This window comes from Acinonyx jubatus, chromosome E1 (assembly GCF_027475565.1).
Source record: "Acinonyx jubatus isolate Ajub_Pintada_27869175 chromosome E1, VMU_Ajub_asm_v1.0, whole genome shotgun sequence".
Lineage (NCBI taxonomy): Eukaryota > Metazoa > Chordata > Mammalia > Carnivora > Felidae > Acinonyx > Acinonyx jubatus.
Genome location: NC_069397.1, coordinates 48587737 through 48720887, shown reverse-complemented (window position 1 = coordinate 48720887; position 133151 = coordinate 48587737). Strand labels below are relative to the sequence as shown.

At 46.9% G+C, this 133151-nt stretch overlaps 3 protein-coding genes and 2 long non-coding RNA genes across 11 annotated transcripts; 2 read left to right on the top strand and 3 right to left on the bottom strand.

Moving 5' to 3' along the window:
- The first annotated feature begins 41797 nt into the window (after positions 1-41797).
- LOC113596055 (40S ribosomal protein S29-like) lies at positions 41798-42027 on the top strand. The gene has a single exon (XM_027047932.2). It carries the CDS (start codon positions 41841-41843, stop codon positions 42009-42011), a length of 171 nt encoding a protein of 56 aa, XP_026903733.1. The 5' UTR covers positions 41798-41840; the 3' UTR covers positions 42012-42027.
- Positions 42028-50252: 8225 nt separating this feature from the next.
- On the bottom strand, positions 50253-68307 carry LOC128313361 (uncharacterized). Its single transcript, XR_008293950.1, has 2 exons — positions 66605-68307; positions 50253-65150 (listed from the first exon to the last, which is right to left on the bottom strand). It is a non-coding gene; the product is annotated as an uncharacterized LOC128313361 (long non-coding RNA).
- On the top strand, positions 55462-106430 carry FAM20A (FAM20A golgi associated secretory pathway pseudokinase). 3 transcript variants are annotated; one of them, XM_053211523.1, is made up of 11 exons: positions 55462-55482; positions 93093-93277; positions 94008-94058; positions 95606-95684; positions 100644-100736; positions 101518-101633; positions 102313-102493; positions 103480-103589; positions 103978-104059; positions 104521-104580; positions 105799-106430. In XM_053211523.1, exons 2-11 carry the CDS (start codon positions 93103-93105, stop codon positions 106061-106063), a joined length of 1212 nt encoding a protein of 403 aa, XP_053067498.1. In that variant the 5' UTR covers positions 55462-55482; positions 93093-93102; the 3' UTR covers positions 106064-106430. The 3 variants fall into 3 exon arrangements, with proteins under 3 accessions (XP_053067498.1, XP_053067496.1, XP_053067497.1); XM_053211521.1 differs by lacking the exon at positions 55462-55482 and adding an exon at positions 55868-56954; XM_053211522.1 differs by lacking the exon at positions 55462-55482 and adding an exon at positions 76638-78084.
- LOC106975346 (uncharacterized) lies at positions 68795-76547 on the bottom strand. 3 transcript variants are annotated; one of them, XR_001430301.3, is made up of 4 exons: positions 73910-76547; positions 73687-73817; positions 69937-70117; positions 68795-69212 (listed from the first exon to the last, which is right to left on the bottom strand). It is a non-coding gene; the product is annotated as an uncharacterized LOC106975346 (long non-coding RNA). The 3 variants fall into 3 exon arrangements; XR_003416756.2 differs by having other exon boundaries at positions 69979-70117; positions 73910-76545; XR_008293949.1 differs by having other exon boundaries at positions 68795-70117; positions 73910-76541.
- Positions 106431-112572: 6142 nt separating the features above from the next.
- PRKAR1A (protein kinase cAMP-dependent type I regulatory subunit alpha) lies at positions 112573-132424 on the bottom strand. Of its 3 annotated transcripts, none has more exons than XM_027047987.2 (12): positions 132268-132419; positions 131858-131992; positions 128346-128525; positions 122987-123157; positions 122096-122187; positions 121833-121894; positions 117451-117497; positions 116633-116791; positions 115529-115589; positions 114304-114425; positions 113257-113338; positions 112573-112936 (listed from the first exon to the last, which is right to left on the bottom strand). In XM_027047987.2, the coding sequence occupies exons 3-12, from the start codon at positions 128517-128519 to the stop codon at positions 112764-112766; spliced, it is 1143 nt and encodes a 380-aa protein (XP_026903788.1). In that variant the 5' UTR covers positions 128520-128525; positions 131858-131992; positions 132268-132419; the 3' UTR covers positions 112573-112763. The 3 variants fall into 3 exon arrangements, with proteins under 3 accessions (XP_026903788.1, XP_053068175.1, XP_014928142.1); XM_053212200.1 differs by having other exon boundaries at positions 131858-132063; positions 132268-132416; XM_015072656.3 differs by lacking the exon at positions 131858-131992 and having other exon boundaries at positions 132268-132424.
- Between the last annotated feature and the right edge of the window lie 727 nt (positions 132425-133151).

Sequence of the window (133151 nt, the reverse complement as noted above, 5' to 3'; positions counted from 1 at the left end):
ACAAGGCTGCTCCTTATAAGCACCCCTGGGTCCCAGATTATCCACATCCTTGAGAGGCAAAACAAAACAAAACGAAACAGTGAGGGTTTCGTTTTGTTTGGTCCTGAGGGCTTCGTTTTGTTTTGTCCCTATTTCTTGCTGACGAGAAGTAACCGCGGCCATATGCTCAGAAAACGTCCAACGTTTGCATGTTTCTTTTTTATTTAGTTTTATCTGGTTGAGCCACAGAGCCTTCAGCTCCAGAAGCCTATAATCTTCACTTCGTGAATAGCCATGTAATTGAACAATTGCAGTCATTGCTGAGGGCTGCTGTGTGGACAGCAGGCTTTGGGGTTTTTTTCCAACATTTTTTTTTTTTCTGGAGTACCAGGAAAGGGAACATGCGAGCTGAATCTCAGGCCCCGGTGTCCTTGGGAATCTGCAGCCTTCCGCAAGGAATAACGAAGGTGAGGAAATAGGGCTTTGGGAAGCAATGATGAAACCCTGTGCCTAGCTCTGGAGCCAGAATGATCTTCCGGATTTTTTTTTTTTTAATTGAGAGTTTTGGGAATAACTCAATCTGCTGAGAGCCCACTTGAGTGCTTAGTACGGTCTTTTTAGAACCCTGCACCATGGTGATTACTGTTGGCACAGGGTCTCCCAGGCCTCCGCACATCACCACCGCACAGTAGGTCCATATATCAACACTACCGGTTGATGTTAATATCCTTCATCCTTCAGACGTGCCAGCAGGCTGGGAGCTGGGGGTTAGTCAGGCTGTTAGTAAGTCACCGTGAGAGACCCGACCCCAAGCCGATCCAATGCTCAAGAAGATAAAGCTTCTCATTTTACCTTCCATTTGTGGGTCTGTGTGTCAAGTGCAGAGAGTTCTATAGCCCTGAAACGACACCCTTTGTACCTCCCCGCCTCTCCCCCTGGGTTCCAGAATTGCCTGGGTGTTTCTCGTTCAGCGTGTCCCTGCCCAAAACATCACACTCCCTCCAACGTCTTTATTCCTTCCCACATTCCCCAGATCAGTTAATAAGGTTGCCAAGCTGTTGGAACTGGTAGTCTCGGGGTCAATCTTAACATCTGTGTGTGTGCGTGTGTGCGCGTGTGTGTGCGTGTGTGTGTGTCGCCCACCTACTATTCCAACCTTCTAAGCATCTTTCAAACTAATTACGTCCCCCGTCTCCAGCCCCCCTCCACTATCTTGGTTTTACACTCACCATCTCTGCACTACACTTATAATACCCCTAGAGCCATTCATTCATCAGAAAGATTTTTCTTTTCTTTCTTCTCCTATTTTTCTGAGGGCCGCCCGGATGGCTCAGTCGGTTAAGCATCCGACTCTTGATTTCGGCTCAGGTCGTGATCTCCGGTCCACGAGACCGAGCCCCGCGTCGGGCTCCGCACTGACAACGTGGAGTGGCTTGGGATTCTCTCTCTCCCTCTCTCTCTCTGCCCCTCCCCAGCTAGCGTTCTCTGTCTCTCTGTCTCTCTCTCTCAAAATAAATAAACTTTAAAAAAATTAAAAAGTCTTAAAAGAAAGATTTTTCTGAGGCACAAATGTGAACTGTGTCTGGCAAAGGAGTGCAGGAAGGGAAATGAAACATGGTACCCAGGCTTTGAACATCGAGTGCGGGTCTGCACTAACACGACAGCTGGAACCAGGGACTGGCCACACTGCTAATGAACGCACAAGGCGACTCAGAGGCGAACGTGCCTGTGACAGAGGGCAGACAGGAGGTTTGCCAGCCCCAGGAACGAAAAGTGACTGTCAGCAGACTCCCCTGCACCTGGCAGGCATTGCCCTGAAGAAGCACCGTGTGTTTTGAGTAACTGAGGCAGTTCCGCCCATCAGTCTGCGAAGAGCCATCCTGCCGCCATCTTGCAGGGAAACCCGAGGAGGGCTTGGTTCAGAAGGCTTTCCCCGCCGGGTGGGGCAGATCAGTTCCCGGCTCTCATTCAATTTGAACACGAATATATTGTACACCTGTTGGGTTCCTGGCCTTTTGCGCTACACGCTGATGAAAATTTTTTCAGGTATTTCTTCAAGTATTAGATGTTCTGTCTCCACTCCCTCCAGTCTCCCTGGGAAAGGTCGTGTCTACACCTGGAGTTACTAAATGCCACAAGACCATAGGAGATCCATCTTAGATTGTATAAAATTAGTTGGGAGTACAGAGGCAACTAAAGAAGGGACGGAGGGTGGGCGGATGGGTGGATGGAGACGGATGGACGGACAGCTGAATATTCCCTGGACTTGGCGTTGCTTCAAGCTGAGCAGACGCACGAGAAAATTATAAGGCTTCGAGGTGTCAATCTTTCAACCCTCCAAGTAACGTAATGATTTAGGCCAATTTAAGACACTCGGGGACCCTTTAAGGAACAACACCGATGAGTGAGAGGTGAAGATTTTGGGAAGCTTGCACGTATGGATATTTGTCGGTCCCCAAATGACACCTCCTGTGCCTGCGTCAAATGCGAGTCCTGGCAGGAAGCGCCAGCAACCTCTCACCACTTAGGAATGAAAATAAAAGGCAAACAGGAAACTGTGTTTATTTTTTGCCACGAGTCAGCCAAACTCCCACACCTCTGCGGTGCGTTTCCTCTGTTGGCTGTTATAAAATGCAGCAAGAGGGGCGCCTGGGTGGCTCCGTTGGTTAAGCGTCTGACTCTTGGTTTCAGCTCCGGTCATGATCTCACAGGTTTGGTGAGCTCGAGCCCCACGTCGGGCTCCGTGCTGACAGTGCGGAGCCTGCTTGGGATTCTCTGTCTCCCTCTCTCTCTGCCCCTCCTCCACTCGCGCTATCTCTGTCTCTCTCAAAATAAATAAACGCTAAAAAAAATATATATATATATAAATAAATAAAGTGCGGCAAGAAAACGACCCCTCCCTTTCTCCCAAGGAGCCCACTGGCACCCTGATGGCTACAGAGTGTGTGCAAGACAGAGGCGAAGCAGGGGCGCCTGGGTGGCTCCGTCAGTTGAGCGTCCGACTTCGGCTCAGGCCATGATCTCACGGTTCGTGGGCTCGAGCCGCGCGTCGGGCTCTGTGCTGACGGCTCGGAGCCTGGAGCCTGCTTCGGAATCTGTGATTCCCTCCCTCTCTGTCCTTTCCCTGCCCACGCTGTCTCTCAAAAAAATAAATAAATGTTAATAAAAAAGAAGAAGAAGAAGACAGCAGTGAAGCCTAACTAGGGACAGGTGCAGGGGGAAAAAAATGTCACGTTTTCCCCCGGGGACTCCTCACGAGAGTCATCTTGAAGCCCCCCTCAGAGGGGACTATGTCGCTACATAACTATGCTAGCAGAGAACAGGTAGCATTTGATGAAAAGCCCTCACAGAACATGATGGAGTCCCAGGGTGGACCAAGCTGCCGCTGCAAATCGTTCTGTACTCAAGTGACTTCAAAGAAAACAACCGGACCCGTAGGGCCACGGGATGAGCTACACACGTCTCTAAACCTTGCTCGCCAGGGCTGGTAAAGTTCCCCTTCGAAAGATCGCTTTGCTCATTAGGCCTTCAGTGAATTTTCTTCATCCCATAGAGACTCTTCTTGAGGGAAGTTGAAACATGAGTACCTGTTTTAATTTAGACCGCTCTTTTAACTTCATTTAAAATTACTGTTATCATGCCCGGTCTCCGTAATGATGCGCCTCGGTCGGCCAGAACGTCTCTGAGGCGCAGGCCTTTAATGAGGATCTATCTGAGTCCGAGGGATGTAATTTGACCAGTCTACCATGAAGCGTTCACCAGCTCAGCGGGGCCTCGTCCACACTTGCCCTGAACTTCCCTTGCCCCTCTGAGGATGTGCCCTGCTTGGTTCTTGCCCATTTTCTCCTGCTACAGGCACCTGACTGTGTCTTTCGGCTCGGATCTGCCTGTCTCTTTTTCACGTCACAATAGAACAGTAGCATCATAGCCAAGCGCTAAAAGGCGGATTGAAGAAATATTCTGATTCATTCTCGCGTGGGTAAAAATATCATCAGAAGGCTGTCCAGTTGAGAACAAAAGTTACATGAAAGTGTAGACACTCTCCACCTCACACCGTGGGTACCGCTGCTATCGAAAAACAAAAATCAAACCCAGAAAATAGCAAAGGTTGACAAGGATGTAAAGAAACGGGAAACGCTGGGGCACCTGGGTGGCTCAGTCAGTTAAGCATCCAACTCTTGGTTTCAGCTCGGGTCACGATCTCACAGTTGGTGAGTTCAAGCCCGGCATCAGGCTCTGTGCTGACAGCCCGCTCACACTCTCTCTGTCTCTCTCTCTCTCAAAATAAATACATGAACTTAAAAAAAAAAAAAGAAAAGAAAAAGAAACTGGAAACTCTGCGCCTTTTTGGCAGGAACGTAAAATGATACAGCCACTGGGGAAAGAGTATGGTAGTTGTTCAAAAAACTAAAAATAGAACTAACAGTGAGTGAGATAAAGGGGATTAAGAGTATACTTATTGTGGTGAGCACTGAATAATGTACAAAAATATTGAACCATTATATTGTACACCTGAAATTAATATAACACTGGATGTTAATTATACTTCAATAAAAAAAATATTAGAACTGCCGTATAACCCACCAATTTTTACTTCTGGGTATTTATCTAAGGAAATGAAAACACTAATTCAAAAAGATATCTCACACCTCCCTGTTCATTGCAGCGTGATTCACAATAGCCAAACTATGGAAACAACCTGAGTGCCCATCAATGGATGAATGGATAAAGACGTGGTATATATACACAACAGAAAACCATTCGGCCACAAAAAAAAAAAAAAAAAAGAACAAAATATTGCCATTTGCAACAACACGAATGAACCTTCAGGGCATAATGCTAAGGGAAATGTCACATAAAGAAAGACAAATACCGTATGATCTCACTTGCATGTGGAATTTTTTAAAAACCAGCAACCCTCCCCCCAAAACAAAAAACCCAAGCTCGAAGTTTCAGAGAACAGATTGGTGGTTGCCAGAGGCAAGGGATGAGGGGAGAAAGAAATGGAAGAAGGCGGCAAAAAGGTACAAACTTCCAGTTATAAAATAAGTCATGGGGATCCCATGTGGAGCAGAGTGGCTATAGTTAATAATACTGTACTGCATCTTTGAAAGCTGCTAAGACAGTAGATTTTTATTTTAAATTTTTTTTCAACGTTTATTTATTTTTGGGACAGAGAGAGACAGAGCATGAATGGGGGAGGGGCAGAGAGAGAGGGAGACAGAATCAGAAGCAGGCTCCAGGCTCCGAGCCATCAGCCCAGAGCCCGACGCGGGGCTCAAACTCACGGACCGCGAGATCGTGACCTGGCTGAAGTCGGACGCTTAACCGACTGCGCCACCCAGGCGCCCCAGACAGTAGATTTTTAAAGGCATCATCGCAAGAAAAAAAATTTGGAACTGTGACGGATGTTAACTAGACATTGTGGTGATCCCTTCACGATGTACACAAACATCGAACATTACGTTATACGCTTGAAATCCCCGTTATATGTCAACTACACCTCAATAAAATAAATGAAGAAATAGAGAATTTATTAATTTTCAAAAGGTAGTCTGAGGCCTCCAGACTCTGGAAATACCTGCATGGCCTGGAAGCTTTGCCTGGAAATGTGCTCCAGATTTCCAGAGCCATGGTGCAATGTATAAAGACGTCAACCCTTGGCACGGAAGCTGAAACAGAGAAGGGCTCACACGTGTATCATGGCTACTCCATCACCTCGCTGGTTTGCCTCCAACCTGGATCATTCTCTCTGGGCTTCTTTGGAAGGTAGACAAGTTAACATCTGGAAAAGGAAGAGCCACAGCCTTCAGGAAGGTTTTCCAGCTGTTCCTTTCAGTTTATCAAAATCGTATTGCCACTGGCCCCTTCCCTTCTCGACTAGCCGATCTTTCTTTCTTAGTGCCCCCACTGAGGTTGCAAGCACCATCTATCTAGATGCCAAGCAACAGATCAGTGTGCTGTGATAACTGAATAAGAAATAAAGGAGTTTCAGGGTGCCTGGGTGGCTCAATCGATTAAGCGTCCGACTTCGGCTCAGGTCGTGATCTCGTGGCTCGTGAGTTCAAGCCCCACGTCAGGCTCTGTGCTGAAAGCTCAGAGCCTGAAGCCTGTTTTGGTTTCTATGTCTCCCTCTCTCTCTGTCCCTCCCTGACTCATACTCTCTCTCTCTCCTTCTCAAAAATAAATAAACATTAAAACAATTTTAGAAAACCAAAGGGAGTTTGCCTTGGAGTGAAGGGAAGCCCACGTGAAATCGGTTTAGCAACCTTTGAAAATGAAAGTTGGGAAGGAAAAGTGGAGGGCATATTCCTTCACGGATCCGCTTTTTGCTCTTACCACTCTCCTGTCCAGAGCTTAAAATACACAGTGAACTATTTGGTTGGTTGAGATGATGTTCACCCTGAAATCAAACCTCCTCTTGGGAGTCGTTTGCTGTTTGCCTTTTGGCCCCCAAGACGCTGACCTCGTGTCTCAAACCAAAGGAAATGTGGAGAGGAAGACAATGACAAGGCAGAACTTGAACCTTAACTGTAGTTTCCTCAGGCCGGATGAGTCTGTCCTTAACCCCACTGTCCTACTATTTGGTAGGTCACGGCTGTCATGAACTCGCTCACATCTGGCCCTTGTCTGGCCTTGATTTAAGAGAAGCAAATAAGTCAAAAATCCTTATGGGCAAAGATAATTGCCATGGGACATGTTTTTCCTGACCAGTCCTTTTTCCTCATTGCCCCTGAATTCAAGAGGACGCCAGCTTCCAAGCCTCAGCCACAGCCATCTCCCCAGAGTGGGCGTCCACGTCCTTGCCCTCTTGGCTTTTAATGTGGCCATCAGCTAATCTTTGAATTCCTCCTCCTCCACCTTCCACTAGATATTTCCTGGCGCTTAAAAGACATTTGCCTTTAGTGCAACAACTCCAAATTGTCCAAGTAAAGCCCTTTATACTTGTCCATTTGAAGTCTGTTTGAATTTGTAAGTTGATGAATGGAGTGGTCTATTATTTTCACAAACACTTATGTTGTGAGCTGGCCTAAGGGCCTTATTCAGCAGGTAAGTTCCTTTTGTAGGTAATGATAGCTGCTGAAGTTTAGAGTGGGTAAGATTCTCTAACAACCTTCCTGCTAGGTTACAAGGAAAGAAAATGTCAGACCAAAAATTCTTCCAGTCCGGGGACGTTTATTCAACACTTATTGGCAAGCAAATACAAAACAGTATATGCAGTCAGTTCTATAGACTCCAACTAAGTCCCAGCTCTCTGTCTTTTGGGAGCTATGAACACCACCCTTATTAGAAAGCATTGGCCAAGACAATTACCACAACGTTCCAGAAGCAGCATTCAGTTACTCTCAGTTGGGTTCAGGCAACCAGAAACATTCCAAAGTCAGGGACTGAAGACAAGGTTATTCTCTGACCCAGCTTCAGATGCCCACTGGAAGAGGCCACTACCCTGCAAGCTTTTCATACCCCACTCACGGTAAGGGGTGTCTCCAAATCATGTCAGGCAATGCACAAAACCCGAATGCTTCCCTTTCCCCAATGAGAGCTCATTCAGAACAAGCCTCATGCTCGTTGACAAGCTATTACTTTTACCAATAAAAGTAATTCTAACGTCGTTATGTTATCTAGCAATTTCCATTGGTTTTAGCCAACCAGCCTGTAGGAATTTGTTACAGAAGCCCTTGGAAATGAATACAGCCTCTAAGATGAGATATTTGCTTCGTTGGCTACATGGATCAGGAGCTCAGAGACTATGGTACATGGACGACAAATGAACACAAATAGATGGTAATGTAAGGAAAAGGAGGGGGTCCCCTGGGAAGGAATATGTGGTGAGTCGTAGGGCAGAACTACAGGCAAGACCAGTATTCAAGGTCAGAGAAAGAGTGGCCTGCAAAGGATAAGGAGTCTGGAAGGGTAAAGGGAGAGGAACAAATGTCCTTAAACTTGTCACACTAGCTCCAGGAGGGAATCTACTTTTGGAAACTTGCAAGGTGGAAGTGAAAACTCTGAAGAAGATGAATTTAGGACACTGCGGAAAATCGGGTAAGGTTGAGCCTGAGAAGCTCGTGAGACTGAAGGAAGACAGATCAGGGACTGGGTGCGATGTAGAACCATAGGAAGATCGAAGAGTCCAGGACGCCGAGTTGTGTGGTGGTGAGCATGGCGGAAGTGACATACGGAGAAGGAGGGAGAGAGAGAGAACTGACCATTGAATGTGGCGGTAACACGGTCTGGGGGATGGAATCATAGCAAGCCTACATCCACAGTACGTGGTCCTCAGCAGCAAATCAGAGCAAACCTGATATATCCAAAATAGCCATTTTTTACTAAAGCAGATCTGAAACTCAAGGGGTGAATGATGCCCTAGAATTTCAGCTATTTACGGACTTGCTGGGAAAAGCCCCTAACTCCGATGTGCCCTCACTTCTTTTCAAAATGGAAATTCCTTTGAATTGACTGTATTTCTGCATAACTGGGGTCTACATAACTATATTTTTAAGCCCACATGGATTTGGGAGTTCTGCCTTATTCTATTACAGCCTATAAAACCCGAATAAATACAGACCTCCTTACAGACTCCCAGCTACTTTAGAAAAAAAAAATAGAAAAGAAAAATTAACCGCCCCCACCCCCCCCAAAAAAAACAATCCTCACTGAATTTTGATGATGATCTTAAAACTTTCCCTCTGGTAGCCAAAAGTAATTACACTCAGTTGGGGCGAAGAAATCTTCGTTTTCTAATTATGGAACAGATGTTTTACTGAAGCAATTACCCCTATGCCACCAGTAAAAACTAATCTCACAAGTTGATCTTTGATTCAGGAAATGGCTGTATGATTCTCCCCGCAACCTATCCTGAAAAAAAGAGGGGGCGGGGAGTCGCCATTTATATGGGCCAAATGTATTGCGGGGAAGATTTCCCCGCTTTTCTAGAATTCTGAGACGACGGATATTGGGAGCAAGTGCCTGTCACCTCTATTTCTGTGGAGTGGCAAACCATTTCTACTGTATCTTGGCGGGAGAGGAATGTGATGAGCACACATGTGTTGGGTCTCAGGACCTGCACATATCTCACGCGATGTCTGCCCTGTGCGGGAACTGATAATGTTCTACAGGATGCCTCCCGTGAGGCGTTTACTTCATGTTCAGCTTGGACGAGCATCAGCCTTCTCAGACACAGGACAACTGTGCCCCAAACCTTGGGTGGTCGCCATATTACCTGCTTTACCTGCAATAGCCACAATTGTTCATAGAATTTCCAACGGAGACAGTCCATGGGTGCTCCCGAAACCCTTTCCCAGCCGAGTTCCTGCTCCTCCGTGCTCCCACCAAGCTAGACCCCTCACCTTTTCTCTAGCTCATTCAGCTTTCTCGCCTTTACTGCCTCCCACCCGTGGTAGACGTTCTCAGCTAGAGGCAGTCCCATTTTGTGCAAGGAACGTGTTTCCTCAATTCACATCTCTTAGGAGTGATTATCCTGTGGGAACATATACAAAGTTCGGAGCGTATGTCCTCTGAATACATAAAGCTACCAGCAAAATGGTTCTTTCAGACGGGTAGCCATCATTTTTTCCCATTTCCCCCCATTATTTTGTCCAATTACAGAGTTTTCTGTGAACCCAAGGTGTACCCACTTGTTTTGTTTATTCTCAACATTAGCTCTAATGTTTTGCAGAAAGAATTCTTCTAAATTACCTTTATAACCACTGCACGGTCACCTTTCGGAGTGTTTTACCACATCTAACATTCCTGCAAAGTTATTGATTTTTTTTTTTTAAGCCACATTTTTCTGTATCGGGCTTAGCACCAACACAAAATGAACCTTTAGATAATATGGTTACGTAACATATAAAGATTTTAAATTATTAATCATTGTAAATGTTAAAAGAACAGCATAATAATAGCCACAATTGTTCATAGAATTTCCAATCCCCGTGAACACATTGGTTTTTTTGAAATAATAACAGTAGCAACATGGAAAAACGAATCATTGGTTTTAAGAGGCATTGACGTTTAGTAATAATTTGAACACTGTGTACTATCCATTCAGCCCTGTTTAGAAATTATACAACAAATTGTTCTTGTAATTTGGGAAATAAGAATAATTCCAAATCTTGTGCAGTAGATAGGACTTTGTTCATATCTCCATGCATCCTATTTTGGAATCCCTACAATTCAGGTTCACATAAAATCAAACAACTTTGAAATTTTCTCCCACTACTTTCTCCCCTTCTCCCAACAATTTCTAACTGTCAAGACCTTACCTATGTTTAAGGCTTAGATCAAATACTACCTCTTGTAAAAAACAACACAAAATTTTCCTAATCTTCACAACATAATTTGATCGGCTTTTTGCTTCAATCAGTAGCATTTGGACTATAGTCCAATATTACAGGACTATTTTACGTAGATAGGTCTGCTTTTCTTATGTTTTCCTATCCCTTCTTAGATGAATTGTTCCTTGCAGAGGCGAACTGTGTCTTAACCTTTAGAGCCCCTTTGATCCGGCCCAGCACTTGACAGAGCAAGTGTTGAGTGAAAGATTGCTTTTAATTAAATCAAATTGTGAATCAGTCTCTGTCACTTGTCTCCAAATGGCCTGGCCTCAAAGCCGATTCCTCTGGAATCACACCTGAAAATTCAACTTCTTTCCAAGAAGGAAGAGTCAGCCCTGTATTCGTTTCCTGGGGTTGCCGAACAAAATACTAAGCACCAGAAATGGCTTAGAGCGCCAGAAATGTGTTCTTCCCCAGTTCTGGAGGCCAAACAATTAAGATCAAGGCGTTTGCATGGTTGCTTCCTTCTGAAAGCCAGCAGAGAGGGGGAATCCGTTCCCTACCTCTCTGCTAGCTTCTGGTGGCCAACTGACAATTTTTGTACATTCTTTGCTTACGGACACCACCCTGATGTCTGTTTTCCTCTTCACACGGCCTCCGTGTGTGTGGGCCCCCCTCCAGTGTGATCTCATCCTAAGTAATTACACCTGCAATGACCCTATTATTTCAGAATAAGGTCACGTTCTGAGGTTCAGGAAGTTAGGACTGCAACATTTGAATTCCGTGGCTGAGGAGGACGCAATTCAACTCATCCTCGGCACCTCTCTATAAAAGAGCCAAAGGGAAAAACCTGAGATCACTTTTGGACCACCTCTCATTAGCCTGGGAAAAGATCAAAATTCAGACTCTGAAGGACAGTTTCTACGGCACGTGTATGTCTTTTACTCCATTGTGAAGCCAAAAAACCATTAAGTTGAACCATCGTAAGTCAGGGACGGTCTATACATCGGCATGGAGAGATAGACTCCTCTATAAATGAACTAATTTGCTGAGTCTGGACTTGAATTATCAGAAGTGAAAGATCTGGAAGACAGAGCACCCATTTTTTTTTTTTTAAGCAAGATTCAGTGATCTAGAGATAACAGGATAAAATATTACGATTCCATCCATCCTGTTGGTAATTCCTTTTGGACATTTGCATCTCTAAAGAACCAGAGCAAACAAACCCGTGGCACTTTGTCAAATTTTGGTCTCTGGCATCTATCTCTTAATAATTTCCAGAAGAGATGGCGAAAAAGGAAGCAGCAGTTCATTCTGGGTCATCTTCCACGGCAACTGACTGACGTTAGCATTGGAATCTTGCTTCAGATGGTGCCCCGAGAGGAGAGAGACTGTGGGGGGATCGTGCGTAATCCCCATTTATTCTGAAAGGATGCGAGACACTCAAGAGAGAAGTTTAACAATCTGGTGCCTGTGGATTTCCCTTTCTTTCTTTTCTTGGCTTTGCGGGCTCCATTTGGTTAGGACACGCCCAGCTTGTTTCATTGACGTAAATGTCCCAGGAGCCTTTGGGAGACTAGGACTCAAGAGTGTATTTGTAGCGTCTCTTGTTATGAAAGTCGAAACAGTGGCCCTAAAGGATCACTTGCCACACCAAAGCTTGTGTCCTCACAGCTCTCGTTGTCACTTGCCGTCCCATTTACAAATGAGAGACTAGCCTACAGCAAGAGCCAAAACCGAGTCCACGATGACTACCTTGTCCATGAAGGATTTGAAAAACATGATAAAAACAATTTGAGAATTAAAAAAAATCAACAAATAATGGAAAAAATGTGCAGATTCTAGGGCTAACCCTCAAACCAAAAAAATCAGAAGTTTTAGGGGTGGGACCTAGGAACCCGTATGTGCTTCCGATAACCTAGATGACTCCTTTCCACTCTTAAGAATCCAGGATATTGTGATTTCTCCTGGAAGCAGACAGGAACAAGGGCTAAAGGATAATCCGAGGGCAAAGTCTGTTGGAATTGGCCAAGTTCAGGGCTCCATACAAAACCGAATAGTCTTGGGGAATATGCAAGAGAAAGAACTACCAGACTTGCCACCGTTCACTGGGGGAAACCACGTCTGTTCGCCTGGGAAGATGTTTCGGGAGTAACGCAGAACGGCGTGCAATGGAAGAAAGAAAATCAGCCACAAATGCTGAAGATCTGAGTGGTAAAAGAATGGTCAGAGCTGAGACAGAACTGCCCCTTGCAAGAAAAGTAGTTGGGTTCTGATATTGGGAAACTGTGCGTCTGCCTGAGTAATATTGGTTGGGGGACAGTTTTATATTAGAATCATTTTCAGCCCAGAAACAGAAGCATGAATACGTGAGCATATTGTATATGATGTAGCATGTTTAAAGTGGGGGGAAAAAGAAAAAATACTCAATAATTGTGTTGAGGCTTCCCATTTTGAAAAAACAAGTTCGATCCCTCCCTCATGCCATACACAAAAACAAATTCCAGATGGATGAAATACCTAAAGATAAACCACAAAACTCCAAAAGCATTAGGAAAAAAGCTAGATATTCTTATTGATTTAAGGCTAAGGAAATCTGCCTTAGCAAGACATAAAGCAGAGAAGGTGGAAATGAACGTTCCTTCGGCACCAAAACAACGTTAAACGTAAACAAACTGAGGGGCGCCTGGGTGGCTCGGTCGGTTAAGCATCGACTTTGGCTCAGGTCATGATCTCACAGTTTGTGGGTTCGAGCCCCACCTGGGGCTCTGTGCTGACAGCTCGGATCCTGGAGCCTGCTTCGGATTCTGTGTCTCCCTCTCTCTCTCTGCCCTTCCCCCACTCGCACTCTGTCTCTGTCTCTCTCTCTCTCAAAAATAAATAAAACATTAAAAAAAAAAGTAAAAAAAAAAAAAAATGTAAACAAACTGATAACAGCCTGAAGAAAACATTTCCGGCAAATACAATAGATGAAGAAAGAGTATCCAGAATGCAGAATTGCTGCAAATCAATAAGCAATGGGCCAACATCTCAACAGAAAGCAAACAAACAAAAGCAGTTAGAGGGTAAGAGCAAGACTATAGGAAAAGAAACACAACTTATGAGCAAACACGAAAGTATGCTACACCTCATTTAAACTCTGTACAGAGATCAAAATTATTACAGCAAATATTTACCAAAATGTTGATAACATCCACCGTTAGTAAGAAAGCAAGACCAAACACGCTCTCATTCACTGCTGATGTGGTTGTAAACCCATAGATATTAATTATTAATTAGTTAGTTAATTAATACTCATATACCTGGAATCCAAAATTCCATTTCTAAGACTCTATCCTCCAAAAATACCAGAAACAGTACTACAAATATGCGTGTAGGAAGAAGAAGGGGAAAAAAAGGTTCACTGCAGAACTGTTTGTAATGGCGAAAAAATTAGAAACATTTTTTTTTTTTAATGTTTATATTTGAGAGAGAGAGCGACAGACAGAGTGCGAGTGGGCGGGGGCAGAGAGAGAGGGAGATACAGAATCCGAAGCAGGCTCCAGGCTCTGAGCTGTCAGCACAGAGCCCGACGCGGGGCTCAAACCCACAACCTGTGAGACCATGACCTGGGCCAAAGTCAGAAGTTCAACAGACTGAGCCCCCCAGGCACCCCTCCCCCCCAAAATTAGAAACACCTTCAAGTAGAATGTTTAGTCCGAGGGTAGGAACCTTTTCATGTTTCCTTTCTCTCTGGTCTATTTCAAAATACTCTGTACATTTTCTAAGTAGGATTAAGGATAAAATGAACGAAACAACCCTATAACTATTTGTTCAACAACCCTATAGTTCTGCTGCTGTTCTGTAAGCTACCTGAGGGTGGGGCTCATAAGCCTACCCTGTGCCCGACAGTCACGATGGAATGAAAAACCTTGCCAAGCCTCGATCACACACCAAGTTCTGCCGAAATAGTAGCTGCAGCTATTTATGGATGGGAGACCCCTAAATGGACCCCGCCTTGTCTAACAGACATGACGTTCGGCTAGGAATGAGAGGGCCTGAGTGACACTGGCCCCATAAATCACGTCACCTTGGACGAGTCATTTAACCTCCCCAAGCTCCAATTAACATGTTTGCAAAATGAGGATAATAACGTCTGCCCTTCTGAAGGACTACCTTGAGGATTACTGAAATAACCTGGGAGGTCAAGCTTTAGCTCTGTGTAGACCCGGGGTATTATCAAGAGTGAGTATTTCGTGAACAAAATGAAAACTAACTTGCGAACTTCAGCTACTTGCCTGATTCAGCACACGGTTTCTTCGGGTTCTCAGAAATACGTCCCATTTTACCCCGTCCCTGGCACAGACACATCCACAGAGCCAAGGGCACCCAGCCCCGGGTAACTCATTCTGAGCTCTCAGCAAACAGGGTTCTGCTTCAGGAAAGGAAAACAAATGCTTGTTTTGTTTCATCTCAAAAACATGGTGCTGGGGTTTTAACATAAACCTAATCTTCACCTGCTGAGGATATGTGGTGGAAGAAGGTCCCAGAAGGGTCCCAGAAGCCCATGGCCCTGTCCTTGTGCCCTTTATCCAGAGGCACAAAGTCACTTTTGCCTGATGTGACCCCATGCTTCTGGCCACAGGTGATCGTTCTAGAAAGGAGCAGCTTGCCCAAGCTGGTCCAATGAGTATGTCTCTTCCAGGAACTTGGAAAAGGCCAGCCGCTCTGTTGATGGAGGCTGTAAATTTGAACCATGAAATGGTATCACCACCTTCCTCACAGTTATTGGAAGTGGCTGAGGTGCGTGGGTGGCTTAGTCGGTTATAAGCGTCATCGGACTCTTGACCTCAGCTCAGGTCTTGATCTCAGGGTCGTGAATTCGAGCCCCGTGTTGGGCTCCATGCGAGTCTTGGAGCCTACTTAAAAAACAAAAAAACAAAAAACAAAAAACAAAAAACAAAAGTGGGATTTTTGCATTCTATCGGTTCCTGTCCTAACTCGCTGGATAGAATTCATCAGTAGAGGTAAGACTAAAATCATAACCCGTTAGTATTTCTGGCTTTCGTGTCTCTCCCTCCCTTCCCTCTCCGGTAGATTTCTTTGTAATCATGCACATAAACAACAGGGTATATAAAGTCATAAGACGCTAGTCCTTGTCATGAACAATTTCCCCTCACTGTTGTGCAAGTTAAAAAAAACAAAAAAAAGTGAGCTTTCTCATTCACACCCCCCACTCTTCACCAGCTGTTGCAATTTAGCAAGCCAACAAAACAAACTTGTGGCCGGACAAAACAGGGCGCAGAAGACACGACAAATCACGTCCTGGGGCAACAGCTCACTTGGAGGCAATGGAAAACAAGGTGCAGCTTTTTCTATGCCCTTGAGGCAGGGTTCTGTAGCCACCAAGACAAGAAGCAGAAGGGACCCGTGGCACTTCAGTCAACGTGAGACACAGTTTTGAAGAAGACCTGTGTCACCAATATGGAAAGTCCCCAAACGAGTATTTTAAAATAATGACCTTCCCAGACATGTTTGTTTATACAATAGCCTCCCGTCCCCACCCCCTCCATAAGTAGCTCAGAAGCTGAGCCTGGAGGGTGGGGTAGGAAGAGCAAGGACATCAGCAAGAGAAAAGGACGGGAGAAATCCTCTTTCCTGGTTTTCTGATGGCTTTCTGCTCCTCCTTCCTTTTCTTCGTAAGTTATAGGAGATACTCCCGCAGGCTCCAAATAAATTCTCCCTGGTTGTGCTGAAATTGGCTTCAGTGAGTTTCTGATATTGGTAACAAAAGAAGTCGGGAGAATGCTGATAGCTGTTACTACCCACTTTTCAAGGACACTGGGGGTCACTGGAGGAAAGTAACTTGTCCAAGGTCAAATGGTTCTCCTTCTCTGACGTCCATGTTCCTTCCGTTGGGCTGTTGAGGACAGAATGTGCCTGAGCCCATGGCCCCTTGAGTGATCAGGGGGATCAAATCTTGCTGATTTCCTTCTTGGCTCTAGACAAGAAGTTACCTAATGAGACAATCCCATTCATTCCTTGCCGCTGTGCTCCCCTGTGATTCATCTGCCTTCCCATTTTTCTTCCCCGGGACCAGGACCCTGTTCCCAGCCACAGCTCTGAAATCTCTAGGTCGCGGCAGGTCAATGAGAGAGGAATTTGGAACCGAGAGCTTTTGGGTTGTCTCTTCTCAGACTCAAGGATGGAAAAGGATGCCCACCGTCTACCTTTGTATTATTTGATAGTGTACTTAAAGGTTGAAAAGAAAGTGGTGAATTTCAGTCCTTCCTGTCTGCCAAAAGTCAGCATACTCAATCTTGCCTCCCACCTTGCCTTACAAACAGGCATTTCCGAAATGGAGGAAGTGGGCCCTGCCATTGGACAGAATTGATGCATCTGAATTCCCTTTATTTTGGTAAAAAAAAATAAAACTAAAAAAAAGGTAAGGGAGTGAAAATATATGTCACCCCAAATCCTACTATTCTCACTCTACCAGCGTTAAGAATTTGCTACATTTTCCCCCATCCTTTTTCTTATGCGTCTGTTTCATATACAGCTGTTAAAAAGGTGTCTAATTTTTGTAGCATGCTTTTTTTTTTTTTACTTAACATTATATCATAAGCATGTTCCCTTTTGCTGCGTGTTTTTTATAATCATAAATTTGAGGGGAGGCAACTTTTAAGGATGTAGCATTATTGTGGCAAACATTTGCAGGGGGTTATTTTTTTTCTTTCATTTAAAAAAAAACGTTTATTTATTTTGAGAGAGAGAGAGCATGCACCCACATGCAAGAAAGGGACAGAGAGAGAGAGAGAGAGAGAGAATCCTAAGCAGACTCTGTGTTGTCATCACAGACGCAGGGGGTTCTATGATACCCGGCATCTAGCTTTCTTCTCTCCAAAGATCAACATGCTTATTATTAGGAGTTGAGTCAAATACTCCCTCCCTCCACTTTCTGGAAACCAGTGTATGGGAACAGCTCTAGTCTTAGCCATACAGTAGTGTTTTATGACTCGTGGGCGAAATGCAAAGAATTAATGAGGATCTATAACGTACCTGTTCTAACAGAGCTATAATCTCAGTGAGAGGCATATATAGGTTAAAGCAAGTAGAGGTTGTACAGGCTGTCCATCCTGGACTAGGGCTTTTATGTGGCTCAACCATTTAGAATTCTATAAGCACTTCTCTTCAATTACTTATATCACCGTAAATTTTGTCCAACCTTAACAATAACCGATCATTTGAAAGCAACCTTGTTTTCCGCTAAATTTACACTACAATTCCACTAAAGAGTTAAGTTCCATATGAACAGTAATTTTAAAAAATGATTCCTACTACTATATTTCTATAACCTCTCTCTCCAGTGATTGATTTAGAAGTGTATTCCTTGGGGCACCTGGGTGGTTCAGTGGGTTAAGCATCCAGCTCTTGATTTCGCCTCAGGTTATGGTCTCATGATTTACGGGATCGATTGAGTCAAGCTCTGCACTGTCAGTGAGGAGCCTGCTTAGGATTCTCTCTCCCTCTCTCTCTCTCTCTCTCTCTCTGTCCCTCCCCCACTCAGGCTCGCTCTCTCTCTCTCTCAAAATAAATAAAGAAAGATTTTTAAAATGTTTTTAAAAAGAAGTGTATTCTTAATATTTGTCATTGGTTTTTTTCTTTTTAAATCAATTTTATTTAGTATGATTACGTATAATGAAACAGACACATTTTAATATGCAGTCTAGTGAGTTTTGAAAAATGTAAACACATAACTACCACCACAATTAAGAACTAACATTTTCTTCACTCCAAAACATTCTCCATCTCTCCCCTCAGCCCCAGACAACCGCTAAACTGCTTTCTATCATTACAGACGAGTTCCGTCCGCCACAGAATTTCATACAGATAGAATCACATACTATTTATCTTCTGTCACACATCATAATGTTTCCGAGGTGCAGTCATGTTGTTACATGTATCAGTAGCTTGGGGTTTTTTTTGTTTGGTTGGTTGGTTTTGGGGTTTTTTTTGTTTGTTTGTTTGTATTTGCTAAAGGAGTATTTTATTGAGTGGATTTATCACAATTTACCCATTCACTATTTGATGCACATCTGGGTTATTTCCAGTTTTTTTGTTCTTATAAATAAAACTACAATAAACATGTCTGTGCAGAGATGGTCCCAGACTTATGATGATTTGACTTACAGTTTTTCAACTACACCATGGTGCAAAAGCAATACGTATTCAGTAGAAACCATACTTTGAATTTTGAATTTGGATCTTCTCCCATTTAGCAATATGTGGTATGATCCTCTCTCGCGATGCTTGCTGAGCAGTAGCCATGAGCTACACCTCTTAGTCAACCCAGCAATCAGGAGGGCAAACAACTGATATACGGACAACCATTCTACACCCACGGGACCATTCTGTTTTTCATTTCAGTATAGTATTCAATAAGGTACATGAGATACAGTAGGCTTGTGTTAGATGATTTGGCCAACTTCAGGCTAATGGAAGTGTTCTGAGCATGGCTAAGGAACCCTAGGCTAAGCGATGATACTCAGTAGTTTAAGTGTATTAAACCCTTTTTTGACTTAATGATATTTTCAACTTACGATGACTTTATTGGGAAGTAACTCTATCATAAGTTGAGGAAGATCTGTAATTCTTTTTGTGGGTATACGCTTCCATTTCTTTCATGTACCTATCTAGGAATGAAACTTCTGAATCCTATAATAAACGTATAAACTTTATAAGACACTTCATATCCAAAATATCTAAAGAAGATACAACTCGACACCACCACCAACAACAACAAACCTGATGAAAACAATGGGCAGAAGACCTAAATAGACATTTCTCCAAAGAAGACATACAGATGCCCAACAGATACATGAAAAGATGCTCAACATCACTCATCATCAGGGAAATGCAAATCAAAACTACAGTGAGATATCACGTTATACCCGTCAGAATGGCTAAAATCAAAAACATGAGAAGTAACAAGTACAGGCAAGGATGCAGAGAAAAAGGAACACTTGTACACTCTTGGTGGAAACGCAAATTGGTGTAGCCACTGTAGGAAAAAGTATGGAGGCTCCTCCAAAAATTAAAAATAGAATTCTCATATGAGCCAGTAATTTTACTACTGGTTATTTACCCCCCAAAACACTGAAACACTAAATCAGAAAGATATATGCACTTCGATATTTATTGCAACATTATTTATAGCAGCCAAGATATGGAAGCAACCCAAGTGTCCAGCCATAGAAGAATGAATAAGGAAGATGTGGTGTATATATACAATGGAATATTACTCAGCCATGAATAAGATTGAGATCTTGCCATTTGTGATAACATGGTTAGAGCTAGAGTGTATTATGCTAAGTAAAATAAGTCAGTCAGGGAAAGACAAATACTGCATGATTTCACTCATATGTGGAATTTAAGAAACAAAACAAATGAACAAACAAAGAAAAAAGAAACAATAAAGAAACCAGACTCTTAAATACAGAGTCTGTATTTAGAGACTGTATTAAGAGAACAAACTGGTGGCTGCTGGAAGAGAGGGGGGACAGGGTGAAATAGACAAAGGGAGAGAATTCAACTAAAATATTTGAAAAAGCAAGAAGAAATTTTCCGACTTTTTTTCTCAAGAGTCTCTACAGTTTTACATTCCCAGCAGTGATAAATTAGGTTCTTGTTTCTTTACATCTTCACCAACACTTGCTATTGTTAGCCTTTTTAATTCCAGCCATCCTAGTGGTTTTAATTTGCATTTATCTTATGACTGATGATGCTCAACATCACTTCATTGCCTTTTTACCATTAAAATATCTTTTTTTATGAAGTATCCATTCAAATCTTTTGCTCATTTTGTATGGGGTTATTGTCCTTTTACCATTGAGCTATAAAGAATACTCTTGACACAAATCGCTTGTCATATATATGTATCACAAATATTTTCTCTAAGTTTATGGCATGCCTCTTCATTTCCTTAACACTGTCTTTTGAATTAAAAGCTTTTAATTGTAACGATGTCCAATATGGTCATTTATTTTATGATTAGTGCCCTTTTTCATCCTAAGAAACCTTTGCGTACCCCAAGGCCGTGAAGATTCTCTCCCATGAATTCTTCTAAAATTTTATAGTGTTAGCTTTTACCTTTAGGTCTAAGATCTATTTTGAAATAATTTTGTGTATGATGTGACGTACAGGGTGGGGTTCACTGTTTGTATATGCTTGTCTAGCTATTCCAGCATCGTTTCTTTTATTGATTTTTAACTTCGCTGAGTTTTGTTTAGAGGTCAAACATTGGAGGATTTGTGCTCTTGAATTTGATGTGACTTCCTTTATGTTTTCACATACAATTTTTATGGCACATTTGAAATAAATGTGTATTCTTTAGTTGTTGGCTACATTTTCCCCACATGTCCTTAGATCAAATTCGTTGAATGTATTATTCAAATTTTGTATATTGATGCTGGTTCTCTGTAGTTATTTATTTTATCAGGTACTGGGGCAGATGTGGTAAAATTTTCCAATACAATTGTCGTTCTGTCCACATTTGCCTTATATATATATTTTTCTCAACTGCATTGTATTTTATTTTTGTATCATGAAAAGTGTACTGCCTTAAATATTTTGATGCCATATTATTGGATGCATAAAAATCTAGAACTCTTAGATCTTCTTGGTGAGTTGAACCTTCCATCATTATGAAATGTCCTCTATCTCAACTAATATTTTTTGTCATGAGATCAGTGTCTTTTAAGCTTTATATAGCTATACTGAATTTCTTTTGGTTAAAGTTTGGTGTATCTTTTTTTCACTCTTCTACTTTAATCCTTCCATATTCTTGTGTTTTTGGTATACAAAGGTAATTAAGGTTAAATGAGGTCATGTGTCTCTTGTAACCAGCATATAGATGGATCTTCTTCAATTCTAATTTAACAGTCTATGTCTTTTAATTTGAAGCATATAGTTCATTTACATTTAATGTAAATACCGATATATCTAGATAGTTGTATTAGTTTGCCAGGACTGTCAAAACAAAATACCACAAGGGTGCTTGGGTGTCTCAGTCAGTTAAGCATCTGACTCTTGGTTTCAACTCAGGTCATGATCTCAAATTTATGGGTTCAAGCCCCACTTCAGACTCTGCACTGACAGCATGGAGTCTGCTTTGGATTCTCTGTCTCCCTCTTTCTCTGGTCTTCCTCATTCATGCACGCTCTCTCTCTCTCTCTCTCTCTCTCTCTCTCTCAAAAAAAAATAAATAAACATTAAAAAAAACACAAAGTACCACAGATTTGGATGGTTTAAAGAACAGAAATTTATTTTCTCACAGTTCTGGAGGCTCAAAATCCAAGATCAAGGTGTTACAAGGGTTGATTTTTTCTGAAGACTCTCCTTGGCTTATAGATAGAAATCTTCTCCTTCTGTCTTCACATAACCTTTCTTCTGCCTATGTCTGATTCCTAATCTCCTCTTCTTTAAGTAGACCAATCGTATTGGGTTAGGGCCCACTTTGGTCTTAATTACCTCTTTAAGACCCTATTTCCAAATACAGTAACACTCAGGTATTGGGGGTAGAACTTCAACATATAAATTTCACGAGAAACAATTCAGTCCATAATAATGGTAAGTATACCATCGACGAGATAAAACTATTATCTACCATGTGTTTTCTATTTGTTCCACTTGTTTGTTCCTTTCTTGTCTTTTTGTACTTTGTTTTAAGTGGGCTTTTTTCCTAATTATTCCATCTTTTCTCTAACCAGCCTGGATGCTGTACACACATTAGCCATTCTTTTAGTGTTTCCCAGAAATTACAACATGCGTCCTTGACTTGCCAAAGAATAATGTTAATTGATGCCTTTCCCCTCTTTCGAGACAACACAAAGATCTTAGAATACTTGAACTCTATTTACCGCATTCCTATTTATGTCCTTAGTATTCTTTATTTTAATTCTAAATGTATTTTAGATACCACAATGTAGTAGTAAGAGTAGCAGGAGGAGGAGGAGGAGTATTTATACTATCAATATTAATTAAAATGTATTCACACATTTGCCTGGAAACAAAATTGCCTGTGTCATTCTTCCCTCATGCTGTCCTTCACAACATACAGAAGAAGGTATGTTCATTATGTAGTTAGATCCGTGGAGGCAAGACTAGGAATCTAAACTCTTTCTAGAGTCCTCAGAGAAGAAACTACAGAAGTCAGAGGAAACTTTAATATCAAGAAGTAAGTTTGGAAAGAGGTAAATTATTATACTACTACCCGAAGATATAACTTCTGCCATACCAGCTGATATTGGTCAATTTCTGTGATGTTTATCTTGTTTAGTCAAAGAGCAGGCTAGAAAGAAAAAAAACAAGGTGGAAGCAAGGATGAGGGGGACATAAAAAAAGGTGAAGGAGGGTCTATACATGGGAAGAGGGGCTCCATGGAAACATCCCAGATTAGCTGGATGACATATTAGCAACCAATCTGTGTTGGAACTCAGGTGTATAAGTGTTTGTCATTCCCAAGCTTAGGTTCCTGGATAAAAGGAGTCTAGAAGATTGGAGCAGAGGCCCAGAAACCATGCTCGTGACAACAGATAGAGACTCATCCACATTTATGAACTCTGTAATGATAAAACTCTGTTCAGAGCACTGTAAATTTTACCAGTCTTTCCTCATGGGCTTTCGAAAAACTGTTAAGAGCTTTGCAGCTTGTAAATATCCAGCCTCAATTAATGTAAATGAGTGTCACGATTAGGGTAAAAATATCCTTTCCTTTGCCAACTATGAACCATGTATCTTACTTGTTGGTTATGATTCCAGTTGTGATTCCACAAGTATGGCCTAAGCTCGTCTTCCTGCACAAACATCTGGGAATATTTTACAACTGACGCCAAGTCTTGTATGCTAAAACCAGGGTCTTAGGCTTTCTCAATCAATGTGCTCGAAATAGTATGTCAGAACCATGGTAGAAGGGGTAATGGCAACATCAGTGTAGACTACATCAGTGGCTGCGTCTACTTACGGGCCTTAAGCATAATTAAATAAAGATCTTTGTCTCTCTTGTGTTTTTTTCCATCTTCATAAATAAAGACCAGATTGAGAGGAGTGCCCCTCAATCATTGAATTAATTACCATTACTATACCTCACCTCGCTACAAACTCACATAGGACAGGCCAGTCGGCATAAGCCACATTTTCAAAACCATGACACCGCAAAATTCTTGGATGTGCTCTGATGTCCTCCTTCCCTTGTCCAGCTCTGCGTCTCCCTCCACGTGGGGCTCCACACCTCTTTGGCAGACAATGGCTGAACGTGAATAGAGAAGGACAAATACAAGGGCTAGCTTTTCAGAGAATGATGGTATCATCAAAACATGTACATGGTGGGAAAAGAGTCAAAAAAACACACCTAGATCTACACAAAGTGCATGATGTTCCATGTGGGGCATTGGGATCTATAGCAAAGTCTTATATTGCAAATATTAACTCATGCTCTCTTTTTTTGCCCTTCCATTTTTTAACAGTGAAGCTATTTTATGTTTAATGGTTCAGGGGATGATGTAAACAAACAGTAGGAAAACATGATATTTTCCTGGCTGTAGTGTGTGTGTGTGTGTGCGCACGTGTTTAATGTTTATTTACTTGGAGAGAGAGAGAAAGAAAGAGAGAGTATGTAAGATGAGGAGGGGCAGAGAGGGAGGGAGACAGAGGATCTGTAGTGGGCTCTGTGACCGAAGCAGGGCTCGAACTCATGAACCGTGAGATCATGACCGAAGCCAAAGTCGGAAGGTCACTGACTAAGCCACCCAGGCACTCCTGGCCTTAATGTTTTAAAAGCCCAGGATATTAGGGGCCTGGAAAGGACGCTCATCTGAGACAAAACATTTGTTGGAAAATATCTCAAATGCAAGCAAAGCCATGTAGGAACCATACAAACAGCAACAAGGAAGTCTCTATGGTGACACGCTCAGGCCGATGACGGAGGACCAAAATGGATGGCAGATGTCTCATCCAACACCCTTATAAAAAGAGTACATTAAAGAGTAGCTAAGATCATGAGATATCTAATTCCCCCAAATTTAAACACAGTCCTGGAGTAGGAATAAACCCCAAGTTAACTGAGATTACATTTTTCCCACCCTGGTGAAATGGGGGCTTGAAATAGAAATTCCACTGAATTTCAAAAATGTAAGTTGTTTTTCTCATACACGGAGGCTTCTGAGTTAAGAGTTACACCTACGGCAGTTTATACAAGTGAATGCAAACCAGGAGAGCATTGCTGGCAGACTCCAGTCCCAAAGGGAACCTTGGGGAAAGATCAAAAGGAAGAGGTTACAGGCCACAAGTTTAGTAGGAGATTTCTGGACAGCAAGAGGGACAGGCCATGCTTTCCTGCCAAGCCAGCTCGTATGAAAGGACAATTTGTCTCTTTATAGACATCCCGGCACAGGGACGTCAAACAATTTCGAAACACTTCTCCTTGGGAAAAGGGCCAAAACGTTACATAAAGTTAAAAACCAGTTTGCAGCCCAAGGCCCAAGGCCAATGCCGGACCCTCTCCAAATGCGTTCGGAACCCTCCTTCCCTAAAAAGAGAGGGCTACGCCTCTGTGCCCTGTGGATCTGGGGCCAGTGTTTGCTTTTCTCTTTGGGCCAAGCTGAATATTCTCCCTTTCTAGCCAACAAACGAAGGAAGGGAGAGATCTGTAGACACACATGTGCTGAATCTGGCTCCCCTCTGATTGCCAAATATCCTGTCTCACTGCCATGAATTCGCATCCAGCTTCATGCACACGCTGAACTCAGCTGATGCCACAGAGACAGTGTTAAGTGAAGAAAGGACAAGAATGGTGCTTCCTGCAAAAACAAAAGGTCCTTTCTGTTCAAAGTGTGGTCCAAGGCCCTACAGGAACAACAGCACCTGGGAGCTTCTTAGAAATGCTGGATCTTGGGCTCCACCTCCAGGCGGAGCAAGAGCACCCCCCCCACGCCCCCACCCCGAGATGACTTTGAGGACAGTGAAATTCTCTGTATAATATTATAATGATGGGTATGTGCCATTAAGACACTCGTCCAAACCCATAAACGCACAACACGGCAGAAGTGAACCCTAAGGCAAACTATGGATTCTGGGTGATGATAATGGGTCAGTGCGGGTTCATCAGGTGTCACAAATGCAGCCCTCTAAGGAGTGATGTGGAGAGGCCAGGACTTGAGGGGGCGGCAGGGGATACATGGGAAATCTCTGCTTTCCTCTCAGTTTGGTTTATTAATTTATTTGCTTTAATTTTTTTTTACTTTTGAGAGAGACAGAGGCAGAATGCACGTGGGAGAGGAACAGAGAGAGAGGGAGACACAGACTCCGAAGCAGGCTCCAGGCTCTGAGCTGTCGGCACAGAGCCCAACATGGGGCTCAAAGTCACGCACTGTGAGATCATGACCTGAGCTTAGCCGACTGAGCCACCCAGGGGCCCCTCCCAGTTTGCTTGAGACCTAAAACCTCTCTAAAAAAATATTAAGTCTTTTTTTAAAAAATGAGGACCCCGACTGGTCCAGCAGGAGGGATTTCTCACGGTGAGAGTTGTATGGAATCATAGAATGAGCATGGAGAACAGGGCAGGCTCCAGATTTGTCTGTTTGCGTTCCAATCCCGCCCTCTTTGCTCATTAGCTCCAGAGCCTGACGCAAAGTGCTCTCTGGGCTTCCATTCTCTAACCTGTAAAATGGGGACAACGATGATAATAATGGAATTTATTTCCCAGGGTTGTAAGGATTCCATGAAGCCGCATATATGAAACATTGAGAATAGCCCTCGGCGCAATGAGCCCCCAATAGATGTTAGCTTTTACTGTGTATAATTTTTTTGTTTTTAGAGAGAGAGAACGCAACCGGGGGAGAGGGGCAGAGGGAGAGAGAGAGCGAGAGAGAGAGAGAGAGAGAGAGAGAGAGAGGGAATCTTAAGCAGGCTCCACATTCAGTACAGGGCTCAATGTGTGGGGCTCTATCCCACGACCCTGGGATCACGACCTGAGCGGAAACCAAGAGTCTGTCACTCGACCGATGGAGCCACCCAGGCGCCTCAGCTTTTACTATTTTTAAGAAGTGTTTTGTGTCCTGGAAACCTAACAAGGGTGCTGAAATCATCTTGGAGATTCCTTCCATGTTGCTCCTTTTCAGCTGCAGAAGACACAGTGAGTGATTTTAACCACTTCTGACAGGTGCATGCTACATGGTAGGCAGCATGGCCAATGGCAGGGAGGAACCGCATAAATCACCGTCCCCAGACTTCATCCGTTCCAGAAACATCTTCAACTCTCTTTTTAAAAAAACCATTCCACGCACATATTATTTTTACTTATATCAATTTACAACAAATTCGGGGTGTTTTTTTTAAAGCTACCTCCTAAGCAATAAACACCGTCTATGAAATCACTTGTTTGATGTGCTTGTGTTTTTTTCTAATCCACATTAAAGTGAAAGCATAACTATGGAAATTAAAACCTTCGCACATGCATAAAAACATTCCCTAGAACTCCAGGAAGCCTCCTCATTCTGACATTAGCATCTTATTAGCTCTCAGCTGCAGCTCTAAACGTTTTGACGTGAAATCTCTCCACCCAAGTGATTTGAGCAAAACCTCTTGGCTTCCAGCTCATCTGGCTCAGCTGGGGACCAGAGTCACCAAGCTGTTCGCCCGAGATAACACAGCCAGCGCAGGGCAGAAAGATTAGAACACAGCTTTGCCGAGAAACAGAAGCGTAAGAGCCTTACCCCCCTTCCCGTCACCACCGCACATACTTACAGCACCCAGACAGCAGCTGTGTCTGCGTCCCTATTCCAAGCCTCCCTGCTGGTGACTCCTGTCTTGTTCCTGTGACTGTTCACAGCCCCCTTCCTTTCGCATCCATATGATCGTTAGGGTCCCACTACAGAGCTACGAGTAATGATCTCTCAATGTCATGGCTTCCATTTTGCAGTCGTCTCCGACGTCGGAGGGGCCCAATTTTTTTCAGAGCCATCAAGGTTTTTCTTATGTAATCAAAGTAACGGCTTCGCTTTCCTGCCATCCTACTTGTCACAAGGCACATTTCAAAGGATGAGCCTCATGGGCCAGATTCCATTCTCCTTAAACACGCAAAGCTACTACAAAAGGAATGTGTGCACAAGCTCCCAGGAGTGACCGCCTCCCACTCAGTTATTTCTTTTCTGTGTTTTTTTTCCCTCATCTGTGAAAGACGAGGGTATGATATCACTATCTGGTGATATTCTAGGGATCCTTGACAACATTAATTAATGCATGAAGAAGGAGAACAAATTAGCAGCGTCTCTCTCTGCTCTGCTTTATGGCAAACACGATACTGTTCTTGGACATTGTGTTGTCAACATTCAGTTCAATTCAGTGAATGTTTTTTAAGGGTCCCATCAAGCCACATGCGCCAAAAATGGTTATTGCAGGCAAAAATATCTTAGGTACTACAACGTTCACCTCGAACCCACAAAATCTATTCCTTAGTGTTTGATTCATCTCATCAGGGGGAAATTTAATTTAATTTAATTTAATTTAATTTAATTAACTAATTTACTATTTTTGTTTCACATAATTTTCTCTTTGAAAGGGGTAATAATGAAAAAAATGGTTGAGAAACACCGATCTAAGTGAAACTGTATTTCAAATATGCTTCTCCTTTAACCGAATAATTCCACTTCTACGATTCCTCCTAGAGAAAGGGTCCCCAAAAGAGACATGTATACAAAGTTGCTGACTGCACCCATCTTTTACTAGTGGAACAAGCTAAATGTGCATCCACTGGAAATGGTTCGATAAAATATGGCACATCCGCGTTATGAGATAGTCCATATCAGTCAGGGGGAACCAGGTAAGTCTGGATACAAAGAAAGAAACGGACATGGAGAAGCCACCATGCCATAGTGCGGGGTAGAAAAAGCCATCTGCAGAATATATACGATGATCACACTTATACTGAAGCCAACACACAACAGATCTATGTGTTTTTATTACTACATGAAAATGAAACAGTGGTGGATGATACCTCCAAAGGGTAGCTTGGCAACAAGTATCAGAACGTAGGGGCGCGTGGGTGGCTCAGCCAGTTGGGTGTCCGACTTCGGCTCAGGTCATGACCTCGCGGTCCGTGAGTTCGAGCCCCCCATCGGGCTCTGTGCTGACAGCTCAGAGCCCAGAGCCTGTTTCGGATTCTGTGTCTCCCTCGCTCTCTGCCCCTCCCCCACTCACACTCTGTCTCTCTCTGTCTCTCAAAAAATGAATAAACATTTAAAAAAATTAAAAAAAAAAAAAAAAAGCATGTAGATGAGCTTGAGGTACCTGGGTGGCTCGGTTGGTTGAGCATCCGACTTCAGCTCAGGGCACGATCTCACAGTTCGTGGGGTCGAGCCCCACATTGGGCTCACCGCTGTCAGCCTGTCAGTGCAGAGCCTGCTTCAGATCCTATGTCCTCTTCTCTGTGCCCTTCCTCCGCTTACGCTCTCTCAAAAATAGATGAATGTTTTTCACATGTAGATGAGCTTACCTTTTAACCAGCAGTCAAGATTCTAGCGATTACACAAGAACATTCTTTGCTGCGTGCTTTACAGTAAAGTGAGAAGTCACTGAAAAGTCCATTAATAGGGGATTCGGCAAACAAAACACTGGCAGATACATAGAAAGGACCAGACCACTTTGCCTTCACTCCCAGGGATGGCTTCTATTTATTAACATGGAAAGAGATCCGCAAGACATGGTTGCATGAAAAAAGTAGGTTATAGAAAAACACAAAGAGAAGGGTGCTATTTATGTAAATATTTACAGCCACTGTGGCTGTTGCCAAAAGGGCTCACTTCCACATCATCCTGGGTACCTCCTGCTTAAGACTGCCTCTTGGCACAGTAGCTGGTGCCTCCCAGAGCGAGTGATCTAAGACAGTTAAGATCAGCTCAGCAATGTTTGAATGACCTAGCCTCTGAAGTCACACTCTATCATTTCTGAGATGTGCTATTAGCCACACAAGCGAGCCCTTCGGTGCAGAAGGGGGATCACATAAGGGTATGAAAGCCAGGAGGCAGGAACCGCTGGGGAGGCTCTTGAAGGCTGGCAACCACAGGTGTATATTTTGTCTCAGCTTTTATAAATCTTACAGAGGCCAAACTGGGACAAAAATCTATAAAGTCACTACGGCACCGCGCGGAGAATTGTGCATGCTGTTTTCCATCAAATCAAAGGTGCCATCGACGAGAGGGCACACCATTGTTTTCTATACCTGTTAAAAGTAAATAAGACATTGGCAATAAAATTCGGAGGTGAATGTTTATTGTCTGCCTATTGAAAGAGCTGCTTGTGGCTCCTACTTAGCGACTGTTTACGGCACCTCACCGTGTGTCTTAAGGAGAAAGAAAATAGAAGAGACATCAAACATTCAGAGTCTGACTGTTCCAAAGTGGTTTTCAAATCAGAGTCACCAATGTCCATGTTTTCCCACGCAAAAGCATCCTTCATGTGATCAGTGGATCTCCTCTGGGATCCTCTTTTAACACTGACACCCGTTCTGCAAGTTTTGATGTCGAGGCCGCATCCTGATCCCAACAGCTCCCCGTTGCCTTGAAATGTCTTTCATCTGGGTCTGTGGAAGGCCACGATTCCTCTGGCTTTCAATTTCATTACTTGGCACGGGATAACAAAGCCTCCTGCACATATTTCAGGGAAGATAAATAAATGACACAGCTTTATCTACTCATGAAGATCTTTCTTGGATCCCATGAAACCGTCATCGTTTTCGCAAGAAAAAAAAAAAATATGGCGCCGAGGTCATTTCTCCCACGAAGAATGCTCGCTTCATAAACATCAAACGTACGCTCACCTGTCTGTGGCAGTTGTAGACCCATCCTTGGTTGCAGAGATGTTAAACGACGAGCGATACGCGTCCTGGAATTAATGACATACGGTGTCCCCTTTGCACTTCCCAACAGCCCTGTGGAACAGTTGCTGCTTTGTACCGATGCAGATGCAGAAGTTTAATCAGAAGAGGTAACGTGCCCAACGTCACACACGATCAGGAAGACAGACAGGTGGTCAACGGCTCAGCACTCCAGTGCTGGTCCTAAGTCAGGATGGTCCTCCTCGTCACCGGCATCATGATCGACTTGGCCATCGACATCACTGTTGTCACCGCCACCGCTCTTGCCGTCCTCATGATTATCGTGGTTATCTTTGTCACCATCGTTATTACTATCACTGTCACCATAATCTCCATTTTCTCCATCATCATCATCATAGCTGGTATTTACTGAGCGTGTACTTCTTATGTGCTAAGCTCTATGCTATGGGCTTTATGTGGTTTGCCTCCTAACTACCCTCATTCTCCAAACACGGAGAGTGAGCTTAAGTATCTCATTCAAAATGATTCGGCTGAGGCCTGAACTCAAACCCAGACCATCTGACGCTAGAAACTACACCCTCGACTACTAGGATATTAAGGACGGTAAATACCAAACTGTAGGCACTCAATAAATGATGCATCTATTTGTGCCTAGCCCAGTGACTGGCATGTAGAGAATAAACAATAAGAATAACAACATTAAGAGCAGCTAATATTTATTGAGCAATTACTATGTGCCAAGCATTATTCCTAAGTGCTTCATACAATCTATTCCTTTCAGTCCTCACATTAGCTTTATGAGGTGGGGCACTATTGTTAGCCTCATTTTACAGGTTGGGGAAATTGAGAATTGGAGAAATTAAGAACGTGTCCAAGGCTAGGCAACCAGTTAATGATTCAACAATAATTCAAGCTCAAGTCTGGCTCAAAAGCCCTGTGGTTCTTAAGTACCGCACAACGTTGCCTCCTATAAGGAGTATTACGAGTGAATCTGTTTTCAACAATTCCCCCACAAGTATTACCCGCACACATACAATATGCTATGTGTTGTGTCCCATGAATGGCTGCAGGAATGAGGGAAACAGGGATCCTGCCTTCACGGAACTTACCATGGACGAAACACCAATAAAAATGAGAGGTATGAAGATCACATGCAAAGATGATGACAGAACACTCAACGTTTGCATCTTACCCTTCCCAAAACTCTACTGGGAAGACAGTGAGATTATGATGACGATAACTAACGTTTATCACTGTGTCAGTCACGGATCTGAGCATTTCACATGTAGTAGAACATTTAAACCTTATAACAAGCGTCCAAAGGCATATAGTTAGTTTGTGGCAACGTGAGCCTAAGAATCCAGAGCTTTTGCTTTTGTGCACCTCTCTACGTGGAAAAGAAATAGAAACTCTCGAGGACAGAGTGTCCTGGAGAAGGAATATCCGTGAGCGGGGGACAGCAACCCAGTGGTACAGAATGGAAAGCAGGCAAGAGGAGAAACTTATTTAGCAGGGCACAAGGCCATGAACAAAAGCAGGGCACTGGGGAGAGGACCTCAGAGAGACTCAGACACCCAGGGACACCCAGCATCGCAAGAGTGTGGGGCAGGGACACAAGGAGGAATCCAAGATGGACGTCAATATTCCTCACCGCCAACACCTTCACCTGCTCCGCTCGTCCCTAAGGTGCAGAAGGCCAGAAGCCAGACACTGACCTTCTGCTCCAAGGAGACGTCAGCAGGGAAGCTTCCCAAGCTCTGGTGGCTCCTTCCAAATGGACGTGTGACACACTCTTGACATCACCCAGTCTCTCACTCACTCCTCCTATGGAGCAGAAATGGCAAATCGGGGAAGAGGAACTAGCCAGGCTTTGTTCAGCTCCACACTTTCCTTTTGGGGGAGAGTCTGTCCAACAGAGAGAGTGTTTTCTCCCGCTGTTCCCCGGTGGAAGTCTTACCATGAGAGGAGGCCTGCCTCAGTCCAGCGTTGCCCATGACGGAGTACAGAAGTCTACACTTCTGGGGTTCAGTCAGGCCCACTTGGCTCTCACCTTAAGCCATATCCCTACCTGAGCTTTCATTAGTTCAACAACAGTTCTATTTTGCTCTCTCGTCTACCTTACGTTTTTGCCTTATTTCTCCATATGCCCAGAACTTGGGCTAATTAAGAAACAAAGGAGAAGAGAGAAGGAAGACAGAGGCAAAGGCAGAGGCAGAGACAGAGAGGAAGGAAGGAAGGAAGGAAGGAAGGAAGGAAGGAAATAAAGAAGTAAATAAGGAAGGAAGGAAGGAAGGAAGGAAGAGGGAAAGAAGGAAGGAAGGAAGGAAGGAAGGAAGGAAGGAAGGAAGGAAGGAAACAAGGAAGGAAGGAAAAAAGGAAGGGAGGAAAAAAGGAAGGAAGGAAGGAAATAAAGAAGGAAATAAGGAAGGAAGGAAGGGAAGGAGGGAAGGAAAGAAGGAAGGAAGGGAGGAAGGAAGGAAGGAAGGGAATAAGGAAGGAGGAAGGGTGGGCAGAGGAGGCGGGGGGAAGGAAGAAAGAAAGGAAAACAGAGTGCGCAGGATGTTTTTTAAATGTTTTCTAAATGATGTCCTTGGAGAGACACAATAAGATAATGGACCCATAAAACAAGAATTTATTTATCACAGAGCAAAGAAGAGCTTTCAAGAAGTAAATATAGAGTACCCAAAATAAAAATTTCCGTGGATGAACTTGAAGGTAAAGTTCATCCTAGTTCCTTTGCCAGAAAGAGAACAAACAGAAATAAGGAGGTGAAAAACACTGGGTGGAGGTGTGAGAGACATGAAAGAAAAGATCAGTCCGGAAGGTCTAACAGCCAAATAATGGGAACGTGAGTTGTGGTTCCAAACAGAAAACAGCAGGTAGAAAAAACACACATACAAGTGTTGAAAGGAGCCTCTCGTTCGAAAGACCCTACTGGGGACCCAGCACCAGAAGCAAAAAAAAAAAAAAAGAGAGACCCACATCCAGGCACAGCATCACAGGATTTAACAAATCAGGGATAAAGAACCACAAAGGGTCTCCCTGCCAAGAACACCTCCCCCAAAGCACGGTGTAAATCAGAGCGAATTTTCTAAATCTTCACACCCTCAGACCCCTTGATTTTCTGCCGCTTCTATTTTGCCAATTTCTAACCCTGGAGAAAGCCAACCATCTATTTTCTCTGTTCCTGTTCCCAGACTGCCAAATATGGCTGGAAAAAATCCTAAAACCAGGCCAACTGGTTCCTCTACAAATCCTCAGCTGAGCACCCTCTATGGCTGGGACCCTGTGAGCAACCTGCCTCATCCCCCCCACCAGAAGTTAGAGAACAATTGGATACGAGTAGTCATATATATTAATACACATTACATAATATGCAAAATATAAAGCATATTATATTTTACTATATAATTATATTACAATGAATACATACATTTATATATAAAATCAGATCGGATAAGTACCCTAAAAGGCAGTTGCTCAAGTCGACCACAGTCCTCAAGAACGAGGCTTCCTCACAAAACGTGACCCCGTTTGCAAGGTGGTTACAAGCCCTCCTTTGCCTGGACTATTCCTTCTCATTATTGGTGTCTTGGTTCAAACCTCCTTTCATTTCAGAGGCCTTTCTTCTTTTTTTTTTTTTTTAAATATGAAATTTATTGTCGATTGGTTTCCATACGACACCCAGTGCTCATCCCAACAGGTGCCCTCCTCAATGCCCATCCTTTCTTAATCCCCTGACACTCGTGGATCAAGGTGCCCCAGGGCACAGGAAGAAACGCCCAGGGAGAACTCTGGAAAATCTTTAAATTTCAAGGGAAATCCAAGGGTAGCTGACACCTGTCGGAAACTCTGAGAATTCCTAGCTAAAGGTATTCTGCAGTTTCGACATTAGACCGCTGCATTCCTGAGGGTGACACTGCATCGGAGACAAGTTAGGTTTGCGACAGTTGACATGATTTTTAAAAGGCAATTACCTCCACGTGGAAATCTGTGGAAAACGGTGGCGGTGCCCAATCTGATGCCAAGATTGGAGAAGTTGTGCAACTCCACGGGCACACACATGTCCCTAGCAGGAACAATCGACCCTTTAGCAACGTGCGGGTCAGGGGCGCCAATCCCTGCGTGGCCAGAAATCTGCCTATACCTTCTGATTCTCCAAAAACTTAGCCACGGATAACCTGCTGTTGACCAGAAGCCTTACCGATAACATAAAGTCAATCAACACATATTTTGTATATTCTATGTATTATATACTTTATTATTATAATAAAGTAGGCTAGAGAAAAGAAAATTTAAGAAAAGAATGGGAAAGAGAAAATACATTTACAGGATTGTACTTATTGAAAAAAATCTGCATACAAATGGACCCACAAAGTTCAAACCCATGTTGTTCAGGGGCCAATCATAATAAGTTTTTAAGAACAAAATAAAAATATTTTCTCGTTATGTGTATTAAAAAAAACAGCTACTAACTCATTAATACCTGAATACTTAAGTGTTTGAGACCTGCCCCTTAAATAAACAGAACTTCTAGGTATTTCTTTTGGCCTAGGATGCTAGGAAAGAATTACTAAGAAGTTTGTGTACCAAAAAAGCTTGGGAATCTCCGTGCTAGAGTTTTGTGGCAGCGTCCCTGTCACCTGCCTCCCCAGTTCTCCCACCTCCCTCCACACAACACTCATTGTACTTTGTTGCAATTACTTGAGTAGCAAAGTATTTTGATCTGTCTGCTGGAGGATGGACACACACACACACATACATCACACACATATCATACACTCACATACACATATACACATGCACAGACATATACACATATACATATACACACGTGCACATACATAACACACACATGCACATATGCACACACACAAAATGCATACATATGCATGTGCACACATATACACATATGCATGTACACACATAGCCACGTGCATACACGCATGTACACACATAGGCACACACTCGTACACATGTGTGCACTCGCATATACATGCACATGCACACATACATGTACACAATATATACGTGCACACATACACATGTACAGACGTATACACAAATGCATGTAGATGCATACATATACATTCATGCACATATGCACACATACAGACATACACATACATATATACCCACATGCACGTGTACGCACATACACACATACATATTCCTGCATGCACGTGCACACCTACATGCACACACACATGCATAATGCATACACATATACATACATACATACACACACATAAATGTACATGTACACACATACATAGACACATACACACATATACATATACACACATGCACGTAAAATGCACACATATGCATGCACACACATATACACTCATGCACACACATATGCATACATGCACACACATGTGTGCACCAGCACATACATACACACATGCACGCACACATATACACCCATGAATATACACATACACATATACATGCGCGCACATACATATATACACATACATGTGTACATACACACATACATGTGCACACACAAACACACCCCTACATGCACACATATGCATAACACATGCACATATACACGCATGCACACATAAATACACACGTACACACATACATATACACGCATGTACATATACACACATATACACAATGCACCTATATACACACATACATATCCCGCCATTATCTCCTTTCATATGCATGGGAGCTTCCTCGATTTGTAGCAGGCATTTGAAAGGGAAATGAACCAAAAGAGGTGATAAAGGAAGCATGAGGGAGAATGGTACATTGTGAACCGACAACCCCGCTGAAGGTCCATGTGGAGGGAAGGCCATGAGATGTGAAACCTGGCAAGTGCAGGAGGCACCCTGTCCAGGGTGATGCCCTGGCATGTGACACTGATGCCCTCATGAGCACAGGGTTTTCAGGCCATGGGAATAGAACCAACAAGTGGGCTGAACAGGGCAGGGCGATGTGGCACCTGCAGGGCAGATGGTGGCTCCTGGTCCCATCCATTTGGAGGTTCCCCTATGTACTTGGCAAACATTTTGGAGGAGGGTTGAGGGCCCACAGCTCACAGATGGGAATGGTGTGGATCAACCATAAGCTGTCTGAGGACAAGGACAAGGTCTGACATCTTTACTGCTGTGTCTCCAGTAACTAGGCAGGGCTCACCACATAGTAAATGCTCACTTATTTATTTTTGTCCGTGTGTGTTTCTTTGTTTCTTTCTAACTCCCTTCTAGAGAAGCGCAGACCTTTCCTAACCTGTCCAACTCAACACGCACAAAACCAAGCTCGTTGTCTTCTTCCTATTTACCTGCTTTGCCTTGGAAGATACTTTAGCTGCCCCGTGTTTGTCGATACCCCGTATCCAGCCCTCCACTGTGGTTTGTGTCTCCAACATTTCTCTTGATTAGCGCCTTATTCAAGCCTTCATCACCTCTCACCTTGAGCCTGTCCTCTATTCTCACCCATCCTGCACGCTACAACCCATTGTTCACTCCCATGCTCAGAAACTTTCCATGTCTTCTTGTTTCCTGTCTCATGAAGACCAAAATCCTTAGTAAAGCTGGTGAGAGTCTCTACCTTCCAGGCCCTTTCAACTTGCAATTTCCCCTTTTCCCTCCGCCTATGCTGAACATCACCTGCCCTCCACGTTTGGGTCTCTGTGTTCCTATCCGTCCAACAGACTATCCCTTCTCTCTCTCCTGCTAGATTGTGAGCTCCTTGAATCCTCTTGGGATGTGTCTTATTTATCTTTATATCCCTTGGTACCCCTGGTCCTGATATATTGCCTTGTCTGGGGAGGAGTACTTAATAGACATTCCAGGGGGAGGACATCAATTAGAGTTAGACTCAGGACTCTCTCTTTGGCTCCCAATGACTCCATCCTGGGAAGAAGATGACTTATCTGATTCATGAGTTTGGCAAAAGGACATGAGTTAGCTCCTTCTCTTTTTGAGGAAACAGCCACCTATAGTTTACCTATATTCCCATTAAATTCTCCTTTCCTCTTGGCCATCCAGACAGTTTATTGCAGCAGGACCATGCCAGAGAAGAAGGCCTCCAGTTTTGGGGAATGATGCAAGTTGCATCCAGGGGAGTGTAAATAAACTGACGGGCCAGATTAACCCATGCCTCCAATACGGCGGTTTATGAGTAAGAAAGGTGGTATTTTTATTTCCGTCTGTCTCATTCTCCGGTTTATTATTTTTTTTTTAACTCTTTCCAATTGAGGCAGGTTAAAGAGTATTATATTTTGGGTCATCGCAAAGCCTCGTGTCTGGTGCAGATGATGAGTACCTTAAACGTGACCTTGATTTCACGGACTTGAATTCTGTCCCAGAGACTTATTTTCAGCGTTGTCATCCTGAGTAAGATTGAGCAAACAAAGCCTCACTTTATAAATAGTATAACAGCAACATGCCATCTTTCAGCTGAGGAAATTGAAACATTTAGGGTTTGGGAAACATTATTTGTTATTTCACACACAGCAGGAGGCTGGGAAAAGCCAAAAATGGATTTTCCACATCGATTTTTTCCTCATCTATAAATCCTTCCCATCTCAGGGAAATTTATAGGTTTCTGGCTTCCTTTTTCCCTTTGGTCATCAAATTTAATCTCCCAGGGGTTGTTTTTTTTTTTTTTCCTTCCTATTTGAGTTTCTGTTCTAGACTTGTAAAATGTTCCCAATTTTTGATGTTCTAGATCCTCTCCTCTCTCAACCCATCATTTGTACCCCATTTCTTCCTTCTATCTACTCGCCACATTTATTCCTCAGTAAATTCCAGAGATGACCAAACCTCCAGCTTCTCTAAGATCCACTTGGAGCTTCTGTATTTCTTTTGTCATCGTCTCAAAACACCCACCAACCTTTTGTTGTCCTTCCCGCCAGCCTCTGATTACGTGTGTCTCTTCCTCTAAAAAGTGAACCCCCCGGAGCATCTGGGATGATCACTTCTATCCACTTCTCACATGCTTTCTAGTTCCTTCTCCCCATTAACTCCTTCCCACCCACCTTTCCACAAACCCGGATCTCCCTGTTGTGAAAACCCCCTCACCTTTCACTGTATTTGCTGCCCAGCTCCGGCTGCCTTCCCCCTCACCTGCTTTCCATTCACCATCAAAAATCCTACCATGTCACCGTATGCTGTGCGCCCACATCATTGGATTGCTCCATAGCTCCGTGACTTTCTGCTCCCGACCCAAGCAGTCAACGGAAAGCATCGCTCTTAAAGCTTACCAACAATTTCTGCGGGCCACATCCTTCGGTCTCTATTCATTCTTGACTTCGTCACTACGTTTGACACCATTGACCACTTTCTTACCCCTCTTGCGGCCAAAGACATTGAGGCATTCCTGCAAAACGCTCTACCTCATCCATACTCACAGAATACATTGCGAAGCCTTTGCTGACCTCGTCAAAATCCTTATCTCCAAATGTCTCTCCCAGCCCCGGAATCTCCTAGCCCTAGATGCTTCCATTTGGATTTCAGTTCATCAGCTTAATGCAACATGTTGAAATCCAAACTCATCATCTTTCCCCTAAAATCAGCCAGACCTTTGTCATCTTCAGAAAGATTAAGACTCCCTTTGAACTTTCGTAGAAGAACATGTGTTCTAACCGAGAGCTTCCAGGGCGTGGGGTGGGGGTAGGGGTGTGCTGCGATAACAAGAAAGACAGAACTTAAGATTTAAGTCTTAAGGAGGCCTATCTCTGTCTAGATAGGTATTTCATAACGGCATATACATATAAAACAACGTGGATGAGACACAGGATGTACAACAGGAAGTGGCCAAAGATAAAGCCAAAGTGAGAACAGTCATCAGACCATGAGATCTGCCTTCCTAAAGCGTCTGGCCTTTACTGTGTAGACGGTGTAAGATTTCAAGCTGTGGAGTAATGTAAGCAGATTTATATATTGCAAAAACAGCTTCAGCAACAGCATGAAGAATGGATCAGAAGGTTCAAGGCTGAGATGAATAAAGCAATATAAAAAAATCCACTAGCCAAAAAAATAATGAGGTCCTAAACCAAGATCCTGGAAGTGGCAATGGGGCAGAAAGGATATGCTCGAAAAAATAATTAGGAAAACATTCACAAGACTAGGAGACAGATTGAATACGGAAAGGGAGGAGAAAAGAAGCGTGTGAAATGAGAGATTTTGGCTGACCAAGTGATCGATGGCATAATGATGTAGGCGGAAATATAATCATTACTGTGGGTCAATATAACGGAGTTCAGTTTAGCACACGTTCAAATTGAGTTGCCTTTGGGACATCTAGACGGAAATGTCTAGGAGACGGAAAAACACCTGTTTCCAACTCAGAAGAAAAGCATGATCAGGAAAAAACAATTTGGGAGTGTGAAAGATACTGCGGATGTAGGTCCTCAGCATCCATGTCAGTCCTCTTCCTTGCATGCTTTTTTTCCCCGGCAGACGCTAGAATTGAAACAAACAAAAAACTACATTTCCAGCTTCCCTGGTAGCTAGATGCAGCCATGTGACTATGGTGTAACCCAAGATGTAAATAGGAATGTTGTATGGGACTTCCAGGAAAACCACTTACATTTGGCTGACTCAGATGGGAGATAGGCTCTCTCTGCTCCTTCCATTCCCTCGTTCTTCTTCTGCTAAGAGCAAGAATGTGAGCAGGGGAGGTCCACCAGCCACTTTGACCATCATGCGATCTTGAACACGGGAACCATACGCTAGGATTTTAAGGTAGAACGATAGAAGGATCCTGGGTGTCTGGCGGGGAAGCCACCCTTCTGACTCTGCACTGAGAACATACAAATTCATTTTACATTTAAACCACTGATACTCCAGTTTTATGTTTTATGCCCCCAACTGTCATCCTATCTGATGCACCAAATGTATAAGTAATCCCTGGCATAGGCGATGATAACAAGCCATATCAGTGCCATGTAAGTGGAAGCAATCTTCCAGAAAGAGTCTATAGCATAGAGAGATTTCTGGGAACCTCACTGCAAAGGCGGAGGAAGACGAGACAAGCTAATGAGGCTTGAAAGGAAGAGTCAGAAAATTGAAAGAATGTGTCATGTCTAGAGATGTGCCCTTCAGACCCCCCGCTTCAAGGAAGGACCCACGGCAAGAATATGTCTGGTTGACCGCCTCCAGCCGTTGGCCCCTTCTCAGCTTTCAAGGCCATTAACGAGTGAGGCAGTGGTAGCCAAGACCACTTCGTAGGGCATCTCTGCCAATGACTGAGCAACGCATGGCCCCAAATCCCTACCAACACAGAGCTCCCTGAACAGGCAGTCTTTGCTGCAGAGCTCTGCACCACTCTGGTAGAGACCATCGATCTACATCACAGTCAGATGGTTCCCTCTGGGCAGGAAGGCTTTTGCCCTCCTACCTCTGCATTTCTGCATCCCAGAGAACCCAACAGCTGCAAAGGATAGCAAGAGGCTACACGCGTTCACATGTAATATTTGATTTGGTTGAATGAGCATTTGGTTGAATGAAGGAGGTTAGTGATTTCCTCAACTAACTAAAACTACGAAATACAAGCATTCTTACTCAAAGCCATTCCCTTTCCAGTTAATGTGCTCAGTCCTCCCTGGGTTTTTTTGTTTTGTTTTTTTCTTTTCTTTTTTTTTTAAATCTCTTAACCCAGGGTGCCTGGGTGGCTCAGTCGGATAGCAGCCAACTTCGGCTCCGGTCGTGATCTCACAGTTTGTGAGTTCAAGCCCTGCACCGGGCTCTGTGCTGACAGCTCGGAGCCTGGAGCCTGCTTGGGATTCTGTGTCTCCCTCTCTCTCTGCCCCTCCCCCACTTGCGCTCTCTTTGTCTCTCAAAAACAAATAAACATGAAAAAAGAATTAAATATCTCTTAACCCAGAATATAACTATAGCCCATCAACAATCCCTCCAAAATATCACCCACTTCTATTGTCTTACCTTCCTCTTAAATTTTATCTTGCAATCAAATATTACTTAGGAAAAACGAACAGGGATGAATAAACCATAGGTAAAGGAATTCATTTAAATCCCCTTATGTATGAATTATTTTCCAAATTCAGCTATATTATGGCATAAACCATAGCCATTGAACACATAACTCTGTATGGCAAATGCTTCATATAATAAGATGAACTCATAAATCAAGTATTAAATCTGTTCCAAGATGATAATGGCTAAAAGTATTGCCAATAGAACCAACTGACAAGATCCTGGTTTCTGAGAATCGAACCATTCATTTCACAAATACAAGGGTTCATTTTCTCGTTCTTCCTTTTACATCACCCATCATTTAACCCAGATTAATCTTCCAAAAAAAGCACATAGATCTGCCAACATATTGGCATTTCCTTCTTATGAGGAAACAACAGAGCAGATCAAAATCTGCTTTCTCCGGTTCTGGAGAGCCACGATTATCAGCATACTATTGCAATTGTCTGAGCTTCTCTCTCAGGGGTTAGCAAACTACCACCCATGGACTAAACCTGGCCCACCGCCTGTTTTTGTAAATAAAGTTTTATTGGAATGCTCCAATGAATGCTCCATGCTCCTTAACCTAGCTATTACCTGTGGCTGCTTTCCTACTACAATGGCAGAGTTGAATCATTGCATCAGAGACCATCTGGCCTACAAAGCTTAAAATATTTACTATCCGGCCCTCAACAGGAAAAAAAAAAAAATCACCAACCCCTGCCCTAGTTTAAAAAGCGTGGTATCTTTTTGCCTCGTTACATCCAAGAAAGCAAAATGGGTCACCGGCGACTCTACTGGAGTTATCAGAGGGAATGTGGCCGGGGTTCTCACTCTTGTCACATCTGCTCAAACCAGCACAGTCTGATCAGGAAATGTGGCCTCAATATGTGCCACCAGTGTTTCTGTCAGTCCATGAAGGATATAGGTTCCGTTAAGTTGGTTTAAGCGAACTTCCTTGAATGGGTCATCCAAGATACCCACCTTAATGCTCACTCTTTCTTCATAAGATAAAAATATTTCCATGATGAAAAAGAAGCATAATCTGGGGCATGTGAGTGGCTCAGTTGGTTAAGCATCCTCCTCTTGACATTGGCTCAGGTCGTGAGACTGATCCCCTGTGTCAGGCTTGCGCTCAGTGTGGAGCCTACTTTGGATTCTCTCTCTCTCTCTCTCTCTCTCTCTCTCTCTCTGTCCTTCCCCCACTCACTTGTGCACGCGCTCTCTCTCAAAATAAGTAAACATTTTTTTTAAAAAAAGCATGGTCTGTTCTTATATTTCAGGTATTCATTCATTCATTATTATTCATTCATAGTATGGTAACTGACATCTCATTGCGTTAACATCACTACGGGTCAATATGAACTCAAACGATGACTTAACATTCATGATAAATGCTCTCCTTTTCTTTACATCGATAGGCAATGGTTATTTTTAATTAACCTAATTTTTTAAAATGTATCTCCTACCCAGAAGATAAAATGTTGAACTCAGCATTTGATACTTATCCATGTTTTAGCCTAGCTTTAAACTTTAAGCTTAAGAAAAAAAAACCGATTGGTTTTCAAAAGAGGCTAGAAATAAAACCTGCTTTAAGAGAAATAAAAAAGGTGATTATGCCCAAACTCCCTTGTTTTCCTTTCTTTTTGGAAAGATCGCCTCTCTCAGTGAAAGAAGACAGGAGCATTTTAAAATGCCTTTCGACAGCACAGACTTTCCTGTTTTAATGGAACAACATCTCCCTTAGGAATCCATCAATGAATCAGAGCAAGAGAACAAGGAGAAAAAGGAGGAGGGGGAGGGCTGCACTGAAAAAGAACAAAAAACTTGGTCTGTGGCTCCAAATAGTGAGTGTTGCACAGACCACAAGGTTGCTCAACTCGGATGCCCAGAAGGCCAGGCCAGGATTTCTGCTTCCCAGCTTCCCTAGGTCCAGCTTTCAGCTGGGAGCTCTTCAGGTCTGTCCCGAGGCATAAATGAACGTAGGTATTCTGGGATGAATGTGCCCCTTCTCCTGAGCCTCTTTATTTTCTCCTCCTGTTTCTTTCCCCAGGTGGGTACAGCTGTTCAGGGTTTTGTGAACTATGGGTTCAGCCATATCTTTAAGATGATGAACTCAGGACTTCTCAGGATTTTCTCAGTAATTTTCATACCCCAAGTACTTTTTCATTTTCTACTTATTTAAAAAGTAACATAAAGATCTCTGCAGGGCACCTGGGTGGCTCAGTCAGTTAAGCGTCCGACTTCAGCTCAAGTCACAATCTCATGGTTCGTGGGCTCAGCGTTGGGCTCTGAGCTAATAGTACAGAGCCTGGAACCTGCTTCATATTCTGTGTCTCCCTCTCTCTCTGCCCCTCCCTGTTTGCTCTCTCTCTCTCTCTCTCTCTCTCAAAAGTCAGTAAACATTAAAATTTTTTAAAAAGATCTTTGCATAAAAATCATAAAAATACTGGTAAAGAAGAGGAAGGAGGAGGAGGAGAAGGAGAAGAAAAGAAAACTGAGATTATGCATTAATCCCACCACCCAAGGAAATCACTACAAAATGTATTCATTCATACATGTAGTGGGTTGAATGGTGCTCACCACCTCTCCAAAAGATGTATCTGCCCAGAGCCTGTGAGTGTGCCTTTATGTGGAAAAGGTTCTTTGCCAATGTAATTACATTAAGGATCTCAAAATGAAATCAGTCTGGATTATCTGCTAGGCTCTAACTCCCGGGACAATTGTTCCCATAAGGAGAGGAGAACCATAGACAGAGGAGAAAGCCATGTGAAGGCAGAGAAGAGAATGGAGAGATATAGCCACAGGCCAAGGAATGTCTGGAGCCTCCAGAAGCTGGGAGAGATAAGCAAGGTGTCTCTTCTAGAACCTTCAGAGAGGGTATGGCCCTTGATTTTAGGTATCTAGTGTCCAGAGTGTGGGAATAAATGGCTGATATATTTTTTTTAATTTAAAAAAAAAAAATTTTTTTTTTAATGTTTATTTATTTTTGAGACAGAGAGAGACAGAGCATGAATGAGGGAGGGGCAGAGAGAGAGGGAGACACAGAATCGGAAGCAGGCTCCAGGCTCTGAGCCATCAGCCCAGAGCCTGACGCGGAGCCCGAGCTCACGAACCGTGAGATCGTGACCTGAGCTGAAGTCGGACGCTCAACCGACTGAGCCACCCAGGCGCCCCTAAATGGCTGATATTTTAAGCCATCAACCGTGTGCTAATTTGTTGTAGCAGCCTTCAGAAACCAAAACAATTCATCTGTTCCGTAAATGTTTACTGAACAACCAGATATTGTATCAAGAAGTTGACGAATAAGATGTCTTTAAAAAAAAGATACTAAACTTTTCAAAAACTTTTTATGCGTACATGAATATATGTATATGAATATTTTAATGGGCCATAATATAAAAGTTGTTATTAACATACTTTTTCACCTAATAATATAAACATTTTTCACAATAATAAATGAATATGTCCGCATTTTATAAATGAGCCACTATTTTGCTCACGCTGTTCTCCGTATTCGAACATTGAGCTCGTTTGCATTTTTTCCTATACTGCCATCACCGTTCTTTAGTTACATACTTACGCATATTTTAAATTATTCCCTTAAATTTTACAAAATGGAATCCAGACGTTAAAATCTGTGCCAGTTATCAATTTCTCGTCTCTCAGATCCAAACCGACCCCTGCTTTCTGACCCTGGAACTGGACCCTGCAAACCTATCTCTGCTGTTGGGTGGGCACATGATAGGCTTGTCAGTGGAGGGCACTAGACGAATACCGCAAGACAGCAGGGCCAGGAAGACACTTCCTTTTTGGGTCCCAGTCCTCAATTTTTTAATGCGGCTTGGGAGCCCAGCAGCCCTCACAGACTAGCTCCACCCACACTTCTAGGACACACTCACCAAGGCCACCAGTAGTTTTTTTTTGGGGGGGGGGGGTTATGTTTATTTTTGAGAGAGACAGAGACAGAGACAGAGTGTGAGCAGGGGAGGGGCAGAGAGAGAGGGAGACACAGAATCCGAAGCAGGCTCCAGGCTCTGAGCCGTCAGCACAGAGCCCGACGTGGGGCTCGAACCCACGGACCGTGAGATCCTGACCTGAGCCGAAGCTGGACACTCAACCGACCGAGCCACCCAAGTGCCCCAACATGTCTTTTGATTAAATCTTTCTTGTTCAAATAACCTGTGCGCTTTCAATCTCCTAACTGACCCTGACCCTACTGACGTAAAGTCTCAATGCACTTATGTGACCAAATCAACTTCTAGAACAAATGCTCCGACTGGCAACTCCTTCCCCAAGCCCTTACCAACCCTGGATATTTTTCTTCATCTCTGACAGAGAAAATATGATAAGAAGGAAGGTATCCCTTGTCAATTGTTTTCATTTGCGTTTCTTTGATGGCTAGTAAGGTAGAATATACAACTATATGAGTATATGTTGTGTTGGAAGGAGTCATATCAAAGCCACAATGGTTACCTCCGGGGAAGGGAATAAGATGGGAAGAGGGGGAAGGAAAGGGAACTTTCACTTATTGCTCTGAAACCTTGCACACTGTCCAAATATTTTACAAAGGGAAAGCATTCGTGCATTATGTACATAATTAAATATGTATACATCATGAAACTCAGGTGCCGCTGAGCCCTTTCTCTGACTACACATGACGGCTGCCGGTGACTTGTTGCCTTCTTTAGCAGAGCTGAGCAATCAACTCTGGAAAGACCTTATCTCTCTGTAACCACAGTAACCCAGGCCTGACCACAGACTCATCTCTCTCAGGCTGCTTCTAGAACACCAAAAAGAAATGAGGACACGTCGCATGTGCCTGGTCATGGCGGCCAGAGTTCTTGTATCTTCAAGGATAGGAGAATCATGACTTTTTTTTATATATATACCCTGTCTCATTGGGAGAGCCCATGTCAAACCATGAGCTAGACCCTCAGTTCAAATTTTTACTCACAACATTTGGGAAGAATGGAGGGAGAGTGTAGAGACCATAGGGTCCATCTGCCTTTTCCTTACTATCAAGGGCATGTGGTTGAAGCTTGTGAATGTGAGACTGTGACCCAGAGAGGAGACTGCATGACCAGTTGGGCACAGAGATGGGCCATAGTCATCCGTCTGCCTCCAAAATGATTCATCATGGGGTGCCTGGGTGGCTCAGTCAGTTAAGCGGCCGACTTCGGCTCAGGTCACGATCTCGCGGTCCGTGAGTTCGAGCCCCGTGTCAGGCTCTGTGCTGACAGCTCAGAGCCTGGAGCCTGTTTCAGATTCTGTGTCTCCCTCTCTCTCTGCCCCTCCCCTGTTCATGCTCTGTCTCTCTCTGTCTCAAAAATAAATAAACATTAAAAAAAATTTTTTTTTAAATGATTCATCATTTTTTTACACCTTTCATCTTTGCTTCCAAACCCAAAACAAAACAGCACAAAGAGAGTTAAGATAATGCAACTGCACTTACCACAACTGGTAATTTTAGAATTTTTGGTCAGCCAGGGCTAAAATATTATAATATTGTGTTACAAATATTTGAAGCCTTCCTTCAAGGAAGGGAGGATTCTTTAATGACCCAGACAGCTAACAGACCTCTGCTGGGCTGAACTCTGTAGGAAACGTGCTGGGGTCCAGGAGAATGGGAGCCAGAACAAGCAGAGCACGTCACCCTACATACAAAAAGACTGGGGTGGGGGGGGGGGGGTAAAGTGAAGGGTTGAGAATGGTGGGCTTGAGTTTGCAGGGGTGTGAGATGGAGGGGAAGAAAAGAAGAAGGTGAGACCATAAAGCATGGACTTTGTGAGGCCAGATCTATATATTGGAGATGTTTATAAAGGTAGGCTAATCATCCTATAGCTCAGTAATCTAAATCTCACCTCTCCCTTAAAAGTGATGGAGTTAAGACCAGTGTTAATTTTCAGAGCATTTTGGAGTCGTTTGTATTTATTTTAGCCGTACTCGTAGTCTGAGACTGAACTTTGAGCCAGAACAAGATATTTATTTGTGTTTCGTTTCATTAATGCTGGTCTCACCCACTGGCTGTGAGTTCACGTAGTGGGTGAGGAGTGGTCGGACAAAGTTAAAATACTTGAAGACATGACTATCCAAAGACCCTCCCCCCAATCCAACTTCCTGCCTTCTGAAAATAGTTGCGCTGTAAGAATTGAAACAGAGAAAACGCATCTGTTGTTACCCAGTCTGACATATGAAGCTTGCATAACATGCACAAGGGTGCTGCCTAGAAGAACAGAACAGCTATACGTAAGGATATAGATCTCTTCCAATTCAAAACATACCTACAGCTAATTCAAGTCAAGATCGTTCTTCCACGGATTCTTTGCCCTCTATCATGTACCTCCTTTGAGAATAAAATAGTGCAGGGGTGGCTGGGTGGCTCAGTCAGTCAAGCGACCGACTCTTGATTTCGACTCGTCACGATCTCGTGATTTGTGAGATCGAGCCCCACGGGGGGCTCTGTGCCGAGAGCACGTAGCCCTGCTCAGGATTCTCTCTCTCCCTCTTTCTCTGCCCCTCCTCCACTTGCATTCTCTCTCTCTCCCTCTCTCTCAAAAATAAATAATAAACTTAAAAAAAAAAGAAAATAGTGCAAATTCCTTGACTGCCGACCTTTAGTAACACGCTTAACCTCCATATCAAAGCCCAACACTTTAGTTCAATTGTCTCTTTAAGAAGATAGAATAACCCAGGATATGAGACCACAAGGCAACTCGAGTCAAGCTTTTATAAATTTTTTCAATGTTTATTTATTTTTGAGAGAGAGAGAGAGACAAAGAGTGCAAGCAGGGGTGGGGCAGAGAGAGAGGGAGACACAGAATCTGAAACAGGCTCCAGGCTCTGAGCCATCAGCACAGAGCCCCACGCGGAGCTCAAACCCACAAACCTCAAGATCATGACGTGAGCCGAGGTCGGACGCTTAACTGACTGAGCCACTCAGGCGCCCCTCAAGTCAAGCTTTTAATGAAATATTGTTAAGTATACAGAAAAGTATAAAGAACAACATGACTAACATCCACATACTCACCACCCAACTTCGTCAAATTTGAACATTTTGCAATATATCCTGCAGCTCTTTTCTGCTGAGAAATAAATCATTGTGGATACTTTCGACGCCCCGTATATAATCTGCAACAATCCCCCCTCTCTTTGATCCCATATATGACCAGTAACCACTATCCTGAATTTTGTGTTCATCATTCTCATGCTTGTTTTTATCATTTTGCTACATATATATTTACCCATAAATAATATCAAGAATTACTCTGCCAGTTTTGAGGCGTATCTAAAGTATCATACTGCTATGCACACACATACATATACGTACATACACACACATATATATTGTATATAAGTATTCATAGCCTTTTACAACTTAAAGTTGTACCCATGTTGAGAAAAATATAGTTATAGCTCCTTCATTTTAACTGCTGCTACCCACTGACTAAGCATGCCACAACTTACTTATTTATTCTCCTATGGATAGACAATTAGATATTTTGCCACTCTTTGTTATTAGAAGCCAGACGGTGGGGGAAATTCTTTGAGATAAGTGCATGCATGCTTTGGTTTTTTATTTTATTTGGTTCTTAATATAGAGTTAGAAGAATAATATGACCAATCAAGTCGACCTGTTTAAAGTGAATAGCTCTGTGAATTTTAACACGTGTATAGACTGACATGACCACCATCACAACAATAAGGATACAGAAGCATTCCATAATCAGAAGCGACTCCCCCAGGCTGCTCCTTTGTAGTCACTACTTTGTCACTGTCCCTACCACCTGCCAACCAACAGCTATTCTCTGTTGTCATAGTTTTCCCATTTCAGGATATCATAACGTAATCATACAACATATTAACTTTTGAGACTGGTTTCTTTCACTCAGCATACTACCTTGAGACGCAAGGTATACACTGGGAATACACCATTTGGTTCATCCGTTTTGCCCATTGAAGGCCATTTGTGTTATTTCCAATTTTGGGCAATTGTTAATAAAGGTGTCAATAAATTGATAAAGATTTAATTTCTAAATCTTCCCAAACAGGCCCTTATGCACCCATATGTTTTCAGTTAATTTCGGCAAATACCCAGTCAGATGGGAATCATATGGTTATCTTTCCAAGTTCTTAAGTATTTACCAGTTATCTCTCTGTAATTGATTTCTGGTCTAATTCTGTTATGATCAGAGAACAAAATTTGTGTGATTTTTTATTCTTTTAAATTTGTGAATGTTTGTTTTATAACCCAGGGTATAGTCAGTCTTGATAACTGTCACATACACTTAAAAATAATATGCCCTGTGTTGAGTTGAGTGCACTACATACGACAGTTAGATCCAGTTGGCTGATGGTGTTGGTCAGTTCCTCTATATCCTCGCCTACTTGCTCTATTAATTGCAGAGAGAAAAAAAAAAGTTTAAGACTCCAGCTATAATTGTTGGATTTGTCCATTTCTCTTTCCAGGCTTATTAGTTTTTTTTTAATGTTGATTTATTTTTTTAATATAATTTATTGTCAAGTTAGCTAGCACACAGTGTATATATACAGTGTGCTCTTGGCTCCAGGAGTAGATTCCCATGATTCATTGCTTACATGCAACACCCAGTCGGGCTTATTAGTTTTACTTCATGTACCTTGAAGCTCTGTTGTTAGAGACATACAAACTTAAGATTGTTATCACTGGTGGATTGACTCTTTCATCATTACATAATGTTTCTTTCTATCCATGATGTCTTTCTTGCTCTACAGTCTATCCTGTCTGATATTAATATCGTCATCCCAGATTTTGTTTCATTAGTGTTTGCCTGGTATATCATTTTCTATGCTTTCATTTTTAACTTTCCTGTGTCATTATATTTACATCTGGTTTCTTATAGTCCACTTATCATAGGTCCAGGTTTTTTTAAAAATATTTATTGGTCTTGGCTTTTTGTTTGTTTGCTTGCTTCCGTTTAACCCATTCTGATGATCTCAGTCTTTTATTTGGTGTATTTAGACCACTTACATTTAATGTTGTTATTAATATGTTTGCATTAGGTCTACCATTTTATAATTTATTTTTTGTTTGTTACCTCTGTTTCTTGTTTCACTCTTTCCCCCTTCCTGCTTTCTTGTGTCTGGTTGGAATATTTGTAATGTTCCATTTTAATATATCTATTGAGTTTTGATTATATCTTAGGGTGGTTTCTTTTTTTTTAGTGGTCATGGTAGGGATTAAATATACAAACTTAACCCTTTTCAATCTACCTAGAGTTAATATTTCCCCACTTCGAGTGGAATATAGAACCCTTACCAGCATATAGGTCCCTTATGTTGTAGTGATTATTAAGTCTACATGTGTTAAAACTCCATAATTATAATTTTTGCTTTCAACCACCATACATATTTTAAAGAACTGAAGAGGAGGAAAAGAATCTATTATATCTACCCACCAGATTTTTACCATTTCTGTTGCTCTTCCTTCAGTCTTGATGTTCCAAGTTTCCCTCCGGTAGTATTTGCAATCCATCTGAATAACTTGCTTTCATGGTTCTGTTGGAGCAGGGCTGCTGGCAATAGCTTCTCTTCGTTTTTGTTGACATTTCATCATCATTCCTAGAGGAAATTCACTCTGGAATGGAATTTTGAAATTTTCTGACTTCAAGTAGTCATTTTACACGGTAGAAAAATGAAGCCCAGAGACATTAAACAATTTTCCCTATGTTGCTGAGCCAGGGCCAAAATCTAAGCTTCTTGACTCTCAAGTTCAGTGCTCTTACTCTTCCTATATAATGCGCTGGCTTGCTATCTCAATCATTTGGTATATAGTGAGAATAGGTCGTGCACAAAAAGCTTCGCTATTATGTGCTTCATACAAGACAAAATGGTAAAATTATCATTTTTTAGAACTGAAAAGGGGCCTTAGGGATCATTCATTTCTCTATTTCACATTTCAGATGAGAAAACTGGGGCCAGAGAAACTAATTCAGTTTCAAAAAAGGAAATTTACTAATAAGCAAAGACATGACGTTTTATAGCAAGATCACACTACATACCTGCCATTTGCACTGGGGTTGTTTGTTTTGCTCAGCAGCTGTAGCCGAGATAGATCATGTTGGGCCAGACACTCTCTCTAGTGTCCCCCATGACCTTATGACACAGGTGGGTGGCCAACATTGCACAATGGATCCTAGCAGAATCATTTGAAATCAAATCTATGACTGTTCTCATTAGCACCAAAGATTCCCCAACCTCAGTGGTATCAGAATTGGACTTCTGTGTGCACAGAATCTTACACGCTGATACGAATCAGCTTATTGAAATTATACATTCCTGGGTCCACTTCCAAAAATTCTGATTCACTAGCTCTAGCGTGGGAGCCTGGAATTTGCATTTGTATAAACACCCCAGGTAATTCTGACGCACGGGCTAAACTTGGAGAAAATGTCTGGCCGAAGTTGAAGCATCATGTCTTGGTCATTAAAAGAAAGTTCTGTTCTTTCTAGCTCAGCATAAGAGAAGAGACTGGGTATGACACCAAATCATTTCTTTATCTCACTGCACTCGGGATTCGTACTCTTGCATGCCATGTAGAGTACAGAACCGCCTTCCTCCTCTCTCAGGGATAGCTGAGACAGCTAGAAGGTAACAGTCACATGCCCCTTCCCCCATCTGTATAGTAACAACAACTCTTAGGGACGCAGCTAATTGCAGTTAGCACAGAGTTCATCATACGTCTCTTAGCTATAGCCTTTTCAATAGGCCCATTAAGATGCCTAAGATTTAGATGTTCCAGTTAAATATAATAGTTAACATTTACCTAGAGCCAGATTTTGTAAGCCCAGATTTTTACTCTAAATACACCTCTTAACCGCCCTGCCCGCCATAGGCGTGAACACGCACAGACCCACATACACAAATCGTATTTATTCCACAGGAATGTGTGAATTCTCAGCTGTATGCCTTGCTGTGTACGAGATCCTATAAAAGCAGGGAAAAGAAGAAAGTGTGTTGGCCCTGTATGCAGAGTTACAGTCTAGTGGAGGAAACCAGCCACACAAACAAGAAACAAGGAGTCGTGTTTTAAGCAACATACGGACACGTGCAAGATAAAAATAGAGTATAACCTTCACAGATGAAGGAACCCTTGCATTTAAATACTGACTCTGTTGTTCTCACAACTTAATTCCTGGAAATCGAGAGATGGATATTTAGCTAGACTAAAAGGAAACACGGGTGTCCTTTGCTTTTGCCCCTTAATTCATGCAGGGATACAGATTCTCTAATCTGGCCAGCCTTCCGCCTCAGACTTGTTCTCGATCGTCTCATAGGTACAGACAGATCTCTCTTCTCTACTAACCATAAAAGATGCTTGAAGGCGGGAACTGTGTCTGATACTCCTTCTGTGTCTCCTCCAGGGCCTAAAACTCTGTTATTTTATTGTAGCCCACGGTTCAGCCCCTCCTGGGTCCCAGGCCCTATGTGATATGCTACAATTGCAGAGCTAACCTGAGATCCCTGCCCTCGAAGATTTGCCTTCATTCACTGAGCGCAAACTTCTCCTGCAAGTGATGGGCCCTGTCCTCAGAGCTTCGGGTCCAGAGATAAGAAACACTCTCCCTCTGCACTTGAGCGAGGAAGGCAGACATGGGCATTGTGTGTTTGGGCTGCTGTCACAAAGGACCACAAACTGGGGAGCTTAAACAATGGAAGTGTATCGGCTCATGGTTCTGGAGGCCAGAAGTCTGAGATCAACATGTTGACAGGGATGGTTTCTACCAAAAATCATGAAGGAGAATCAGCTGCTTGCCTCTTACCTAGTTTCTGGTGGTTTGTTGGCCATCTTTGGTCCCCGCAGCTTTTAGAAGCATGAGTCTGACCTCTGCCCTCGGCTTCATGTGGAGATCCCCCTGTGTGCCTAGCTCAGTGTCCAGATTCCCCTTCTTTACAAGGACACTGGTCATATTAGATGAAGGGCCCACTCTGTTCCAATATGACCTCATCTTAACTAATTACCTCTGCAATGACCCTATTTCCAAATAAGATCACATTCTGACGTATTAAGGGTTAGGATTTCAACATATAAATTGGCAAGGGGGGGGTGCATAGTTCAACCTCTCACACATGCAAACAACAAAACACAGCCTGGTCAACGCTTTAATAGGAGTGTATGGAAAGAGCTAGAAGGGTACCTGAGAGTACATGATATTGAGCTTAATGGGCATGAGGAAAAGCATCAGGGAACGTGGGACAGGAGGCCAAAGCTTGGACAGACAATTCTCCGGGTAGGGAAATGCAAAAGAGTTTTTGAATAAAGGCATGTCCACGAGTGCATGAAGCACTCGGGGAATTGCAGAAAGTATTGTGGGCTGAAACCTGAACGGCATCTAAAGGAGAGGTGGCAGACGAGGCAGGAAGGGGAAACAGAAGCCAAAACATGAAGGGCCACGTCATGACATGTAGCCTAGGCCAGACACAAAGCCATGGAGGCTTTTCACCAGGAGGACATCATCGCTGTATCTGCATGCTAGAAAGCTCACTCTGGGAAGTTTTGATTACATCATAACACAGGTGGGCACTGAAATGGGACCATGTCGGAAGCTGAGAGACCAGCCGAGGAGCCTATTTGCAAGAGTCTAAGCAAGAAAAGTTGGGACCCTGGATGCAGTCGAGAGCAGTGGGAACGGAAGGGTGGGGCTGGATTTACAGTGAGAGGCTTGAAACAATGTCTCTGGCAAACAGCGGTTGGGGATAATCTGGGTGTGGACTGAAGAAATGTGGGTGAGGAAGCCAGGGGCCAAGATGTGGAGAGTCAGAGCAGGAACAGAAGGGCCAGGCCCATTGCTGAGAGCGGGGAAAGACACTGAGGACAGGGGCATCCTGCCCCTAGGATTTCACCTCCCCCACCCGGACCTCATGCACACCTAACATCTGACTTCCACATACAGTTTTGCCCTTGACCTTTATAGGGCAGGGGAAATGTACTTAGATAATCTCTAATCAAGTTAAAAATACTGTTCCCTGAACTGAGGCCAGACAAGCGAGTGCTAAGGAAGCATGGCCACACGAGTGGAAGAGAACTGGAGTCGAAAGACTGCGATGGCTTCGTGCCCATATCCTTTGCCAGCCCAGAAAAAGGCAAAGCAGTCCTGCCACATGTGTGCCTGGTTTCTCCATCCCCTCGCCATGATGCCTAACCAGACACATCAGAAGTTGCAAAATTGGGGGGCTCCTGGCTGGCCCAGTCAGTTAAGCCTCCAACTTCGGCTCACGTCATAATCTCGCAGTTTGTGAGTTAGCCCCGCGTCAGGCTCTGTGCTGACAGCTCAGAGCCTGGAGCCTCCTTCAGATTCTGTGTCTCCCTCTCTCTGCCCCTCCCCTGCTTACGCTCCGGCTCTCTCTCTCTCTCTCTCTCTCTTAAAAATAAATAAACATTAAAAAAGAGAAAAAGAAGTTGCAAAGTTTCTCAGAAATTGGGGACCAGTTGAAAGTTGATTCCAATAAAAAGATGGAGCTCATTCAACAAGGCTTACAAATCACCACCACCATAGGCCAGCAGCAGAGTGAAGCAGGGGCCCATGGCATCATCTTGGGATTTCTCACCAGGACTGGGCTTTGAGGCCATGATGTGCTCCTGAAAGTGGTCCCTGTCTGGCCTGCTTTTTCACACTTTATGTCTTTTGTCCCACTCATAAATTGTATCCCACTTAACCCAGTGTGCTACAGGAGCCAAGAAGTCCTAACTGTTTCTAGCAAACAAAGATTTCCCACTTATTTACCATGTGCTGGGGGCTGTTTCAAGCACACAACAACCCTATGGGGTAGGTCCTATTATTATCTTTCAGTGACAGATGAGGGGATGGCGAAGAACACAAGAACCTCCCCCCTCCCTCCCCCCACTGAACCACAGGGGAAAGAAGGCTGATCTGAACCCACAAGCCAAAGGGGTCTGAGGATTCCTAACTCCAGCAAGGGAAGGAGAGGGTTAAAGAGTAAGCTGAACATACGTGGGAATCTTTGCTGTCTGGGCAGGCAACTCATGGCAAAGATGTATTTTCTTGAACATTCAGCAGGGTGGGGCCGCCTCCCTGATCAGAACTGCACTCTCCTGTCCCCCCAAGCGCGCCCCAGGTCATTAAATAGAGGAGCCAGAAGTTCAGGCCTGGCCCGCCCCCTCCTCCTCCCTCTTCCCCAAAAGGAAAATGAGGTGGGGGGAGCATGAATTACTTCACGAGCCATCAGGAGGAAACGTAACATGTGCCCTCCAGTGATTCATTTGGGTGGACTACTTTCACACCGAGCTAAATGCAAAAGTTCAGAGGAGGGTCAGCGGGCGGCCCCTCCCTCTTTGAGTGCGGGAGAAATTTCCTCCTTGTAAAGGACAAGCACAGTTGGAATCAAACTCCATCCAAACAGGAAATCACCAAGATTCTAGGTAAACGTGGCGCCTTATTTTTAAAGGACCAACTTTTTTTATTTCATTGACTGGGTATTTCCTGAGTGCCTACTAAGTGCCAGGCACCCTGGCACGTAGTTGTTATGGACCTAGGATGTGCCGGGTGGGAAGATACAAAGAGGGAAAAGACAATGCACACACGCGCGCGCGCGCGCGCACACACACACACACACACACCCATCTGGTAAATCTTACAAGAGAAAGACTTTCGGGGGATTGTCTTTTTTCTAAAAATGAAAATAAAAGGTTGCGCGCGCACACACACACACACACACACACACACCCTGACTCCCCAAAGTGCCTGGACTGAGTCCTGAGCAGGGAAAGTGGGAGGCCTGGGGCGAGGGGGATGGGCGCGCCCAGCGGGTTGGGTGACAAGGTGCAAGGGCAGAGCCGGCAGAGGCATCGGGAGTTGGCTGGCGAGCTTGCGGCAGAGGCAGGTGCCAGCTGCGAGTGGGCGGAGGGGCGGGCGCCCGGCCAGGCGGGGGAGGCCCGGCGTCACCTCTGCCTCTAGGAGTCGGGCGCGCAGACGAGCTCGCCCAGAGCAGCCGGGGGCACGGGCGTCCCCGCCGCCCGCAGAAGGAGCCGCGGGAGCAGTCGCAGCAGCCGCCAGGCGACAGCATCCTCTGGAGAGACGCCCCAGGCTCCGCAGCCGCCTTCCTCTGCCCGGAGGCGAGCGCCGCCGCCCGCTCCCCGCGCTCCCGTTCGCCGTCGCCCCCCGGCCCCGCCGCCCGTCCGCCCGCGGGGGACAGCAGGCACCCGCGCCCCCGGCCCTTCCCTGCCGCGGGCTCCCGGGCCGGCGGCGCGGGGAGAGAAGGTGCCGGAAGCAGGGGCCCAGAGGCACCATCCCCGGGTCTCCAGTCCACGCGGAGAAGAGACGCCCGGCAACACCGCGAGCCCCCGCGCCGCCGGTCCCCAAGTTCAGGGGCGACACCCCTCAAGGAGGGGGAGGGGTGCGATCCCGCGCGGTGAGCACCCCGGCCCCATCGACCCCGTCCGGCCCTCGGCGCCCAGCGCCCGCCCGGGTCCCCGGAGACGCCCGCGCGCCCCGGCGGGGCCATGCCCGCGCTGCGCCGGGACCGCCTGCTGACCCTGCTGCTGCTGGGCGCGCTGCTCTCCGCCGACCTCTACTTCCACCTCTGGCCCCAGGTGCGGCGCCAGCTGCGGCCCCGGGAGCACCCGCGGGGCTGCCCGTGCGCCCGCCGCGCCGCCTCCCCGGGCCCGGCCCCCGCCGCCGCCTCCCCGGCCCCCCGCGCGGCCGCGCGCAACTTTTCCCGAGCCGGGCCCGGGCCCGAGCGGCGCGGCGGCCGCGGCTCCAAACTGCAGGCCCTCTACGCCCACCCGCTGTACCGCGTCCCGGAGGAGCCGCCGCTCCTCGGGCCGGAGGACTCGCTCCTGGCCAGCCAGGAGGCGCTGCGGTACTACCGGAGGAAGGTGGCCCGCTGGAACAGGTGAGGACCCCGGGCGCGAGGCGCCCGCCGCGCGCACTGCCCGGCCCCGCCGCGCCCCCCTCCCCGGCCCGCCGCGGCTTCGCCCAGCGCTCCGGCTCCGCCCGGGTGCGGCGGGTGTGTCCTGCCCGGACCCCACCAGCCGTGGCGGGCGGCAGAGCTCAGCCCCGAGCGCATCTCGGCGGGAGGAAAAGTTTCTGTGCTGCAGCCCCGCCAGGAAATGCTCCGAGCCCCTCCCCTTGGGCTCCTGGTTCACGCCTTAGCCCCACTTGTGTTCCCTGGCCGGCTACCCGCCTCCTTCAATCCTCGCCCCGATGTGGGAAGCCGCGGCTGGACTTGGGCGATCCAGAATAGGTTCCCAGACAGAGCCAACTCCAGAGCTGGTTCGAATTCCGCACTTAGCTTTAGACCTGGGTGCCTTCCAGAAAGCAATGCTACTCCCTGAAAACCCAGCTCATTCTCTTAACTTACTCCAATGCCCAGGTCAGAGATCACAAGAGGTCAGCTGGGGCAGAAAGCTAAGTGGTTGGTGTCCTGATCGGTTCTGTTTAAAACGTGGCTTGTCCCTCTGCTGAGTGCTAGAACCTGAAGGCGGTTTTAGTGTTGTGGTGATTTGGGCAGACTTGGTTCCAGGCTTAAAGCTTTCATGCACGGAGATAAAAATCTACCTGGGAATTTTTAAGATCCAAAGCAAAATGCAGAGGGGGAAAAAAAAACCAAACATATTTAGGTTTAAATTTAGAAGGATATATTTGTAAAAAGGTGCGGGGGGTGTGGGGGGTGGGGGGGTGGTTTGGAGAAGGCTGAGTGGTGGATACTGAGATCCCCAGGTAATGACCTAGGAAGTTAAATGAGTTAGAGCTCTGTTTTGAAGTACAGACTTGTCTAAATATCACTCACATCCAGAGTTCACTTATGTACCACACCCATCCCTTTCCTTAATGCAAGAGATTTCAAAATGAGATGTCATCGGATGGTTTCAGAGTCCCTGTGGAGGATGGGTAGACCATAAATCGCCGTGGAAACTCAGTGCGAGCCCAGTTTAACTGTTTGCTCGTTATTCTGTGGTGCTAGGACCGAGAGAGGGCTTTCAGAAAGTAAAAAAGACACAAAATGGAGAGCTATTGGCTGAAATCACTGTGGTGAATTTCAACTGCAACTCCATGGCTGACGATTTCATATTAGAAAGGAAGTGGTTCTCCATTTCATGGCTAATTGTGCGTAATAAAAAGGCACTTGGAGATGGCTCCTCAGACACTGTCATTTTCAGCATTACCTTTCTTTCGTCCATAACGTGGGCGGCCGGATCGATGGACGAGGAAATTTTGCCCTTAGAAAATTGTCCGCACATCTGTTGAAGATTTGAGAAGTGAGGGGACTTTGACCAAAGTCACTGGCTCTTTGGCAAACGTAGCCCCACAGTGTGCACATTTTTGCCGCTTTCAGGTTCTTCATGTTACTTTGGTCCTGAAGGGAAAGCCTAGGGGAATGCTTGGGCAGAAAAGCAAAAATCTTCCTCACCAATCTGTCCGGCAATCGATTTGGAGCTTGATTTCTACACCCTTGTGTGTCACAAAGACGCATTTACTGGCCAGAAATGGTTTGGGTCATTTACCGGCGGATCGACCAATGAGGGCTGGTGACCTTGCTGTATTCAGAGGGAACAGGGTAGTTTGGTGGGGTTGGTGGGCATGTGACCCTTGTGATATTTATTTCCCTCTCCCTTTTAATCCTTGAGCTCTCAAGTGAGGTTTGTGGCTGAAACGGGTGAGTAACCTCTCGAGTACCGAAAGTGGATCTCGGTACCTACCTTCACCCGAACTGTATGGTAAATGCCAACGCGATGATATTAATACACATGTGCATTGTTACTCATGGCAGGGTTAAAAACGGAACCTGAAGACTCCTTAGCCAGTGTGAATTTGAATCACGCGCCTTGTTCTGTTGTGAGAGACAGTCCCCCATTACCTAAAGCGAGAGAGTGCCCTGAAGAATATGAAGCCCGCATGCCTTTTCCAACGTGCAGGGCCAAGGAAGGCTCCAGAGTTCGGTGCAGACAGATAATTAGAACAGACAGCAAAGGAAGAAATAGTGAATGACCTTGCTAATGGCTTATCTCTTGCACGGACTAGCCCTCCATGTGTGTGTAATGATGTGAAGTCGGAAGGTATCTTTCTACAACTGTGAGCTCACTACCAATAAAAGGTAGATAATGCCCCATCTTCTTCCCCCAACACATTCCTTTTCGATTTCAGTGGAAGATGGGGCTTATACGTCGTTTTAAACGTCTCAGGTTTCCGATCAGTATTTGTTCATCCGGTGTCAGTGTTCGGTTAAGTTGAAATGCAAAAGATATATAGCGTGTCGGGTGGACAGTCTCGTGCTATGGGACCCTCAGGCTTTCTGCAGACCTCCCCAACCCACTGCTTTCTCCCTCAAAATGTAAGTAAGTGTGGCACAATCCAAGTGAAAAATGCAATCAGGGAAAATGCTTCTGTCAGGTCGTCGGTCACTGCTCACAGCCAGCGAGCCAACGCCAGGCCCTAGCAGGCATGATGACACATTTGGCACCTGTCTTGAATAGTGAAAAGGACAGAACAAAGAGCCAGGGGAGTATAGTCTTCACTACTTCAAGCCCTAAACCAGCCAGCCGCAGGAAGCCTTTTCCTTTCAAAGTAATGGATGGAAGGCGGGGCTTACAGATGGAAGGCGGGGCTTACAGATGGAAGGCGGGGCTTACCTGGCGCACAGGTAACTGTTCACCCCGCTGCTATCCTTGCCTCGGAGGCTGGGCTTTCTGGGTTTGTGGGCTGGGCTGCTTCTCTGCCCACAAGCTACCCAAGCCAGACAAGACCTGTCCTCTGACGTGTCAGAAGTGGCCGGGCCTTTTGCCCACATATCTTCGGTTGGCTCCTCTGTAACTCTCTGGTCTTGACAGGCAAGGCCAAACAGGGTCATGCCCCACCACCCCCCTCACCTCTCACCCCTCACCCCCCTTCCCCATGCCCCGACTCCTGCAGCTAACACATAAACGCAAGCTCCCCACTCCCTGCTTTTCTTTCTTTGTGACATTTCCTCAGGTATCCGGAAGGTTGTGTCTCCCCACAATTACAGCTTCAGCATTTCTGAGCAGCGTGCGTGTGTATCTGTGTTCTCTGTCTCCTCCTACCTACTTGCTGTCGCCGAAAGCCTAGCCCTGTGTTTCTCTTTGAAAATCACAGCGAAGACACTGGGCAGCTTTTCAAACCTGACAGTTGTTTAAGGGGAGTAAATTGGCTCAAGTTTTTCCGGGGGAAGCTTTGAGAAGACCCAGCAGCCGAGGCAGATAGAGGAGAGTGGGGAGGGGAGGGGGGGGGGGAGAGAGAAGGAGCCAGGAAAGATGAAGAAGTCAGCTGGAAATGAGAACTGTCTGTTCTAAGAGGTTTTGAAGGCAAAGCTTCTTCCCACCGTGGCATCTATGGAATGAAAAATACAATCTCTTTATTCTCACCCCGTCCAGCCCCCCAGGCCTGTACCTCTTTTTCTCTTTCCTGCTTATCTCGTGCTGGCCCCAGACCACTGGGATTGATTGGGAGCAGGCAGTGCAACTCGCAAAGGCAGATAAAAGTCCAGGTTCTTACTCCTGGAGGGCAACCATTTGCTTTTCTCCCAGAGTCAACAGGGCCTTGGCCCCCTGACCGATTCTTCCGCCAGCGATGCCAGGCTAAGAAAGGAAATGACCTCCTTTGGTTTGAAAATGGGCCTCAACCCGACCTGTGTGTGACTTCCATTTCTCTTTTCCAATTAGAGCTTTGCTTGACTGGTTTGGGAAGGGCTGTTGATTTATATCGGTTTCCGCATCCCTGGACTTGTAGCCGGGGGAAACCTCTCCACTCTCCTCAGAGTCAATACTCCAAACAGATGGCATCTGAGAGGACTAACCCAGGGCCATCTTCGGGTCCCTTCTCCCTCGTTCCAGAACCCAGTCTTCGCTGCCGTTTCTGCAGCAAAGACCTAAATCAGGGAGGCTCTCAGTGTTGTCCAGTCAAGGAGGACAGGCACTTTCTGTGTCCAGTTATATCAAAATGAAGTCCTTTGGCCAAGGACTAGAGGCTGTTTGTCAGCTGTTCCATTGTTCCCAGTCCCCAACGCTCTCCTTTCACCGCACGAAGTTCTCATCAATCCTGGGAACTCAACTGGTTAACTGCATGCAAATCCCTCTTCCCGAAACATGAAACATACTTGGTCTGGCCCAGGGACTCCCCGTACACGTGCTAACTTAGGCCTCACGGTTTCCTTAGAAGTAGGCATGTGCTTGGAGGCGCCTGGGTGGCTCAGTCGGCTGAGCGTCCGACTTCGGCTCAGGTCATGATCTCACAGTTCTTGAGTTCAAGCCCCGCGTCTGGCTCTGTGCTGACCGCTCAGAGCCTGGAGCCTGCTTCGGATTCTGTGTCTCCCTCTCTCTCTGCCCCTCCCCTGCTCATGCTCTGTCTGTCTCTGTCTCAAAAATAAATAAAAACATTAAAGAAAAAAAAAAGAAGAAAAGAAGTAGGCATGTTCAGTAGGCAGAATTCCAAGGTGGCCCCATTAGATTCCCAGCCCTGGTGTAAACACGCCCTCTCCTCATTATTCTACCAAATGTTAATCTAGGTGCTGGTGTCGAGGAATTGTACAGATGTAATTAAGGTCCCAGATGAGTTGACCTTGGGATAGACAGGTTATCCCGGTGTGCCTGACCTAATCGCGGGAGCCGTTTAAAAGCAGGGAGTTTTCTCCGGCTGATCAAAGAAAAGGAAATCAAAGATCCAAAGTATGATATGGATCTGAGGGGCCACTGCTGACTTGAAGATGGAGGGGGCCACCTGGCGAGGGACACTGAGGACTTCAGATTGGCCCGCAGGCGACAGCCAGCAGGGAAACAGGGACATCAGTCCCGCCACCACAAGGAAGCAAATTCTGCCAGGGGCGAAAACGAGCTCAGAAGCAGATTTCTCCCCAGAGTCGCCAGACGAGAACTCAGCCTGGGGGACAGCTTAACGTCAGCCTTGCAGAGGCTGTGCAGGTACGGCCAGGCTGGACTTCAGGCACAGAACTCGGTGACTGAACCGATGGGTGTTGCTCTAAGCCCCTGGGTGTGTAATAGCCAACAAATAGCAATAGCAAACAAATCTGGTACTGCCGTTGATTTCCCTCTATAGAGGAAACTGAGGACGAGAAGGTTATATCACTTGTCTTCCAAAGTCAGGCAGCCAGCAAACCACAGGCAGGCTTCGTACCCAGAGCGTCTGGCTCCAGGATGCACGCCCTAACCATCCGCTGCGCCACTGTGCGTCTTTTGAAGTCCACAGGCCCTCGCTTTCCCTCTCCCGGAAAGGCTTTTCTGACTGCCTCCACCCACTCTGGCCCCTCTCTGACTATACCCCTCCTCTGCATATAAGACCATATTACTTTTTGTGACTGAGCCCCGTCCGGCTTCATGGCAGCTGCTAGGAGCTTCCTAGGGGAATGAATAGCCACTTGCTTCTGGCACAAAAAGCCCCCGGCTTGCACGTGGTCATGCTACCACATCTGTTTCATGGTTTCCCGTGGGGCTGGGAGGGGGCGGGGACAGCCAGAGTCAATTATCTGGGGAACGCGTCCTGGGAAACAGACAACATCAGGATTTGGGGCCTGTGAGCAAATGGTCTGCTGTCTCCTATGAAGAAAGCCTCACACTGAAAGAATCGCAACTGTAAAATCACCCCACCTGTCGCTTTAACTCCTCCCTGTAAAGGTCTAAGACAAAGCCACCCTACTGAGACTTTCTGAAATTTGGAGCTGAGGTGGGTGTTCTCTTTATTGCAATAGCCTAAATGAAATCAATTAAAAAAAAAAAAAAAAGCCCCGAAGGAAAGTTGAGAGGGTGTCATATGCCAGAAAGAGGGAATTTCCTCCGCTTCCGGTACTTTCTGAGGAAGAGCGGCCAAGAAGTCTTGCTTAAAGAAAGTGGGAAGCACGGAGACCCTGAGTGAGCCAACGCAATCCCCGAGCTGCCCCTTGGCAAGTGCTGACCCATGTTTTTCTTGTGATTATTCATTAAGCTGAGGCCGATGAGAGCCTGTGGATTCTGCTGAAGTCGGCCTGCCTGTGGCCGCAAGCCGAGTGGGGGATATACCATTCTCGACAGCTGCCGCTTTAGGGGAACAGAAGTTTCTAGGCCAAAGAGCATCTGCGAACCTGTTGTCAGAGGCAGGCACACACATAATGCCTGATGAAACCATAGCAAGGAGAAAACAAAAAGGGCTTAGCCCTTCTGGTGCCCTGTCACTTGGCAGAATGTCCTATGGCTGCAATGTGAAATCAGGACAGACTGGGTCTGAGTGCTGTGGAGACGCGGGCATCCGGGACTCTGAAGGGGAAGAACTGGGGGCGGCCAGCAGAACCGGGCTTGGGCGCGACGCAAAGTTAAGAATCAGAAAAGGGTCTGATTTATTGGATCCCCGAGGAACAGACCAGTTCCATCTGGAAAGCCACAGGGAATAGAAAATAGTGGAGGACTGTGGTTCCTAAGCCAAGAACCTGTAATAAGACTCAGCAAAATACGGAGAGTAAAAGAGAAACTTAAGGAGTTTGGCACGGGGGCACATGGACTGAGAAGCTGGGCTATTAAAAAAAAGCTGGCCCGGGAAGAGATGGAATTTTAGAAAACTTGGACGAGGTTGATGGGTTAGAAAAGATCTCTGCTGGCAGAAGGAAATCAGAGCTGCCTCTGGCCCTGGGAAGTCAGGCATAGCTCAAATAGCAAACTTGCGATCAATACCTGGGTCGTCGTGGAATCGTGGGGAAATATTTCGGGGGGGGGGGGGTCGTAGGGAAATATTTCTGATGTTGCTAACCAAAATGGAGTCTCTGCGGAGGGACAGATTGTCTCTCCTGGCCAATTCAGGTGTCCCACAGGGTCTCAGTTTCATTAGTCCAAAGGGGAGTTTTGGATTTCTGACTCATTTTTCCCCATGGCTGAAGAGTTACAAATTCTATAGGAATAGTGTATTTATCTGCACTTACAGCTCAGCCCATGTTTTCCACTCTGAGTTAAGAATTATGCACAGCCAGTAGCTGTATTTTTTACGCATTCTGTGCCCCTCAGAACAGTCGGAGACGCTAGAGAAAGACCAGCCGCAATTCCATCATCAAATCAAGCCCCTTATTAACCACTGTTTCATTGAAAGGGTTTTGTTTTTTTTTTCCACGGAAGGGGGAGGGGGGCGGTCCCTGGACCCTACTGAGTTCAAGGGATGAGGTCTATGTTTCCCTTAAATGTTATGACAAATTTGCATTCTGTGCATATGCTTATTTTCCTAAGAAAAAGTTTACTGCTTTTGGAAAGTCTACTTTGGTTTCAAGTGACAGAAACCCAACTCAAAGTAACGCAAATAGGAAAAGGAAATGTAGAGACTCAAGTAACCAAAACCCAGTGAGGGCCTGTCTTAATCCCCTCCTGCGGCTTTGGGTCCCAGCTGCTCAAGGACCAGAGAGAAAATGGGTGTCTCCGGTTTCCAAAAAAAAAAAAGATAATGAGCAGAGATGCTGATTGGCCAGGTCCGAGAAAACAGCCAGGCTGTAGAGGGCTATGATTGGCCCAGCTTTGAGGCGTGCCCACCTCTCAACCAATCCCTGACGTCAGGGAGGTGGAGTCATTGGAAACTGTGCATTCTCAGGCCAGGTGGCTCATTGAGGGGAGGAGCGGTGCACGTGGGTGTAGACTTCAAGGGTCCTGGAGAAACTGTCACCGGTGATGCTGGAAAGTTTCTCAGCTTAAGCGCAGGGCCCTTTCTGACTCCTTTGGCTACTGTTCTGGAGTTTTAATTGAGACTTGAAAATCGAATTCATTCACAACAGATTCCTAACATGTGCGGGCTTTTTATACCAACCATTAAAATCCCCCGAAGAAGACAGGCATCTTCATTTATTGGGGCTTAAATCAACGTTACTCTCTACACGGGAGCCCAAAGAAGAAACCGAGGTGGACCCAGCTCATTCGTGGGCTCATGTCTCTTTCTCCCAAAAAGAGATTCCACTTCGAGCCAAGATGCCTGTGTGTCAGTCCCGAGGAAACCACTTACCTTCTTCAGGACTCCCTTCCTTTGGAATGAAGAGAGTGAACCTCTGGTCCCTGAAGGCTCCTTGCTGCTCTGTTTTCCAGGCACAGCACATCTTTGACCAAGATTTCTTCTTCAAGGTCTATCAGAGCGAAAGTATGGGACAGGCATTTTTGAGATGTGCTCCATGAACTTCCAGGGTTCTGGGAGATGCTTCTCAAGTTCTGCAAATGACGGATTAATTTTTCATCTTGAAAGAGTGTACTTTAACACAATTCTGAAGTTCTTGTATGGGAAAACTCACACCCGATTGTGTTATACACACGTGGTAGCCTGTAGAGCTTGCGGCAGGTAACTTAGGTGGACAGATGGCTTCTCCTCCTATCTTTGTTTAATTGAGGAGTATTCTGAGATTGCAAGGTGAGCTATTAAAAACCGTCTCCCGTCCCAACTACTTATGTATGTTTATCACGATTTTTTGTACCGTGCTACCAAAACGATGCGCGGAAATTAATCAGGTACTGAAATAAGACTACTTCTATCTGTCATCCCCCCCACTTTTGAATGCTTGAGTTCATAATCCTGTTTTCCTTCTTGTTCTTATCGATTAGCTTTTAAAAATAAGTTTACATATTTTAGCCTATAAATTAGATTTATAATAATAAATGACGAGTTTGGTTTATTTCATACATTGGGATTCTGTGCAAGGTTTCTTTTGTAAGGAAGGTTCCACTTCTATAAAATTTTTGAAAGCCGCTGATTTGGACTATATGGAAATAGAGTAAACATTTTTTCCTCTTTCCTCAAAAACTGATGGGCCTAGAACCCAAGCCCCCTGCCCTCCCTTACCCCCCTCGCTCCCAGCTATTATCACTAGTGAGAGCACGGCCACACACCCCACCATGGCTTTGCCAATGCTTGTGGCCACTTGAGCAAATGAGAGCATCTTTTAGGCCTTGTGCTTTGCTGCACAGCAAATCATACCAAAATATCGTGACTTAAAAACAAGAACCATTTACTGGCTCACGATTCTGCAAGTCTGCAATTTGGGCTGGGCTCAGCTGAGCGGTTCTTCTGGCCTCCTTGGGCTCAATGAGACATCTGTGGTCAGGTGCCACATAAACTCTGCTGAGCTAGGCTGTGTCCCCTCCCGGGGGGGGGCCCCTGTCTGGGCCTTGACGGAGATGACGAGGGTGGTTCCACATGGCAGTGAGCTAATCCCGGCTGCATCATGTAGTGGTGGAAGGTTACCAAGAGAGAGTGGAAGTGGGCATCACCCCTTGAGGTCCTGGCCAGGACCTGCTGAATGTCGCTTCTGCTGCCTTCTGTTGGCCAAAATAGATTAAAGGCCACGTGGGGAGATTTGGGTCTCCTGGCCATTGGAGAGGAGGTGGTCTAATAACTTAGGACCGAGCAGAGGCTCCAAGGAAGTCCCTTTTGCTGGCACTTGTCAGGCAGTGAGCCAGCAGCTGTAAGTGGCAACAGCCTGCCACATGTGTCCGTGAGAAAGAAATCTAATAGAGCCCTTTAAAACTCGAGTGAAGCAGTTGTGGACTGAATCATGTTCCCACAAAACCCATATGTTCAAGTTCTTACCTGCAGCGCACCTCAGAATGTGACTGTTTTTGGAGACTGGGCCTATAAAGAGATAATTAAGGTTAAATGAGGTCACCAGGGTGGGGCCTTAATCCCCTATGACTAGTGTCCTTGAAAGAAGCAGGAGAGACCCCGGGAGACACTTATGTATGGAGGGAAGGCCATCTGAGGACGCAGGGAGAAGGCGGCCGTCCGCAAGCCATGGAGACAGGCCTGGGGAGAAACCATCTCGGTGACACCTTGATCTTGGACTTCTAGGCTCCAGAAGCGTGGGAAATAAATTTCAATTGTGTAAGCCACACCCGGTGGGTGGTATTTTGTAATGGCAGCCTGAGCAGACTAATAATACAGAGGCTAACTGACAGGGATAGTTAGGGCTAATCTGCTGGCTCAGGCCTGCCTGCACCTCAGCTCCCTGGGGCACACGGCAAAGCCAAGCTGTCTTTGAAACTGTCCCCTCCCCCTGGTGTGGTTCTCCCAGCTTCACCAGGCCTCCGGGCCTCCCTTTTCAAGCCCTTAAAAACTCCCTCATTCACAGACAAGATGGCCTCAATCCTTTCCTTAGGGCCAAGTGATTAGCTCTTCATTTAGTTTCTTTTTAATCTACTTGTTTGTGGGTAGACTTGAAGATCTCCCTTCTTCTGGAGACCATTTTTGAGACCAGAAGCCGACACCTGACTCTCTGTCTCCCTGCATCCCTCCTAGGATGGTCCTCCTCCTCCCCAAGGCCACAGGTCCTCTGATTGATGGGCCAAGGACACAACGTCATCCTTCAAGGGTGCTTAAAGCCCGTTTTGTAAATTTGTAAACACTTCCTTTCCTGTGATCCGCCAGAATATTTAGAACAGCGATGAAAATTTGTTTTCGCTTATCATGTGTATTAAGCGCCTATTATTTCATAAGCAAATCTCCAAAGACCGTTATCTGTTATTTACCTATAGGGAATTTGTGATAATAATTGTTAATATTAGTAATGGCATGAATATGGAGACTCCTTTTCACTTCCCGAAGCTTTTTTTTTAATTATTTTTTTATGCTTATTTATTTCTGAGAGAGACAGAGGCAGAGCGTGAATGGGGAAGGGGCAGAAAGAGGGAGTCACAGAATCCGAAGCAGGCTCCAGGCTCTGAGCTGTCAGCACAGAGCCCGACGCGGGGCTCGAACCCACGAACCGTGAGATCACGACCCAAGGCGGAGTCAGACACTCAACCGACTGAGCCACCCAGGTGCCCCTTTCCTGAAGCTCTTTTAAACAGTCTGTAATTCATTCACCGTAGATTGGTGTTTACAGCCAGTAAGAGGTTGACCTGAGTGTCCCCATGGAAAGACATCCAGTCAATCTGTGTTTTGAAGCACAAATTGTTATAAAGCTGTGTTATAAAGCAGCGTCCTTGGCAACAGCCTGGGCTGGTGGGGCCTCAACTGTCTGTAGTGGATGCTATGCAGGACCCCCGGGGAAAAACTATGAGTACTGCCTTGTACGGAGACCATCAGAGGCCACACCTCTCAGAGGAGTCTCCATTGAAATGTACAGAAACTCCCTCAGTGAAACTTGATGGTGTCAGAACAACACAGGGAAACATTTATGTGCCGTGTTTATTATAATCATAAGCATTATGTTATTCTAATAGAAGAATGAGAAACTGAGGTCTTTTGCTATCAGAAAATCAAATACCATTAAGGATGGACTTTAAAATATTTTTAATGTTTATTTATTTATTTTGAGACAGAGAGAGAGCGGGGCGGGAGGGAAGGGGGTTGGCAGACAGAGAGACAGAGGGAAAGAGAGAGAGAGAAAATTCCAAGCAGGGGGCATTTGGGTGGCTCAGTCGGTTAAGTGTCCGACTTTAGCTCAGGTCATGATCTCAGGGTTCGTGGGTTCAAGCCCCGCGTCAGGCTCTGTACTGACAGTTCGAAGCCTGGAGCCTGCTTCAGATTCTGTGTCTCCTTCGCTCTCTGCCCCTCCCCTGCTCACGCTCTGTCTGTCTCTCTCTCTCTCCTTCAAAAATAAATAAATAAAAAAAAATTCCCAAGCAGGCTCCACCCTGTCAGGGCAGAGCCTGACATGGGGCTCGATCTCACCGACCACGAGATCATGATCTGAGCTGAAACCAAGAGCTGGACACTTAACCGACTGAGCCACCCAGGCACCCCTGCCATCAAGGAAGGATTTTAATGCCACACACTTTTTTGCTCCGTGGCCTGGACCCCTTGGCAGAGATACTTTACGAGATGTTTGGCAACACCTGCGAGCCTGAGATAACGCCCCGCGTCTCAGAAGCTGGCAGCCACGTCTTTGAGCCATTGGGTCTTCGCATTTCCTGAGCAAGTTCTGAGAAGGGAATTCCGTCACTGCATTGGTTTCCTAGGGCTGCAGTGACGAATGTTTCCTTGCACACTTCTGGAGGCTGAATCTGAAACCAAGGTGTCAGAGGCTCTGGGGAGGCGGAGGGGGGGGGGGCACAAGTCCTTTGCTACAAGAATAGCTGCCAGCATTCTTGGACTCGGGGCCGCATCACCCCAAGCTCTGCCTCCACAGTCACATCACCTCCTCTTCCGCCCATGTGTCTCTCTTCGAAGGCCACGTGTCACTGCATCTGGGGCTCACCTGAATAATACAAGACCATCTCTTCTCAAAATCCTGAACTGTGTTACATCTGCACAGATGCCATTTCCAAACAAGGTCACATTCCCCGGTTCCAGGGATTTAGGTCCTGGACGTTAGGTGTTTGGGGAGAGCACCCTGCCCCCCGTACCGTTATGAATAGAAAGGCCGTCAGTTACCATTGTAACTGTCCCATTATTTTATGATGAGATAGATCATAAACATCGTTATGATCTATCTCCTAAAATAAATGTAGGGACACCTGGGTGGCTCAGTCGGTTAAGCGTCTGACCTTGGCTCAGGCCATGAACTCGTGGTTCATGAGTTCAAGCTCCACATCAGGCTCCATGCTGACAGCTGAACCGGCTTTGGACCCTCTGCCCCCTCTCTCTCTGCCCCTCCCCGACTTGCCCTCTCTCTCTCTCTCCCTCTCTCAAAAATCAATAAATATTAAAAAAAATTTTTTAATGAAAAAATTTTTAAAATACAATACAATAAAATAAATGTAAAATAGTTGAGAAAAACAAGTCCAAGGGAAAATAGGACAGATGGGGCCTAGAGTGACGAGCTTCTCAGAGCATTTCTGTGAACACCTGCCCACCCCAGAGTTAGTTAGCTGTGCTCGGAGACCCATCAGTCGTGTCTACAGGGCGAATGCTAGCCTGTGGCCCAGGAAGACCATAGGGTTCCCGTCAATTCCCCGGGGTCCTCCTCCCTCACATCCTACCGCTCAGAGGACACCTTGTGAGTAAGGACCAGGGTCCTCCACCTTGGAAGACAGTCCCGTCAGTGACTCCATGCACTCCCCAGCATGAGCGGCACTGTGTCCCAGAGCAAGTACGTGTAGTCATGTCCCCATGGGCCGCACTGCCCAGTTCCCGGCACACAGGCCTGCCGGCTTGTCTTATCTAAGGAGAAAATCGACAGCGCTGAGGTTCCAGGGGAATGGGGAGCAGGTGCACCCTTGGGGAAGTCCTCCACCCCTCCCGCTGTCTTAGCAGAGCTTCTGATCAACACTGAGTGGCAGCGCATTTAGGGTCAAACTCCTGGAGGCACCTGGGGTGCAGCTCGTCAGGGTTGACATTCAGCGCAGAGAAACAGACTTGGCTGTTGGCTAAACTTGGAGATAAAAACAAAAGGCTCTTGAAGAAGGTCACGGTCAAACCAGACGGGTGAGTGGATTCAAAGCCACCGACCTGTGCCCAGCGAGGAGCCCAAGTTCCAAGGGCAGTCGGGATCCTCCCGAGATACGTGTGGATCTGCTGTGACAGATGGGCCAGAGGGTAATCAGTACCTCCAAGCCATATGCCGTAGCATGTGACTGCAAGATTTGGGGCTGGAAAAATATGAAAATAGATAATAACCAAATGCCCACGTTAGGTATTAAAAAAACCATCAACAGAGCAACGATCGAATGCCTAATTTGAGCAGTAGAACTTACTAGTGGTCCCCGAGGGTTAAATTCATTGCAAAATGTAACCGAATGAGGTGGTTTTCTGTTCTGTTATGAGCTGTAAAGCCATTAAAAAGGTCTGAGGAGGTCAGCCAGAAATGATGAGCTTGGATTTATGGCAGTTGTTCTATGGCCCTTCTTTCTGGCAATAACAGAGCTAAGCGATCTGTTAAGGCTACTCATGAACTGTGATATGAAAACTGTTTTGTCTGCACTTACAAAAATGCTTCCTCCTGACTTTCCTGGCGGCGGGGAGGGTTGCTATGCCCAACTCATCCAAAAACATCAGTTACTCGTTAAGTATAGAAAAGTAAGCAGATGGAGGGGTGCCTGGGGGGCTCAGTTGGTTGAGCCTCTGACTCTTGGTTTCGGCTCAGGTCATGATCCCAGGTTCATGGGATTGAGCCCTGAGTCGGGCTCTGTTCTGAGTGTGGAGCCTGCTTAAGATTTTCCTCTCTCTCTCTCTCTCTCTTTCTTTCTCTCTCTCTTCCTCTCTCTCCCACTTGTGCGCTCTCTCTCCCTCTCAAAACAAAAACAGAAACAAGCAGATGGGCCAGAATATTTGCGCCCCAAAGGAGACAGCTGGCTCCTTCTTGCCCTTTGGATCTCCTTTCAAAACTGCCCACTCACAGGGATCTTTCCTGTCCCATCAACCTAGACGGGTCCCCAACTCTCTCTTGCCACTCCTGCCTTATTTTCATCAGGGCTCTTGACACAATTTAACGCCTTCTTGTTTATTGATCTGCTTAGCGTAAAACCTCACTAGATCGTAAGCGTTTAAGGACTGTATCAAACTGAATGGATATATCCACATCCGAATCCCCCCCGAATCTTTCACTGGTATCTTAGGGGGTGGTGGGGGAGAAAAGTCTTCGTAGATGTAATTCAGAATCTTAGGATGAGGAGATCATCCTGGATAATCTGGGTGGGTCCTAAAACAAGAACAAGGGTCCTTATAAGGAAAAGCAGAGGGAGGTTAGACACAGAAGAGGACACAGTGCGACCAAGAAGGCAGAGACCGGGGTGATGTGGCCACCAGGCAAGGTAGGCCAACAGCCACCAGAAGCTGAAAGAAAAAAAGAATGGATTCTCCCCCGGGGCTCCTGGAAGGAGCCTGATAGCCTCACTGATACCTCGATGTCAAGCTCTGGGAGTCCAGAACGGTGAGAAAATAAATTTCTGGAAAGCCACCACGTTTGGGGTTATTTCTTGCGGCAGCCACAGGAGCCGCTGGACGGAGGCTTGCTCGCCTCTTTGGCAGTGTGATCCCGTACCTAAAAGGCTGCTTGCACACAACAGGTGCCTCATAAATGTTTGGTAAATGAATGAGAAAAAAGAGTACTTGAGAGGCTCTGTAGTTAGGCAGTTCTGGGTTTAAATCCCAGCTCTGCCTCCAGGCGCCCAAAGGCCTGAGGCTCATTTCCTGGAACCTCAGCGTCCGGGTCAGGAGTGGGGGGCTGTAATACCCACCCCCAAGGGGTAGCGGGGTCTGTCCCACACTGAGCAGGGTGCCCGGTTCATGTGGTACATTGTTTTATGTTCCATGCGGACAACTTGCTACCTGTCCGTATCCAGCCTTACTCATGTGTGTGTGATACTCAGGTCGATGACACTCAGCAGCCGGGGTCAGCTCCATTGCTAGGGTGAAACACCCGTGGGTCCAGCCCAGCCAGGGCCCCCCGCTTGTCTGGAAGCCCCGGTGTGTCCAGAGAGAGAAAATACACGTATTGATTTGTCCGTGGTCACCGGGACGTCAAATGCCTCATGCTTGCAGGCGGAGAAAACACAGAACCGGGTCAATGTGCAATTAGCCTACCTCTTTCAGAAATTACACCCCGAGGGCGCCTGGGGGGTCCAGCGTCCAACTTCGGCTGAGGTCACGGTCTCGCAGCTCGTGAGCTCGAGCCCTGCGTTGGGTTCCGCCCGGACGGTGCCAAGCCTGCTCGGAATTCTCGCTCTCTCCCCCTCGCTCTCTGCCCCTCCCCCGCTTGTGTTGGCTCGCAAAATACGTAAGTAAATTTAAAAGAAAGAGAAAAGAAATCGCACCCCTTCCCACCCCCTGCACCCACGCTCTGAGCGAAAACGGGTCCGTCAGCAAACGGTCCTCGGTCACATGACTTGAAACGACAGGAGTCCTGTAGATGGCAGATGCCATTTTAATTCTTCTCTTCTCATGTCTTGTCACTGAGTATTTTTTCAGCCAGTTAAACAGGCTGATCTCTTTCCCGTCTGGCCGTGCCTCTGGTGAGTTGGTGACGTTGACAGTAGCCGACCCTTGGTGAGCACGTACTCTGGGCGCTCGGGGCGAGGCACAGGGCTTGTGTCCTTTGCATACTATCTCACTTAATTCTCACCACAACCCCACAAGAGAGGTACTGTTACTACGCCCACCTTGGGTCGCAGAGAAAGGCTCAGACAGGCTAGGTTCCCCTAGAAACCGGATTTCAAAGGCGGAAATTCCACACTGACTTGATCTTTGCCTCCTGTCTCAGATCGAGTCCGGGAAGCATATCTGAAGTGAGATTGGAGGGCAGGAGGCCTTGCGGGTGGAGCTCTCAGATGCCCCTTTGCATCACGGCCCAGACATGCCCAAGGCAGAAATGCTCCCTACCTGTCTGCTGCGGACACATGAATCGCTATTGTCGGGTCGGCTAGAAGCACCAAAAAAGCTTTAAAAGATAGCTCGACTGGGGCGCCCGGCTGGCTCAGGCGGTTAAGAGACCCTTGGTTTCGGCTCAGGTCACGATCGTACAGCTCGTGAGTTCGAGCCCCACGTCGGGCTCTACACGGACAGTAGGGAGCCTGCTTGGGATTCTCTCTCTCCCTCTCTCTCTCTGCCCCTCCCCCACCCGCGTCCTCTCTGTCTCTCTCAAAATAAATACACGTAAATAAATAAATAAAAATTAAAAATAGCTCAACTTGTCAGTCCTTATACACCATAGACCTGCTTTTTTATTTTTACACCCCAAAAAAATTTGCTTTTTTAAACCAGAGAGAACATCGGTTATTGGTAGAATCTCTCACCCACATTCTGATTCCAGGCTTGGGTTTCATCACAGCCCTGCCACTTTGTAGCCGTGTGACCCGGGACAAGTCATCTGGTCCCCGTGCCTTTAAGGAAGTCGTGACGGCAACACTGATTTTATACGGAATTTCTGTGAGGATTCAACAGCTCAAAGTTGCAAAGTGCTTAAAATAGCGCCTGGCACAGGGGAGGCACCGCGTCAAGGTGAGCGAGTTTTCTTACCATTGTTCCGACTCGTAGACCCCTTTCGGATCACTGGTTCCTCTGATTTTTGCTCATCAGAACGGAGGTCTGTCCACACGGTTCCTGTGCCTGGAATGGGTCCTGAAACGCCCCTTCCGATTCAGGCCTCCTCTCCTTGGGGTCCCCTCCAGCTCAGAAGCCCCTGTCACCCTGGCTAGGTCTTACTCAACCGCTGAGCCAGAGCAGTGACCCCATGAGGTCAGGATGGGCTTGGGAATCCAGGTGGCCCCCGCGAAAATAAGAGATCTGTTGCAACACAGCATGAAGCCAGCTCCGAGAGGAGGAAGTGATTGTATTTCAACCGGATAGAAACGAGTTTGTGTTGTGAAATCTGCCCATTCTGCAAAAATCTCACTCAAATCTCGATACCGTCCCTGCTTTCCCGCTGGTGAACAGATCAGCGTGTTTCGCGGTCTCCCCCATGACCTCTCCCTGTCTTTACGGAGGCCCCGGCAGGAATCTAAATAAACCCTTGACGGAGCATTGCTTTCTCCGCACCCTCTGTTTTTTGATTTTTACACCAAGAAATGTTGCTTTTATAATCAGGGGGAACATCGGTTACTGATAGGCTGTCTCCCCCACATTCTGATTTCAGGCTTTGGTGGAAGAACAGAAAAGGCTCAGGTCAGACGGCCTGGCTGTTCGGCCCTCCTTTCCATTTCCCGTGCTGTTTCCTTAATTTCCTCTTCTGGAGACGGGAGGGATGACGTATTCACAGGGCTTGAGGGAACTAGATATAATCCATGCAAAGAACCCCCCGGATGCATTTGTTAATAAGCTCTACACAAACGCAAGTTGATAGCGTTAAAAAAAAAGTCATCCTATGTGAACTAAGTACCGTGAGACTGCGGCAGAGGCATCAAAATCCACGTGTTCCCCTTGTGTCCCAGCCCCCTTGCAGCCAGGCGGAGGCCCTATGACTGGTTCTAGCCCATGGTATGGGAGTTGGGGTGACTATGTCACTTCCTGGCCAAAGACCTTAACAGCTGGTGCCTCTCTTTTCTCCCTGTGATGACCTCGAAGGCCACTCACTGGGATCTCGGTGTGTCCCTAAAGCCGGGTCCCTGAGTCGTGCTGTGACCTTCATTAAACAAGTAGGCACGTGAGTGAGAGAGAAGGCTTCGTTGGGCTAAACCCACTGAGATTTCCGGATGAAATTGTTACTCCAACAAAATCTGATTTTACTCCGCAAGCACAGGTGTGAGGGAGATGTAACATGGATTTCTTTTTCTTTTTTTAAAGTTTATTTGAGAGAGAGAGAAGAGAGAGACAGACCGTGAGTGGGGGAGGGGCAGAGAGAGGGGGAGACACAGAATCCGAAGCGGGCTCCAGGCTCCGAGCTCTCAGCACAGAGCCCCAGACGGGGCTCGAACCCACGAACCGCAAGATCCTGACCTGAGCCGAAGTCGGACGTCAAACCCACTAGGCCACCCAGGCACCCTGATTTCTTCTCCTAAAAAAAAAAAAAAAAAAAAAATCATATGAAATGAAACTTTTCTTGAAAGAAAGTCAAATGAAATGAAACTCCTATTGGGTTGGTTGGGAATTGAATCTAAGCCATCACGGGATCTCCTTTCCCCAAACCCCCTCAGTGTTGGGGGGATGGCCTGAAGGTTTTCCGGTGGTAGAACACTTGAGGAGGACCCCCTAATCCACGTCCCATCACCTAGCCTCGTCCAGGTGGGAAACTGTGGGGTCTGGAACGATCTCAAGTGCAAGTATAGAACTAGGGGGGTTTCTGGTACCTGAAATGCACCTTCCTAGGCACGCTATGCAGGCATTTTCCACCACACTGGGTCACCCCCAGGAAACAGGCCAGACACACGACCCCAAAGCCACCTTTCCTAAGCTCGGGGAATCTGCATACCTCCCCAATACTCTCTGCTTCGGTAGGCACCTCCTGGTCTCTGTCAAACTCCCCTGTCAAGCGTATCCCCTCACTGAGTTTAGGCTTCCCAGAAATCCAAAAGTCAAAAAAGCCAGAGAAGGAAGGAGTGGGGTAGCCTGTCCAAAGTGCGTGCTCGGTCCTAGATCATAAACACCCTCGGAGACAAACGCAAAAGCCCAGCTACCTTCTCAGAACGGGGGTGGGAGAAATTCTGCAAGAACAAAAAAAAAAACAAATTAATATCTCAATAAATCATCCTCCCGCACACGGGTCACTGCTCATGCTGAGGAGGAAAACAGGCCAAGATCGGCAATCATGCTCTCAGTTTGTTAAACCGATGGAAAAAATAATACCATGCAAATTAGCGCTAGCTCATGGGCCAAGGACTTGAAAGAATTTCAGCTGTGGGTGAGCCACAAGGAAATTTGCCTACAAACCATGAAATATGTGCTCCCAGCCTAGCCCTCTACTACAACCCCCTGTAGTTAAATATCCCTTCATGCAGATCTTTCTGTCCTTCAAATGTCCGTGCCTGTGTGATAAGCAGTAAGGAAAAGCTCACACGTTTTTTGAAAATAAATATGTTCTGATCAACCTTTGATTATCAGAGGACCCAGGGTGTGGATTTTTAAAGTTCCTCCTTTCTCTTGGTCCACTCTGAGTACTGCCTTTAGACCACATTTCTTTAAAAAAAATAATAATAATTTTTTCATGTTGATTTATTTTTGAAAGAGAGAGAGAGACAGAGCATTAGTGGGAGAGGGGCAGAGAGAGAGAGGGAGACACAGAATCCGAAGCAGGCTCCAGGCTCCCAGCTGTCAGCAGAGAGCCTGACGCGGGGCTCGAACTCACGAGCCGTGAGATCATGACCTAAGCCGAAGTCAGACACTTAACCGACTGAGCCACCCAGGCGCCCCAGACCACATTTCTGTTTTCTGCACTCAGGAAAATGGTACAGACCAGAGAAGACACATGTCCGCACAATGTCAGTATCATCGGCTAACAGTGTGTGTGTGCGTGTGCGTGCGTGTGCGCGGGTGTGTGTGCGTGTGTGTGTGTGTGTGTTTGTGTGTGTGAAACATAGATTTGTTGCTTGGGGGATTACACAACTGGAGGATGAAAAGAACCAAAATTGGGACATTTGGTAAGTGGATCAATGCCGCATCTCTTACAAGTAACACGTGTGTTAGGATTTTGTCAACATGCTTGTTAGTTTGGTAGAAACGTGATGACTGATTGCTGACTCACACTGGGTTGTTGTTTTTTAAAGCAATTAAGCAGCATTTTTAATTTTTGCTGCACAGAGATAGAGAGGAGGGTAGGAGGCCCCAAGGAAGGCTTTGATGGTGTCTATGGAAAATATTAAATTGCACAGAGTCCAGAACCCCTCGTAGCGATCGGGTCATCATCAGAGGATTCAGTGCTTTATTTCCTAGTGATTCTGTGGCTCCAGCCCAGGGTTTCTCAACTTCAGCACTGCTGACATTTTGGCCCAATTTTCTGTTGTGCTCGGCTCTCCTATGTCCCATCGGGTGTTCCGCGGCACCCCTGAGCACTCCCCCCACCAATGATAACGCAAAATGTCTCTAAGTATCGCCATCCCCTCGGGGGGTGAAATTGCCTCTAGTTGAGAACCTCTGGTCTTCCTCAGAGGTGACAGTCCTATGGAAATAATGGGTGACAGTGTGGGACCCCTGCTCTATGAATCATCACATCGTGCTTGGGTTGAGGGGTTCCTTGGTCCAGTATTAATATTTAATATTTTCCAAGGGTGTTGTGTGCAATACAGCATCCAGTGGGTGCTGACACGTGCTGTGTAAAGGAAGGGCTCTTGGGGAGGGCTGGCTGCAGGGCTTTCCAGAGCCTTTACTGTCTCCCCACATCTGCGGCTCGCCCAGAGAGGTTATAGTTTGCAGCCCTTTCCACATTTACTAACAAACCCGTGAGGTCTGTTAGTCATTCTGGTGCTTAGCTTATGTCCGGGACTAGAATCGGGGAATTGTAGCCCAAGCGGAAGGGATCCACTCGTTCCGACTTGAGTCTGAGGACCCCTTAGACTAGGGATGGTTCGCGCACTCCTCTCCAGAGTGTGCAATCTACTCACATCTCTGGGGATCGGTCTTAACAGATCGGATCTGTTGTGAAGTCAGAGAAGCAAGTTTCCACCTGACGTCACAGTCTCCGCTCCTGGACTGTCCTTCCAGGTCGCCAGAGGCATCTAGCCCATTCTGTTAAGCCATCCAAAATCAACAAGCTCTGAGCTTTGGTAAGATCTTTATTTTTTTTTCACACGTTGGGTCATGAGGACCTAGGGTTTCTTCTTGTATCTCAGACTTCTGCGTCAGTTAAGCAAGTCATCTTGTGCCTTAAGTTCCCACCTACACGTAGCTAATGCCTTCGGTGGTACCCACCACCGAGTGTGACGGATGGGTACAGCGATGCTGTCTCTACCTGGTTGAGCTTCCTGGTTGCATCTATGGGCCTTCAAAGCCCCCGCACGAGGAGCCAGAGGGTGGTAAATGGCCCAAGATGGTACAGGCATCCAGAGTGGCGACGAAGAGGTGCCCTCAGAGGGCAGCTGGTGAGATTTGAGTCCCTGCTTGGCAGCTGCCACTCGCCAGCCCCATCACCTTGAGCCAGTTCCAGACCGGTCCCTAACTCAAGTCAGTCTCCTCATCTATGAAATTGGGCTAACGGTGGACCTGCCTCAGTGGGTAGGTGGGACAAGCAGCGAGCCAGTGCTCGTGAAGCGTCTGGCCCAGAGCAAAAGCTCCGGTGCTTTGACGATTCCCAGTTACCGCCGTGTGCGAGAGCGCCCGGGGAAGCCAAGGGCGCCGGCAACAGGTGTCTCAGCAGCCGGAGGTCAAGGGCGCAGCAGCCCGGATTTGGATCCGGACAAGCATCCCCTTGTTGCCTGCCACCGGGCTCTCGTGTCTTTCTGGGAGCTTCTTTCATTGTCCGGCCAGATCTGTTTAAAGAGTTTAGCATGCAGCCAAGGTTCAGAATTGGGGACAGATGGAGAAGCAGTAACTTCTCTCCAGCCTATTAACATCCACTTCCCCCAGGGCCAGCTCCTGGGCGTGGGAAAGGTGCTTTCTTAGGGGACACCCTTTTGGACTCGTTCTCAGGGATAGCGGTGCTGAGAACCACCCGTGGCTGGTAGTTTCTTTCCATTGGCTCGCTCGGCTGTACCTGCCCCCGGCTGACCGGATTAGTGCCTGCAAAAACAAATTACCACAAACTGGGCGGCCTAAAAAAAACCAGCAATTTATTTCCTTGCTTTTTCTGGAGGCCAAAAGTCCAAAGTCAAGTTGTAGGCAAGACCGCGTTCTCTCCCAAGGCTCCAGGGGGGTACTCATTTCTTGCCATTTCCAGCTTCTCGTGACCCCAGGTCCCTGCCCGCGCGGATCTCTGCCCCTCTGGTCACATCGCCTTCTCCTCCACTCTCTGTCTTCTCCCCTGTGTGTCCGTCTGAGAAGGATACTTGTGACCACATTCAGGCGATCCAGGATCGTCGCCCCCTCTCCGGATCCCCAGCTTGCTCGCTGCTGCAAGTCCCTTTGGTCATTTTGGGAAACGTTCACAGCTGTCAGCACTCGGATATGGATATCTTTGGGGGAGCCATTACTCAGCCTAGTGCAGGAACCAGCCCGGCGAACGCAGACCAGGGTTCTTCTTACTTCCCCCGCTGTGCGCAGAAATCGGACAACTGGAAAATTAAGCGGCCCTGGCACAAAATCCTTCCCCACCGGCATGAGGCACACAGGCCCTTATGAAAATGGAGTCCCAGGACTCACAGTAATAACAGCGCACACAAATAACAATCCATTCATTCACTCTTCGTGAAAATCGCGTAAGGTGGGTCCATTTAGCATCCCTACTTTTCAGCGGGAGTGAGGCACAGAGAGGTCAGGTAACTGGCTGTGAGCGGCAGAGCCAGCACTGAGGACTTCCGGACCTGCCTCCTCCCACCCCACTCTGGATTGGCAAATGCACCATTAATTTACAGATACAGCAGCATGACCACCTGTTGGCTACCCCTAAAAATCAAGCTTCAATCCATGAGCTGACTGAAGCAGATACACCTTCGGAGCTGAAGGACAGACGCTGGGGGTGAGTGCATTTCTGTTTTGGGAAGTGAAATGAGGAAATGAGGACAGTTAGGGGAAGTCATTCTGGGGTCTGCAGGCCCAGGTCACTATACTGCATCACGGCTTCTGTGGGCTTCCCTTGGCCTCGAGGGCACAGAGATAAACAGAGGAGGAGGCAGATGAGTAGAAAGGGAAGAAATGGGAAATACGCCCTTTGGACCCATGGGGCAGAGCGGCAGGGAGACATCAGTCAGCATCCTGTGACCTGCGTAGGACGAACCATGGGTGTTTGACCATGAGTCAAGCAGTCTGCGGAAGGCTGGTCATTCTACACGATTCTATAAGTGAGCATGTGCCACCAGCAGGAGCTCAATGCTTGGCTCTCAGAAACAAAGTCTATTCGAATGGTGAACAGAAAAGCCTTTTCCAAAAGCCCATGGCCTTCTTGGCCTCAATCGCTTCCGCTCAGTGCTATTTATTGTTCTGACGTTCTTGTACTCAGCAGTGGGCTAGGAGGATGGGGAAGGTCCGTTGGATGGAGCCCCTAAAGACTTCCCTAAGGTAATGTGCTTGAAAGTGACATGCTAGGAACTCAGTAAATATTTCTGGGTTGTGAGTTGCACTCGCCTGGCAGAAGCAGATTCACCATGATGCTGATAACGCGTCAGCCCAGGCTCCCTGACTTCCCCTGCGGGTGCTGGGAGCTGGAAGGCTTGGAAGAAAGCTAGCTATGGAAGGAGCCAGGTGCCAATCCAGACGCATTTCCAGGTAAATATGGAATCTCGGAAGAAAGAGTTCTGGATCCTCAAGGCACTCTTAATTTGTTGATATCTCTTCCTATTCTTAATAAATAGCCACTCTCGTGCCTAATGTGGTATTCATGATTTTGTGCTCTTTTTCTTAAAAATGGTCCTCCAAATGCCCCACTAAACCTGGATCCTTCTTGGTCACGGGAGACACAGAACAGTCCAAAGGAGCATTTTTCACACTCATCACCACCACAATCAACAACTCAGAAGAAATGTTCTTTCTAAGACCAATGTCAAGGATAAGGATACTGAAACAGACATATGGATCAAGCGGGGGCACAGATTTAAGTGGAAAGCCAAGTCCCGCAAAGGCTCACTATAATGCATTTAAAATTTTCTTCCAGAGTGCTTTTGGAAATTCACAAGATGAGCAAAACAAACCTTCTGAGTTCTGTTCTAACAGAGATCAAATTCCAGTGCAGTTCCCGCTTTCAAGAGATTTCCCCCACCAAGCTTCGATGCTAGCGTTTCAGAGGCTGATGGCATCTTTGCCGTGGGGAAATTTGTTCGAACATCCTGGGATCATTATTTGTAGAGCATTTACTGTGTGCTGAGCGCTTTGCCAAATACTTAGACGGAAGCAAAAGAAATCCAAGGCAGGTCCTTGTCTTTAAGAAACATAGAGGGGCCTGGGTAGCTCAGTTGGTTGGCTGAGTGTCCAACTTCGGCTCAGGTCACGATCTCACGGTCTGGTCCATGAGTTCGAGCCCCAGGTCAGGCTCTGTGCTGACGGCTCGGAGCCCGGAGCCTGCTTCAGATTCTGTGCCTCCCTCTCTCTCTGCCTCTTCCCCTCTTGCGCTCTGTCTCTCTCGCAAAAATAAACGTTAAAAAACAAATTTTTTTTTTTTTAAGAAACATAGAGCTTAGCTGGGAAGAAACCACGTGACTCTGGAGTATTTCACCCTTGCTCTGTCTCTCTTCTGATGCTATGGCTTAGCAACCACAAACCTGAGTTTCCAACCGGGAGCATTTTGCCTGAGTCCCTGACAGCCGCAATGCCACCTCCGTCTCTCCATTCAGGATCCTGGGTGCGGATGGCCAGGGTTCCCCCAACTCCCAAAGATCATCCGTCCTAGCCTAGGTGATGGAGCAGGGGCCCTAGCACAGCACCTTCTAGAATTACTCAGGAGTGAACAGCTCCAGGAAACGAGCCGGGATTCAGGTAGTTAGAAAATAATTAATGGATTACCACCAGATTCCTCCGCAGGGGGCCTCAGTGTGAGCTTTTAAAGCAGAGGGAGTGTCCTTTCTCATAACAGCCTCATAACCCCCGAATTCAGCAAAATATAAATTCTATGGCGCACAGTGAAACAGGTATGCTTGAGAGAGGTTGGCACCTCCGCATTTTGCTTTTGGAAGGGAATGCGTGTCCAGATGCCAAGGGGAGACTAGTTATTTCAGCAGAAAGGACACAGGTTATTTCCCAAGGTCGGTCTAGGCAGTCCTGACTCCGGAGAGCCGGGAAATTCCAAAGATGACTCCGTTATTAAGAAGGAAGGATGGCAGGTAGGATCTCTGGAGATGTTAATACTATAGCAAACATATGGTATCCAAAAAGCAGGGACACCAGCTTCTCCCGAGTAAGCTTGTGGTTTCTATTAACTGTCCTTCCAGAAAAACACAGTAGGTGGTTCTTACCGAGCGGTGCGCTCAGTGTGTGTGAGATTAGCAGCACATTCATTCACTCAACAAATGTTTATTAAGCGCCTCTTACCTGCCAAATGCTAAGGATCCAGCGTCAAGAAGTTTTCAGAAAGTTTTCTCTGAGGGCAAGGGGGGAAAGACCAGATTCGTTTTGAATTACAGACCGTCAAATCCCTGAAATGTTTTGCAACCCAGTGACACCAAAAATAGGCTCGAGCCGTGGCATGTGTCGGTTGAGAGCTTCCGACTTCTTTCAATAGTAAACACGGGTGGGGCGCCTGGGTGGCTCAGTCGGTTAAGCGACCGGCTTCGGCTCAGGTCACGATCTCGCGGCTTGTGAGTTCGAGCCCCGCGTCGGGCTCTGTGCTGACAGCTCAGAGCCTGGAGCCTGTTTTAGATTCTGTGTCTCCCTCTCTCTCTGACCCTCCCCTGTTCATGCTCTGTCTCTCTGTCTCAAAAATAAATAAATGTTAAAAAAAAAAATTAAAAAAAAAATAGTAAACACGGGTGCCTTCTGCGGGCAGGGGGCTGTGTTGGGTTTTGGAAGGGGGACAGAGATGAACGAGACATTGCCCCTGTCTGCGATGTGCTAGAAAGAGTGAGAAATGGGTCAAAATCACCGTTACTCCGAACGTGGCAAGAGCAGCAGAAGACACGGGAGTTGTGTGGAAATCTGTGGGTCTGAGAAAGAAAGATCACATCCGGTGGTTGGACCAGGAGAGCTTCAAAGAGGAAGCTCCGTGGGAGGTTAGCCTAGAAGGCTGAGAAGGCATTCTTGAGACAAAGATGTGGAAGGAAGCGTACCACACGAAGGAACAGCATGAGGCGGGAGGAAGGTCTGGGAGCATTGAACACAGGAGTCAGGTAGGACAGAAAGGGGGGAAAGTCCAAAACCAGGAGGAGAGGCCATCTTGGGGAATGCTAGAGCAAGGGGTTTGGACTGGATGTCGTGGGCAGCGAGGACCTAGCGGAGGGTGTGTAGGAGGGAGATGCACACTTGGAGCTGAGCTCTCCCGTCAGTCTGGCCGTGAGTCAGTCTGGCTGTGGGGGCAGAGGAGGCAGAGGCGGAGGCTGAGTTAGAAGCATCAGGGAAGAGGACATCCCAGGGTCTAGGTGAGAGGCGTGAGGGCAGAGCAGGAAGAGAGGGAAATTCGAGAGGTTGTGGAGGTAAAATTACCAGATTGAGAAATGATTTGCAGGGGAAAGGAGTCGGATGCCTGAGCTTTGCCCCTGGTAACCTTGGGGACGGATAGCTTGCTCCTTGGTTTTGGAGCACAAACAGGGGCCTCAACTCCCCCTTCTGATACCGTGCTGGCTTCTGCACCGGAGTGGCCCGCAGAGCGTATCGTCGTGTGCATACCTGCCCGGCTTGGTGCCACAATTCTTCCAAAGGGGCCGGACCCCAGCGCACAGGGATTGTGTCAATGTAACAGAGGCACCTAGGCCTTGTTTGGGGGCAGAGGTGGTGAATTCTGTTTTTCCCATTTCCCCCAAACAAGGAAATTCAGGCACCAGGGAGGTTTTTCAGACCTGAAGCCGTGTGGTCAGTGACCGGGAGTCTGGCGAGTTCGCCCAAGCCGCTGAGCACCTTCCGGATCCTTCCTGAACCCTGGGAGGCACAGCTGTCTCCCCGCCTTGCCTGACGCACTCCCAGCACCTGGCTAATTAATACCGCACCCCAGCAGCTGTGCCCTCAGGATCCCAGGGGGAACAAGGGAGGTTGGCACCCTCCACGTGCTCTCAGCCAGTCACCTGCCGAGAAGCAAATGGGAATCCAGGCTCCCGTGTAGCCCAGGGTCCCCAGGCCAGACCCGCCCGTGCACTCAAAAGGTGAAAACCAGCTTCTGTCCCTAATGCCTCGAAGCTACCTTAGCTAGTGCTCAGTGTGCCTACCAAGGGACCGCAGAAGAATTCCGAGGTCCCGTGGATGATGCCTGACCTCGAGGACGTGCCAAAGCATTGCACGTGGAGGTGTCTAATGCAACAAATGACCTAGATGTCACTCCCTTGCTCGCGGGACGTTCCAAGGATTTTGCTCTGGCTTGCAAAGCTGGTTGTTTCTCCTTACCTACTGCAACCGTATTTTTGAAAATTTATTCACCTGATCACCAGTCTTTTTTTTTATGCTTTTTTAATGTTTATTTTTGAGGGGGGGGGTGGGGAGAGAGACAGCGAAAACCAGGGGAGGGGCAGAGAGAGGGAGACAGAGCATCTGAAGGGGGCTCTGCACTAAAAGCAGAGAGCCCGACGTGGGGATCAAACCCACGGGACCGTGAGATCATGACCTGAGCTGAAGTTGGATGCTTAGCAGCCTGAGCCACTCAGGTGCCCCTGATCTCCAGTCTTTGTAAACAGTAAGCATAAGAATAAGAATAAGAATTAAAAAGAGCAACCATTCTTTGAAGCCTTCTCTGTGGCTGGATATTACTGCAGTTAATTTCTTATGATACAATGAGGCAGGTGTCAGGATCCCCATTTTGCACAATGGGTAAACTGAGGCTCAGAGGGCCTAAATTTATTTTTAAGGCCATGCCCTGTCCTCAGTCTTTCCATTAGCAAATTGGGGAGAAGAACGTGTATCTCCTGTGGGGCTCATGGGCCCAGAGGAGGTTCTGTGAGTACAGCAATGGCACCTAGTCCTATCCTCAAGGTCACTCTGCTGGTAGGAGGCAGAACCAGGTCTTTGTGACACAAAACCCTGTGTCCTTTTCTATTATTGCACTCCTGATTAGCTCCCGCTCTGCTGCACTGTGCTTATTAATGTCCCTTCTGTGACACGCTCCCCTCATTCCAGCAGGGAGAGAGCTTTGCCTTTGTCGTTATTGTCGCCCGAAACAGGCCTCATGTTTTGCTTTTGTGTTTCTTCTTTATTTGCAAGAGTCAAGGGCTTTCGAGATGGCCCTTGAAGGAGTTCCATGGGTGAGGGTTTCTGTCACAATGGACCAAAGCCTTGGAAGTCTCTACAGAAGAGATTTAAGGGGCACCCGGGTGGCTCGGTCGGCTAAGCGTCCGACGTCGGCTCAGGTCGTGATCTCGCAGTCCATGAGTTCGAGCCCCGTGTCGGGCTCTGTGCTGACATCTCAGAGCCTGGAGCCTGTGTCTCCCTCTCTCTCTGCCTCTCCCCCCACACTCTCTCCCTCCCTCTTTCTCTCTCTCTCTCTCAAAAATAAATACATAAGACATTAGAACACAACCAACCAAACAAACCAATAATTCTGAGTCTAGAAATGAAGCAAGGATGTTGAGTAATAATGAAGATTATTGAGAAAAGCATCTCTCCTGTTGTCTACGTATAAGATGGGGTTGAGGGAGTGGTTGTGTTTACAGTAAAAACAAAAAAAGTCCCTAATAATTGTGGACATGGGGAATGAATTCCAGAGCCCTGACTGGAACCTGGAGGTTAGATGAGATGGCCGAGCTCCAGCCCCCTGCGGTGTGTGGCCGCATAGCGGGGAGCTGATCCCATTTGCCAAAACCAGAGCGAGTGCGCAACGCCCCAGGAGGGAGGTGTCGCGAAGGGCAGATGGGGGGACCCCGGCCCAGAGCTGCTAGAGGACGGGACTTGTTCCATTCAGATGCCTGCAAAGTCCGAGCATGGAGGCTGCGTCCAGGTACTCAACCAAGACGAGCAGGTGTACACACGCGCGCATGCACACTCACATACACACATATATACACACTCACATACACTCACATATACACACTCGCACACATATACTCACATTCACACACATACACACTCACATATTCACACACTCACATACACACACATTCACATATGAACACACACATACACTCACACACTCACATATACACACTCGCACACACATATACTCACATACGCTCATATACACACTCATACACACTCACATATGCACACATTCATACTCACATATTCACACACTCACACTCTCATCTACACACTCGCACACACATACTCACACTCACATTCACACACATACACACTCACATATTCACACACACATACACACACTCACATACACACATTCACATATGAACACACACACACTCACACTCACATACACACATATATACACACTCACATACACTCACATATACACACTCGCACACACATATTCACACACTCACATACACACACTCACATACACACATACACACACATTCACATATGAACACACATACACTCACATATACACACTCGCACACACATATACTCACATACGCTCATATACACACTCATACACACTCACATATGCACACATATTCATACTCACATATTCACACTCACTCACACATACACACTCATATACACACTCGCACACACATACTCACACTCACATTCACACACATACACACATATTCACACACACATACACACACTCATACACACATTCACATATGAACACACATACGCTCACACTCACATACACACACTCGCATGCACATATACTTGCATACACTCATACACACTCACATATGCACACACATATTCACACTCTCATATTCACACACATATACACACTCACATATGCACACACATACTCACACACACACATACACTGACATATACACACTCACATATTCACACATTCACATACACACACTCACACACCTTTTTTTTTTATGTCTATTTATCTATTTTGAGAGAAAGAAACGGAGCAGAGAAAGAGGGAGAGAGAGAATCCCAAGCAGGCTCCGCGCTGTCCGACGCAGGGCTCGAACTCACAAACCCTGAGATCACCGCCTGAGCCAAAAACCAAGGGGGGGGGACACTTAACTGACTGAGCCACCCAGGCGCTATATCTTTTCAAAAACATAAGGGGATTTACTGTTGCCATATTGATTGACCTGCTTTTTTTAGAAGACGACTATCCTTTTTTTTTTAAGTATAACAAACAGGAAAGAAAGCAGGTAACCCCCCCTTCCCCTCACCCCGCCCCACGCTCACCGCTTTCATGCTTGCCACTGACAACCGTGATCAGAGCGCAGGCTGGCGGTGTGCCTTTTAGGGTTAAAAAAGGGGGCGCCTGGGTGGCTCAGTCGGTTAAGTGCCAGCTGGGCTCAGGTCACGATCTCGCGGTTCGTGGGTTCGAGCCCCCGCGTCGGGCTCCGTGGTGACAGCTCCGAGCCTGGAGCCCGCTTCGGATTCTCTCCCTCTCTCTGTCTGCCCCTCCCTTGCTCATGCTCTGTCTCTCTCTTTCTCAAAAATAAACGGAAGGAAGGAAGGAAGAAAGGAAAAGATATGACCCTTAACAGCCCTAATTTAATCATTCAAAACAAACAAAAAAGCAGTAGAAAGGATACCCTTTCTTTCCCGCCCCACCTTCTCCCCAGGCTATGGCACTGGCTCTGGCGAGGGCAGGATGACAAGCCAGAGAGCCAACTGTCCCCACCTAGCAGTAAACGTGGATGCTGTAAAGAGGAATTTGTCCTCGTCCAGAAGTTGCACTCAATTTGCCACATGTGTTTTTCCTTCTCTGGACTCTGCCTCCCCGCCTGCTGCTGCGGCTGGAACCCATCAGCTTGGAGCGCCCCGCCCCCCCAAACCCTGTGCCCGGAGCGCCCCTCCCCCCCCAACCCTGTGCCCGGAGCGCCCCACCCCACACCCCTGTGCCCAGACGCCCCTCGGCCAGGCTCTTCCTCCTAACTTGCTCTGGGCGCTGCTCCGATTCGGGGTGACTAGCTTAGCTCCGGCCTGTGCAATCTTTCCACCAGACTCCCAAGAGAGGCCAGCAGGCCACTGAGATTGAGCCTCAGAGTCTGGCCTGACTAGTCGCTAAAATAAAAATAAATGTTAATAACGTAAGGAAAAGTTGGCGGGAGGCCTACAGACCTGGTCAACAATGTGTCCTTTCCCCTGATGGTCATAAATCATAAGACACAGGTCATGTTGAAGAACGATCACAGTGGCTCACATCTCCCCGCACCCCGGGCTGGATGGCTGCCACCGGCTTGCTGTCTCCGGCAAGAGGTCTCAGCCGTCTTTGTCTCTTCTGCTCTTGCAGACCAAAGTCTTAAAATAACAGAGTTCCCTCGCCTTGTCTGCTCTGTGCTCGGACTTCCCCACAGCTACGGGGCCGGGGGGACAGGGTGTCTTAAAACCACCCTGCACTGACTCAGGTCACATCTGCATCTGCTTTAAGGGCAAAGGGCACTGAACACGGGTGGGGTGCTATTTTGTTATTTTGTTGTTGTTGTTGCTGTTGTTGTTCTAGCTTTAGTGGGGTGTAATCAACAAAGCCTATATGTGTGTAAGGTGCAGAGCTTCATATTTCGATACCTTGTTAAATAATCCACCACTATGCAGCCAATGAACTTATCCATCACCTTACATAGTTACCTTGTGTGTGTGCGTGTGTGCGCGCACGAAGCGAGAACACTTAAAATCGACATTCTTAGCCTATGTCAAGCGTGCACTAGAGTATCCTTAACTGTGGTGACACTGCCGGGTATTAAATCTGCAGAACTTAACGCATCCTTAAGCTCTCCCCAGTGCTCCTTCCTCTCAGCCCCTGCAACCACCTTCCCACCCTCTGCTGCAATGAATGAGTTGGACTGTGTTAAATTCCATATATGAGTGAGCTCGTGCAGTGTCTGCCTGCCTGTGTCCGGCTTCTTTCACTTCGCACAGTGCCCTCCGGGCCTCATCCAGAAGTCCGTCCACGGGCAGGATCTTCTTTGTTAAGGCTGAATAATATTCCATGGTGCAGATATACCACACGCCCTTTACCTAGTTATCCACTGACAGACATAGAAGTTGCTTCCGTGTCTCTTGCGAATAAAAACCACAGTGAACGCGGGAGTGCAGGCGTCTCTTCAAGTACGGGCTTCGTTCCCTTTTTACATATACCCAGCCTACACAGGATGTTTTAAATTTTTTTGTAATTTTTTAACTGTTTATTTATCTTGAAGGAGAGAGAGAGAGAGCGTGAGCAGGGGAGGGGCAGAGAGAGAGGGAGACAGAGACTCTGAAGCAGGCTCCAGGCTCTGAGCTGTCAGCAGAGAGCCCGACGAGGAGCTCGAACCCACGAGCAGTGAGATCATGACCTGAGCTGAAGTCGGACGCTCAGCCGACTGAGCCACCCAGGCACCCTGGGGATGTTTTAAATTTTAAGTCAACATGTTTTAAAAAGGAGATTATACATTGTGATCAGAATCTGGATTTTTAGGGGCACTTGGGTGGCTCAATCGGCTAAATGTCCGACTCTTTTTTTTTTTTTTTTTTTTTCTTTTTCAACGTTTTATTTATTTTTGGGACAGAGAGAGACAGAGCATGAACGGGGGAGGGGCAGAGAGAGAGGGAGACACAGAATCCGAAGCAAGCTCCAGGCTCTGAGCCATCAGCCCAGAGCGCGACGCGGGGCTCGAACTCACGGACCGCCAGATCGTGACCTGGCTGAAGTCAGACGCTTAACCGACTGCGCCACCCAGGCGCCCCTAAATGTCCGACTCTTGATTTCCACCTCAGGTCATGATCCCAGAGTCATGAGAGGGAGCCCCGCATCAGGCTTGGCACCACAGTGCAGAGCCTGCTTAAGATAGTCTTGGGGCGCCTGGGTGGCTCAGTCGGTTAAGCGGCCGACTTAGGCTCAGGTCATGATTTCGCGGTCCGTGAGTCCAAGCCCCGCGTCGGGCTCTGTGCTGACAGCTCAGAGCCTGGAGCCTGTTTCAGATTCTGTGTCTCCCTCTCTCTGATCCTCCCCTGTTCATGCTCTGTCTCGCTCTGTCTCAAAAATAAATAAATGTTAAAAAAAAAAAAATTCTCTCTCTCTCTCTCTCTCTCTCTCTCTCTCTCCCCCACTCGCTTGTGCACACTCTCTCTAAAAAAAAAAAAAAGAAAGAAAAAGAAAAAAATATCTGGATTCTTAGCTTCTCTTGAAAACTCAGAATAAAAGATTTGTCAGGAAAATGTAAGTTTCCTGACAACAAACGCTTTGTTTTGTACACAGCCCTATTTCCAGTATGTAGATCAGCGTCTAGCAGTCAATAAATGTTGATGAATGAATAAATAAATGAACAATGACAAGACATGACTCCTGTTAGCTGAAACTTAATGGCAGCTGTCCCCTTTAGATGGGGAGTGTGCTCTCCCTTGCATGTCAAGTAAGTGTGCTCTACAGATGAGTTAAGGGTGGAGAAATGAAGCTCATACTTTTGTGGGCTGAATGCTTATGAGTCCCCTGCACCCACCCACCCCACCACCAAATTCATATGTCAAAGCCCTAACTTCCACGGTCATGGTATTTGGAGGTGGGGGTCTTTGGAAAACAATGAGGTTTAGATGAGGTCAGGAGGGTAGAGGCCCATGACGGGATTAGTATCCTTACAAGAAGAGAACGAGACGTTCCCCTCTCTCCACGTGAAGACACAGCGAGAGGGTGGCCATCTGCAAGTCAAGAAGTAAAAACCCTCATCCAGAGCTCAATCTGGGGGCGCCTGGGTGGCTCTGTCAGTTAAGTGGCTGACTCTTGATTTCCGCTCAGGTCACAACCTCAAGGTTCATGAGTTCGAGCCCCACGATGGGCTCTGTGCTGACAGTGCGGAGCCTGCTTGGGATTCCCTCTCTTCCTCTCTCTCTCTGCCCCTCCCCTGCTCCTACATGTTCTCTCTCTCTCTCTCTCTCTCTCTCTCTCTCAAAATAAATAAATAAATATTTTCTTAAAAAAAGAACTGAATCTGCCCATACCTTAATCTTGGACTTGCCGGCCTGTAGAACTACAAGAAACCTATGTCCGTTGGCTAAGCCGCCTGGTCTGCAGAATTTTGTTACGGCGGCCAGAGAGGGCCAATATACACACACTGCTGCCAGGTGCTTATCTTAGCCCCCCGGAGAGGCTGATAAAGGAGATAATGGAAACGCATAGCTCTGCCTGCCGGATGTGAGTCTCACTGAATTCTGTAGATGGGTAGAACTGTGTCCAGAAAGGAAGTTCCGTCCATGTAGAGTTACCTCGCCGTCCGCACCCCTTCTCTCTCCTGACCTCCTGGCTGGGGTTGAGGAAAGCCTTCTGGCCTGGACCTTCCTGGCCACTAGCCCCCAAGATTGTAAATGGGCAAGTACTGTGGACCGATTTGTGTCCCCGCCCCCCAAGATTCCTACATAGAGCGGGCCCTAATTCAATAGGACTGGTGTCCTTATGAGAGCAGGCGACGCCAGGGATGCTCGCACACAGAGAGGAGACAACGTGAGGAAGCAACGAAGGCGGCCATCCGCGAGGCCGAGAGAAAGCGAGAGGGGGCGCAGGCGAAATCGGAACGTGGCCACATTTTGATCTTGGACTTCGGCCTCCGGAAGCGTGCGAAAATAAATGCCTGCTGTTGACCCTCCCGGTCAGTGGTATTTTATTTGGGCATCTGAGCTAAGACGGTGGGTCAGGGTTCATTAGCAATGTGGACACAGTGCCTAAAATACACAAAAGCTTTTCAAACGCGGCAGGACCTGAACAAAGAAAATGTGCTGGCTCGAAAAAGAAAACTCCAAAATCAAAATGAATTCATGTGTAATTAAATGTTTTTACAAAACAGTGAGTCAATGTTGACTCGGCTACATTACTGGATGCTTTATTCTTAACAGAATTCACAATGACAGAATTCAGAAATCAAAAATCATGGCAAAAAAAAAATGTTTTAAAAACCCACACCAACCCATCACAGACCTCAGAGGTGTGGCATCAGCTTGAGAAATATGCACATAGAGGAGCACCATTTCCCTGCCCCCAAAATCCCACGTTCCCCTGCAGTCAGCGTCTCCTCGCCAGGTGACATCATGCTAATTTGCTCTGCCTTCCAACTGGAAGCCTCCACCTTTTTATTCAACCATCTGCTGAAATAATGCCTCCCTCTCTAATCCTTAGATACACCTGTCGCCCGCCGGCCTCTCCTCGCGCACCCCTGTAATACCCCATTCGATCCAAACGCCCCCCATTCATTAGGATCCAGCTGAAGTCCACCTTCCTCCCCGATTGTCTTCCTCTGACCAGTCTTTCCCTTCTCCAAAATATTGGGAGCGAGGGGGTAGTCTGAGCCACATATCTAGCAGTCAACTTATAACTGCCTTCTGTGTGGCTCCGATGATTTCACAGACCTACAACTTGTCTCCCAAACTAGACTCTTGGCCTCCGTAGGGCACTGGCATTGGTTTTTATTTGTACCCTGGTAGAAAAGGCTCTTGAGTGGGCCAGCAGTAAATGGCTAATTAATTCTTCTTTTCCTATATGACTCATCGTTTAATCTACTGTCTAATCTATCTCTACTTAAGGGATCCTTGCCCTCCATTCACTTCCTTCTCTCCATAGGTCAGAAAATAGTGCGGAAATATAACAAACAGACTTTTCCATGGAAAAGTGCACAGGAGAGGCCCAGAACACCTCCTCGAGATCCCCAGTTATAGGAAGTCCCCAATTTTACTCGTCATCATCTACTCTTTTCTTCTGCCGTGGTTGTCATGGTTTATAGTTAGGTATTTTGTGTGTTTGTGTATGACACTGTGTAACCATGCACCTGTTGCACTCGCTAGATTGTAAGCCCTCAGAGGGCAAGGAAGGCGTGTGCCCGTTTTGCTGCCCCCCCCCCACCCCGCCCCGCCATGGTATCCTAAGCACAGCAAAAGGCCGGGTACACAGTGGGCACTTAATACTGCTGCTGAATGAATGAAAGAATGAACAGAGAGCCCAGACACGGTGCTTTCGCAAGTCTCTGCCTTCTCGTAGCCCAACTGAAACAGAACAAAACTCTCTCTGCTCTTTTAGGCGGCACAAGATGTACCAAGAACAGCTCAACCTTACCTCCCTGGACGCGCCACTACAGCTCCAACTTGACGCCAGCTGGATCCAGTTCCACCTGGGGATCAGCCGCCACGGGCTGTACCCCCGGTCCAGCCCTGTCGTCCGCCAACTGCTCCAGGACATGAGGCGCTCTCCCACCATCAGCGCTGGTGAGACTCACAGGGTCGCCTTGTGGGACGCCTTGACTTTCTCCCAGAGAAGCCGCGTAAACCATGTCAGGCTGGGCTCTAGCGGGAAATCGTAAAGGGTTGACTCTGACACCTGATAGGTAAGAAGAAGAAAAGGCTAGCCATTGATCCTTTCCCCCTTTGAAAGACCTCTTTTCATGCTGATCGCCTCACCACCCCATCAGAGAGCCCTAAGAGTTTCCACACACTTAAAGGATGGTGGTTTTGCTACCATTTATTGGATGCTCCTTTGGAACCTGTCAACGATCTTTCATACAGCGACTACGTGACGTAGACCTTATCATGGCCATTTTACAGGCGGGGAAACTGAGACTCAGAGAGGTTAATCAGCTCAGCCAAAGACCCCGTGGTGGCGCTGGGATTCAAACACAGACCTGCTGTGTCCCAGGTCTGGGCTCTCAAGCACTCCAACAGTCCAGTTTCTAGCAGAGACCAGACTAGCATCCTTCACTCACCCAGGCGCTGCTCGAGTACCCGCTGAAGGGCTAGAGGGCACGGGCCCTGGGACGGAGCAGGGTGGAGGCTGCAGCCAGCTGGGGCCCCGGGACGTGCCCTGCTGAGTGGGCAAGGGCCCCCTGGGCCGCCTCACCGTCTTCCCCACTGCGGTCTAAACCAGAGTCGAGGGCCCTGTGTGGTGGGCTCTTCCAGGAACAAGCCTGGATGTTCTCACTGCCCTTTTCTTTCTTTGCAGATTACAGTCAGGACGAGAAAGCCCTGCTTGGGGCTTGTGACTGCACCCAGAGTAAGTGGCCCGGCCCCGCCTCTGTCCAGCCCCCTCCCCTCCACAGCCCTGTGAACCCCAAGATTTGGCAACAACAGGGGGGGCCCATCGTCCACTCTGTGGTCCACTTCTGGTCGGAAGTTGGAGCATGACTCTCTCTGCCTAATCTCTGAGAACGCGACATTTTCCCCCACCCATCCACCCACACAAAAGAAAAGGGATTTTAAGAGGTACAGTTACCAGGCCCCCGCTGGTGAGCCTGGGGTCCCTGCATCATCAAGGAGCTTGCTAGGAATGCAAAATGTCGGGGTGCCTGGGTGGCTCAGTCAGTTAAGCACCCAACCATTGATCTCAGCTCAGGCCTCGATCTCAGGGTTGTGAGTTCAAGCCCCAGCTGGGCTCTGCGCTGGGCCCGAAGCCTGCTTAAAAAAAATAAAAATAGAAAAGGGATGCAAAATTTCCATCCCCACTCTGCTTTTCTGAATCGGAATCTGGAAATTAACAACATCGTCGGTTCTCAAGCTGGCCCCGTACTAGAGTTGCCCAGAGAGCTTTAAAAGGTACCGTGTACTGACCTCCCCCCCCCCCAGGAGATTTTAATTCAGTTGTATGGGGTGATCCCCAGGCAGCAGAATTTTGAAGCCCTCCGGGTGCTTCTAATGTACCCAAAGTTGAGACCCACTGGGGTAAATGATGAAAAGAATCAAAAAGATAAATGTGAGCTATAGCCCCTCCCAGGGTGCTATGAATTGGGTACAGGCGTGGCTGGACACCGGAATCCCCAGCCCTCAGCGTGGGCAGGTCTGGGCCGGACACTGAGGCCCACAGGCCAGTCACCGCCAGCGATGAGTAACCTCACGCATTGACGGCAATACTTACCCAACAGGGAAATCCCCGTGTAAGTCATGATGTGACAAAGGTTTGGAAGAAAGTTTGTAGGGCCCGGGGCTCCCCTTTCCTTTAGTTTAGCACCTGCCCTTTGCCATTTGATAGAAGACAAAGGTTGAGCAAGTCGTTGTCCCAACTGTCACGGGGCTTATAGCAAGGCCAGGATGGGGCAAAGCGTGTGAAGGGCTCCATGACATCCCTGGAGGCAGCGCTCAGCTCAGGGTGACAGAGGTGCCCCCGCAGGTGTCTTACTCACCAGACCCTGTCTCACCCAGGTATGCAGTGTCGAATGGAAAGAGATGTAGATAAACTCGCCCAGTGCAATGTAACAGGTGGCACAACCAGAATCCACTGGGACAGAGGTACAAAGAGGAAGACAGTGGTTCTTCTTAGGAAAACGTTTTCTGGGGTTTGCAGTGAGTGTCTGTCCGGGGAATCCCGCATTGTCTGCCCTGTTCCCACAACAGCAGACAAAGTAATGTCTTGAGCCCCTGGACCCACTCTCCGTGGCCTGACATGCTAGACCTTACCCTGCAAGGTTTTGAAAGCAAATGCTAGGCTTTGGGGTCTTATTAAGAACCAAGAGAAGAAATCAGCTGGGTTTTTTGAGTGAACAAAGGCTTACAGCCCTGAGGTTAGGCCCAGAAGGATTGTTAACTCCCCACTTCTCCCCCTTACAGTTGTGAAACCCAGTGGGGTCCACCTCAAGCTGGTTCTGAGGTTCTCAGACTTCGGGAAGGCCATGTTCAAACCCATGAGGTAAGTGACTGCCTTCCTCACCTCCACGTCCAGCTGTGGCAGCCGTAAGGGAGTTTTGACCAAAAATTAATAAATGTGGGCTAAAATCTTCAAGCTAGTCCTTTATGGGCTCTCTTGGGGGCAGTCTGCCCAAGCGTATAACTGATTTTAGTGATCATGAAAAACAGTAAAAGGCAGTCTTGATCAGGTCGTTGCTCGTATCTAGGCCACATGCTTTACCTGATTGGCTCTTGGGTCATCAATAGGCTTATGGGCCAGGTACTGTCACAGAGGGGCCACCTTGCCCCAACCTCCCTGCTGTAAGCAGCAGAACTGGGATTCAAACCCAGACGGCTGGCTTGCAGAATTCCCACTGCACCTCTATACTTGATCCCCACTTTTGTTTCCAGGCCCAGGACCCTCACAAAGTCTACTTTATAGATGACTGAAAAACTAGACAATGAAGAAAGGGTACTAGGGAGGCAATTACACCTTTACGTTAATTTCGGTTTTATTCCTAACAACAGCACATACATGTCTTTAAAATACTGTGGCCCAGATGTGTGGGCGAAATACTATGCAGTCTACAGACAGAGCTTGGTGTACATATGGATTCCTGGCCCCAAAGGGTCTATAGCTCAAAGACTGGGGACTTTTGAGGTGACACTGTCCCTCCTGCAGATGACACGCACAAGGGAAAATGGCCCAAGAGGGGTTCCCGTTACCCAGGTCACGCTTTCTGCCAGAAGGCACTGTCTTCCAGGGGATCCAATTAGACTGACTTAGAGTCCAAACCTCTGGCAATGGACAGGCTTTAGTACGTGCATTGCTTTGGCAAAACACCCCTTTAAAGAGAGCTTCTGTGCACACTGGGATCACTTGGGGACCCTTAAACATCCTGATGCCTGGGGCGCCTGGGTGGCTCAGTCGGTTCAGCGTCTCACTTCAGCTCAGATCACAGTCTCATGGTTCCTGACTTCGAGCCCCGCGTCGGGCTCTGTGCTGACAGCTCAGAGCCTGGAGCCTGTTTCAGATTCTGTGTCTCCCTCTCTCTCTGATCTTCCCCCGTTCATGCTGTGTCTCTCTCTCTGTCTCAAAAATAAATAAATAAATAAATAGCCTGATGCTTGAGCCCACCCTCCGGGAGTCCACTAGGACTGGTCTGGGAGCTCCCCCTGTGATCCCAAGGCCAGACGACCTTGGGAACTGCTGTTACATAAGGGGATCCTCCATTGCTCCCGTGTGAGAATCCAAACACCTAGTTATTTGGTCAATTTCAACCTGTAACTTATCAGAGAGGTACATGAAACAAGTGAATGTCTGCCTGTCTTTAATTTATTGATGAAAAAGACCCCATCCTATAAAATGATATGCAGATTCGTAGAAATCTTGCCTGTTCCTTCCAGACTCTTGCCTCGCTCATCCAAAAAAATTTTATTTATTTATTTTGAGAGAGAGAGACAGAGAGTGCGAGCAAGGGACGGGCAGAGAGAGAGAGAGAGAGAGAATCCCAAGCAGGCTCCACGCTGTCAGCACAGAGCCCAGCATGGGGCTCGATCCCACGAACTGTGAGATCATGACCTGAGCCAAAATCAAGAGTCAGACGCTTAACCAACTGAGCCACCCAGCGAACCATCACTCATCCAAAATGCTTAATGTCAATCATCATCGTCACCAGGGTCAAGTTGGGGGCCAATGTTGAAAGAATGTTAAGTTCTACACCCTTCACTGCCACCAGTCTGTTTTAACCAGTTCTGTCGGTAATAAAACCCAACGCAGAATGGAGGCATCTCTGCTGAAGGAGTCTATCCCTGACAAAATAAGTTAAGAGGAGGCTGTGTCATTTGAGAACTGGCAAGGAATCAAGTATAGAGAAGTTCACTTTTCTGAGGGGCAGTTTTGGGAGGGGATCTCATCTCGTATTCAGGCATATAAAATACTGGGGGAAAATTGTGTTCCTTTTTAAAGGGAGCGATCCCCGTGAGCAATACTGGGGGAAAATTGTGTTCCTTTTTTTTTTTTTTTTTTTAACGTTTATTTATTTTAGAGACGGAGAGAGACAGAGCATGAACGGGGGAGGGGCAGAGAGAGAGAGAGGGAGACACAGAATCGGAAGCAGGCTCCAGGCTCCGAGCCGTCAGCCCAGAGCCCGACGCGGGGCTGGAACTCACGGACCGCGAGATCGTGACCTGAGCCGAAGTCGGACGCTTAACCGACTGCGCCACCCAGGCGCCCTGTGTGTTCCTCTTTAAAGGGAGTGATCCCAGCGAGCACAACTGGCTGGTTTAGCCAAGGCTCCAGGAGAAGGCAGGTGATTCTTTGTCGCGCCACTCGGCTGAACACAGAGCCACCAAGTTTGGGGAATTACAGGGCTTTAAACGATTATTATGGTTAGTCATGCGGGGTGAGCGCAGGCTCAGAGGTGAGCACTGGTTACAGAGAGGAGGCAGAAGGAACGCGGATGTAGAAACACAAGGCATTAAAGAGAAGCATAGAAACAGTGATCAACTGGGGCCTCTGGGTGGCTCAGTTGGTTAAGCACCCCACCCTTGATTTTGGCTCAGGTCATGATCATGCGGTTCGTGAGATCAAACCCTGAGTCGGGCTCTGTGCTGATGGCACAGAGTCTGCTTGGGATTCTCTCTCTCCCTTTCCCTCTGTCTCTGCCCCTCCCCCCACTCCGGCTCTCTCTTTCTCTAAATAAACTAAAAAAACGATGAGAAATCTGCAAATTCACCTCACCTCATCGGCTCCACGAGTTGCATTCTCAGAGCAGAATTCTTATCCGGCACATGAGCATGGCTGTGAGCTTTTAAAACAAAAGCTAATATAGAGCGGATGAGGTTCACTGTGACTTTTTATACGTGGGGATGAAAACCACTCACACGGGCCACGTTTTCCTGCAGGAAAGAACAGGAAGGACTTGCCTGCCCCTTCACTTAACAAACAAAATACAAAGACTGTTCAAACGAACAGGGTTATCTCTCTGAGCGTAACGCAAAAGTTTCCAACATTGTGTCTATTCTTACACCGTAACACAAAGTGCAACTGTGCATCTGTACGCAATTTAGTCCAAACCCAAACAGCATCGTTTAAAAATGTTTTCCTTGGAAAAGCATGCGTTTATTTCTACATGTAACTTACAGTAAAAAAAAAAAAAAAAAATTGTCCCTTCTTAAAAACGTCTTCAGATGATTTCAATTCTGACCATAATTCAAGATTATATTTTTCACGTGATATATGCAATATATATACTGAGAAATACGTCAGCGCTTGCCGAAGCCTGAGAAGCACCCAGGTAAAAATGATTTTCAAGTTTAAAATCACATCTAGATATGCCTTACAAAAACAGGGAAAAGATGCTTTAGAAAATTCTAGAAAGGGCCGGAAGATTGTGTAATCTTAGGGATGGATGCCTGGATGTATTCTTCTGGATATTCTTCAGGAATTAAAATTTGGAGAATGGGACACACGGACGGTCCTTGCTGCCCAGACATCCAGAGGCGACGCTGGTGAGGAGATGCGGGGCAGGCCTGGGCACCGAGGCCGGTCCACTAAATGTGGCTGCGCCCTTTTTAAATAGAATCCCTGCTGCTGGGCAGCCTCTCGCTGTGGTTTCTAGGACTTGTGTTTCTTGGCAAAGCGCACGTCGCTATTTCAATTGCTGGGGCTGTGTGTTTACAGCTTTCTGCAACACCGTGCTCATTTACCCGTGGACGGCCTCTGCAGCCCTCTCATGGTCCCACACGATGGATGATACGATTGCTCAAAGGTCTTCGTCCTTCTGTATCTTAGCGTCGAGGCAGGTCACCCAGGCTGCCCGTGATGACCGCGAGGCACCTTCCTGAACACACACGCCAGCCGGCCCGTCACACCCAGGCAGGCTGTCGCTTTTCAGGAATCCGTTAGAAATTTTAAAATGTACATAAATCAATTTCCTCTGCACCAGCCTCCCTCGAGCCTCTGGCTGGGCTCACTCTCAGGACCCAACTGAGGTTTCTCTGAGGGGACAGGCTCGATTACTCACCCCTGTCACCCTAAGACTTGAACCCTCTCTGTTCTTCAATATCAGTTGTACTAAACTATAATATAATAACCCGGGGCGCCTGGGTGGCTCAGTCGGTTGAGCGGCCGACTTCGGCTCGGGTCACGATCTCGCGGTCCGTGAGTTCGAGCCCCGCGTCGGGCTCTGTGCTGACGGCTCAGAGCCTGGAGCCTGTTTCGGATTCTGTGTCTCCTTCTCTCTGACCCTCCCCCATTCATGCTCTGTCTCTCTCTGTCTCAAAAATAAATAAACGTTAAAAAAAATTAAAAAAAATATATAATAACCCTAGGGCACTGTTCCTGTTATACCGCCCCGCCTGCTCGTCTACCCCTAACCCTTGACACCTGGGTCTGTGCCAGCTGCTCGTTCTCTTCTGTTTACACCTGCTGAAGGATGTCTGTCTTTCTTCCGGACCCAACTACTTTTTAAAAAAAATTTTTTTTTAATTTATTTATTTTTGAGAGAGAGAGAGAGAGTGCACAGGCGCAAGTTGGGGAGGGGCAGAGAGAGAGGGAGACACAGAACCCGAAGCAGGCTCCAGGCTCCGAGCCATCAGCACAGAGCCCGATGCGGGGCTCAAACCCACAAACCGGGAGATCATGACCTGAGCCGAAGTCGGATGCTTCACCGACTAGGCCACCCAGGCGCGCCTGGACTCAACTACTTTTTAAAAGAATCAGCCGCTGTCCCCAAAGTTGCTCAAACAGGAGACCTGGTAGGGGGAGTGCCTGCCGGACAAGCTCCGGGGAGAATCCTGCAGGTCTGCCCCCGGCCCAGGGAGCCGCAGGCCGACCGTGGTGTCCCGCTCCGTCATGCACACGGACCTTAAAAGCATGAAGGCATGTTTCCCCTTCCCCGCGATCACGCTTCTCAGCTCTCTTCTCAGGCTCCCGCTGAAGTCTGAGTCCAGGGCGTGACTCCTCCCTTCCTTCCAGACAGCAGCGACATGAAGAGACACCCGCCGACTTCTTCTATTTCATCGACTTCCAGAGACACAACGCTGAGATTGCAGCTTTCCACCTGGACAGGTAGGGCCGGGCCCCGGGGACGTGGCGTGGACTTGGAGGGCTGACGGCCAGAGAGGGGCGCTGGGCAGACCCCCAGGTGGGAAGCCCCTGGCATTTCTTCCTTCTGGCACCCGGTCATTCGTGAACCTCAGTGTTGCCCTTGAACCCAACGCGTTTCCTCACTCAGCCCCACCACTGAAAAACACAAGGTTTCTAAGGTAATGAGAAGAATGACCTAGAGAGAAAACTAACCCTGCCAGGAGGCTCAGGCTGCCACCCTGGAGCTGACCTTGCCCTTTGCTCTAGTTTCCTGCTCTGGAGACGGGGAAAAGGCATTCACCCCCATGTACCCCAGGAGTCTTAAAGTTAAACGATGTTAAAAGGTGAAAGCGACGTCCTAAACTTCCTCCCCTCCTATTTGCCCGGCATTGCTACTCAAGGTGTGTTCTGTGGACTGGCCGCCAGGGGGCACCACCCGGGAGCTTTTCACAAATGCCGAATCTCGGGCTCCCCCCTGGACCCACTGCGTCAGAGCCTGCAAGTGAGCGAGATGCCAGGTGACTCGTTACGTACATGGAATTACGAGAAGCTCTGACCTAGGACACGGCCTGCGTTGTGCGGAGGCTTGCCCAGGAGGCCTGCCGGAATCGGGATTCCTTTTCCACTCCTTCCGATACGGGTTTGCCCTGGGCACGGTCAGCTCAGTAGCGCAGAGCGCCCTCGGCTGGCCGTGGTCGGGAATGGCAGTCGACGTCCAACGGGCCACCACCGCCCTCCCTGAGCAAGGCTTTGTCTCTTTCAGGATTCTGGACTTCCGACGAGTGCCACCCACAGTGGGGAGGCTAGTCAATGTCACCAAGGAAATCCTAGAGGTCACCAAGAATGAAATCCTGCAGAGTGTTTTCTTCGTCTCTCCAGGTGGAGTACTGGCCGGAGCAGGGTTTGCCACCGGGATGGGTATATGCTGCCCCCGGACGCTCCCCCCCTGGTGCCCCCGAGGATCATGCGTATGAGATGCCAAGCAGGCTGTGTGGGCATGAGCTACAGCGCCAGCCTCCCCGGCATCAGATGTTACCCATGCAAACAAAGAGCATTCTAATCACACGGATGGGATGCCGGGAGGCGGGGTCCCACGCTTCCTCTGTCCTGAGACATTTGAAAATTGGTACCCAGCATCCCCAGTCTAAAAGCATTCACGGGGCGCCTGGGGGGCTCAGTCGGTTAAGCGTCCGACTGTTGGGTTCCGGCTCAGCTCACGGTCTCGTGCTTTGTGGGTTCGGGCCCTGCCTCAAGCTCCGAGCTGACAGCATGGAGTCTGCTTGGGATTCTCTCTCTCTCCCCGTCTCTCTTTCTCTCTCTCTCTCTGCCCCTCCCCCGCTGGCTCTGTCTCTCTCTCAAAATAAATAAATTGAAAAAAAAAAGCATTCACAAGCCCTGACATCTGGAAATGCAGTATTTTCTTCTTCTTCTGCCTCTTCCCAAGCTGTGAGTTCAGGGTTTCCCTTCCCTCCTAGAGGATTTGGGAGGGGGGGGAGGGGGCGCTGGAAAATGGCCTTGCCCCTTTCTCTTAGTCCTCTCTCTCCTCCGCACCCTCCAGCCAGCAACGTGTGCTTCTTTGCCAAGTGCCCATACATGTGCAAGACTGAATACGCCGTCTGCGGTAACCCGCACCTGCTGGAGGGCTCCCTCTCCGCCTTCCTGCCGTCCCTCAACCTGGCCCCCAGGCTGTCTGTGCCCAACCCCTGGATCCGCTCCTACTCGCTGGCAGGAAAAGAGGAGTGAGTTGGCCCCCTGGCCACAGTGCCCTGCCCCCGGCCCTCCAGGCTTGTCCCTGACAGTGGCTACAGTCCCTGTCCCAAGGCCTGGCGGCTAGCCTGGCTTTTGGACCCCAGAAGCTGCCCCCGACCATTTGCCTGACATGGATTCTGGAACCAGCTGTGCCTCGTCTCCCCCTTTCGCTCATGGATTCAGTTACAAAGAGCCTACGGTGTACCCAGTACTGGGTGCCAGGGGGTATGGAAACCAAAGACCCAGGCTCTCCCCTCGGGAGGCTCCCAGCCTAGTGGGGTGGTCAGACAAGAAGCCTGAGTATGAAAACACGGTGCTACAGCTGCTCGTCATACACACGAGCCCATGAGGAGCCCATGGGAGGGACGCCTGCTTCTCTCTGGCTGCTCCCCCAGGGCCAACCCCACAGCAGGCACTCAGTTTCTAGCAGGTGATGGAATGCATAGGTTCATCCGTCCAGCCACCGCTGAGGACAAGTGAGTGGAGAAGGGTTTCTGGAGGACAGGACAGATCCTCGGGGACTCGTGAAGGCAGGGTCAGAGCCCAGCAGATGGACAGGGACAAGAGGGCATTCTAGCAGGGGAGCATAGGAAAGGGAGAGGTGACAGAGAATGGGGGCCTGGCAGGGGGGCTCCGAATCGTTCAGGGCCAGGGTCCAGGAGGCTCGGTGACAGGAGCTGCAGGCTCTGGCACGCGGTATCCCAGCCAGGAGTATAGCGCCCAGCAGAATGGATGCTCAGGACCCAGAACCTTCTTCGCCCCACGTGGGGTCTGCAGCCCCCCCCCCCACCACCACATGTCTTTGCCCGGGGGCCTCCTGTGTCCCCAGCTACCACCCGCATGCCCAGGACCTGCCGGCAGCCCAGGGTGGGATCGGGGAGGCAGGGATCGGAGGGGGCGAGGGGAGGTGTGAGAAGGACCCCCAACACCTTGCCATCTTGGCTCTTCCAGCCCCAGGACTTCTTCTCCCCCTCAGGTGGGAGGTCAATCCATTGTACTGCGACACGGTGAAACAGATCTACCCATACAACAGCAGCCGCCGTCTCCTCAACATCATCGACATGGCCATCTTCGACTTCTTGATAGGTAGGTCCCCGGGCTCGGGCCCTGGGCCGCAGTGGCCCCCCCCCCCCCCCCCGCTCTTGGGCTGGGATTCGCCGTGACCTTGGGCGGAAGAGTTGCAGCCTGGAGCGCGAGGACTGAGTGAGCTGGGGAGCGGCCCAGGTCCCAGACGACAGAAATTCCCACGCTCCCCTCTTCAGAGAGGACGTCACTCGGGAGGCAGGCACGCGGTGTGAAAACGGCCCACCGGAGGGCTTGCTTGCCTGGGTTGGCTCCCTTCTCCCTCTGCGGCTCCACTCAGGACCCCGGGGAAACAGCCTGTGGCCTTGGGTTCGGAGTCCGGCCTCAGCCGGTGACAGGCCTCCGTGCCCGGGAGAGCTCAGAGGTCCGCAGCGTCTGCCCTCCTTCACAGGGAACATGGACCGTCACCATTACGAGATGTTCACCAAATTTGGGGATGACGGGTTCCTTATTCACCTTGACAACGCCAGAGGGTAAGTGGGCCGAGGCCGTGGCCCTGGTGCGGCTGCCCGGGGCAAACGGGAGGCCCTTCCCCGTCCCGTTTCCGGCCGCCTTGCCCCACTCCTTCCACTTCCTTTTCCTCTTCCTCTTTGCTAAGTGACGCTAGAGTCCCCTCCTACCTGGGAGCGTTAGTGAAACAGACTCACGTTTTCCGTATTTTTTTTTTACCGTGTGGTTCAGTCTTGGAGGCAGAACACACGGTTCATCCTCAGTGCCTGGTCCCCTGTAGTCAGGGAATGAATGAACGAAGGAACGAATGAATGCACATCTTTGGACAGAGGCTTCTGTGAGCTGATTGAGGAGGGGGCTGGAGAGGAAGCCACACGATCCCCGGCGTTTTACCCCAGGGCTGTGAGTCAAAACAAGGGTGAGGTAGAGGAGAGAGGCAACCATTAAGAAGGAGGCCACCCTGAAAGCCCGTGTCCCCTTCCAGGTTTGGACGACACTCCCAGGACGAACTCTCCATCCTGTCACCGCTGTCCCAGTGTTGCAGGTAAGCTTTCAGCTCCGGGGCAGGTCACGATCGCGACTCTTCACGCTCTGAAGGTCTCAAGTGTGCACTAGGACGCCGGTGGGAAGGATGAAGGGAATGACCTCCTTTCTGGTACAGCCACAGAACCGTCCCCAGCAACAGCCTCTTTCACCTTTCAGCATAGGATGACTGAGGACCTCAAGGCTTGCAAACCCTCCGGTTGCCAACTTGAATCTTTAACCCACTCAGAGATCTCACTCTTGCAAAGCCTGGGTCGTCAACGGGACTAATCACATCTCTGCTTCGCTCAGCACTCACAGAAGCTCAGATTACTACCTGCTCACAGGTCTAAGATCCTGATGGAAATCCCATAAACTTGGGGCGGCCGGCTGGCTCAGTTGGTAGAACACACGACTCTTGATCTCAGATCAGGTTGGGGGTTCGAGCCCCACATTGGGTGTAGAGAGTACTTAAAAATAAAATCTTAAAAAAAAAAAAAAAAAAAAGTCCCATAAACTCACGTCAGGTTGAAAGGAGGTAGTTAGACTTTGTGCGGCCGCCATTCTCTAGAGAATGTCTAACCCACCTCCACACCTCTCCGGGGCTCAGGTCAGGCTCGTGAAATGGCCCACCTGCTCAGGTGCGGTGTCCAGATCTAACTAGAAATCCCGAGACGCGCGCCTAGCAAAACCACCTTTCATTTCCAGCTGGGAAACTCAGAGCGAAGCATGCTTTTTATCTGCTTCCTAGCTTCATTTAAGCGTGCCTCCCTCCATCCCTCCCTGTCCTCCTCAGGCCAGGCAGTGGCTGTTGAGAAAGCCAGTCGGACAGTTAAGCTGCTTACACATCTGAGTGCAAGTCGGATCCCCACATACGAAGAACTCAAATTCCTAAAGCCCGGATTGGTTCCACCCCATTGCCATCCCTCCAAGAACCTGACACAGAGAAATCATATAAAGTTGGCAAGGAACAACCTGGAGGCTGGCTTTGGAGATGGCAAACGTCCTCGTCATGTCACCTGCCAGAAGTTTCTCTCGTTGGCTTTAAATCTCTTTGAGATGCCATTCAATGCGGCTTATTTCCTTTTCCCTGGTTTTCATGAAAATGGGCTCAAAATGACCCCGGGGAAGGCGGCTCCCAGGACATCGGCTACAACAGCTGCTTGCGGGGAAACCGAGTTCAGGCAGGCTTTTCCCTTTGCATTTACTTAACTTGCCTCCTCTGACTTTGTCCTTCCAGGATAAAAAAGAAAACGCTTTCGCACCTGCAGCTGCTGGCCCAAGGCGACTACAGACTCAGTGACGTGATGCGGGAGTCTTTGCTAGAAGACGAGCTCAGCCCCGTCCTCACGGAGCCCCACCTGCTGGCCCTGGACCGGAGACTCCAAATCATCCTACAGACAGTGAAGGGGTGTGTGGAGGCCCACGGAGAGCAGAGCGTCATTGCCAGTGACCCCGCAGGAGAGTCGGCCCCGGACTCTGGCCGGGCTAACCCGACAAGCTAGGGGCCGGGTGAAGCCGCGTGTCAGGGACGACGCCTGCGGCCGGCGGTGGACTCGGGTGCGGACCCCGGCTTCCCCGCACCCCCGTCGAGGGGGGAGGCGCTGGGTCAGGAAGTCCTGGGGCACCAGGATAATTCTACAGGAGCAAGACCCAAAGGAGAGGGATCCGCCGAACTTCCTCGGTGCACTGCTTCTCTAGGGCACCTCCTTGGCTCCCTCTTTCCCAGAAGGCACTGCTTCATCAAGGCCACAGACCAGCTCCTGAACCCACCAGGGGAATCTGGACAGGAGTCGGGCTTGGAAGGCCGGGAAGCCTTGTCCCCGGGAAAAGGGTAGAACAAATAAAATAAAAGGACACCAGTGGCACCTAGCTGACCTCCAGATCCTTAGAATATCTACGAGGATAATTTCTGATCCAGATAAAATACCTGGCATCTCACAAGCAGACAAAAAAACAAACAAACAAAAAAAATCTAAAAATGGTAGCTCTCCAACCGGTTCAAAGTAGACCTAACCCTTTCTATTTATGTCCCAGTCACTGTGGCCCACGTGAATAGAATAATCCCTGGCTGGCTGGTCCAAAAGTAGTTTCTCCAACGTTATTACGAGAGGTAGCAAGAACATAGGAATTTGCTCAGAATATCTGAAAGGGGATGTGTTCAATCTGGAGAGTATTTAAATCTCAAGTGAAAGGACGTCAGGTATGTCAAAATTAGCGTCCGGCAACAATAGAAGGAACTTCAGTGAAGGGAAAAGCAGGGCCGTCCCGAAGGGGGAACGGGCACCGGAATGGGCCCGGCACGTGCGTGAGCCTGTACTCCGGCAGGAGAAAAGCCAGGGCCCACCCCTCCCCCACAATCCTCTTTTCCAGAAGATCCCAGAACCTGTCACCCTCCTGGTCCCCGAGAGGCAGGGGGCTCTCTGGACAGGTCTGACGCTCTGGACGCCCCTCCCCAGCTGCTTTATCCAAAAAGGACTAAATTGAGTTGACTTTCGAAGCCTCCCTTAGAAGTTGAGTAGATAGGGGTCGCGTCCCCTCAGCTTTCTCCCTACTGACTCGCCCACATCGGAGAGGCCTGTCACCGGAGGCTCTGTCTCACGTGCCCTAAGTCAGGTCTGAAAACCCAAATGACAGGAACGTGGTCCTCCTGTGGGAGTGATCAGTCAGTCCACAAGTAAAAATGGCTGCCTTGATCACATCAACTTCTCTGAGGCCAGAGATTCCAATTCTAGAAATGTGAGGGGGGGTGGGAGGGCCTGGGGAGGGGGGAGGGGGACTTGAAAGCTGTCAGTGAAGCAGGTCCCAGGTCAGGAACCGGAAAGGTCACCCAAGCCCTCCTCACTGGACAGTGACACGGGTCTTTCTGACCCAGCTGGTCCCCGTAAACCTGGGTCTCTGTGACATTCGCTGAGCTTGGGTTAGGAGAGTCAACAAACAGGTTTCTGAGACTCAGAAACTCAGTAACTCAGACACAGGGGGGACAGAGACTCAGAAACTCAGACACAGGGGGAACCCCTGACCCTCCAATGTATACAGGAAAAAATGGTCTCAGAGAAATTAACTCAAATCACACCAGTGAATGATTTAAACCAACTCCCGGGTGTTCTTCCCACTGTGACACAGAAACCCAACGGTAGGTCAGTCTGTGAAGTTGTGTTTGTTTCCGGAGAAAATGAACCCTTTCGTAGAACTTTCACCCCAGAGACTTCCATCACGGTAGGGCTCTACTACTGCTCAGGGTTTCCCACTTGATGGACTGTCTCCTACTTCAACACGGGGTTTCCTTTGGGTAGAGGGACCAGGTCACCGCACACAGGATGGCAGAAAAAAATATGCAGGCAAAGATGTTCCAAGAATAGCACAGAACAGTCTGGGACGTCGAGCTGCAGAGCCTGCGGAAGGCAAGCCACAGCCCCATGTCAAACCCAGCCACGTTGAGGCCAGTGCGCTGGTGTGAGAATGGCCTATGATAAATTTTGGTGCATTTTACAAACTAAGAGTAACAGCAATCAGTTTGACTACAATACGTAGGGTACGGAGAGATCTAGTTATTTGCTTCAACGCTCCATTATTTTTTCACTGATGCGGAGGACAAGACTGCATCAATGTCAAAAATACCAGAAAGCAAAAAGGCTCCTCTCTTACGATGGTCAGGTTCTTCCAACACGTCCATTCTGGGCCACTGTTCAACTTCCCCTAACACAAAAATTCTCCCCTCTCTTTGTAAAAACTTTTCACACTACTATGGACAACGAACTGAAAAGTGAAAGGACACTGTACATGAATTGGGAGAGGAAGGGGTTGGAAGGAATTTGTTTGAGCCTGCGCAAAAGCCGGGAGGACAATCGGAGCTCGAAGACCGGAGAAAGTGCAGTGGGTTCTCTTATTCGTGGTAGTTTTACGGTCTATAAAGTCTCCGCAGACGCCAAATTGGGGGAGACTGAACCATCCGCGCCTAGAGGACACACAGGGGGTAGATTCCCAGGAGCCCCCAGTGGCAGCACTTCTGTAAACAACTCAATACATAATCTTGACTCGTGTGTTGAAGACACCATCCTATGCGTTGTCGGTTTACAACACCGAACTTGTGGCCAACAGCACTGCAACTCATGCCTGAAAGAAGCGGCTTAATATACTTCCTTTCCCCACCAGACACACATCACAGCTTTCCCGCCCTTAGGAACACTAGTTAGCACTTCAGCACTACACTTGGGGGCCATTTCAAATGGTGCAGTCACCAACAGAAAGCGCAAAACTGCCAGAGTAGCACTAAGCAGACCGTGAAACAGACCTGTGATGACAGTGTGAGAGCCGAAACCAGAAGGCAGAGCATCCCTTTGTTCAAGCTCAGCCGGGCACCCGCATGTTGGGAGAATCAAAGTCTTTGCCCCTCCGCCCATGTCCCCGAATGACAGGGAAGGTGCTCCGTGTACCGACTTGGGGGGGGGGGGGGTCACAAATTCTAGCCGGTAGGCAAATCTGCAGAATTCACAAATACACCACCACGAATATACAAGGACCAACTGTGTAACTCATTTGAGATTAACCAAGATGATAAAAAAAACAACAACAAAGCTCTCCATCTAGTGGCGACTTGGAGAATCACAAAGCTACTTAAGCTAAATTGGCAGAACTTGGCACAAAACGAGAAAGATTACACTCGCTAGTGGTTTGGGTTTTAGGTTGACCCGGGATGAAGTCACAGCTCTGAACTTACATTAACAAATTTAAACTTTAAATGTACACAACAATACCGATCTCTATGTGAAAGTTCCACAGGGTAAGAAGGGAGAGGTTTAAGATTTTCCCTTTTTACTGGTAGTGGTTAGGATAGCTCACTTTAGGGGGAGCATTAAATGGCGATGTGGCCTTTGCATTTCGGTGCTGTTTTAGCCGTCTAGAAACACAGTGCCGGGGCCTAACAAAAATACAAGAAAGGATTCCGTTATTAATCCATGACCAGCGATAAAGCAGGATTAAGAAAATGATCATCTGGGGAAGCCTGGGTGGCTCAGTCAGTTGAGCGTCCAACTTCGGCTCAGGTCATGATCTCACGGCTCGTGGGTTCGAGCCCCACATCAGGCTCTGTGCTGACAGCTCAGAGCCTGGAGTCTGTTTCAGATTCTGTGTCTCCCTCTCTCTGCCCCTCCCCCACTCACACTCTGTCTCTGTCTCAAAAACAAATAAACATTTTAAAAAATTTTTTAAAGAAAATGATCATCATGCTCCTCCAATTCTAAAATGTCAGCATCTAAGTCAGCAAAAGACAAAAAAAAAATTCCACACGAGCCAGTGTTCTAGAAGAATGAGAACAGAATCAGCGCAGTCAATCCAAGGAAGTTCTCTTCAGTTCTTTTCTGTGGTGACTCTACATGCTCCGCCTCCAGGGGGCTGAGGGAGGGGGCTACTAAATCAGGACAAAGTGTGCATGTTACAAAGCGGCACAAAGTAAAGAATGTTCGGGAATATGACACATCTTCACTGGATGTGAAGACATTAATACCAATAAACTAATGAGTACAACTGAATCGTCTCGGAAACCTGAGGAGTAGCAGAATTAAGACTCCATGAATGCAAAATATATAGAAGCATACCTGAATAGCCAAATGCATGTCTTGAATTTAAGCCACAGAGTATGCGGATACAGAAATGACGATTCCCGTGAGCTCTGGGAAAGTTCCAAGGGCAGAGAACCACTCTTGTCTCAAATAAAAAGGAAATCTTTCGGCTTCTGAGTTAACCTTTTCCTCCTATTACTCAGTGAACAGGTCGGCTAACAACTCAATTATGCTTCGAGTAAGGATTTCGGACTCATTCTTTAACAAACTGAATTGGAAAACGTTGAAAACACACATAATCCCTTCAAAACACTAATCCCATAATTCACTTGATTTTCATTCTTGCCCACCAGATTTCAAAGTTTCTGGGGGAGAAAGGGAAGAAGACAAGGAAAGGAAAAGGGGAATAAAAACCGATTCATTTAAGAATGTAAATTATTTCGTTTTTTTTTATTACTTGACCTACCGTTAAGACAATCTATAACAAAAAGAATAGAGTATATCAGCACACACAGTATAACCGGACTAGTAAACCAGGGAACAATACAAAATGGTCCTTTGGCCATCTGCACTTTCTAGAGCAATAAATCTCTTAAATTCACTTAACCACGCCCGGAAACAATGACTTCTAAAGCCCTGAATATCAACTAAGACAAATTATGCCGGTTGTGGTTTCTCACATATACTCAGATTGCACAAAGAGAAAGCTTTAAATGTGATAACTTTTCAGTTTAGACTTAAAGTTCCTTAGATTAAAACCTACAAAAGGGAGTAAACAGCAAGCCAAATGATTTAAGAGCAAAACTCATTTCGAAGGCATTGTATGTATCTAAATACACGTGAACATGATTATATACACATACGAAACTGTGCAAACTTACGGCATTCTAAATAATTCAGTTAAGTACAGTTTTGGCATTTAAACAAAGATTAAATCAAGCTTTAAGCTAGTAAGAACAGAACTTTTATTTTTCATTTTTACATAGAAAAGATAGCTAAACACAAAGTACAGATCCGAAAACCTTCATTTCGGGTAATTTTGAAAAATACAAAAATTTGTAATGTGGTGGCCATCACACTAAAATGTAAATAAAACCGCTTTCCCAGATGTATCCTCCAAACTTCATTAACAACCTGAAAACCGTCCAAATCTATGAACCAAACCTGCCATGACCAATTTAAATTCCCCGGGAAAGGGCTGGAAGGGGACTGGTAATCACAGCCAGTTGCCCACAGATGGAAAAACGCTTGCAGTCACTCCCCAATGTAACCGTACGTTACATATAAATCAATGAAAACAAAAGCGCCTAACATGACAGAACTGTGAAATTTTGTTTAAAAAAAAATTAACAAAAATAAAAATAAACCACTGGGTTATCACTGGTGCACATGGAATAATGGAACAGAGAAGGATGTTGAGGCTGGAAAAGACTGAAATACGGTGAAGACTCGAAACACAAGTTTGCTGTAAAACATCAAAAACGTTTGCCAGGGAAAGAAATGCTAAATGGAAAAGCGGAACTTCTCAACCTGGAAGAACAGAGACACGCCTCACCCCCCCCCCCCCCCCCCCCCGGCCCGTGTAGAACACTCTTCCCAAATCTCCCGCCCCAGGGAATTTAGCGGCACAGGGTCCCCAGCACTGAACTCTGTGCGCCTGGCACCTCTCCCTTTACCAACACCACCTCCATTTTTCTGCTGGGACATTCGTCCCGTGTGTTCTATTCCCAGCAAACTCAGTCTCCTGCAGTCGGTGTTTAATGAACACAGGAGGGAATCCCGGAGTCAACTGAACCATGTACATTTAGCCAAGAGCTCTAAGTTAATGACCAAGAGCGTAGGCCTCAAATCCTTATTCCCGACTCGGCATCTGGTGATCAGCATTTGGCACTAGCTGGGGAAATACGGGTCTAATCAGAATTTTTGAGCTGAGGCAGACGTAGTTAATCCGTAACTCAGTGTTTGCAGCCTAGATCTGGTTTCAAACTCAAAAGGCAGGCAGAGATAGCCACATCTACACATGGCAGAACTGGGAAACACTGACAACAGGACGCAAGACCAGGAGAAGGGGCTTGACAAAAATTCTGATGAAAAGAAAAAAAAAGAAAGAACGCAACAGATCGCGTCCATCCGATCCTTAGCAAAGATGGGCGTTTTCCCACCCTTAAGCTAGTTGAAGTACAGGCAGATGTCTTTCTACTACACTAGGATTTTTCTAGGTCTGTTTTTCCTAATCCTCAGAGCTTAATGAGAAATCATTAATTCTATAAAGCAGTACAGCACATGAGTACAGTCTAAAATATACCTGCGGTAACCGGAAAGTTGTGTCACTGAGCGACAGAAGCCCCTCGCGCTGTCACCCCCCTGCCCTACACGGCCGGCGGCGCAGGGGGCGCCCCGCCCAGGCTGAGCAACTACCACTGCACAGAGAGAGAAGCAGTAACAGCGGAGTCTCCACAGAACTCTGTTTATTTAACTGCGTCGGGGCATCCGGTCAACGCTCCACATGAAAAACGGTGCGATAGAAGCGACTTTGAATACAAACAGACGAAAAGCCGCCGTGCTGCCAGGAGGGGGGAAAGCCGTCTGCGCGAGGGAGGCACGGACCGGGGACAGGACGACAGGGAGGCACGGGAGGCGGGTCTCAGACAGACAGCGACACAAAACTGTTGTACTGCTGGATGTTTCGCTTGAGGATATCTGAGCACGGGCCGAGGACGCGCTCAAATCTGGGTCGGTCCAGCTTCACGCACTTCAAAGGGCCGCGAGCGACCACCGTGGCAGCGCGAGGACGGTTCATCAGGAGCGCGATCTCACCTGCGAAGGGGGGACACGGGTCAAGGGAGGCGGGCGTCCTGGGAGCACCCCCGCGGGGGCGCTTCCGAGACACGAGGAGGCGGCGTCTACCGCTCTTCAAGCCCAGCACGGGCCCCACGACATCCGCACTTAAACACGACCGACAGGAGACCGTCGGCGACCGGACTACTGATGGGTAAAGGTCACAATCTCCCTCTCTCGGAGAGCCAAAAAGACTACAGTGAGAAAGTAAAATTCGGGAGAAAGAACGAAGAGAGACCTCTCAGCGTTATCTCCCTGAGAGGGGACTCGAACTACGTACTTGAAGGACAGCCACGTACCGAAATAGTCAGAAGGCCCCAATCTTCCCACTTCGACAAACTCTTCGTTTTCTGACCGACGTTGCAGCACAGCAGCTGAGCCCTGTAATAAAACCACCAAATGGCAAAACAGATACTTTCAACTCCAGGGTGGCCCTCTGCAGATGCAAGTGGGGCTACTTTGTCCTAGAAAAATAAAAAAAAAGATGCGGCGGCAATTTCAAATCCTCCCGTTCGCGTAAAAGATGACTCAAGAGAGTCACGACATGAGCTCCAGTCCCCTTCTGCCCCACGGCCCTGCCGGAGCCCCTTCTCGCCCCCAGGAGCCAAAGGGCTGAGACTCGGGTTGGCAAAGCGCAGCCGGGAGGGCCCAACCCGAACTCGCCGCCTGTTTTTATAAACGAAACGTTACAGGAACACACCAACGCATTTACACGCCGTCTCTGGCCGCTTCTGCACTGCACTCCTGCGCTGAGTCGAAGTGCGAGCGCTGAGTCTCTGCGACAGAAACCCCACGGCTCACAAAGCCTCAGTCACTTACCAACTGGCCTTCCAAAGAAACAGTCGCTCGACTCCTGACTTTTAGCAATTAGCATCTACTGAGCCACATTCCTACAAAATCTGCTCTTTAGGCTCTGGTTGGCGGGCAGGAGTATCTGCTATGCATTTCCATGAATTGTGAAGATAGAAAACATAGTAGCTTTCAGCCTTTACACGCTTGCCTTTAACCCTTATTTGCCAAATGGTCCAGACATGTGATTTTAACAAGGACGGTACAGACCCGTAATAGTTTGTTATGCTAAATGGGTAAGTTTCACTTGGCTTGCGTGATAAAAGATCGAGGAGCTCAGAATCTGGCCATTACTTCCTGAACAGCCCTTCCAGAACGGACTCCAACTCATTTAAAATACGGTGGCCTGGCACAACACCATTTCTAAGTGAAAGATAATTTTTAAATAAAATCTATCAGGTATTACTAAAAAGTGAAGCTGGAAATCAGAATGAGCCCCTTTTCTCTCTTATGGTGTACTGCTTTCTCCCCCCAATATCAAACACAGGCTCCGTTACCTCTAAAATAATGAAGAACTCGTCCCCTGGTTCACCTTGCACCACAATCTTCTGCCCATCCTCAAACTGAACAGGTTCCAACGCATCAGCGACTGTGAGACGTTCCCACTTGTCCAGAGATTCTGAAAGGCGAGAATCGAAAGAATTTCTCTACGCTAGTTGTCACTGCTAAAAATGTCAAAACTATCAACACGATGAGTCACATAGCCATGCCCGTTTAATATTCTAGTAGTGTTGCAGGTTCAACATGGTGCCTCTCTTCCATCACCTCAAGTCTCAGCAAGATCCTCCTCCTACTTACAGATAACTCTTAGATCCTTACTTCAGTGGTCCAGTGGCCAGGTTAACTTATCAACTGCACCCAATGGTAAAGGAATAAAAAATGTAATCATTAAGTCTTCCTAAAGAACACCATCAATGCAAATCAAGACCCAAACGTCATAGAGAGTGTCGCCATCCATACTATCCCAGAGGTGCACAGAAATAACTTACCTATTTAAACCCGGAGCTGAATTTATGAAACCCACGAGGAGAACCGGACAACGGTGCCCCAAAACCAAACGGAAACCCAAGTCATTAAGTAAATGTAACCCACTCAGAGAAAGGACACACGGAGGGGGAGAAGTCAACTCGCTCTAACAAAATGGCAGAAGACTATTCCCTAAGAATCACCACCACCCCCCCCCCCCCAGAGCAGGTTGTAACAACATCTGTGAGGCCGTGAAACAAAATACAACTGTGTCCAGTTAACCTGCTTTACTCAATTTCAACAAACTTCCAGCACTTCTTCAGAGAAAATCAGAAAATTACAGCTAATTTTTCTACAGAGAAAAGGCATTCGTGGAAGCGCTCGACTCTCCTGAACCAGTCAACTCACCGACGGAGCAACAGAGACAGAAATCAGAGGGGGAATGACTGCCAATGTCCATCAGCAAAGAAGGACACTTTTAGCCTTTCTGCCTCTCCCAGAGGAATGAGTAGCACATAATTCCAGGAAGTTTTTCCCACGTCCACCACTAGTAAAGAGGTGTGTCATAGACTAGTAGATTAAATACACTGTAAAATTACTTCTAACTTGGTCAAACTTCAACTTTGTGTTTTTCATTACTGTTAGCAAAAAAAAAAAAAAAAAAGTGAGTTGATAACCAGGGCAGTTTTTATGACATAAGCATGTATCACTAACACTTCAATTTAACAATTCTCTGTGCAATCTTCCAAAACTCACCTAAAATAGATACTTTACTAAGAAACTCCTCATACATCTTCCGCTTTCTCAGCGTGCTTCCCTATAAATGGAAAAAAAAAAAGTGATCTTAAAAATGTGTCATTATCACATAGTGCTGTGGAATAAATCTTAAATGTTAAGTAAACATTAAAAAAGAAAAAAAGTCAACGCCCGCCGATGCTTCTTGATGCTTCGTGTTGAAGACGGCAAAGCCACTGGTTCAGCTTAACGAAGAGCTGAGTAACTCGCTCTTAAAAGTCAGACCAGGCATATGGCCAAAGAAGGTGCCTGGGACAACCAATTAACGAAATGCCCAACGCACCATCAATTCCCCAAAAGAGCTCCCAGGTTGCATGAGTGACTAGAGCTGAACGTATGTCCAGCCCAGGGTTCTTCCCCACGACCCCAATCTTCCACAGAACTAAGGAAAGAAAACGGCCACCACTTGTAGACCTTCTACGGAAAACAGTCCCCTAGCCCCTGACTTCACCAAGCTGTCTTATCTGGGAGGTCTGGTAAACGCCAAGTATCTGGAGGAAGGCGACGGGGGAGCACAGTCCTCTGGAACGTCCTTACAGGCGCGTATACGTCTACCTACGCACACACATCCCCCAAATACAGCAAATGTTCAAAGTACGTCCAACTGCAGACTGTCAAATAGCCAGACAGGCACGGCACAAATTTAAGAAAACCATTCAAGAGGACGAATGCCAGCAGCTGGCACTTAACATCTGAAACTACTCTATAAACCTGTCACAAGGTTCTACGTGAGCAGAACGTTCCAATGGTTTTATCACTTTGTTTCTTCCTCCAGTCTTACGAGGGGACGTCTGCACTACCAACAACCCCCCTGCCGTTTAGGGAAGCGGGTCACTTGCGAACAGCCGTAAGGCACTTCGTGCTCTCAGAAGCAGCACCTGGCAAGCTACCGGACGTGCAAATGGGGACGTTCCCAAACGTGGGCTGACCACTACAGACGCACCACATGTGTCTCCCGTGTTATTTGCAGCCAGACATTTGTTCTAAAAGACCGGGCGATACGACTCAAACGCCCGTGACACACACTGAATTCTACGTCGCACTCCAAGAGGCGTGCCGGCTCACCATGAGGATTCTTCTGTAGCTGTCCCGGTCGATACCCCACAGTTTCACATTCGTCTTTGCTTTGACAGTGGCGGCTCTAGGCGTTCCATAGATCAAAGCGAGTTCCCCAAAGCTGCCTCCTTCCCCAACGCTGGTTGCCCATTCGTTGTTGACATAGACCTAAAAGGCAAATGACAAAGGACCGGTTGTTTCCTACACACACAAACACATTGGGATTAAACACCTTCCAAGGAGCCAGAATACTGAACTTGGTTTCTAAACCGGAATACATGATGTTTGTAGTACACAGCAACACAAACCCGAGTGTCTGTGATTCACGGGCTTAATTACCCGACATGAGAACGTTCCCCACGGGGAGGATCAGGGCAGAGGTAAACGAAGCGTTAACCGCGTGTACATTTCGAGAGTGCCGTGCCTCCTGCAGACGGCACTGAACTAATGATCCTGCGACAGCAGTGCTGTTATTATGCCCATTTCCCTTGTAAACAAGGTTCACAGGATCAAGAGAGCTGTACCAAGTCTCAGCACCAACTCCCAGGTGTCATGGACAGTCTCCCTCACATCTACCTTACCACACAGTATGCACACGCGCCTTAACCGGGGACTCCAGCAAGAGATTTAAACTGAATGTCTAGCGAACGAAATTGCCTTTCGACAGGTTAAAAAGTTTCTCTGTGTCATTTAAAATACCTGGCAAAAGATGTTGCTGGAATTTGACATATGAGGCTTTTAACAGCCCTTCAGAAACTCTTACAAGTAATCAGTATCGACACATTCACCTTTACGACTATCAACATATTTCTATTATTAAATCTTACATCCATCTCTCCTTGATCAATCACATAGAAGTTATCCCCTTCATCACCTAAAACAGAGTACAAAAAGTTAGGTGTATAATGCAAAGTGAGGAAACATACATCAGAACTATCAAATTAATGTAAAAATAAATTTATTTTACAGAGGTGCCATCAAAGAAAGTGTGTTATAAATTAACACAACCTTTCAGGAAGAAAAGTCCAATGATACGTTTTTAAAGCCATAAAATTGATCAATTTTTTAGTCATCTCATGGTAAAGAACAGCTCTGAAAAATAACTTAAAAAGAAAAAAAAGCTGTTATGTGTACAAAGACAGTACCCGTTACATGATCATGACAACAAAACAAACAGAGTAAGTAACAAAATATCAGACTATCACTACACTGGAAAACTCATGGATTATGAAGACCCACGAAAATATCAAGAGTAAATAAAAGAAAACAGGGGAGGGGGATACCCATAAGGTTAGACCCATGTTAATACACAAGGCAAAAAAGCTAAGAATCAGAAGCCCGAGAACCTTACAAACAGATGTGCTATGTGATTCAGAATGCAACTGCTTTGCTGCTTCCTACTTTATTTTACTCTGTAAGTGGTTAATAATATAAAGGATATACGAAATATATATGGCTCTAAAATCTCACACAACATTCAAAATTAAAATGCAATATCCTCCAGAAGTTACTATAAACAAAACTGTATCAGATACTAGAGAAAACAGTAGTCCTTTAGGGAAAGTGTGCCTTTTAGTTCAAAGGATTTTTTTTTTTTAACGTTTATTTATTTTTGAGACAGAGAGAGACAGAGCATGAACGGGGGAGGGTCAGAGAGAGAGAGGGAGACACAGAATCGGAAACAGGCTCTAGGCTCTGAGCTGTCAGCAACAGAGCCCGACGCGGGGCTCGAACTCACGGACTGCGAGATCATGACCCGAGCCGAAGTCGGACGCTTAACCGACTGAGCCACCCAGGCGCCCCAAAGTTCAAAGGATTTTAATTTAAAAAAAAAAAAAAGATCAGTTGTGCGGATCATGTGATTTTTAGCATCTGTCTTGTTGATGTGGTGGTGTAGGAGGACACTGATTGATTTACAAATATCGAACCATTCTTGCATCCCCAGAATAAAGCCTGCCTGACTGTGACGAACGATCCTTTCAATGTCTTGCTGAATGTGAATATTTTGTTGAGGATTTTTGCATCTGTGTTCTCAGTGATATTGGCCTATAGTTTTCTTTTCTCCTGTGGTATCTGTCTGGTTTTGGCATCAGGGTAATGCTGGCCTTGGAGCATGTATCTGGAAGCTTGCTTTCCTCCTCTATTTTTTCGAATAGTTAGAGGAGAATAGGTATTAACTTTACAAGGAACATACTTCAACACAACAAAAGGCCGTATGCAAAAAACAAACAGCTAACATCAGAATCAAAGGTGAAAAACTGAGAGCTTTTCCCTCTCTGTTCAGGAACAAGACAAGGATGTCCACTCTCACCACTTTTATTTAACACACAACTGAAGTCCTAGCCACGGCAATCAGCACAAAAAAGAAATGAGGCATCCATATTGGCAAGAAGTTTCAACTGTCACTATTTGCGAACAACACAAACAACACTATACACAGAAAATCCTAAAGACTCCAACCAAAAACTACGAGAAGCAATTCATGAATTTAGTCAAGTGGCAGGATACAAAATTAATAGTCAGAAATCAACAGCATTTTTATACAGTAGTAACAAAGTAGCAGGAAGAGAAATTTAAAAAGTAACACCATTTACAAGTGCACCAAAAAGGAATAAACTAACCGAGGAATAAACCAAAGAGGTAAAAGATCTGTACTCTAAAAACCGTAAATCACAAATGACAGAGGGGCGCCTGGGTGGCGCAGTCGGTTGAGCGTCCGACTTCAGCCAGGTCACGATCTCGCGGTCCGTCGGTTCGAGCCCCGCGTCGGGCTCTGGGCTGATGGCTCGGAGCCTGGAGCCTGTTTCCGATTCTGTGTCTCCCTCTCTCTCTCTGCCCCTCCCCTGTTCATGCTCTGTCTCTCTCTGTCCCAAAAATAAATAAACGTTGAAAAAAAAAAAATTTAAAAAAAAAAAAATCACAAATGACAGAAATGAAAGATGACAAACAGAAAGCTATTCCATGGTCATAGGACTAAAAGAGTTAATGTTGTTAAAATGTCCATATTACCTAAAGCAATCTACAGACTCAGTATGACCCCTATCAACATACCAACAGCGTTTTTCACAAAACTAGAAGAAATAATACTAAAAATTTGTATGGCAGCACAGAAGACCCCAAATAACCAAAGCAATCCTAAGAAAAACAAAGCTGGAGGTATCACAATACCAGATAGACTTCAAGATATACTACAAAGTTCAGTAAACAAAACAGTATGGTACTAACACAAAACGAGACACACAGATCAAGGAAACAGAACAGAGCCTAGAAATAAACACACAAGTATATGCTCACTTAATCTACGACAAAGGAAGCAAGAATACACAATGGGGAAAAGACAATTTCTTCAACAAATGGTGCTGGGGAAACTGGACACTACGTGCAAAAGAATGCAACTGGGCCACTTTCTAACATAATACACAAAAATAAACTCAAAATGGATTAAGGATCTAAATATGAGTTCTGAAACCATAAAAATCCTGTAAGAGAAAACAGTATTTCTCTCCCGTCAGCCACAGCAACATTTTTCTAGATATGTCTCCGTAGGCAAGGGACTACATCAAAATCAAAAGCTTTCGCAGGGGCCCCTGGGTGACTCAGTCGGTTAGGCATCTGACTCTCTCGATCTTGGCTCAGGTCATGATCCCAGGGTCCTGACATTGAGCTCCCCATCAGGCTCTGTGCTATTAGCGCAGACCCTGCTTGGGCTTTTCTCTCTCTCAAAATAAATAAATTTACTTAAAAAACAAAAAAAAGTTTTTGCACAGCAAAACTTTTAAAATGTGTATTAGTATTATTTAATATTATAATTATATATAATATATAATAACATATTAATATTTTGCACAGAAAACTTTTTTTAGTATTTATTTTTGAGAGAGAGACAGAGACAGAGAGTACAAGTGGGGGAGGGGTAGAGAGAGGGAGACAGAGAATCCAAAGCAGGCTGCAGGCTCCAGGCTCTGAGCTGTCAGCACAGAGCCCAACGCGGGGCTTGAACTCATGACCCGCCAGATCATGACCTGAGCCAAAGTCGGACGCCTAACTGACTGAGCCACCCAGGCACCCGTGTGTGAATTTTTAATATAAATGCGGGCACATAAAGCATTAATGCAAGTCAAAATGTCTCAGTGAACACGTTTCAGCAGTTTAACTTTATTTAACGATAATAAATAAACCTGTTACGTTTTTCTGGACAATGCCAACCTTTGGATTTTCTTAAAACAAGTATATTGATGACAACTAAATAGTGTTTGTAGCATTCTTATCAGACAGTAGATGTGATCCATTCACTATGCTTTTCTAACTGAGTTGTCCTACACGCAAGTACATGTTTTTAACGTTGCTGATCTTCTGTGCTGTCCACGTGAAGTCTGCTATTAGAATACGTTAAACCATTTTAAAACATGAAAAATAGAAATACCAGTGATCCAATAATTCCACTACTGGGTATTTACCCGAAAAAAATGAACACATGAATTTGAAAAGATCTATGCAGCCTATGTTTACCGCAGCACTGTTTACAATAGCCAAGATACAGAAGTACCCTAAGTGTCCATCCACAGGTGAATGAATAAGGAAAATAATGGAACATTATACAGCCATAAAAAAAAAAAAAAATCAGAAGACCGTGCCATTTGCAACAACATGGATGGACCTAGAGGGCATTATTCTAAGTAAAATAAGTCAGATTGAGAAAGACAAATATGCTATGACTCCACTCATAAGTAGAATCTGAAAGAAAAAGCACACGCACCCACAAATGAACAGACACCTGAAAAGCAGAATCAGACCTATAAATACAGAGAACAAACCGAAGGCTGCCAGGGGGTGGGGGAAAGGCAAAATGGGCAAAGGGAAGTGGGACAGGCTTCCGGTCACAGAATGAGTGAGTCACGGAGAAGAAAGGCACAGCCTACGGGATTCAGTCAGTGACACCGTCATAGTCCTATAAAGGGACCGGTGGTACTACAGCCGTGGTGAACACAGCTTAATGTACAAACTTGTCAAATCAGTAAATGGTACACCTGAAAACAATATAACATTGTGTGTCAACGATACTCAAAAAAAAAAGAAAGAAAGAAAGAAATCGGAAAATCCAGCAGTAGGACAGAAGGAAAATGGCAGGCCGAAAAGAAGAAAACGAACTCCAATTAACAAAATCCTGCAGGCCCACAGCACTGCAGGCCGCGGAAGCGGCAGCCCTTACCTTGCTGAATCACGGTCTCTCCGGCAATAAAGGAAACCGGAAACATGGCATCGAAAATATCACTGCAAGACACACAAGGCCTCAAGTCACATCTCATGTGCATCTTCTATGGATTCCAAACACCACCCTTTGACTTAAAGCTCCCAGATCTTCAGCCTGGACCGTCATCGGGTGAAAGATTATCAAAACTTGCCGCAGTGAGCAGACTAGTTTGGGACCACGGGTGTTCTGAAAAAACAGTATAACCAAGAACCCGAACCTACCTTCTCTCATTGTCATCAAGATGTGAAAAGAGCACATTCTTTTCAATGGCTTTGGCTAAAGCAGCCATTGTCTTATAATCTTTTGGTATAACCTGGAAAAGAACAGAAGATCCAATGACAATTCCATCAACCAAAACCAGATCATGTCTGAACGTGCATTTCAATTAAACGTCAAGATACGCTATGGTATTTAAACAAGACTGCTTTGAGTTGACTATTTAACACAACACGCTTGTACTATCTGTGATCTACAAAGTACTCAATAAATATTGACTGACTAATCCCCTTTCCTACAACCAAGCCTATATTGAAGGCTCATACTTGGTTTCCAGTCAACGACTAAAGTCACAAACCATAACACCTTGCAAGGTCATTATTCTGAGGCAAAACTAAGCAGTTTACGACAATTAGTCATTTTTTAAACCGTGACCACGTACTATGAGCTTCACAAGCCTCTTGTGAGGACAACTCTCTTCCCCTTCAGGCCAACAGCAGAACTCAAAATGGCAGGCTGGCTCCAAGGAAGAGCCAAAAGGAGGAAGGAAGCTTCCAGGATAAAAGGTTCAAAGTCACAACATGAGTTACGGGATGTCAAAAAGAAACCATGATTCAAAAGAAAAAACACTGCCCACTTCTTCCACTACAAAGCAACCGGAAAAGAAACCCCCCCCAAATACAACCGTTCGCTGTTTTACAATCATTATTCGTTATTTCCTCTAATGGCATGTTAGTACAGTAACTTGTTCCCCGGGACCCAAGAACCGTATAGGACGAAGTACAACCCATCCTGTGTTTTACTACTCAAAATGGTGCAGGCATCACCACAGGCGGCTAGCAGACGACCACGTGGGTCCCGAAAACATTGCCCCATTGTGCGGACAGCAGAACTACCTTTCTAACGTACGACGCAGCATCTTCCTCCGTGTAGACTTCAGCACTGATGGCACCTCGTCGCCTCCGGCCCTTAACCACTGGGTTGGGTGGTGGAGGAGAGATCTCATCCTCCCTCGAATCTGCACGGGCGCTCGCCTTCTGCAGATTCTGAATCTGTTTTGCCTCCTCCTGAAAAAAATTACACGTTTACAAAATGAGATCCTTCAGCATGTCAATTTGGTCTTCTCGTATCCTCCCAAGTGTGACCCAATCTCAATCACTGCAGATCTCTTCCTCTATTACCAATGTGAAAGTGAAGGGGGAAAAGGCCATTCCAAATGCAAAAAAAATGGAGTCGAGTTTGAAAAGCAATACTCTGAAAGGGCTATACTGTTTCCTCAGATGATAATAGACACCATATTTAATAATAAACAAAAGCCATTAGTACAAGGACACATAATGTGCAAATAAAAAATTAGATACTGGTTATGGTAATACATTGGCAACAATGCTTTATAATGCACACAACAGCAATAAACTGCGAAACAAAATCCTGGGGAATTAGGTTTCCGTGTGCTGCTACAGATAGCATGAAGATTCCCCACCACACACACACCCCAAAAGAATTGTTACCTAGAAATAACCACTCAGGCACAGCAAAGTGATACAACAATGTCTAGGTTACTGGGTTATTTCTTTAATTCACTGAAGTATTCTCTGGATCTGCCATGTCAAGTCGATGCTAGGAAAAGACAATGCCAAAACCAACAGGAAAGGGTCCTAAGCCTACGGAATTCATATTCTGGCTGAAGTCTCAGATATAAACAAACTATGAAATGATGTGATGGTAACCAAGAATTTAAGTAAGATCAGATCTAATAATATTTCTCCCAAAGGAGCTATAAGCACTCTTCATTATCTCTATTATTTATATTCTTTAATACCTTTATTATTTATTATTCATTGCACCGAAATTAAAACCAAAAGTTCACTTGTTTTTAAAATCTCATTACATCAATTCATATAAAAACTGAGACAAACTCTTTAATATTCTTACTTTTCAGATCCAGGGCCTTAAAAAGAAATGCCTCTTAACTGTGCAGTAAAGAAAGTTATTATACTTGATATAAAATAAAAATGAAAAAAAAAAAACAAACCCCAAGAACGTATTCTCTACTATGCTCTCATTCACTTGACTCATTCATTCTCCATTATTTTTCTAAACCATTTTTCAAATTCTAAATGAACTTATTCGCATTTACTGATAATTTCAAAAAGATTTTTGATAAAAGAAATTAATGAGATGCCTACTTTTTCTCTGACATGGTATTTAGCCCTGCTTCTACAAATAAAAGAGCTTATATATGCCACAACAAAGCCTAGGGTGATAACCATCAAGGTATTAACAATGTTAATTTCTATTAGGAGAATCATGCCTGATTTTTATTCTTTTCTGGAGAGAAGGTTTGGCTTTATTTTTCTCATTTCTCTGGATTTTCTAATTTTCAAACTTAGAAGAAAACACAGTAAGAAAAACATACAATGAAAACAATCTTACTATGCTTTATACTAAATTACAAAGGCATTTACTTCTTGACCAACTAATCCAGAAATTCTACTTCTAAGAATTTATTCCAACATATACATATATGTGATAAAACATATATACTAAGTTGCTCATTGTATCATTTGTAATAGTTTGTAATAGCCTAACAGTGGAAACCAAAATGGTCCTCAATGATTAAATAAATTATAGTTTTTCCATACAATGGAATGCCATGCACCTGCTGGAAAACAGGAAGCTTTTTTATATATGAATTTGTAGGTAAATGCCCATATATTATCTATAGAAAACTGGCTGCACTCAAGAAGACAATGGAATGGGACTTTTCACTACATATTTATATAGTATTATAGAACAACGTACAATTTTACTCAGGTAAAATATCTTATATACTATGTTAGATTATGTATTTATATAGGAAACAGATGTCATACGTTTCATTATATTTTATTATGTCACACCCTTTTGTACTTGCAAAATTTTGAACCATGTGCAAACATGTAACCATTTTCTTTAAAACTACATTTTTCAGAGGGGCACCTGGGCAGTCAGTCGGTTGAGCAGCTGACTTCAGCTCGGGTCACGATCTCACGGTCTGTGAGTTCAAGCCCGGAGAAGGGCTCTGTGATGATAGCCCAGGGCCTGGAGCCTGCTTTGGATTCTGTGTCTCCCTCTCTTTCTGCTCCTCCCCTGCTTGCGCTCTCTAAAACTAAATGAATGTTTTAAAAAAAAATTTTTTTAAACACATTTTTCAGAAAACCCACTTCATTTTCCTTCTGGTAATTCCAATAACCAGTAAGTTTTCCCACCTCATACTAACAAAGAACTATAAAACTCGTGTCTCCTTAAATTTAGCTGAAGGCCATAAATTAAAACACAAATTCTACCTCCAAAAATCTGTCATTGGCATTTCACAAAAATTTCACGAAAAATGACACAAACAGCATCTCATTTAGAACGACATCTAAATGAATTTTTAAGATAATTTTTAAGGACCAAAAGCATTTTGATTTTTAACACTGTTTCATGGATCCTCTTTAAACAGCAATCAGATATAACCTCATCTTGGTGACTCACATCCATTACTGAGATCGAATCCTAGTACGTATTAGGATACATTTTTATATCCCTTTCCTTGCTGTCGTCATTCTGCTGCCAGCCTCTCCCCTCTTCGGTTTTCCCACTTATGAAAACAAAAGCCAAAAGGAGCCAAAAAACACACCAAAAAACCCTCCTAATCTACTTCATGGCTGCCGGCATTCGTCCTCGAGCTTAAGTTCACAGCATCCCCACCACTTACTTAACAGGCTTCCAACAATTACTCGTTCTCTCTCCCCCCTCGCTGTTCCACTCTTCCCCACAGGGGAGACAAACTTCCAAGCAAATGGACGTGGGGCGTGGCCTTGGAATGTAAGTGGACGCACCATACTGCGCCCACTTTGATGGTTTGCCCCGCTTGGGCTTCTGGTGGTTCTCGCCTTGAGCAACAGCATGCTCTATACCGTGGCTGCTCCTTGCACTCAGCTCCAGAACAAGAAACATGTGGAGTCAGGAAGACAGGAGGGGCTGAGCCCAGAAGAGCTGCCCAGGACAGTGAAATAAGGTCTTCTGTAGTCAGCCACTGCAATCGGGGGCTTTATGTAGAGTAAGCCACTGGGATCGGGGTGGGGGAGGAGGGGGTCATATGCCGCCCCAGTACAAGTTAACTGCCACACCACGTGTACGAGCCACGTCACTCCGCTTCTGAGTTTTACCCGCTACCTCTTAACATGGGGATAGTCACCTGCCTCTCACATCTGAAATGAGGAATATGTATGTGTGCAAAGTGCTTCACACAGAACCTGGCACTCAGTGGAGACACTCAGTAGCCACAGCAATTAAAATTCCTCTGACCTATCAGACAGGCAACGTTCTAATAAATACATGCACTAGTGCGAACTTCAATTTCAGATGACAGTCTGAAGTAAAACGCAGAAGCTTTCCAACGGACCAATTGTGAGTCTGGGGCACACTTCTCGTTGAGTAGCTCAAGGTACCAGAAACACGACCCCTGGTTAACACAGGAAAGGAGGTGACAAGAATGTGACTGTGTATTTCCAGACACACTAAACCCAACACCTAACGTACAGAACAACGACCTGTGGAAAAGTTGAAAATCTACTTCCTTAAAAGCCCAGATATCCACACTGGACCCTGGCTAAAGGAATGTGCGCGTGTGAAATAAAGCCCCTTGAGTTACAGGAAGGAGTGTGTCAGCCAGGACTTTTGTTAAGAGGTAAAGAGGCTAATACACATTAAATCTAAAAATCCCATCTGCAGAACACTCCGTTAAGGACGCTTTCTTGCCTCCCTGTCGGGGAGGCTTCGGCAGCGCGAGGGTAAGCCCAGGCGCTGCAGTGACCACACACTCCATGTTCCCTATAAAAAGACACACCCTTAATGTCCCACCCACTTCATTCCCTCATCCGCTGGTTTCTATTGATGTCTGAAGCGAAGAGGGATCACCTTACAGTGACCCATTTCAGAACCAGATCTCCAGGAACGCACTTTATTTCAAAACAGGGAACGCCCACGGCAGCCTGGCTCTACAGTATTTCACGAACCATTTGGAAATTGCTTACAACGGAGCAAACGAGACTTTCTAATACAATTCTAAAACAGCGAGGCCACGTTCCTGGGAACCGGTTAGTGGTTCTTTTGTTGTTAATTATCTTAATCACGGTACTCAACACCAGTTTTAGCAAACACCTTTTCAACAAGACAGTAGGAGAAAATGTCTGATCACCGAGCTACCCAAACACTTTTAAAATCTTAGTATACACAGATTCTTCACTAATATGGTATGTCACTTAAAAGATTTTCCAAACAAATGGGATATATTACAAATATTTCTATTATACAATTAAATAATTAATCACCACATACCTAAGAAATGCCTCCCAAGTGGTTCATAATCATTTCAAACCACATCAAAGCTTCAGTACGTATAAAAAAACCTGTAAACTTATCTCAATTTACAGAAACAAATCAAACTACTGAAAGCATTTACCGTTCCAGACTTTCTCATTCATCACTTCTTGAGGGAAGTGAACTGAAGCATTGTCCTTGACTACCATTCGGCTTAGAAAAGCACTTAGCATATCCTTAGGTCACAGTGACACACGCAATGAGGATGGACGATGAAGAATAAAAACTGAATTGCTCTTTTTCAAGAGGAAACAAGTCCTGACCAAAACCGTAAGTAAAGGAAAATTCTGACACCGGTCACGTCACCCTTCGCGTCTCTGCTCTACAGTCCGACTCATCTGAGATACAGTCCACAGTGAAACGGACGCCTGCACTTCTGATCCCCCGCTTGGTCAGAAGCTAGCCTCAAATGCTTCATTACATTAGTTTTAAAAGGCGAAACAAGGTCTACGAAGCTCACTCGTTTTGGGGAAGGAAACGAAAGCATTAGCGGCTTTCAAGCGCTGCAGAACTTCTCGTGTCCTACAACTGCTGCCTCTGATGAACCGTATCCAGTTATTTTAATCAGGTTTATGGGTCAATTAAGACGGTTACAAGGGACTAACTGTTTAGAAGCCCTCCGCTACCCAGGTAACTCGCCATGCAGGTTTGTTTTGAGGCATTCTACCGATCACGAAGTTAAAAATTACTAGAAACGCCTTAACTGCACTTCTTTTTGTGAAACTCTAGTTTAGATTTCTTGTTTGGTCCAAATGCCTTTTCTTCCAAGTGGTACAAATTGGGGACATTCGACGGCGTACGTGTAACAGTCGCCGGGGTCGTCGGGTCTCCCGCGTGTATATTTACCTTCTCCAGCCTCTCGAAGTATTCCCTGAGGAATGCCATGGGTCGCTCGGGCCGGGCAGTGCACAACTGCACGATGGAATCCTTGAGCAGCGCCTGGATGTTGTGCTTCTGGACGTAGAGCTCGCACTCGCGGAGGCTGCGCTCCTCATCACTGGCGGTGCTGCCGGAGGCCATGGCTGTCTGCGGGCGAAAACACACACACAGGCTTGGGCAAACGATTGCTAAAGAGCACAAGCCGAGCTGGCCTTTGACTGAAATTCATCAGGCAACTGAATCACAAGGGCTTTTTTTTTCCGGAGACTTTCTTTTTTTAAACAGGGAGGTGGGGGTTCGCGAAGAAAATATGTAAAGAAATAAATAGCATTCTTCCAAAGAAGTGTTTCATTTAGTTCCTGGCGCGGGATCTGGGTTCTGCAGGCAGCAACAGCAAGAGGCAAGAACCCGCGCTCCTGGGAGGAAGGATCAGCCACTATCCCCCGCGGAGGAGGGCCACTGAGGAGTCAGGACCCTAAGGGAATTTCATTCAGTTCTCCCCCTGCAAAGAAATCACGATGACGTGGGGAAGTGTGTAAATGGCAAACAGGACAGAGAATTACAAGTGCACACAAGTCCGCTCTAAGTGAAAGCAAGGAAGCACAATGAAGAACTTCCGACATTCCCTGTACCTAACTCCTATCCTGGGCGAGTGTCCTAATGTCGCTCAACAAACCCCTGGAGCAAAGGATCTGATTAGCCAACCACTAGCATAATCAAAATTTCTAAAAACACAAAACGATCTCCAGACGAATTTTAAAAGCAACCTTTTATTCCAGATTCTTTTATAAAATCCCGGCCCTAAGTGATAACAAACACACTGGTAAAAGAAAATAGCCTTAACAGAAAAAAACAAAAGCAAAAACAAACCAAAGAACCTTCCCAAATAAATCATATAAGATTTGGGCAGGTAAATGTCAAAACATCTTCTTTGGGCAGAAAAATGCTAAAACAGGTTAAATTTTAAATGTACATGAAAGGGGCGCCTGGGTGGCTCAGTTGGTTGAGCGTCTGACTTCAGCTCAGGTCACGATCTCACAGTCCATGAGTTCGAGCCCCGCGTCGGGCTCTGGGCTGATGGCTCAGAGCCTGGAGCCTGCTTCAGATTCTGTGTCTCCCTCTCTCTCTGCCCCTCCCCTGCTCATGCTCTGTCTCTGTCTCAAAAATAAATAAAAACATTTTAAAAAGTGTACATGAAGATATCAATAGATAAACTGCATTTAATGAATTTTAGAGGATTCAAACTACCTGGATGTAAAGTAAAGTAAGTAGAAATATAACAGCAGCTAACTTTACCCCAGAATTTAAAGCTTACCAGTTTAACAACACAGTCATAAATTACTTTCCTCCCAACTCCTAATTATTAAGCCATTAAGGTTAGAAAATAAAATTGAGGTCCTCTCCCCCTCCCAGATGAATTCAATACACATCAGTCTTTTCCAAATATAATGCACACGAAACCAGAGAGGAAACTCTAAATTTAAAAGAAAAAAAGAAACACCAGATTAGGAGCCAAAGTGCTACACTGTTATTCATTTTGTTTTGACAAATAAAGGTCAGTAACAAGCAGACTAATTTTTTTTAACGTTTATTCATTTTTGAGAGACAGAGAGAGACAGAGCATGAGCAGGGGAGGGGCAGAGAGAGAGAGAGGGAGACACAGAATCCAAAGAAGGCTCCAGGCTCTGAGCTGTCAACACAGAGCCCGATGCGGGGCTCGAACCCAGACTGTGAGATCCTGACCTGAGCCGAGTCGGACCCTCAACCGCTCAACCGACTGAGCCACCCAGGCGCCCCACAAGCAGACTAGTTAACAGACCATGAGAAAGTCTGTAGCTCCCTGACAAGCGCATAAATTAAAAGCCACAGAAAAAGAACCACGCTACTTCAGAAATACACAATAAAAAAAAAAAGGTTCTTTAATTTTGGATTTATACCAGCCACTTTTCCAGGTCAGACCGTCATACGAACTGATAATCCACTTCAGTGAATTTTCTACATTTCAAATAATGCCAACGGCCACCAAGAACAATGATAAATCAGATCTTTTATGCTCCAAAATATTCCGACATGTTTCAGGAATATCAATCCATGTATTCAACTGATCAGAGAAATCATTCAAAGATCAGACTCTGGCTGGTAGAAAGGAGAGAACTGGGTCTAACAAGTGAAACTGACCTTTTGTTTGAAACAAAGTCTTAAAAAGAACACACTGGCTGGTCTTCCTGAGGGAGCAAATTAACAAAAATGCCCCAAGATTAATGCGGTCACCATGTGAACCCCTTAATCCAAACTTGACTGTCTCAGTATTTTTAATCGGATATACTCTGTATTCCTTCTTAAAACTAAGAGCCCAACAATTTAGCTTCTCCCCTCCCCCCGCAAAATTATTTAACTCCTTCTAAACTTTCACAGCATTGTACCTGCTCATAAGAAAACTCCGTTTTCTTTTGTCAATTCAATTGTGACAAAATTCAGTTTCAAAAGGATTACATGAGAGGGCATACTTAACACACTTTTGGGAAACTTGCTGATTCAGACCGCAGACCCTCAGACCAGCCAGAAACACTTCCTTTGGGTCATCTTCAGAAAGCGTTCTCTCTTTCCTCTGCTAGAAAGGCCAGTCGCTTGACAATCTCTCAAAGTAGCTGTTCGGCATTACACCTGCACTGCGCTGCAGGGGTTAATAGGGACCATGTACTTATTTTCGAGAGGAAGGACAGGAGAGTGCCCTTCACTTCACTCATGCCACAATCATGGCCACAGAATGAAGAAGGGAGGCCTATCCCTCCTTCATCCTACTCTAGTCGGAAGGCCACGACGGTGGCGAAAAGACGGAGGAAGGACGGGGACGAAGATCAGAAAAGGGGGGGGGGAGGGTGAAAGGGGACAAAATGAAATTCAGGAGCCAAGCTAAAATCACGGAGCAGGGGGGAGGAGGGGAGCACCCGGAAGGCTTTCCCGGGGAAAGAAAGCCACTGCTGGGGAGGAGGACAAGGAGGCCCTAGAAAGAAAAACGAGAACGGCCGAGTCTCAAGATCAGCCAGCAATGCTAGGGGGAACGATGGCGGATTCCAGTAAAATCGAACTGATGTCCTTCAGGAAATGGGGGAGGGCGAGCGAGGAGGCCGCGGCGCGCGGGTGCGGAGGCGGCAGGGGCGCGATGGCCGCGGAGGGCCGGGGGCCCCAGCGCCGCCGAGCGCGGGGAACGCGCGCGGGCGGGGCGGCCGGTGAGCCCCGCACCGGAGCAGTCCCGGCGACCCGGGGGCCTCGGAGCCGCAGACTCGGGGCCGGGGGCGCGGCCCGGGGCGTGAGGCCTACGGGGAGGCGCCCGCTGGGGCCGGGGAGGGGCAGGGGGTGCGGCCATCCCCCTGCAGGTCGCTCCCCGTGACGCCATCTTGGATCGGTCCAGCGCCCCCAAACGGGCGGCGGGGCCGCGAAGCTCGGCGCGTCGGGGACCCCTGGTCGACCCCACTCACCTGGGCACGGGCGGCGGCGGACGCGGGACAGCGGGTGCGAGGCTGCGGCTGGCTGAGCTGTCCGGGCGCTTCCCTCCCAGCCCCGCTCTACTCTGCGGTAGCGGCTCCGCGGCGGCTCCACCGGAAACGACCCGGCTGCAACCAATCAGCGCCCGACTGCTGACGTCAATGCGCCTCGCTCTGGCCAGAGCCGTCGCCTTGGCAACCTTAAAGGCGCTGCGGCCCGGGTTCCTCTTTAGCCCCTCTTCGAAGGACCCTGGCCCCTCCACGCCCTAGAATCGTTCTTCCGCTCTCCTTTCTAATCTAACCTCGTCCCCCACTCGCAGCCCTTTCCTCCCACCCGCCTCTTATCCTTTCCCCACTCTCTCCAGCCCGACGCTCCCCTCCTTCCGTTCACCTGCCCCCCTTACCTGTTCCTGTCTGGATACCACAGGTCCCCTTTATTCTTCCTTCTGCTCTCCGCTCGTCGACGGCGCGGCTTGGGGGAGCTCCCCTCTCTGCTCGGCCCCTCGCCTCCACTCCTCACTCCGCCCCACTCTCACTCCCGCCTCCCTCGCCGCCTCTGCCTTTTCTCCCTCCCTCCAGCCCCCACCCCCAACCCGGGCGGACCCACGTGGGGCGTCTCGGATGACAGGTGGGCGACTCCGCCCCGCAGCCCCTTGCTGGGGGAGGACGCGGGGCCGGGGTGGGGAGATTCCTGCCGTTTCCAGGCCCCGGAGGAGGCGGCGGCCGCGGCGGATCCGCGGCAGCGGCGGATGCCCAGGATGAGCACGCCCGGCCGCGCATCCTGTGCCTGGCCTGCACCGCGCGGGCCTCCGGGCACGGGCCCGCCATCCGGTCCAGGAAATCCGAGCCCTGCCGAGCGTCCGCTTGGCTGATCGGGCCGCTCTCCCCTCCGGGGGTGCTGTCGTCAGTGGAGGCCTAGCCGGTCTGTGGGCCCGAGACACTGAAAAGGACTTGTCAGGGTGCATCTAGAACCTGAAACGCACACCCCCCCCCCCCTCCCCTCCATCATGACGCCTGACCCGGCATGGGGAGAAGTTACAAAGGGTGCAGATAGGCCAAAACCCTCTGTGACCACACGAGAAATCTCAACTGCCTGCAAAACCACCCATCAAGGATGATTCGGATTCGAGGGGGAGACAAGGCGGCTCCTTTACTGCTTCGGCCATTTTTTTCCCCCATCAGAGCGTCTGTCGGTAGAAGGAAGAAAGGGGGAGCGGGAGACAGTTTTAGACATCTCAAGTCGCTACATGAATAAAGAAGGCCTTTGGAGGACACGTATCCTTGGGTC

What these genes read in the sequence shown, in the direction of transcription:
- LOC113596055 (XM_027047932.2), top strand. Translation starts at nt 41,841, where the DNA reads ATGGGTCACCGGCGACTCTACTGGAGTTATCAGAGGGAATGTGGCCGG.
- FAM20A (XM_053211521.1), top strand. Translation starts at nt 56,563, where the DNA reads ATGCCCGCGCTGCGCCGGGACCGCCTGCTGACCCTGCTGCTGCTGGGC. An exon ending in CTCTCCCACCATCAGCGCTG is followed by an intron (nt 93,278 to 94,007) that starts GTGAGACTCACA and finishes CTTTCTTTGCAG; the next exon opens with ATTACAGTCAGGACGAGAAA. An exon ending in GGCTTGTGACTGCACCCAGA is followed by an intron (nt 94,059 to 95,605) that starts GTAAGTGGCCCG and finishes TCCCCCTTACAG; the next exon opens with TTGTGAAACCCAGTGGGGTC.
- PRKAR1A (XM_015072656.3), bottom strand. Translation starts at nt 128,519, where the DNA reads ATGGCCTCCGGCAGCACCGCCAGTGATGAGGAGCGCAGCCTCCGCGAG. An exon ending in ACTTCGAGAGGCTGGAGAAG is followed by an intron (nt 123,158 to 128,345) that starts GTAAATATACAC and finishes AATTTTTTTCAG; the next exon opens with GAGGAGGCAAAACAGATTCA. An exon ending in AGAGACCGTGATTCAGCAAG is followed by an intron (nt 117,498 to 121,832) that starts GTAAGGGCTGCC and finishes ACTCTGTTTTAG; the next exon opens with GTGATGAAGGGGATAACTTC.